At 37.0% G+C, this 144,179-nt stretch overlaps 1 pseudogene; it reads left to right on the top strand.

Moving 5' to 3' along the window:
• The first annotated feature begins 59,599 nt into the window (after positions 1-59,599).
• Positions 59,600-133,762, top strand: LOC149204395 (putative pentatricopeptide repeat-containing protein At2g01510 pseudogene; annotated as a pseudogene).
• Positions 133,763-144,179: the final 10,417 nt, after the last annotated feature.

The raw sequence follows: 144,179 nt of genomic DNA, 5'->3' as shown, positions 1-144,179 counted from the left end.
GCTAGATCAACAATAAACCAATGCTACTATCTAAGTGAAGAAGTAAAAAGCAGCAAAAAATACTAGTGTGCAAGCAAAGAAACTAAACTAAATTTGTTTTCACTTTTTGGTCTTTTTAGGCATAATCAAATATGCAAACTAATTGTTCTTGTGGATGTGACAGGTGGATTGAAGGTGTTTGAGGATGGCTAGAAGTTTTATGGAGTGGTTGGATGGTGTGGGGGGGTCCTAGGAGGATTTTGTGACTTCCTAAAGGTTTCCCATCAATTTGGCCTCAAAACAGGTCGTTTCAGGAAAACCTACAGGATGTACTAGAAACCTGCAAGATGATCCTATAGGAATTATAGGAAACCTACAGGATACATCCAAGAGCTAATTGTGAGGTTTTGGAGGTGTTGGGAATATTAGGAAAGGTATGTGATGGGTGGAATTGAGTGTTCGAAGGTCTAGGAGCACTCAGGAGTCAATATCCAAGATAAGAGATGGCTAGATTCGCTCAATGTGTTTAGGAGAATTTCAATGAAAAATGATGAAAAACTAGTGAGGGTGATGGTGAAACAAGGGATGGCTAAGGTGGTTGTTGGTTATGAAGTCTTGGTCTCCTCTTGAAGTATCTGCTTTTCATAAAACATGTGTGTCTTCCAAAAAGAACCATGCAACAAGATACATTTTCATAAACTAGAAAAGCATGAATCAACTGCCTGTATTATGCATGAAGAAAGTTGCTGAAGGGAATGAAAGCATGAGTGCGATATTATTGTAGAAATGGAGATTGAAAAATATGACAATGAAATATGCCTTGCAACATTAAACAACTACTGAATTAAAGACAACAAACTCCAAAGCTCATAAAAGAACTAGAAATCTATTTTTTTTGGGCTACTAAAGAGTCCCTTCCTCACGTCATGGTCCCAAAGGGAGGAAGTGAGGCCGAGACACCTGCTAACAACCTTGTGGTGATCCTTTTTCTCCTTGTTAACCTACTACTTGAAAGAAGAAACAAATGGAAGCAAACTATCACACAACCAATCTAATCTACACTATTTGTAATGGAAATGCATCTAGTAAGCAAATTAACAATTAAGCTATGAATCTACGCTAAGCATACATGTACAATAAAGAGGAGCCTTGGCTGCTAGGGTTGGGCCCTAACACAAGAGCTTCAACCCTCTAAGTTAACTCAATGCTATCTCAAAACAAAAATCATTCTTATTACCAAAATAACAGATTACATCAAAAGAACTGTCACAAGTCTTGCAGCTCAAAAATAGAGTAGAGTTTTACAATGAAAATCTGAATCCTACTAAGGTCCTAAGCTTCTCTACTTATACATCTGAAGTCTCCAACGACTTCCTTAAAATTAGGGAGGCTCGACTCCCAAACTCGAGATAAACTGGTGCTTTGTCTTTCACTTGCTCGGTTGCCTTCTAGTCCTCATGATTTGGTTGTTTGCACTCCAAGCTGATGGAGGAATATTTGAATGGAGGGGTAGTAAATGAGGAGGATTTACCTTCTATAATACCTCTCCCTTGTCACATTCGAGTTTTGACCTTTGTCTTTGCCAAAATTCCTTGCTTTTCTCCTTTAATCCTGCATTAAATGCACATTAGACCACAAAGAAAAATATCCAACTCTAACTCATCTCATAAACAAAATATAATCAAAAGTATGCAATAAGTTATGAGAATAGTTTTTTTGACTAATATAGGAGGTGAATTAAGGCCCATATAATCACCCAATGATGAGGCTCATCATCACCCCCTACTGAAAGTGTTGCTCATCCTCTGAGCAACTTAGTCAATATCCATATCCTTCATGGCCATGGTAGCCTCTGTGAAATCCCATGCCCCTGTTGTTTTCTCCTCTTCTTGTTCATAGAAGCCTGATTTCTTTTCTACCTCTTCCCACTACCTCTTTTCTTCTTCTTCTTTTCTCTCTTCTAGCATCCCTAAGAGTAGTGGTGGGCTGAGTTTTAGGCCTATCCAATTGACCTTCAACCTTTGCATAGATTGCTTATACATAGGTGTCCTGTTGAGTGCCTCTCTCAACCTTTGAGGGGAGTGATATTCTCTTATCTTTAAGCTGTATGGCAGTGTGTTCCATCACCTTAGGCAAGCATGTATACCTCACTCCATGGATATGGAAAACTGTCCCTCCTTACTCCAGTGGGTTCCTCACCTTCTAAAAAGAATTTTCTTTTGGCAACCTGGCTATCTCCTTTGTGTTCTTTTCTCCATGGGATTCCTAGGGAAAGTGTGGTGACCCTACTGATGAGCTCAAGGGTGAGATATATAGTGAGGCCCCTTATTACAACAGTGGCATGGATTCTGGTGTGTGGAGTGAGGGAGAGAGTAAATGCTGGTTAAGCTTGAGGAGGAAATGAGAGAGTTGAAACAATTTTTCAAATGCAGGAGCAAAACAGAGATGACTGTGTATTAAATTCCCTTCACACAGTTGCTAAATTCACTCAAATTTAGAGTATCCTTAGTTCATTTACTTGCAAAGGGGAATGTAATTTTAGAGCCTACCTCTTTAGATTGGTTGCAGTGGCCAACTCCCATGATATCCCTTCTAAACTCTTATCTTTCAATCCTATAGACAGTCTTTGTGTATCCTGTAGACAGTCTCTGTATCCTATAGGAATTTCCGTGCATGCTCATGTAGGAATTCCTGTGTAGTGAATGAAGGATCTTTGCTTCCGGTGGGTGGCCTATGTTATGAGAGTGACCTGAGTGAGGGAGTTTCAAGGAGGTGAAATGCATGAATGCATGGGAACAATGTTTTATTTCCTCCTATGGTGATTCAGGGTGAGGTGGTGTGCTGGCAGCAAAGGTACGTTGCCATTTTTGGACCGTTGGTCCCCACTACCACCTCATCATTTTCCATTCCTCATAATCAACTCCCACCTCATATATCCGTAGTTTAACCGCTTTTTGTCCTACTCCTTCTCTATCTTTGAGTTGATTGCAACCACATGTGACAGGACACCCGGTTGTGCATGTGCTAACTGAATGAAGGTGGCCAAGTTAACTGGCCACCTTTTCACTTATAAACCAACTATCTCGTAACCCTTACAATGTTTTACTACATGATGCATATGAGAGAGTGAGAGGGATACTTACCTGTGGTTTCAATGCTATGCTGTAGTTGTCAAAGACCAGAGGTGTTGTTGTGTATATTTGATGCATGTCATTCTTCTTCCTCCTCTTTCTGTCTGTTGATGGCTTCTCTGTTTTTGCAGGTATCTGTGGTTGAAGATCTGATGCTGTTGCTTTGTAGCTCCTAGATCATCATGGTGAAGAATTGTTGCTGGTGTGATTGGTATTTTGTGGGATAGGCTGCTACAGGATGTCCTATAGCTGCTTCTCCCTCAGAACTCTTTAATCATCTTGCTTGTTGGGGCTGCGAGGATGGTGACATGGATGGAAAGAAGGAGTGGGAGTGTGGAGAGAAAATGATACTCAGGTGATGCTCTTTACTCCTCTCTGTTTCCTTTTTTTTCTTCCTTCTTTCTTTCTTTTGAAGACTAGATAAAAAATCTTGAAACTGATCTTTTTTTGAATGGTGAGTGCAGGGATGATGATGGTGGACATGGTGAGGTGCTAGGTCATGAAGAGGATGAATTTTAGGGTCCTAACAAGTCCATCATTTGCCTTTGGATTGTTTCCTTTATGATTTCTAGGTCACTGTAATTCCTACAGGATGATTCTGTAGGTTTTCATGGGATCTTGTAGGAATACAAGGGATCCTGTAGAAAACACAGTCTTTGTATAAACCAAAACAATGGAGTGGAAAAATGACAAAACTTATGGAGGGATGCATGGTAAGGAGTGAGAAAAAAAAATGAATATGTGAGTGGCAGGGGTCTCCTTGGGATCTTCTTTTGCTCCTTGAATGTCCTCCTTGCCCACCTGCAAATGGAAATTTCATGATATTTTTTTTTTCGAAAAACTAGGTTGCCTCAGAGAGGTTTTCACCCTAGCTGTTTGACCTGGGTGCCTTAAGAAAGGTTTTCACCCAGGGATCTTCTTATTCTCTTTTTCTTTTTCTTTTTTCTTTTTTTTTTCCATCACTAGGCCACCTCAAGAGGTTTTCAACCCAATGATGGGACTCAGGTGCCTCATGGAGGTTTTCACCTAAGTCCTTATTTTTTTTTCTCAGTGATTTGATGAGGGAGGAGCTAGAACTTGCTCCACTATCATCACTGTTTTATTGATATCATCAATGAACTCTTGTTTTGATAAAGGTCTCTTGTAAATTTTCAATCGTTTTCCATTAACAAGCAAAGGAATGGCTTCTTCATCTATGGTTCTGATTTGCACTGACCCATTATCATGGCATATTTCCACAACATAAGGCCTGAGCCATCTTGTATTAACTTTCCCTTGAATTCTTTATATCTAGAATCATATAACAATGCCCAATCGCCTTCCTAAAATTGCTTCTCCTTGATATTCTTATAATTCCAGATCTTCCTCTGAAGTTGAACTACCTCTGTATGTAGGAGGGCCTACATTCTGAATTCATCCAAACCATTCAATTGGAACATTATCTCTTTTCGTGCACTTCTTAGATCCAAATCTAGTTGGGTTGCCTTCCTTAATGTGTTATATTCAAATTCAATGGATATCAAGGCCTTTTTCCCATAGACGAGCTCATAGGGTGTGAATCTAGTGGTGGTCTTCCATGTGGTATTATAGGCCCAGGTGGCCTCAACTAGTCTTTCTGCCCAATCCTTCCTACTGCTGCTCACCACCTTGGTTAAGATGCTCTCCAGTGCTTTGTTGGTCACCTCCACTTGCCCATTAGCTTGTGGATGATAGGGAGTGGAGGTCCTATGTTTGATCTTGTGATGGCTGAGTAGGTCTTCAATCACGTTGGAGGTAAACTGGTTGCCTTGGTCTGTGACCAGCTCTATAGGGTACACAAATTTGTAGAATACATTCTCCCTTAGGAACTCAACCACCTTCTCTTCTATTGCTGCCTTAATTGCCTTGGTTTCAGCCCACTTAGTCGAATAATCAGTTCACACAATAATGTATTGTTTTTGCTTTGAAGGAGGGTCAATATGCCTAATGAATTCCATGCCCCACTTGTCAAATGGCTCGAAAGTCACTTGAGGCTGCAGAGGAATTTCATCTCTTGGAGTAGGCCTTCCCATCCTCTGGCACCAATCACACTGACTAGTGTATTTTTTTACATCCTGATGAAGAGTGGGCCAATAATAGCCTACTTGTAACACTTTTAATGATGTCCTCTTTGCTACAAAGTGACTTCCAAAAAGCCCATCATGACAGGTCAGAAGGATGTCAAAGACTTTCTCTTCCCTGACACACCTTCTCAAGATTTGATTTGGGCTGAGTTTGAAAAGATTTCCCCCAATCCAAGTGAAGGGGGCGCTTTTCTTGACTATCTTGCTCTTTTATTTGGAGGACAAGTTTGGTGGGAACTGTGCTGATACCAAATAGTTTGTTATATCAACAAACCATGGAGAGAGAACTGAAATAGAAAATAAGTGCTCATCCGGTAACTGGTCATCCACCATTCCTTCTTCACCTGTAGGAAAATTTACCCTAGATAAAAAGTCTGCAACAACATTTTCCTTACCAAGCTTATCAACAATGGTTAGATCAAACTGTTGTAATAAAAGTAACCATCTTATAATTCGAGCATTCACATCTGGTTTGTTCATTAAATATTTGATTGCAGCATGGTTAGTATGCACAAATGTTTGATAGCATGTAATGTAATGCCTAAATTTGTTTAATGAATGCACAACAGCCAAGAGTTCCTTTTTGGTCACTGTATAATTTAGTTCAGCCTTTGATAAGTTCTTGCTGAAAAAATAGATAGCATAATGTAGTTTTTCATCTATCTGGCCTAGGGCTTCTCCTATGGCTTTGTGTGAGGCATTAGAATGAATATGAAAGGGAAGGGCCCAGTTTTGGCCTTGGAGAATTGGTACAGTGGTTAACTTATCCTTTTGGGTGTCTAAGCCCTGTTGATAACTTCTTGACCATGTAAACTCAGAATCTTTGGGCAACAAACCAAATAAAGGAGAGGCCAACTTGCTGAAGTCCTTTATGAACCTTCGGTAGTACCCATCTAACCCTAGGAAACTTCTGACATCTCTTTGCTTTTGAGGAGGCGGGATCCTTTGGATGATAGCTATTTTGTTTGGGTCCACCTGCAGTCCTTGCTGAGATATTGAATGACCTAGCACAGTTCCTGCAGTCATTAAGAATTCACATTTTTTAGGACTGAGAGACAGGTTCATTTCAATGCATTTGTGCAGTACTTTGCATAGGTTAGACAGGGCTTCTTGAAAATCATAGCCTTAAGGTGTAAAATCATCCAGATAAATCTCCACTGCATCATGGACTAATTCAGCGAAAATACACAAGACTGCTCTCTGAAAAGTGGCAGGAGCATTGCATAGGCCAAAAGGAAGGACCCTATAGGAAAAAGTACCCCAAGGACAAGTAAATTTGGTCTTATATTGGTCTACTGGGTAGACTTGGATTTGGTTGTACCCACTGAATCCATCTAGGAAAGAGAAAATCCTTTTCCCTGCCAGGCCATCTAGCACTTGGCCAATGAAGGGTAGATGAAAATGATCCTTCTTTGTGGCTTTGTTCAACTCCCTGTAATCGACACAAATCCTCCACTTATCATTTTTCTTGGGAACTAACACCAAGGGAGAGACCTTCTCACTGTCGGAGATAGGGTAAATGAATCCTACATCTAGTAGTATTTGCAGTTCTTCTTTGACTGTATCTTTGAGAGCCGAATTCATCCTCCTTTGTGGTTGTCAGATCGGCTTGCAACCTTCTTTGATGTATATGTGGTGAGTACACACTGAGGGGTGTACTCCCTTCATTTCCTTGTAACTCCAAGCGAAGGCTTCTAGATTTTCCTTTAACATGTTGCATAGCTTCTCCTCTTCGAGAGCAGAAATAGATGGATTAATTTTCAAGGTTCTCTTTGGGTCGAATTCTATGCTTTTGACACAGAGTGGGTTGGAATCAACCAAGCATAAGTCAATTGGATGATTGTTAGATGTTTCCTTTACTGCTTCTTCTAAAGGTAATGAACCAGGAGTTGGACTTTGGAGCAGGTGTTCAATCAAGTCATCCTCATCTTGTTGTCCTCTTCCCATGGTTGCTTCCAAAGCATAAAGTTGGGCGGAATAAACTTCATCTTCTTCCTCCTCCTCTAGCCATAAAGGTAAATCATGCTCTAGAGAAGGTTGAGCAGGAGGGTATAGGACTAACTGCTTGGACATATGCCCATTCTTGATGGTCATATTCCTAGCTCTACAACTAATGTAAGCATCAGCAGTGGCCAAGCATGACCTCCCAAGGATGAGAGGGTAACTAGTAAGCTTAGCCTTCGGCTGAAGAACTAGTAAATCTACATGGTACTCCCAAGAGTCAATGGAGACCATCACATCCTCCACAATTTCCTCAGGGGTTACTGTGGAACGATCTGAAAGTTGCAGAATTGTTGTGGTCTTCCTCAATGAACCTTGGAGGTGGAGCTTAAGCATGGTGTCCTTGTTCATCACATTAATGGTAGCCCCAAGATCGATTAGAGTGTGTGGGACAATGGTGCCATTGATGTGCACATCTACTACAGGGCTTCTAGGGCCCAGATATTTTGGCCATATTACCTACCCCAGCATTAAGTCAGACAACTGCCTAATGAAATTAATGGTAGGGTCATCCCTTTTTTGCCTCCCTTGATGCTTGAAGCACTTCTCCTTAATCAACTTATTGTAAATTGTAACATCTTTTATTGCCTGGAGAAGGGGGATCTTTACACATATATTTTTCAATTTTCCCAAAAGTTTAGTCTCTTCTGGGGTAGGCTAGAGTGGTTGGGCTGATCTCTCAAGAAAGGGTTGATTTACTTTAAGGTTGCTTTCCTCTCTTTCTTCCTCAACCTCCCTAGGTGCAGGGGGAGGTTTGTTATCTAGGAGAACTCTCCCAGATCTCAGGTTAATATCCTATATTTCCATAGCATAATATGGATATGATATCTCTCCATTACATACTTGCTGAGCTTGTCTGTTGTTTGGGTTCAGATTTGGCCGAGCAGGCATCTGGGGTTGCTTGGGTGGAGCAGAGTGTAGGAGCTATTGTTAGGAAGGTAGTGGAGGCAATAGATCTGGATCATTGTTGTATTAAGGCCTCCACCCCTAGAGTGGTGTATTCCACTAAGGTTGTGGTGAAGAATAAGGTTGAAATGACTGGTTGGTTCGCTGGGAATGATGAGATGCATAGGATGAAGGAGGGGGTGTAGACTAGGAAGGATGAGTAGGTGTTACACTAAAAATTGTCACCATGAAAATTTGCAGTTAGTATGGCTCCATCAACTGTCATACTATCCTCCTTGGCAAGTCTTATACCTCTGCTACTCATGTCAAACTCCAAGAAAGAGAGAAAGTCTTTAAAAATCTATATAACTCTGGGTACGCAGTTTCTCTTAGCCTTACCTGCACGTACGCACCCCAAGTTCACAATACCTGCGTACTTGTACGCTCTGTCTCTAAAGGGGTGGGTGCGTACTCCTGTAAAGGTCAAAAGGCACGAGTTTTACTTCAAAAAAGTTACTTATGGTCGATTCTAGAGCATTCTAGAAGTTTGTTTGACGTGTATTGAGCGCCTCCAGATGGTTCATGTATCCCTATGAAAGAGGAACTTATCCCATCAAGAGGGGAGCTATCCCATTGAAAGAGGGGCTTATCCCATTGATGGTGGACCTGATTAACTTCCTCCAAAGCACTATAAATACAGGCATTGGGCCAGAGGGAGGGGAGGTTGAAAGCTGAACATTCCTAAGGGTAGATGCTGCTGGAATTAGGACTCCCTTATAGAGCTTGAGAGGAGAGATTCCCATCCTTTCTTAGCTTCATTTGGAAGTGGGTGAGCTGATCAAAGTAAAGGAGAACTCTTGCTGGACCCTGGGAGGGACCTGCACAACACCAAGGCACTGGTTGTAATGGTTTCTTTTGTTTCCACTTAATACAATTAAGCTCATTTTTCTCAACAAATTGTTATATATAATACGTTTCATATACTCCTTGGTCTTTATGATGAATATGTTTTATTTTATGAGTTATTCAGGTGCTATGTAATCGTTTGCTTGTTAGTGAATGCAAGTTTCGAAGAGAAGGAGGAGCTCATCTGGATCGGAGAGGCTGGACTGCTATAAACAACGTGGGACTAAAGGTATGTTTTAAACACCTGATTACTTGTATTCTAAATGCATATTTAAGGAAAGATAGTGTTTAATTGTCTTGTTTGTCACTAGAAAGCCTTAGCTTCTAGGGAGGTTGGTTTTGTCCGCAAAATTGACTCTTTCCGCATGACAAAATGGCGACTCCACTGGGGAACTATTGATTGATTGATTTCTCTTTTTTGATACTTTGATTTGAGAAAAGTCGTTTTCTTTCTGGTTTTTGGCTGTTTGACTGTGAATTTGGGTGGAATAGTTTAGGGTTAAGTTCGATTTTACTTTTCTTGGTTTTGCTAGAAGTATGCAGCCTCTGCGTTAAGCACAGTGCGTACTTGTACGCACTGCAGCTTTGTACACAGAGCGTACACGCACCTGTGCAAACAGGCTGCCTGCGTACCCTGTCAAAAATTGAGAAAATTTCATTTTTTTCCTTTTTGCCTCTTAGATTTTGTTTATAATTTGTTTTTGCTGCCTAGATCCACTGGTTACCTGTCAGAAGTCCTCATCTAAACTTGCTTCTTTAGTGTCAAGGGTTTTAGTGAAATTCATAGAAGTTCTAGCCCTAGGGTTTGATTTTTGCATTGGTCCTGTAGTGACTTTGGCTTTAGAAGTTGTAAAACCTTGGATCTCCCTGGTCTTTTCAGTCTTCTTAGGAGTCGGACCTTTCGTAAAATCCACCTGTGTGAGAAACCTACCTTTGTGTTGTCTCTTTGCGGAATTTCGAGAAAGCTTGCTGTTAAAGTTGTGAATTTCATTTTTAAGAAAAAGAACAAAAGATTTTGATTTTTGTTTTTGACTAGTTTATGATTCTGCATGAGCTAGTCCTTGGTTGAATAGTAACCGAGTAAAACATCCTGGAATTATACTTTGTAGGCTTTTTCCTCATTAGGTTTGCTTTCTTAGATTTGCTTTTAGGTAAAATTGATTTGATTGTTATAGATTTTTAAAATTTGATTCTTGTTAAGTAGTTTTACGTGCTTTGTTAATATAGGAAAAAATACAAAAAATCTCTTTTGAAGAAAAGTTTGTTTTAGTAGCGTTTGAAGTCTTTGAGAAGAGAAAGGAATTTTCGTGAAATAATTAGTGGTCATGTGTTGTATGCTTTGGAAAAGATAAAGAGATTGTTTCTTTGAGTTTCATTTCCAAGAAAGTTGTCTTTATATCAAATTTGCATTCTCCAACTCTCTTAGCTAGGGAATTCATTGAAAAAGGAAAAATAGTATAAATCATCCTAAGTGCATCTTTTTAGTGGATTTGAGTCGAGTCTACACACCATCAGTTTCATCTCCACTACCTTTTGTCCTAAAGAAAAGCCATAAAATTAACGCTTAAAGTAAAATTAACTTAGTAACTTTTTATTTACTAGGACTCTGAAACACCAATATAGATCAGGCTAGTGTCTTGGAGTAGGAGAGTAATTAACTCTCCAAGACAGCAAAACCAAACAAGTAGCTCATCTTGTGGTAGGATAAATCCAGCTGTTACATTTATGCTCTGGGAAAGCTCCTCTTAAAGGAGAAGCACGAGATCGTGTCCGAACCAGTGAGGGGATCAATCCTCCTTCATTGGGAACGACACCAGATACGCACGTATTACAAACGGTAAACCTCGAATTATTGTTGAGGAGCCTGGGGTCACTTGTCGGTAAACCTTGGATTATTGTCAAGGAGCCGGCAAGGGGATTGAGCTTGATACTCTGCCCTTGCGTGCTATCAGATCGTAGACTGTTCCACCAGGTGTATTTGTTGTTGTTGGTGACCTTAGTGACCATTATCTTTAGGGTTCTACCCAAGGTGACGGTGGAGGGAAGATCCCACTGTACCTGGAGCAGACGTCGGCTAGACTCACTTGGATTTTCCGGGGGGTTCACTTCACTCGAGACGGTTAAAGTGGAGGAACTTGTGCCGGTCTATTCATTAAGCAGGTTGCCGGGGTAACTGTTCCACCGGCCACTTCTGTACTGAATTCGACGATGTTGGGCTTCATCACCAACTAGTGTTTTTGGTCCGGAAGGCTACTGTTTGTGTATGGTTTGACACCCTAGATTCTTTAGGCGTGTGATTTGAATTTGTTTGATTCTTTAGAGACTTTAGGCGGTTTGCTTTGAGATTTTACTTTGTTTGCGTGTGCAGTAGTTAAAAGTTTTTAACTGTGGCTGAAGTACCGAGACAGTCCCGTAGACTTCGGGGCCAGTCACCTGAGATTGTAACCGTGGCCGATTTGTTGAGGAAGTCCCGTAGACTTCGGGGCCAACCTCCCGAAGACGTCTCGAGTCATTACGAAGGTTTGAAAGTCCTTGTAACTCCTAGTGGCAGTAAAGTAGGTTCACCTGAAGAAGGAGAGTCGTCGTTGGTAGTTCATCCTGATTACCAAAGTCTAGAAACAGGTTATAATCCCGAAGCTATTGCAGTTTCCGAGCTTGCTGGTAGTTTTTCATCTACTAGTGATATAGGCGAAGAACCTGAGATATCTGAACCTGTTACTCCAACTTCTAGTGCTCCTGATTCACCTAGGGTAGAAAGAGTCATCACCGAAAATCTTCCTTCTGGTTTGATAGCTATTGAAGAACTTGCTCCAGAAGAAGAAATAGGCGCCCATATCCCTGAAGATCAACCTACTATTGATCTAAGGGAGCGTGAATCCATTTTCTACAGTCCACCTAGAAGTACTACTTGGTATCTTTCGTTAACTAATTATTTGGACAACTCAGGGTCAAGTTTTTCTCCACCTCGTACCCCTTATCCACCTGGAGGTATTTATACTGCTGTAAATATGTCTGGTCAGTCATCTATGTTTACTCAATCTCCTGAATCTTTCTTGTACGGCGGTCCTTCTGTTCCCTCTGGGTATCATTCACTTTCTGGTACTTTTGCGGGAGCATCTCCTCAACCCATTGAACATGGGTCATTAACTGGAAACAATGGTAATAAACCGTTGGGTGTAGGAGACATTTACATGATGTCAGGTTCAATTCCCAGTTCTCAACCTCAAGGTGGCCAGTTACCGCCTGGGGGGCAGCCTCAATTAATGCCTGGGGGGCAACCTCAAGGTACACAAATTGTGTCTGGGGGGCAACCTCAAGGACAGTATGTACCCGTGGTGCAATACATTCCTCAAGGTCAACCCCAGCCTCAATATGTACCCCAAGGTCAACCTCAGTATCAATTTATACCTCAAGGTCAACCCCAGTATCAGTACTTACCTCAAGGGTATCTACCCCAAGGTCAGTATTCGAGTCAAGGTTATCAACCACCCCAAGGTCAATCTTATGTTCAAGGTACGGGAAATGTACCTTTCAATTATCAATCCTACCCTCAATCCGGTTATGGATCTCAATATCCTCAACCTGTCATGGGTCAATACCCCGAAAGGAACATAGTGTGGGATCCATCGCAAGTTCAACATGTATTGCAGCCAAGTGTACAATTGTCATCTCAAGCTGGACAACCCTTAGTTTCTAGTTCACCCCAGCAACCAGTCCAGTCTAATGTTCAAACTTCTGTACCTTCGGTAGTTTCTCAGTCTGGGCCTATTTCCCCTAGTACTCCATCTCAAATGACTGCTGCAACTACCGCAACATCTGTTCAATCTACCACACTTACTTCTGGAGTATCGACAGCGCCGGTTTCTACTGTCTCTGTAACTACTCCTCAGACATCTTTACCCTCGTCTGGATCCACGATTCAAACTACGGTTCAGATGCCTATAGGACAACCTGGTTTAAGTACGGTTGTCACTAGTCAACCACAATTCGCTTATCAACCGTACCAGGGACAGTATCAATACGGGCCTGCTATCCAGCAGCCGGTTTACCAGTATCAACCGTATCCTGGGTACACTTATCAACAACCTCAACAACCCCAGTACGGTCCGGTTAATCCTGGTTTTCCGGGAGGATACAATATCCCGAATGCAATTCCTATTCCAAGTTATCCCGGATATCCTCCTCCTGGGACTAGTCTTGTGACCCAGAGTTTTAGGGATCCTAATCGGCAATTACCGTTTATCACAACTTTGGATTTACCAGACTTGTCACGCCTAACGAACGATCCAATAAATTATCTTCCATTTTGGCCGCCAATGCCAAATAAGTTGCCCAGTGACATACCCAAGTTCGAAGGTAAGTCTGGAGAGGACCCGTCGAATCATGTGATGACTTACCACCTCTGGTGTGCCTCTAATTCCATCTCGGATGATTCGATCCGCTTACGTTTTTTCCAGCGTACTCTCATTGGTCTCGCGGCCAAGTGGTACATTGAGTTACCACGGGCCTCTTTTTATAATTTTAGCCAGCTAGCTACCTCGTTCTTAACTCATTTTCAGTTGCCGGTCAGATATGATAATGGCACGGAGTTACTAACTTCATTAAAACAATCGACGTCCACTTATATTTCCGATCATATTCATGAATGGAGACGTCGAAGGCGGTTAGTGAAAGTTTTTATCCCGGACCAAATCTTAGCTGAATGGTTTGTTAAATCATTATTACTGAAGATTACTGAAGACGTAGCTAAGGCCGGAGTAGTTACTGAGGAGCAAGTGATTGCTCAAGCGCAGTACCTTGACTTAGTTTATACTCAGTCAGGTACGTTACACGAAAAAATCCCAGATCTTCCTAAGTCAAATCAAATCGCTGCTACTCCTTCGGGGTCTCATGCCGCTGATGGCATGATTGGTACAGTGAATACTAAAAGCAAGAAGAAGTCTTAAAAGAATTCTTCTCCTATTATAACCTTACCAGACTCCCCGACAGGAGAATCTTCTGCTGAAGTTTCCGCTGATATTCACGCTGTAGAGTCATCTACGACGAAATCAAAATCTGGTGGGAAAAAGAAAGGTAAGAAGAAGAATAAAGTAGACAAAACTCCAAAGGAGAAAACAGAAAAGTCGGAAACCAATGACAAAAAACGCAAACCTCGATATCCTTGTCTTATTTGTGAAGAGGATCATTTTACAAGAGATTGCCCTCATCGGGCCGAGGTTGTGAAAATCGTCAAAGATTCCTCAACTCCTGCTGTTTTGAAAGATCCATTTCCAAAGCAGGAGAGTAAGATGATAGGTTCTTCCTCGAGTGCCAGTGAAGAACCCATATTGATGATGTCTCATGTAAGGATTGCGACTCGATCCCAAGATTATGGTAGTAAAAGTCATGTTGATGGCAAAGAAGCAGAATCTTCTCATTCTAATCCATCAACCTCAGCTCCCGGTTCCGATCCACTACAGATCGAGAAACCTAACCCGGACTTAGTAATCAAACCGCCCGCCAAGGGTGTACTTCGAAGGTCTGCTTTCAATCCACATGCGAGAGCGGCCCAGAATTACAACATTGTTGAGGATTTAGCTGTTTCACCCTCAGCAATGTCGGCTTTGGAAGTGCTGCAATCATGCCCAGCACAACGCAAATTACTTTTGTCGGCTATAGGAGCTGTTGATGTTCAGGACCCGAACCTAATAATCTTTGATCTAGAAAATAGTACACCGCGTTTACCTCATCAAATGGCTTTCCAAATCCCAGTGATAGTAAAAAACAGGCCTATTCATCGGACTGTAATTGATGAGGGAGCTTCCACGTGTATTATGTCAATATAGTGTTGGAGATCGCTTGGTTCTCCTTCACTAAATCAATCCCCGACAATTCTTAAGGCCTTTGATGGCCGTGGGTTCCATCCGTTTGGCATTCTACAGGATTTGCCTATAGGGGTTGAAGGAAAAACCGTTAGTCTAGATGTGGAGGTGGTTGATGCCCCTCTAGACTACAACCTTCTTTTGGGTCGAAGTTGGTCTTACGCTATGACAACGGTCGTTTCATCGGTCTTCAGAGTAATAAAGTTTCCACATAATGGCAAGATCGTAACCATAGACCAGCTGGCTTACTTTTCATCCGACCCAGCCTCTTCAGAGAGTATCCAGCATGTCGGTAAAACGACTATCCCTTATAAGGATGTTGGAGTAGGATTAGTTAAAGATGCCAGTTTACTGGGAACTTTTCCTTGTCCTCCTATCAACGCCTTGTCTTCATTTGCATCTATTCATATGATTACTTCAGACACCATTGTTTATGACGATCCTTGGATCGTTCCTTCTGAATCTGAAATAGACTCATTTGGTGATGCAATGCCTTTGAATATGAAATTGCCTATGAAGTCATGTAGTCTTTTACCGACCCAAGTTCAACCAAAATCGACCAAATGAATGTGGTCCGTGAGGAATCACTTTTCATGTCAACCTCGGAGTTAATAGCGTTTCCCGAAGTTGTGTCATCTGACGAACAACTTTGTGAAGTCCTGTGTGTAGACGATTTACCATGGGAAGATCTCCATCACAGATCTTCGTTTTTACCTGAGGATGATGGTTTTGAAAACGATTTCTCATCAATCTTTACAGCTGAATATGTCAAAGAAGCTCAAAATCCAATGAAACACCCTGATTCATAGCTAAATTTGGGAAACATTTCTCGAATGATTCCCATTGACATTTCAGTCAAGCCCGGAATTGTTGAGCACATTCATATAGGTGCCTCGTGTTCCGATGATGAAATTCAGACATACAAGGCCCTATTTCAAGAATTCCGCGACGTGTTTGCCTGGTCCTATGAGGAAATGCCAGGAATTGATCCCACGATTGTTGTCCATGAGATCAAGACTTACCTGGACGCTAAACCCGTCCGGCAACGTTTGTGTCAGATTCACCCACGAAAAGCGGCTGCAATTAAAGCCGAAGTTGAGAAGCTGTTGAAAGCAGGTTTCATTTATCCGATCCCGTTAACGGATTGGGTATCGAATATTGTTCCGGTTAAAAAAAAATAGGGAACAATAAGAATATGCATCGACTATAGGGATATTAATCGAGCTTGTCCAAAGGACAACTACCCAACACCCTATATCGATCAAATAATTGATGATTTTGCCGGCAGTGAAATATTTTCCTTTATGGACGGTTTTTCCGGTTACAACCAAATCAATATTCTACCTGCCGACCAACCAAAAACGGCTTTCATTTGTCCATGGGGGACATTTGCTTATTGCAAATTACCCTTTGGGCTTAAGAACGTCGGAGCCACTTTTGAAAGGGCGATGTCTTATGCGTTTCATGACATCAAACACATTGTGCAACCGTATCTCAATGATTTGCCCGCTCATTCATTACATCGAGCTGATCACCTTGTCCATTTACGAGCAATATTCATGAGGTGTAGGCATTATCGTATTCGGTTGAACCCACACAAATGTGTCTTCTGTATAGAAGTGGGACGATTGCTGGGATTTTTAGTTTCAAAAGTCGGCATTCACGTTGATCCCTCGAAGGTAGAAGCTATCATCAAATTGCCTCCTCCTTTGAGTCTTCGCCAACCCCAAAGTTTGCAGGGGAAAGCAAACTTTCTACACCGATTCATTCCTAACTACGTCGAGATTACAAAGGGTTTTACCCGGCTGTTGAAACAGAACGCTCAATTATCTTGGGATGAGATAGCTCAGAAATCTTTTGATGCACTCAAGCACGCGTTGACCCATGCACCGTTGTTGCATCCTCCCAACTACAACCAGGATTACTTTTTGTACCTCGCCGCCGCTCATTCCACCATTGGAATGGTCTTAGTTCAGGAAGACGAATTCAGAACGGAACATGTGATATATTACCTTAGTCGGACTTTAAACCCAACTGAGCTCAAATATTCACATGTGGAGAAATTGGCATTGGCAGCCGTTCAAGCTGTCCAACGTTTTCGTCACTACATTCTTCTCCGTAAAACTACAGTCATTTCAGATTGCAACCCTATGATCTACATTTTGACTAAAAAATTTCTAGGGGGCAAGTACTCTAAATGGATCGTTATCCTGCAAGAGTTCGACTTGGAGTTTGAAAAATCTAAGTCTAAGAAATCTTTAGTTTTTGCCGAGTTACTGTGTGACTTCCCACGTGCTGACACAGAAACTGTGGCAGAGGAACCCATTGCGGACGAATCTTTGTTTCTCATCAGCACTTTAGATCCGTGGTATGGGGATATAATCGTCTATCTCCAGACCCAATCCTTTCGGCCCGAAGTTTCAAAGTCGAAATGTCGAAAAATTCGATTCCAGTCCCAACAATACAAAATTATTGGAGATACTCTTTATCGCCGTGGGGCGGACTTGGTTTTTTGCCGTTGCTTAACTCACGAGGAAGCTGAAAGGGTTCTGAATGACTGTCACTCTGGAGCGTGTGGCGGTCATATGTCTGGGTATGCCACAGCCCAAAAGATATTGCGCGCTGGCTACTTCTGGCCGTCCTTGTTTAAAGACTGTATTATTGCGGTCCGAAATGCCACAACTGTCAAGTGTTTGATCGCAAGATGCGCGCTCCACCTGCTCCTCTCCACCCTATAATTGTCGTTGGTCCTTTTGCCAAATGGGGTATTGATTTTATTACATGTAACCCTCACTCGGCCGGGGGGCATGCGTATATCATCCTTGCGGTTGATTATTTTACTAAGTGGGCCGAGGCGATGCCTACATTCGAGGCAGACGGCAAGACAGCTGCAATTTTCGTATTCAATCAAATTATTGCTAGGTTTGGTGTCCCACAAGCGATAATGACTGACCATGGGCACCATTTTCGAAACGTTATGATGACAGAACTTACAGGCCAGCTTGGTTTGCGACACGATAGCTCAACTCCTTATTATCCACAAGCAAATGGTCTGGTTGAGTCCATCAACAAAGTTTTAGTTATCATGATCCGACGAATCATTGGTATTCATCGGTCGAATTGGCACAACATGTTATTTTCCGCGCTTTGGACGTACCAAACCTCAGTGAAAACATCAACAGGGTTCACTCCTTTCCAACTAGTTTATGGTTTGGAAGCTGTGCTGCCCATTGAATGCGAAATCCCGTCACTTCAAATGGCTGTCGAATTACTTCCAGCTACTTCCGAAGAGGAGAAGCGTTTATTATACTTAGCTCAATTAGATGAGACTCGACGTGATGCTGCATTGGTGATCGAGACTCATGCAAAACGTATGAAAGCTCAGTATGATCGAAGCGTTTATTATACTTAGCTCAATTAGATGAGACTCGACGTGATGCTGCATTGGCGATTGAGACTCATGCAAAACGTATGAAAGCTCAGTATGATCGAAATGTGACCCCTCGAAATTTTTCAGAAGGAGACCTAGTGCTATTATATGATCAAGCTAACGATAAATTAGGTGCTGGAAAGTTCGTTCCTATGTGGCATGGGCCCTACATTGTCAAGCGAAAGCTAGCAAAAGGGGCCTATGAGCTGGTAGATTTTGATGGGGACTCTTTGGGTAAACCCAGAAATGGACTTTACCTAAAGAGGTATTATGCTTAAATGATGGGTATGGAGATTTTAGTTAGGTTAGGTTTTTCTTTCTAGCTGGTGTGTTTGTTAGTTTAGACAGTGTGCTTAGCTTAGAAAGTGTGTTTTTCGTCGTTATTCTGCTTATCTTGGTTTTACGCTTGATGTTTGCAGATGTCGATGCCTCTCCAAACATACATCGGATTTGCTGATGGTGCTTGTCGTAATACACGGAATATCTCTTCCACAGCTTGGGTTATCTATTCGCCCTCTAACGAGTTAGTTTCTATGCATGGGGTGAGCCTCGGTCAAACAACAAACAACATTGCAGAGTACAGTGCAGTGATTGAGTTGTTGTCTGAATCTATCTCATTTGGGATTCGGAGTTTGATAGTGAGGTTAGATTCTGAACTCGTTGTATTACAGCTTAATAGAGTATATGCCATTAGAAATCCAGTGTTATTAAGGTTATTTTTGAGAGTGCATCTCTTGGAACGTGAATTTGATTACATTGAGTATCAGCGTATTCCAAGGTCTTTAAATACATTAGCAGATGCAATTGCTTCTCGAATGTTAGACAGACATTTGCAATAATCATACATGTAAATTTAAAAAACATTTCATCACACATGTTTAACAAGATAAGCCGGTAATAATGATATATATAGATAGGAGTGTGTCAAAAATACATCGTCTTCGATCATAGGTTGAAAAACACGTTATGATCGGCAAAAATGATAAGTACAAAAAACCAAAATGTCGCATGTGTCTACAAAAACGACCATCCAATCACTGGTGATGCTCTCTATACGACACCACTGCACGAGCTACCCTACACAAGAACCTTCTAAAAGGTCCTGGGACTGCGACTACGTAGCGCTGAAGCCTGATAAGATTATCGTCTATAGTAGTCTCTGGTATATCTGCCGTCAGACGCTCTAGGTCTTGTTCCAACTCAGCTAAGGTCTTTGTGGCCTCGTCTTGTGGGGCCGGCACCACTGCAACTGGTTGTCTCCTCTCGAAAGGCCGGAGATTGGCTGGACGACGTGGGCCTACATCTACATTTTGGAAATGATTACTGTCAGTTTTGAGACGATATAAAAAACAAAAAAATAGATAATTTAAAAACTTGTGAAAAATGAATTACCTGTGTCATCCCACTGTTCTCCCGGTGGAAGAACCATGTCCGGATCTCCACGAAAATCAACTCCGGCATAAGGAAAATCCTGTATAGAGAAGATCTGGTCCTCCAAACAGTGAAAATACTCTGGTCTAAATCGGACAACCTCCGTGCCCTCATCAGGATGACGGGCCATAACCGCAACCCATCGCGCCAATTTGGGCTCTCGGGGAAGCCCAGCCTCAACAGTGAGATGCTGTGGGATCAGCATCGGAACCCTCTCTAAAGCAAAACTCACAACTAAAGCCCCATACCCAAAGGTCTTCAGCTGTCCGTTTTTGGTTTTAGTCAGTTGGCTTTTTACGTTAGCCAACACAGCATCACACCAGTTGAAAATGGTGCCTCGATAGCAATCAATCGCCATCCGCATCTGGGATCCAGTGGCAATGTGCAAAGTGGCAGCCCCGCAAAGTCTGGTAACTGTGAAAGCAATGACCATAAGTTCAGGGCGGGATATAGTTTTGATCTCTATCCCCTTCTCCTGGTTCTGCGTGTTGCACCACTCTAGTCGGAGACTAGCAATGGACTGGCCACCTGGCCTAGTCCCGGACAGAGTTAAGTGTTCGCCCCTCTTGGGCAAACCAGTGAGAAAGTAAATATCTGAGGGCTCTATCTCAAGCTGGTGCCCTCCAATGTAAAAGCACTGATCCTGGACGTTTCATCTCTCTACCAGCCACTCTAGAAAGCGCACCTGGGCCCTCATGCCAGGTATGGCCCAGTATTTGTAGAGGCCGCATGCCTTTAAAGCATCAATGGACGGTTGATGACTAATGGCGGCCAAATCGACATCTTTGTGCTCTCTCCCGCGCCAATCAAGGATGGTGGGCAATCTACACACCAAAAAACATCTGTTAGAATCATTGAAATCAAAAAAATTTGGTCCATTTTGAAGAAATTGGGGTTTAAAAATTCGTTTTGCGGGGTACACACCCCACCTTTAGGAACAGGGCATGCGTACGCGGGTTCCCTTAAGGCAAGGTGCGTACGCCCGACATTTTCCCAATTGAGAAAATGTCAGGGTACGCGGGTCACCAGTGGAGCACCTGCGTACCCCGAAAAGCAGACCTTGAAACCCCAAAGCCTCCAAAAAATGAAACTAGGGCCTAAAAACAAATTCTAAATGGATGAAAATGAAGAGGAGGATGTTGTAGAATACCTGATGAAACGGCGTTCGATTTCGACGGTCGGATTCTCCGCAATGTCCATGGGAAGTTTCTTGCCAAAAGCCCTTTTTCTCTCCTCAACAGTAAAATGGTAAAAATGAAATGGTAAAAGCCTTTTTTATAGGTTTTTTGGGTAAATAAATGGTAAATTTGTTTATTTTTCACCATGAAAAGGTATTTTTCAAAGTATTTTTATCTATCTTTAAACAGGTATGAGTAATGTGTTGGTTTTTGTGCAGGATAAAAGGGTTTTCAGGGAAAATTGTCATTTTTCACAAACAAAACATCAGAGTCATCTTTAAGCCTTTTTTTGACTCCTAAAACATGAAAAGATTGCCGAGCGTTTCTTTTAAACTCGTTAAAACGGAATTAAAAGACAGTCCCCTTATAGCCCTTTTCTGACCGTAAAAACAAGAAAAGGTTGCTGGATTTTTGTCGTTTCAAATTCGATACTGGAAATAAAACGACGTGTCCTTGATCGCTTTTTACTTTTCAGGTCAAAGACACTAACTATGAAAGTACTCCTTGGTCGTAAAAGATTAAGCGGTTCTCTCAAGTATTATTTTATACTTTTTCGGGCTTGGGAGACACAAATTTACGAAAAAGTCAACCCTGGAGTCTTCTTAAGTTTTTCAGACTCTCTAAAATTGAAAAACACCGAGTTTCTCCTATACTGGACTCGTTAAAATTTCACAGTAAAGGACCTGTTCGATTACAAACAGGAACGGACCACTCCTTCTTAGGGTTCGAATCTAAACTAAGTTGGACTCATCCGAAGGATGAGCTTATAATCAAGCATATGTTATCCTCCTCAAGCTTGTAAAAAATAAAGAGGTACTTGCCAGAAATGGTGGGGGAAAAGAGAGAAAAATGAGCCTGTTTGTTATCCTTTGTCTCAGAAGAAACCTTATCACCACTCTTGAACACGACACTTTTCATTCACCTGGGTTGGGAAATCCTTTGCCTAACAGTTGATCAAACCACATTGAAAATTTTCAGCCGGTTCCGGGTATTAACTATTGGGTCAATTGTCACCAAGCCATCTGTCGTGTCGTTATGTGTTCAAGAGGTCACTGCAAATAAACCATTCATCTGCAAAATACCTGTCATCCATCTCGACCATCCCTGAGTCAGTCCTTACAACTACATTTCTTCAACTTGATCTATGATTTCGTGTTGTGGGCTTGCCTACGACAGGCTGCTTTCTATCGACATCAACACATTATCTAGAAAGATGACCTAGAAATCGTCAGTACCTTGAGATCTGCATGCATCAATGGCAGATTTCTCGCCTTTGACGATGGTTTGCATCATTGACTTTCGATCGAAGGATTCCGTGAAATGTTCGACATCAACTCATTCATTCACATCTCATGGATTGTACTGGGTACTTTGAGAACCATTGACATCACTGGTGGTCTCTCTCACACTTGTTAACAGTTTACATCATCGACTGGTAATCAAGTGGTTTCTACCATGTTCGACATCAACTCATTTATTCGCATGGATAGAATCGTACCATTTCGGGAAATAGAAATAAAGACCCTGGATCTAGTTTCCACCATCCAGGCTGCGAGGAGTTTTGTATTCATTATACAGTAGACTAATCATAAACAAATGGCTGCGTCCATACTGTGTCTACAAGAGTCTATGATTATGATGTACTGCGAAATCATTCCTATATCAGAGCAGTAGTTAGTTTGATAGTCAAAGTTTTCAATCTGAGTATGGGAATGCCTACCTCAGTGATGATATGATCTTACATATGTATTTTGTGTTGAATATTTGCAGGTTCTGACTGGGCTCTCAACAATATAATCCTTGAAATGATAAAGTACTTCACCCTTCCTAGATGATATGAAACCCTAATCTACTACAGGCTTCGCACTTTAGGGGGCAATCTGTTACACTAAAATTTGTCACCATGACTATTTGCAGTTAGTATGGCTCCATCAACTGTCATACTATCCTCCTTGGCAAGTCTTATACCTCTGCTACTCATGTCAAACTCCAAGAAAGAGAGAAAGTCTTTAAAAATCTATATAACTCTGGGTATGCAGTTTCTCTTAGCCTTACCTGCATGTACGCACCCCAAGTTCACAATACCTGCGTACTTGTACGCTCTGTCTCTAAAGGGGTGGGTGCGTACTCCTGTAAAGGTCAAAAGGCGCGAGTTTTACTTCAAAAAAGTTACTTGTGGTCGATTCTAGAGCATTCTAGAAGTTTGTTTGACGTGTATTGAGCGCCTCCAGATGGTTCATGTATCCCTATGAAAGAGGAACTTATCCCATCAAGAGGGGAGCTATCCCATTGAAAGAGGGGCTTATCCCATTGATGGTGGACCTGATTAACTTCCTCCAAAGCACTATAAATACAGGCATTGGGCCAGAGGGAGGGGAGGTTGAAAGCTGAACATTCCTAAGGGTAGATGCTGCTGGAATTAGGACTCCCTTATAGAGCTTGAGAGGAGAGATTCCCATCCTTTCTTAGCTTCATTTGGAAGTGGGTGAGCTGATCAAAGTAAAGGAGAACTCTTGCTGGACCTTGGGAGGGACCTGCACAACACCAAGGCACTGGTTGTAATGGTTTCTTTTGTTTCCACTTAATACAATTAAGCTCATTTTTCTCAACAAGTTGTTATATATAATTTGGTTCATATACTCCTTGGTCTTTATGATGAATATGTTTTATTTTATGAGTTATTCAGGTGCTATGTAATCGTTTGCTTGTTAGTGAATGCAGGTTTCGAAGAGAAGGAGGAGCTCATCCGGATCGGAGAGGCTAGACTGCTATAAACAGCGTGGGACTAAAGGTATGTTTTAAACACCTGATTACTTGTATTCTAAATGCATATTTAGGGAAAGATAGTGTTTAATTGTCTTGTTTGTCACTAGAAAGCCTTAGCTTCTAGGGAGGTCGGTTTTGTCCGCAAAATTGACTCTTTCCGCATGACAGTAGGGGGTCCCCAAGAAGGTATAGTTGTGGCTTGGTTGGGGTTGTAATATGCATGGGTTGACCCTTGCATGCCCTGCTGGTATGGTATAGGCCCAGGAGGTCTCCTTTGGTTAATGTAGCAAAGCTGCTCAATGACTCCTTCAGCTCCTTGATATATAGCTTTGAGTCTGTGTAAAGAAGGGCACTTGTCTGTGGAGTGGTTTTCTTCACAGGCCAAGAAAACTTCAATAGAGTTCAATGGAAATTCATTCCTATGATGCCTCCTAGTGCATCTAGGACAAAATATGGCCAAGGCTCTCTCTGCCTCCTCCTGCTTCATTTTAATGTTCATGGTGTCCATTTGCAAGGCAAGGGTTTGCAACATCTCACTTTTGAAATCTTCCAGCATGTTTCCAATTTCACCCTTGATGGACGAGTTGGAAGATGATGTACTGGCCATAAGTTGACTACCCTTACCATTTTTCCTGGCTTCCCTAAAATGGTTTCTAAACATAGTCTTGATATCCTCATAGGGTAATTGGTAGATATCTCCTCTTGCTAACAAATGTAAGGTATCCAAAAGATCTTCTCTTACTCCGCTAAGCAGAACCAGCTTTAGTGACTCAGGGTCAAGTGTGCACCTGGCCCTTTTGTAACTAAGTTGGAATCTTTCTTCGTAGTCTTCTAAGGATTCATCATGGCCTATATCATCCTAAAAAAAATTTCTTTAGTATCCTTGGGCTGACAATAGTCCCGATATTTTTTGTTAAAGGCCTACTGCATATGAGCCCAAGTTGTGATGTTATCTCCAGGTAAACCCATGAACCAATGCAATGTTGCATCCTTGAGGGTAGATGGAAATAGTTTTAACTTTTTCTCATCATCTGTATAGTCATAGGTTCAGCATATAACAAAAAACTCAAACAGGAAAGTGTCGGGGTCCTCTGTGGTCAAGCCATGGAAATGAGGTAGGGCAGAGGGGCTTATATTTTTCATCTTAGTGTCCCCATTTGTTTCCCTGATGGGGAAGGAACCCTCAACTCTCTCTCTATTCCCTCTATCATTTCAGTTTTCAGCCATTGGTTCAGTGGGAATGGGCTCCTCTTCTTCTTGTTCCCCTGTAGGTTCTTCAAATATGTCAAGTTTCTCACCTAAGGGTTCCTCTAGTTCAGAGCCACCGAAGAAGAGAGAAGGTTGGTTGTTGGATGCAGTGGAGGTATTTGGCAAAAATTTCCCTAAGTTGGTCCTATTCCTACGAGGCATGAAAGGAAATATTTTTGGGTTGGTTTTGATTATTTTTTAAAACTTGTAAATTACTTGCAAAATTGAAATTTCTTATTGAATGAAAATTACTGACAAAATGAAAAAGCTAATTGCTAAATTGAAATCCTACTTGTGTAATGGAAAGGAAAGAAGATAATGCAAAATGAAAGAAAGGAATCAATTAGATTACTTTTTCATAAATAAACTAATGGCGGAATATTGAAGACAAGAAATAAAAGAAAAGAAAGCAATAATCACATTCTACTCAGACACCTCCTTGGCAACGGCGCCAAAAAGTGTTGAGCACCAGTATTGCAGCAAGAATGTTGCAACTCATGGGCTACCAACTTTACTTATCAACCCATGGTTCATACAAACTTGGAGGTGATTGTGTTGTATGCACAAGTAAAAGTGATGGCTCTGCCTGTTGTGACTGTAATGCTAAACCACACCATACCCTAATTAACCATTTAAGAAGATATGCTAAGAAAAAATGCTAGATCAACAATAAACCAATGCTACTATCTAAGTGTAGAAGTAAAAAGCATCAAACAATACTAGTGTGCAAGCAAAGAAACTAAATTAAATTTGTTTTCATTTTTTTGGTCTTTTTAGGCAAAATCAAGTATGCAAGCTAATTGTTCTTATGGATGTGACAGGTGGATTGAAGGTGTTTGAGGATGGCTAGAAGGTTTATGGAGTGGTTGGATGGTGTGGAGGGGTCCTAGGAGGCTTTTTTTGACTTCATAAAGGTTTCCCATCAATTTGGCCTCAAAAAACGCCGTTTCAGGAAAACCTACAGGATGTACTAGAAACCTACAAGATGATCCTGTAGGAATTATAGGAAACCTACAGGATACAACCGAGAGCTAATTGTGAGGTGTTGGAGGTGTTGGGAAGCTTAGGAAAGGTGTGTGATGGGTGGAATGGAGTGTTAGAAGGTCTAGGAGCACTTAGGAGTCAATATCCAAGATAAGAGATGGCTAGATTCGCTCAATGTGTTTAGGAGAATTTCAATGAAAAATGATGAAAAACTAGTGAGGGTGATGGTGAAACAAGGGATGGCTAAGGTGGATGAAGTGGAAGGTGGTTACTGGTTATGAAGTCTTGGTCTCCTCCTGAAGTACCTGCTCTGCATAAAACATGTGTGTCTTCCAAAAAGAACTATGCAACAAGATACATTTTCATAAACTAGAAAAGCATGAATCAACTGCCTATATTATGCATGAAGAAAGTTTTTGAAGGGAATGAAAGCATGAGTGAGATCTTATTGCAGAAATGGAGATGGAAAAAGATGACAATGAAATCTGCCTTGCAACATTAACCAACTACTGAATTAAAGACAACAAACTTCAAAGCTCACAAAAAAACTAGAAATCTGTGTTTTTGGGGCTACTGAAGGGTCCCTTTCTCAAGTCATGGTCCTAGAGGGAGGAAGTGAGGCCAAGACACCTTCTAAAAACCTTGTGGTGATCCTTTTTCTCCTTGATAACCTGCTACTTGAAAGAAGGCATAAATGGAAGTAAACTGTCACACAACCAATCTAATCTACACTACTTGTAATGGAAATGCATCAAATAAGAAAATTAACAATTAAGCTATGAATCTACACTAAACATACATGTACAATAAAGAGGAGCCTTGGCTACTAGGGTTGGTCCCTAACCCAAGATCTTCAGCCCTCTGAGTTAACTCAGTGCTGGCTTAAAACAAAACTCATTCTTATTACCAAAACAACAGATTACATCAAAAGAACTGTCACAAGTCTTGCAACTAGAAAATAGAGTAGATTTTTACAATGAAAATCTGAATCCTATTAAGGTCCTTGGCCTCTCTACTTATACATCTGAAGTCTCCAATGACGTCCTTAAAATTAGGGAGGCTCAGCTCCCAAGCTCGAGATAAACTGGTGCTTTGTTTTCCACTTGCTCGGTTGCCTTCTAGTCCTCATGATTTGGTTGTTTGCACTTTGAGCTGATGGAGGAATATTTGAATGGAGGGGTAGTAAATGAGGAGGATTTATCTCCTATAATCCCTCTCCCTTGTCCCATTCGAGTTTTGACCTTGGTATTTGCCAAAATTCCTTGCTTTTCTCCTTTAATCCTGCATTAAATGCACATTAGACCACAAAGCAAAATATCCAACTCTAACTCATCTCATAAACAAAATATAATAAAAATTATGCAATAAGTTTTGAGAATAGTTGGTTTGACTAATCTAGGAGGTGAATTAAGGCCCATATAATTACCCAATGATGAGGCTCATCAAATTTATAGACACTTTCAACATTTTCTCTCTCGGAACATCCCTTACCCGGATACTCAGGGTGTGTTGCATGAGGACTATTCTTATCTTGGACTCCCCAACCCTCAAATAATATATGTCCTCCACAACTACTCTTCTATTGGGTGCCCTATCTCATTCTCAAATATTATCGGATGCGAAATAATTACCCAATCCTCCATTCTGTATTCCCAGGTGAAGACCAAAATGGTGTGTCTATCTCTCCCTCTCAGATAAGGAGGACATATTTCAATAAAGGAATGTACCTAAGCTCCCTCTTGACTTAGGAATTTCCAACTTTCTTCCAAGTAAGAAACTTTCTAGGCTCCCTCTTAATTAGGGACCTACAACAACTTCTTAGGTGGAGATGATGGGACAACCAACTGCTTGAAGAACTCCTCTTTTCTTTGATGTCATAAATTTCTTTTGTCATGGAGTCTTCATATTTTGGGGACTTCTACATAGGGCACAAACCATCCATCACTTTCATCCATGAGTTAGTCATGTCCTCATTTCATCAGAAAGTGATGCACCAGTTTTTCCATTTGGCTTTGCTTCATGTCATGTTGCTTTCTATATTCCATATTTTTCAAAAAGATCTTACATCCTTCAATATGGTCTTCCTGGAAGTCATCCACGTATCTTTCCTTTGGAAGTCCTACATAAGCCCATCTAGATATTAGTTCAAAAATAAGAAATGAACACTTAAATCAAAATTACCTTTGTGATGGTCTTTCTTCATGACATCTTCCTTTAGGTATCAACATCTTGCATACATGTTGACACATTTCCCAAAGATATTCATTATCAAGGGTCTCCACCTTTTTACAACTCTTATCAAAGTCTTCATATCTTTCTAGGAGATATTTTAGTCAATTCTTCTTGGTCTCGGATGTTGAATGCCTTCTACCTTTATTGCATTTTTTATGATCTCTTCCTTTCTTTTCACACACTTCATTCTCAAGAGCTTCCAATCAGAGTTCCTTAATTGTAGTCACCTCCTTTATGATTCATATGATAACATATTATGTTGATTTCATTTAGTGTGACTTATGCTTTTTAGTGACTTTTCGAAGGAGGAGATACCCTTTTCTTTGATCATGTTTCCCAAGATGGAAATACTAATCCATATTATCTGCAACCATATGACATGACTTTCATAATAATCTATGTATGCATACATACCTCATATTTCTTTTAGGTCATTCAAACTTCCTGTAGAAGCTATATTTGAACGAGGCAACTTTATCCTTTAGACCTGCTTCATTGTTATGTCATCATACCATTATCCCTTGAATCCCAAAAGTTGGAATTCTTGATGAAACATTTTCTTTCTTTCTAGATCGTTGAATATTTTGATAAGGATTCCATCAGAGAAACTTGAAGATCTTTCATATCCTCACCCAACAGATGTTTCCTTATGGAATATTGTATGATGATCCTAGTCGATGATGACCTATACTTCTTTCTATAAGTATCACTTGATATTTCAATGAGGTTTCCAAGGGATCTTATTCTTTGTAATCAATATAATTTACTCCAGACATTCTTTCTACTTCCCATATCAAGAGCTCTTGCTTCTAATGCTTCTATCATGATGTTATCTTTCTAATCAGATGCACCCTATCTTATTTACACTACTTTCTATCAACAAATTACAAGTGAAAGGTACCTTCTAGTAAAGAAGATCATCTCAATCATAGTAGGGATATTTTACTTCTTCCTTCTTAGGTTTCTTTGTTGGATGTTCCTTCACTTTCTCAATAATATGGGCTTCTTCCCTATCTCTCTTGTCCTTCTTATGTTTAGGAAAATCTATTTTAGAGTGCCCAAGTTCCTGACATCCATAACATCTTATCTTAGCCATGTTCTTCTTTTTCTTTGAAGGACCAAACTTTCCAAATTTTCCTTTTCCTTTTGTCACTAATTGATCCCTTCTACTTGCTCTTTTGTCACCTTCTGTCTTTAACCTATCTTCTTCTACCTTGCAGAGATACCATAATTTGATGAATGGGATAGCTTCCTCTTCCTTAGTAGATATGAGGTTACCTTGTTCATCAGTTAATGCATTTAGAATAACGGAGATCATTTCTTTATCAGATACCATCTCTCCTAGATCCTGAAATTGACCTTTTATTTGAGATGATTTTGAAAGGCATGATGATATCCATTCATCCTTATACACCTTTAATTTATTTATATTAGATCTAAGTGATATGGTCTTTTCTATCGTGCTTTTAGAGAAAATTTCTATCAGCTTATCATATATTTCTTTAGATGTCTCTAGCTTGGCTACATTGGAAATGAGAGGATCTTTGATAGATTCCTTAAGAATATTTTAAGCCTTTAGATCCCTTTCCATGTATTTAGATAATGCTTATTCTTTAGATGGCTTGGAGACCTTTCCATGGACATGATCAATGAATTCATTTACTTCAAGGACTATGTCTATCCTTCTTTTCCATACAAGGAAGTTTGATGTTCAAACTAGCCAGGGAAAATTTTAAGAACCCCCCCTAAATTTATAAATATAATAAATGGGCAAATCTCCATGGTATATAGGAAAAATGGAAGGCGATTTTATCAATAATATAATATGTATATATAATTTTTTGGCGAATCTCTCACCAGGCATGGCGAATATTTTACTCAATTATAAAAATCTTGTAAGATCTTGGCGAGTCTTTCACTAAATAATAAAACTTTGTAAAGTCCTAGTGAATCTTAGCATAGGCTACATGCTGGTTTAATTCCCCCATTTAAATAGGCTACATTCCAGGTGAATACCATGGGTCAATACCATGTGCCATTTTGGTGAATACCATGGGTCAATACCATGTGCCATTTTTATTTTTATTAGAATATTTTACTCAATTATAAAATCTTGTAAGATCTTGGCGAGTCTTTCACTAAATAATAAAACTTTGTAAAGTCCTAGTGAATCTTAGCATAGACTACATGCTAGTTTAATTCCCCCATTTAAATAGGCTACATTCCAGGTGAATACCATGGGTCAATACCATGTGCAATTTTGGTGAATACCATGGGTCAATACCATGTGCCATTTTTATTTTTATTAATTCTAATATTAGGGTTCATAATGGTTTTTTGCATGGTATTAATAACAATCTAGTCCATGGTATTTGTCCCATAGTATTTTGGCCATAGGTTTCACCTAAATATAACCCATTTTTTGAGTGTTCTTAAATATAAGGTGACTTATGGAGTAAATATAAAAAAATGTTTTATTTGTTTACCATACCTCTCGTTTATTTATATTTTTATTAATTTACCATACCTCTTTTACAAATATGGTATTTGGCCCATAGGATTCACTTAAATAAAACCTCTTTCTTGAGCCTTCATAAATAGAACGAGGGTTATGGACTAAATATAAGAAGAGGTTTTATTTATTTAAGATACGTCTAGTTTATTTATATTTTTATTTATTTACCATACCTTTTGAGTAAGTATAAAAAGACGTTTTATTTATTTACCATACCTCCACTTTACTTATATTTTTATTTGTTTACACCCTTACATGTATATAAGGTGACTTATGGAGTAAATATAAAAAATGTTTTATTTATTTACCATACCTCTCATTTATTTATATTTTTATTAATTTACCATACCTCTTTTATAAATATGGTATTTGGCCCATAGGATTCACTTAAATAAAACCTATTCTTGAAAATGGGCAAATGGAAGGTTGTAAGTCCTAATTTCAAGGGCTAAATTTACCTTTTTTACCCTCTCCCTTAAAATAAGGTGGGCTATTTGAGGTGATTTGTAAAAATGTACTATGATACAAAATATTCGCCCACTAAAAATTTAAAACCCCTTAATTTCGCCAAAGGGCGAACATTCGCCCCTAAAATTATCCTTGAAACTAGCTTATGCTTCTCATTGAAACATGAAGTCAATTTTACTAGATTAGATTATAAGAAAAAGGTACTTACTTTTGAAGATAGAATCTTCAATGAACTTGTTTCTTCAGATGATCCTTGTTAAGAAGGTTCTTACTTCGGTGAGGGAAGACTTCCTTATTTAGGATGATCTTTTTCCAAAAGAGATCCTTGATTTAATAAAGAGAAGATTTCCTTTTGATCTACCCTTCCTTAGATTTGAAGAGCTTCCACTCCTTTGGTGATGTATGAGTGATGATCTCAGAAGTGCTTCTAGGGTTTTGGTCTTTCTTCATGCTTCCTTCTTGAATATAATTTTAAGACTATTGCTTGAGTATATTTCTTTGATCTAGGGTTTTGGTAGATCTTGATTTCTTGCTTGGTGTTCTTTGAATTTATTTGATCCTTCTTTGAAGCTCGATTCTCGTGTGTCTACTTTCTTGAATGCCCCTTCTTGAATTCAACACCTAAGCTCTGATACCATGTTGAGAAATCTAGGGCATGAATAGTTAAAATATTTCTCTACTTGATAATTGCTTGTGATATACTTTTGTTTCTTAGCTTATATTATTTTATTCGTTTTATTATTTTGTTCTTTTCATCAAGGCAATTACCAATATGAAAAGTAAAGGACAAGTGACACAGTCTGTACGCTTGTCAGATAGGGAAAAAAACCTCTCACCTCTTGAGAGGAAAACCCTATCAAAATTCTTCTTCTAGATCTTCAATTGATGAGTACCAAGACCATGACAAAGACCCTTGACTCAAGTATCCTCCCAAGAACCTTGTCACTAACCTTGATGCTCTGCCTCTTCCCTTCCTCGACTTTATTATTTATCTCAAATTTCCCTCCTGGACTTCCTATAGAGAAACTTGGTTTCTATCCTTCACACTACTTCTTGGCTTCCCCTAGAAAATATCGGTCTCTAGTCTCTAGCTCGGTCACCCAGAAAAAGTACCCTAGAAGAACTCTTCCTTCACTAGCCCTATAAGAATCCTTCCTTCCCTGTCTCCAAAAGAAATTTCTCGTTCGCTAACCCCAAAAGAAACTCCTTCGTTAACCTAGAAGAATCTCTCATTCATTGACCCAGAATAATTTATCCTTCGTTGACCCATAAGAAAGTCTCCTTCATTATGCCAAGAAGAATCCTTCTCATTTATTCTTCACACTTCTCTTTGCAACCTCTTCTTCACACTTCTCTTCACTGAGTTGCTTGCCTCTAAGTGAGGTCAAGTGTGGCTATATATACACTTCATTACATGTCCTTTAGGCCGACATGATCACAAGCAGTTAGGCTGACTTCTTCTAGCAATTTATTCCATCATTGTAGGCTGACTTGAAGAGGATAAGTGACAAGGTCTTAGAGGATACTTTACATAGATAAGTTTTACCTTTTACAAAGTGTAACATGACTTCGTTACATGATAATGACTCTAATATTTTATGATTAGATGATAAATAATTCCTAAAGACTCTCAATGGGATTCTTGAATCAAAAATAAAACCTCTTGCTCATGAAACCCATGAAGAAAGTAGTACAATAATTTTATTTTTCTCTTTTACATCTCATTATATAAAATCATAATTACATGTCATTATGAAGACTGAACCTAGTTACTCTTTTCAACACGTCTTACCTGTGCATTTTGCTTGGGGGCGGTGCAGTTGCACCTAGAGGTTATAGTGGCAACCATCAGGGATTGACCTCGTGTCATGCAAGTACGAGAGACGTCATGTTATCGATTCCACCAGTCGTAAAAGGAAATAAAAAATGAAAATGAAGATGATATAGGGAATTATTAATAGAATCATATTCAGTTTCTTCCAAAAAGTTCATCACTTAGTCAATTGTTAATAATGGCTATAAAAACTCATCATTACTTATTATCAAACCAAGGAGAAATTTATATATCTATGTAAAATTGTCATATTTCATGATATACAATTATTAAATGGATATGTAGTATCTAACCATAGTCTTGTAAAAATTAATGGACAAACACCAATTTAAGATTTAGGTTGCACATCCATAAAATATCAAGGATATTCCAAGAGTCAATAGAAACAATTATATTTTGTAAAACTCCTTCGTGGATCTATCTTTTAGTTGCAATGTTGTAGGATTTTATTTAATATTTAGTAATTGAGGCTTTTCCATAGTTTTATTGGTCATTTCATTGATTGAACTCCTAATTCAATTAATGAGTTTGAAATATAAATATTATTCTTATGAATGTTGAAGATAGAACTTCTAAGATCAACATATTTAGCTATGGAGTTTTTTCCTAACATTAGATCTACTAATTTTCCAATTACATGACTAGTTTAGAGATCTTTTCTTTTCCTACCAGGTTTCATTAAGAATAATTCTCTAATAGCTTTGGCATATATAGAAAAATCCTATATAGTTTGAAATAAAGGAATTTTAACATATACATTATTTAATTCTCCTAAGAGATCAAATTTTGGTTGAACCACTGGTTTGTCCAACTTTAGCCTTTTTGAATAAGGAATAGGTTTAGTTTCTTGTGCTTGATTTTTTATTTATGGAGAAGAAATTTGCATTTTTAGGGTAGAATCATTTTATTGATTAGAAATTTCCTCCCTTTTGTATTCTTCAATTATTTTTGGAGATTTCTTTTTTATTTCTTACCTTCCTTGATCTTAAATGGACATCTTTTAAATCAACAATGACAATAAAATATGCTAGAAAAGTTTGTAATTCAGTATTGTAATTTGCTAAGCTACTTTATTATCTGGGTTAGGAACAAGTTGAGTTAGTACTCGAGGTGGTTTAGGAGGAGGTTGATTAGAGGGTAATTATATTTATTTTTGTGGATAGTTGAATTTGTGGATGGTGTGGTTGACTTTGTGGAGGATAGGAATGATGTTGTTGTGAAGATGATTGATATCATTATGGAGCATAGGGATAAGTAGGCATATTTTCAAAAGTAGGCCTTTTCCATACTTGTTTCCAAGGATGAGTTTGAGGCTGCTGAGGAAACCATGATTTCTAGGGCATAGATTGAGACCCACTTTGAAGAGGATATTAGCAAAGCCAGTGGCAGATGTATAGGAAGTCGTAGGACCAATTTGATTAGGTTGATGTAGCAGTAGGACAAGTTCGTGAAGCAATAGTAGATATAATAGTAGCCTTAATTTATAGAGAGGGATTACTAGATAAGATGAGAGAGAAGAAGGTTAAGAAATTGTGAGGCCATAAGGCTAGTATGAAGTCTTTATAATAATCAAGAGGGATTTATTTGGTACCCTACACTCTAATCAATAGGATGATAAATCTTACATGGGAGCTAGGACAAGATCTAGATGATAAACCATTAAGCAACTATAAGTAAATGGGACATATTGGGGTTGATTAGAATAAAATGAAACATATTGTTGTGAAATATCATGGATCATACCTATTGGATGAGGTTGTGAAGTCATTTTCTATGCCACATAGCATATTTTTTATGTACTCTCATTAGTTTCTTAGTAAATTTATTTCATCTCTAGTAATGAAGGACAACTACAAGTTTCATTTTTTTTTTTTTACACAAGTATCAAAAAGTTCAATATTATTGAGTGGACAATCTCGTAACAAATGATTTTTCCTAAATTTAGGAAAAATATAGTTAAAGCTAAATTTCCTTCTTCTTGCTTCTTTTTAACTTTCAATATATCTAATTGTGAGAGAACTGAGAATATTGATTATAAAATTATCTAGTAAATTTCCAATTTAAGCTCTATTTATCCCTTCTATAGATGATTTAGTAAATCTAGAAGCCATGTCTCTAGGTTCCTTGCCATGCTTAACATTACCTTGAGAGTAACTATTACATAGTTCACAATATAATTGTAAGATAATTGACATACATCTCTATTTCCCATGAGAATAAGTAATTCTATGCAACCATATTTGATGCCTCTTAATAAAATGATTTGAAGAGTATTTGAATCTAATTTTTGCTTGAATATTTGTAAATTATATTGGAAACTTTATACATAATCATCTAAACTTTCAACTTCATTTTTATTCATTTTAAAATTTATTGATAAAGCTCCCTGGTTACACAATAATCTTGACAGTGTTTTAGAAATGTTTTGCACATATCATCCCAAGTTCAAATAATATCATCCCCAAGTCCCATAAGCCAATGGTGATTTGAATCTTTTAAAGTAGTAAGAAACAATTTAAGCCTATTTTCATATGAAGAATGATCATAACTATGACAAAGACCATCAAATTCAAAGAGAAATATATTACAATGTTCTATAATCATTCCATGAAAATTTGGTAATATTCAAGGGGTAATGTTTTTCCTCTAAATTATTGCCTCTGTATCTCGAATAAGAAATCCAAAAGTGGTGTCTTCTAGCTTTGAAGTTATTTCTTCAACAACAATATTTTATTTCCAAAAGACATTAGATTATTTATATGAAATAAAATGGGGTGGAGATGATGGTCCCATCATAAGATTTCTTCGAATTCTAGATCCTGTTTTCTAATTATTAGACCTCCTTTGATAGGAGTTGGTGATAAAATTATGGCTTATGTTGTTGAACTCATTGGTACTAGACAATTTCAACAACGCTTACTCTTTTTCTTATCTCCCTCTTGCCTAGGATTCCTTGTTTCAAATAATCTTACTTGGGATCTTGTTGATCAAATTGTTTTCCCTCCTATTATTGATCTTCCTGCCAATGGATTAGTAGTTTGTGTGGTTCTTACAACACCATGAAATATACTATAAAATCTCTCAGTATGTCCATACAATTCATATGCTCATTTTATATGCAAAAAACACTATATATGAGATACAGCAAAGGAATTGGTCAACCATTTTCCAAAAATAATTCCCTTACCACATTTTTTTTTCTAAACCAATATATACAATCTTCTTAATTTTAAATATATCCCCAACAATAGTTCCAAAAATGATATTTCAATTGAATGCATTTTTATTTAATTGTTGTTCATTTCGTTATCAACCTGGACTTCACTTTATACATGCAAGATATTCATGCAATATATATGCAAAAGTAGGTTACTTATGTTAATTAATTTTCTATTATGCCTATTCTGAGATAAATTTATTTATTTCTACATGGTTTGGGATTTTATAAAATCAAAATTAAGAATTTAAATCAAATAATTTTGTAGTTGTATCAATGATTTACTTATAGTTTATTGAAATATGTGATTATTATTATTTCATACTACCACTGTATGTTTACTTATGCCAATATTTATACTAATCATGTAGCTTCATACTTCATTTTGCGTCATTTTAATGTAACTTTAAGTTTGAATATTAACTTGCAAATTTGAACATAGAACAATAAATAAACTTGAAAACTTAAGTACTAAAAGTAAATAAATGAGGACCAAGCTATAAGATAATGTAAGAAAACCACTGAATTGAAAAAATGATAATACCAAATGAGTGGATCTTTCCTCTTTTGGAATAAGTTTTAAAAAATGATTACATATCCATGCAATAGATTATTATGAAAACACATTTTGTTGATAGAAAATAGGTATTTCTATAATCAACCAATCATTAGTTCATGTCTTCCAAAATTTTATCTTTTTACTTGTTATTCTTCATATGTATAGATATGCAAAGGTTTAAATTAAAGAGGGAACCCATGGGTTTCTTATGATTTGTTACAATCCAGATACAACAACCTGTAATATGATAGATTAGAGAACTTATGGAAGCTACTATATCAACTCATGAACGCACCCATGGACTTATGAACACAAACAATCTACAATTATGAACTTGTTGATATGACAACATGATGCCTAGAACATGGGTTACTAAAATGACCTTGTGATACCTAAAACATCTTCTACTTGCTGCATAAAATATAGAATATCCATAATTGTGGGAGTAATTGAAGAAAATATGGAACATCTTTGAACTACTAAATATGGATTTATATCAATCTACTATAGGTTCCCTTGACAATTTCAACACCTTGGAAAACTTGAAGCATATATAGTTAAATAGGTTATCAATATGCTTTAGTTCTTCCTTAAAGTTACCAATAATTAAGAAAGTATTCACAAAACATTCATCATTTCCTGTAACTTATCCTGATTGCATAAACCATGTATAATTGTGGAATAAGATAATAAAGGAAGGTTATTTTGTTAAAAAGGTGAATGCAAAGGTAGCTAAAATGATTAATTGATGGTCAGAATGATGCCAAAATGGAGACTCTTTAGTGTGTGTCATTAGGAGATTTTGAGGTCTAAAATGGGCCTCTTAAGAAAAATGTACAACCAAAATAAAATTTATAAGAACCAATAGGATTCTAGATGATGATGTCAACCATGGGGGATGATTTTGGAGTAAAAAGGTAAAAACATTAAAAAATAATAAAATAATAAAACTGTTTTTTCAACTTGTATTTTTAACTTATCTCCCTAAGGTTTTACTCAAATTTTGAGTGAGAGTACTCGTTGGATGAAAAATTTAATTCCTCATCCAAGGAGTACCCATGTTGCATACTTTTGATGGACCCTACTACACGAAAAATGAGAAATACATGAAAAATGTGATTGCAATCACTTTTTTCATGTATTTCTCATTTTTCGTGTAGTAGGGTCCATCGAAAGTATGCAACATGGGTACTCCTTGGATGAGGAATCAAATTTTGCATCCAACAAGTGTTGCTGCTCGAAATTTGAGTAAACCCATAGGGATATAAGTTGAAAATAAGGGATGTGATCTTTCACTTCTTGAACATTTTTCTTCTTGATATGTCCTTCTATCTTGATAGTTTTAGGAGTGGTAATTCCGGCCAATGCATTACAAGATATGTTTGGATTCATTTCTTCTTTTTTGATGTGATATTTCACTTCTTGAACCTTTTTCTTCTTGATATGTCCTTCTATCTTGAGAGTTTGGGGAGTGGTAATTGTTCAGAGGTCTTTGTTTCAGCCGGATGTATACCCTAGGAAGTTTGTACACCCCTCCACGTGGGGGGGTACGGGGGCCAGCGGTCCCCCGACGGGGGCTCGGGGGCAGCGCCCCCGAAGCTAAAAACAAATGTAAAATTGCCTTGTAAAAGTATAGTAATTTCTAGTCAATCTGGGCCGTTCATTAGACAGATGATCTGACGGTAGAACTTATGTTTAGTTTAGGGTTTTTTGCCCTAGAAGGCAACCCCTCTCTTTGTATGAGGGTATTGTATTTGAGGCTGTGAAATAGATGTGTATTCTGTGAGCGAGAAACTGAGAGGTGAGACTGTGAGAAAAAACAGAGGATATTACAGCGGATTTGCTATAGGTTGTGTCTCTTCATTTTGCTGGATAATAGAAAGGAAGGACTGGCTGTTCGGGGTGGACGTAGCCCAAACTGGGTGAACCACGTATATCTGTGTCTCTCTTGTTTTGTGCGTTTTCTGTGTTTATATTTCTGCAATATTTTATGTGTTCCATTGCTCCGTAATATATAATTTTCTAACATGGATCATGATAGTCTTAAATACTTTTTAGAACACATATTATCTTTAGAAGAACAGAAAAAATGGGTCACAAATATGTTGGGTTATGACTTTGGCATCATCTACAGAAAAGGGAAGAAAATTTTTATTGCAGATGCACTCTCAAGAAAGGATGAGGATGTGGAAGCATTGTTTTGTGCTATTTCTATTATTCAACCAAATTGGATAAACGAAGCAAGGGATGAATGGAAGAAGGACGAAGAAGTGTGGCCACACATTCAAAAGTTACAGAAGATCCCAATTCAAACAATATTTCCATAACTTGAAGAGGAAGGAAAAATCATATCGGACCCTGGAGCAGTCACAGAAACAAGAACCCAACAGCTATGAAATCGATCAATTTCAGAGTATCTCATCAAGTGGAAGAACTTACCTGTTGAAGATTCCACATGGGAGGACAAGAATTTTATACAGAAGCATCAAGAACTACTTAATCGTTGAGGACAACACTTTTTGAAGGAGAGGGGTATGTTAGGCCCCTATACTACTACTGTAACCCCTTATTGTTATTAGTACAACCCCCTTATTATATTGTTGTACCCATGCAGTCCCCATATTGTTATTATTGTGCCCTTACATTATTATTAGTATGTCAACTCTGATTATATTATGACCCCTTAGACTCATATATATAGAAAGGAGGTCTTGTCATTTGTATCATCCAAGAATTGTTCATTTATGTAATGTAAAGGAGGTTGCCCCCTCGAAGAGGCTAAATTCTAAGGCATTGATCTATCTTTTCTATATTTTTGTGAGTTGGTTTCATAACATATCTATCTCTAAATGGAAAAATAAAAGAATCATCCAACATATCTATCTCTAAAGACTCACCAGATTCTAACAGTGATAATGAATTTAATATAGAGTTTGTCATACTTTTCTAGAATATAGTTATTGGTTATGTACATAATTAATTATGAAGAACCTTTCATAAAATATAGTAACATGACTTAAGTTAGTGGTACTTGATGTATGCAATGCCACAAGAACATGTCATTGGTTTGATTATGCCTACAGTTTGTTATAACTTTGTGGTTCTTGGAGTATTTGGTAACATAAGAACAACAACTATTGGTTATATAATATTTGTGTGTTTTTGGGTTGTAAAATATCACATTGTAAGATTGGCTACTTCATACATTCAGTATCTAGAATCCTTTCATATATAACTAGCGAATACAACACATTATGTACTTCGATAGATAGAAGTATGTCAATAGAATGATTTAATATCTAGACTATTTTTTTGACAAATAAAATGAGTTATGTAATTTGACAAACATAATTATGTCAAGGATCACTGGTCATTACAAGTGCAACATTTATGGTGATAAGAAATTGTATCTTCAATGAATGAAGTGGAAACTTAGATTGAATGTTTGAGAATGAGCGTAGTCTATGAGATTTTAGAAGTGGATAGAAATTTTGATGAAGCTAGACTAGATAGAGATCAAAGTCCAAAAATGTTTGTATCTGTTTTCAATACTATTTTTTTTGTGATGTGAACATTACGAGAGGGTGTTAGAATTAATGTTTAATTTATAGTTGGTTGGGGCTAGTTAGATTGTTGAGATATCCTCTCAACCTCTATCTCATGTTTGGAATAAGTTGGATCTCACAACATCTATATAAATGTATTGTATCTGAGTTTGAATAGAGGAATTTTTTTTTACTATGCAATATTATTTTTCCATTTATGTTAATATGGTTGATGCTAAAGGAAACAAGGTAGTCTACCAACTGCAATATCACCTTAGTTTATATGATCCAAATAAATATAGGAGAAATGGTTCAACTAAGCATTAGTTTACTTGGTCAAATTGTCATAAAGATTAAGAATATGTCCTCAAAGAACTTGATAAGTCATGCTATCTAAACAAGACACCTTTACAGTGGGGGAGCCATGGGATTCAATCACTAATCCTATGGAATATAATATTTATTTATGGTATAATAAACAATACTCATAATTCTTTTTTTTTATCTCCCAAAAAATGTTTATGGAATATAATATTTATTTGTGGGATAATAAAAAATACTCATAATTCCTTTTCTATCTCCAAAAATTGGTTTATTAAACCTTCTCCAATATGATTTTTCAAATTGGAAAAATCCATATTTTCACTAGATATCTTAAGTATTCATCTTTCTCATGGAATTCCCATATTTTTTTGTAACCTTAGTATGTTGATCCCAAATTATTCTCCACTTTTCACCTACTAGTTCTCATCATGCTTCCTCCATCTACTTTGGAAAATTGCAATGTTTTTCTTGCTAAAACTTCTTTCTCCCCCTTTTTAATAAAATTAATATATCAATGACCATATCCCAGAAAATAACCTATATATCCATATAAATTATATTAAATACCCCTTTGCAAAGCTACACATTAAGAAATTGATGAATAATTAATTTAAAACAAAAATATGAACAAAATGTGTTAATTTTTAACTATGAAGGAAGCTCATCCAAATTAAAGACTAAGGGAACCTATTCTATCATACCACCCACCTATCTGTTTATTTAGACCATTTCTAAGAAATTATTGAAATGTGTGTCTAAAGCTCTATACATTATAAACTTTTCTCCTCTATAAAATGAAATCTACCTTAGTTACATTAGAAAAATTAAAATGTTATTCCAAGATTGCAAAGATAAGATGGTTGAATTAAGTGCTCAGAAGATACCATCACCTAAAATATTTTTTTGGACATTATATTGGGTATCTCACCTGAATTTATAAAAAGTGACACAAATTAAAGAACATCTATACTAGGTGAGTCGTGGGTGCATATAAATCAATGCTTTTAATGCAAATATTGGGCAAGATGGTCTGATTTAACATCATATAAGTGTGGATAAATTTTTTATTTTAGTGTGTTTTAACTTTAAGCTGGGGTCCATTAGCCAAAGATCCAAGTCCATAGAAAAAATATTTTTTTAAAGGTTTAGATTTGAATGAAGTTGTGAAAAAATGATTACCATTATAACCATTAACAAAATGCTTACCAACATGGGACATTAAGAAATGAGTTTCTTCTCAATATAGAATCATGTTTCAAAATTAGGTCATTTAGGAATGTAGGTTAGCCATGCGAATGTGCGTTAATGTAATTGTACAAAAACTTGGAGAAGGAATTACCAGTGATAATTTACTTTATATGTAATGGAAATTTTCCTTATCCAACTTATATATATATATATATATATATATATATATATTTGGATTTTCTCGACCCAAACTATTACATGTACATAATGAAGTTATTAAGAAGCAATTCCTAGAATAGACATTGATAAACATATTATTTACTTTATAATTCAAAAGTCCAATAACTTTGAGCTTTATCATGTTACAATATTCATGGTTGTATATATAGGGTCAAATGTATATGTGATAGCATTAAATTTATATTTAATTATGGTTGGCGTAATAAGGGGACCACATGTGCTATTTGTAAGAATACATAATTTATATGTCAATATAGTCATTATTTTATATATGAAAATATAATTGGATATATCAATGTATTTGCACTATTTGAAGAAGATTCTCATAATGAATATGGAGTTATTATGTAACTCATATCTATTATTATTGTTGGCCCAAAAGTCACACTAAGAGGGAGGGCGAGGGGTGTGAATTAGTGTGAAGTCAATTTTACAATTTCTCAATCTCAATTAATCATACATTCATTTAGTAGTGATAATAAATATTATTTCATCATTGATCACAACAAATCATTACATAAACAACATAACTAGAAACAACACAAAAAAGAATCACATCACAAGGAGACACGATTTTTTAGGTGGAAACCCAAATGGGAGAAAACCACCAACTCTTCTTATGCTTAGTCTTCAATTTCTTTACATCAATTAGTAGGCCCCAACTAGTGGGAGAAAAACTATCCCCAAAATATGAAACCTACCACTTACGGTAGGCTACAACCTAATTGACTCACCAACCTAAAAGATTTTAGAAACTTCTCACTATAGTCTATAATCTGATTGAGGCTTCAACCTCAAGAATTAGTAGGCTCCAACCTAGATAATTAGTGGGATCCAACTTGCTCTAGGATCCAACATCCATCTTCAACTTCCATGTGGACCTCTATTTCATCACATTTTTAAACTAGATCTACCATTATCATATATCATTGAATCTCCATATAAGGAACCTATCACAACCTGCAAACACAATCTGCAAATATTTCCACTACCGTAAACACTACCATTGTGTCAATTATTGTCTTTGCCACACAACTTGTGTTGGCTTGTTGGGGCCTGACCTAGGTTCGGAGTTAATTAGCCAAACAAATCCCTGTACTATTGGCCCTTTCGGCAACAGTTCGCGGAGCACGGACTGAGGTCTCACACAAAGTAGTATGGGGTGGTGTTGGAACCAGGTTTCCGCACCCTCGAGATGTCTGAGAGGTTGAATTGGTCCAACGTCTAGTCCCTTCATGCAGGTTGCTTCGCGCACTTCCCAGGTCTTCGCGCCTTGATATACTTGCCTTTGTGTAGCCCTAACCAGGGGCTATGGGGCTTCTACACTGCTAGAGCAGCGCTTTTTGCTATTCCCCTAAGTTGCACCTGAGATCTTACTTATCTTCCTACGCCTAGTCAATTATCTTCACGTAAATGGATGTCTTACGTTATATTTATTTATACAACACATTCATAAGAGTTCGCGCAACAAATAAACAATACACTTGCAATTTAAACCCAATCATACATTAAAACAGGGAAAGATACATAGTAATATGGTAAACTTCTCTTTATTAATTCTTTCGATGATTATAGACTTGACCTGCCCTGCGCACTTAGCTGTGGACTACTAGGCCTCTGTGCACTCAGTTGCAGAGCCTTTTCCTACTCTACGACCCAAAAAAACACTTTACACTTCGACTCAGTATCTTAGATTCATCATGTTTTTATTTCATTCGCCCCCTCTACACTTAAAGCCTCACTCTATTTATACAATCCCATGGTCCATGGACAATGGATAGGTCTATCAAGCCGACATTCCATTACAAAAACGAGGGCGGACAACCCGTTGACTCTATTATAACCTCACGCTCCGTGCCCATAATTCATGGAGCTTTTACAAAAGACTTGGTCAAAACTTGGGCTTTAAGCCCCAAAACATGCCTTGAGGGGATTCCATGCCCAACAGGCAATAGTCCGTGGAGCGCGGACTAAGGTCTCACCCGAAGTAGTATGGGGGGGTGCTAGAACCAGGTTTCTGCACCCTTGAGATGTCTAAGAGGTTGAACTGGTCCAATGGTTAGTATCTTCATGCAGGTTGCTTCGCACACTTCCCAGGCCTTCGCACCCTTATATACTTGCCTTCGCACAGCCCTAACCAGGGGTTGTGGGCTTCCACACTGCTCGAGTAGCGCTCTGCACTATTCCCCCAAGTCAAACCTGAGATCTTACTTATCTTCCTACGCCTAGTCAATTATCTTCGCGTAAATGGATGTCTTACATTATATTTATTTATACAACACATTCATAAGAGTTCGCGCAGCAAATAAACAATACACTTGCAATTTAAACCCAATCATACATTAAAACAGGGAAAGATACACAGTAATATGGTAAACTTCTCTTTATTAATTCTTCCAATGATTACATACTTGACCTGCCCTATGCACTCAACTGCAGGGGTCTGCGCACTTAGCTACGGACTACTAGGCCTCTACGCACTGAACTGCAGAGCCTTCTCCTACTCTACGACCCAAAAACACACCTTACACTTTGACTCAGTCTCTTAGATTCATCATGCTTTTATTTCATTCACCCCCTCTACACATAGTGCCTTGCTCTATTTATACAATCCCATGGTCCGCAGACCATGGGTAGGTCTATCAAGCCGACATTACATTACAAAAACGAGGGCAGACAACCTTGTGACTCTATTATAACTTTGTGCTCCACGCTCATAATTTGTGGAGCTTTTACAAAAGACTTGGTCAAAACTTGGGCTTTAAGCCCCCAAACATGCCTTGGGGGGATTTCATGGCCAACAAGCCCCCAACACAAATTTCGTGACTCGTCCTCAAGTCACTCTATCGGCGCAGATTATCTTCGTGCGAAGTCCCTCCCATTCTATCTGAACTGCTGTAAGGTCGGCAGTGCACTAAGCGGCTACCTGTTGGATCTCCTGGAAGTGTTTTTCTGAGACCGCGGTGTCAGAATTGCTTCCCTGCATCTGTGCTTGTGTACCCTGCGTTTGTTTATAGTCCTGTGCCTCTGGATCCTTAGATCACGAATACTGTGCTTTTGTCGGCTAGTCAGATAGTCGGGCCACCCATGTAGGGCTTCAATCGGCTGCCATTCACTTTGCCTGGGAAAGGCTCTCCATTTAGTTTAACTAGCTGTACCGCGCCTCTATCTGTGACTTCCTTAACAATGTATGGTCCCAGCTAATGCATTCTGAACTTTCCTGGGAATTTATCAAAGTTACTGTCATACAACAACACTAAATCATTTACCTTGAAGGTGCACAACTTAATATGGCGATTGTGCTAAGCCTTCTCACACTACTTTTGCACCTGTTGATGGAAGCTAGCCAGGAACTGTTCCTCCTCAAGTTCTTCCAATTGCGCGAGCCTTTCTTCCAGGGATTCGTGGTCCTTCATACTTGTGAGCACTACTATGCACAGACTAGGTACAATATACTCCATTGGCATGACAGCTTCGATGCCATAAACCAACAGGAAAGGTGTCCATCTCGTGTCCATCTCGTTAGTTTCTTACACGTTGTCTTATAAGCCCATAGTACTGTAGGTACGTGTAGGTCCCAATCACTTTGTGTTGGAAATAATACTGAGAGGGGAGGTGAATCAATATTATCTAATCAATTATTTTTCATTTCACACTCAGATTTGTATACGCTACTTCAGTTATGGGTAACTACGTATATACGCTACTGTGTCTAAAGCAACCAGCGTATATCAGTAAACTTATGATTTATTAAATGTTGATCTTTAATCAGTGCATCAGAACTTCATTAACCATAAGAACAGTAAACAGGTGCAGTAAAACAGAACAGATCATCGCACACATGAACACAAGATATAAGGTGGAAACCCAATGTGGGTGAAAACCACCTGCTGCAATTTGTCTCTATCTTCTTTTAATAAGAAACTTCTTTTTACAAAATTTCTGTACTAGTGCAGTCTTATACCATTATGTAGGCTTCTACCTGCAGAAGGCTACAACCTTCTTTCGTTCTCCAGCTTCTCCTGGAAGGGAGCTACAACCCCTTTAGATCTTGTACTAGCTGATGTACTAGTACGTAGGTGCTGACCTACAGAAGACTATAACCTTCTCTTTTATTCCAGGGACCACGTTTCATAAATTTTCAAACTGGATCATTCAATAACTTCAATCAAACATCAAATGTATCTGCATCAACCAATTTCCTTTGCACCAAACAAAACTGAATCAAATAGTCACTTCTCTGAATGTTGTACCCAGAAAACAGTAACAGTAACTAGACACCAATTCTGAACCCAGAACACTGCAGCAATAAACAGAAGGATCTAAAACATATTTTGTGAGACGTACGCTACTTCAATATCTGAAACCAGCGTGCATACACTCCTGTATTTAGGCAAACTAGCGTATACGTTGTTTTGAATTACTGAACCAGCGTGTATACGTGCCTCTGTTGTGTTGAACCTGCGTATAGATCTATAAAAGATACTTTACCCTTTTCACTTATTCAGACATGAGTTATACCCATATTATCAGATTTATAGATCAAGTCATGCGCCAAATATAACAGATCAAAATCACACAAAGATACTACTATTCAAGCCTAAAGATCTTGACCCAACAATAGAACTTATCCTTCTTCTAGCGCTCAGGTTCCTCCTTGGTTCAGATCCAGCTATGCACCATAACCCAATTCTAGATCTTGCTATTCATAAGATATTCAATGCTTGAGTGAAAGCCTTTGCCTAATGATCTCCTTCCCCTTTTATAATCTTAGCCCTTACTCAATACCATGGACCCAATACCTGGGTTCAACACTTCGAATGAGATACCATGGTCCAAAACGATAGGTCCAAATACCAAGGACTAAATACCATGGACCAAAAATAAGTTTTCCCACATGTACGTGCTTTTCCTTGCATGAAAGTGCGTGCATACGTATACGTGCCTTTTGATCTGCGATCTCGCATGTATACACGACTTGGTTAAGAGGAACCTGCATATATCTCTTTTTCCTTCATTCTGAGAGCCTGAACTGTTATCTGTCATCTAAGTGAGTTGCCATCAAGGACAACACCTATGTCATAGCGCCAAACCTGTGTCATAATGCCAACAATCTCCCCCTTTTGACTTGATGGCAACCCCAAGTCAATCAAAGTAATTCTCCCCCTTTGTGATCAAGGGAAAAGGGTGATGCTCCCCCTGAGTACGTACTGAAATCTTTGCTCTACTGTGCTGTCCATGCTCCCCCTGACTGTAGGCAATGTCTGCAAGAAGAAGTTCTACAAGAAGAAACATGACGTTATACATCATAAATGACCTTCTTACCACCAAAGACTCATACATACATCCATCTCCCAACCAAGTGGGGATATACCAATATTGACTCATCCACCCAACCAAGTGGGGATACACCAAAAGTTTACACATGATAAAACAAGAACATTACATCAACCATCCCAGGCATAGTGGGGAAACCAAGATAGGCTGTTACATGACCTTGATAATAAAGCAAATATATGAAATAGAGCCTAAATATCTAAGAAAAGGCAACTAACATTAGCAACATCTCTCAATCATCATCAAGACCAGTAACCATGATCTTCCTCTGCACCTGTTCCACCTGAAAGAAAATGAACCAAGATCTTCTAAGATAATGCCAATAATGCATTATTAGAAGTATATGCTCCCCCTGAGCCTGTGCCAGATGGTCTCTGTCAGACCCATATTAGACTCTTTTCATCTTGAGTCTAGCTCCATTGTTTGTCTTCAAACCAGTATATACGTGACTGTATCCATAGAAATAGGCATATGTATGCGGATACGCTTCACCAAACTCGCGTACAACCACTGTTCTCTGAAACAGATAATTTCAACAACAAGATGATGCATCAACTACTCTCAGCTTCTGTCTGAGGTATTCAAATGTCTCCCTGGGCAGTGGTTTGGTGAATATATTAGCAACCTGTTCCTTGGAGGGAACATACTCCAATTTGACCTTTAGTTCAAGCACTTGTTCTCAGAGAGAATGATATTTGATAGGTATGTGCTTGGTCTTCGAATGCATGAATGGATTCTTTGAAATACTGATTGCACTTGTATTATCACAAAAAATGGAGATAGGTGGAGTACAAGTGATTTGAATGTCTTGCAATGTTTGCATCATCCAAAGGAGTTGTATGCAGCAAGATGCGGTAGCCACATATTCTGCTTCAGCTGTAGATAATGCAATTGAGCTTTGTTTCTTGCTGAACTAAGATACTAATCTGGAACCCATAAAGAATGCACCACCACTAGTGCTTTTTCTGTCATCCACGCTTCTTGCCCAATCTGCATTTGTATATGCATGAAGTGTGAGATCTGTATCTCTAGGATACCATAATCCATAATTTTTCATTCCTTGAAGATATTTAAAAATCCTCTTAATTGCCTGAAGGTGTGCTTCCTTTGGATTTGCCTGAAATCTTCCAACTATTCCCACTGCATGCATGATGTCTGGTTGGGTACCTGTCAAATATAGCAGACTACCAATCATGGATCTATAGGTTGGTTGATGTACTATTGCTAATTCATCATTTGCGCTGAGGTTGCATCCTGTTACCATAGGGGTACATACTGGTTTTGAATCCTCCATCCCATATTTCTTCAAGATCTACTTGAGATACTTGGTTTGTGATAGAAAAATACAGTCTTTGTTTTGTTGGACTTGTAAACCAAGAAAATATGTGAGCTCACCAAGTAAGGAAAATTCAAATTCTTTCTGCATCACCAAAGCAAAGTTTTGACTCATGGTTTCTTCATTGCTACAAAATATTATATCATCAACATACACAAGTATTAGCAATTTATCATTATCAATTTATATATATATATATATATATATATATATATATATATATATATATATATATATATATATATATATATATATATATATATATATATATATATATATATTGCTATCTATTGATCCTTTTGAAAAACCTTGTTGATGGAGATATTTGTCCAACCGAAAATACCAAGCCCTCGGAGTCTGTTTAAGGCCATAGAGAGCCTTTCTGAGTCTTAATACAAGTTTTGGATCATTTCCAAGGATGAATCCATCTAGTTGCTCAATGTACACTTCTTCTTCTAAGTCTCCATTTAGAAAAGCATATTTCACATCCATTTGATATACTTTGAACTCTTGGAAGCTAGAAAGAGCAAGGAACATTCTTATGGCATCAAGTCTAGCAACTGGTGCAAAAGTTTCTTCAAAGTCTATGCCTTCTTGTTGAGCATACCCTTTACAAACAAGTCTGGCCTTGTTTCTAATAACATCTCCATTCTCATTCAGCTTGTTTTTGAATATCCATTTTGTCCCTATGACATTCTTATCATTTGGTCTAGGAACCAACTCCCAAGTGTTATTCTTTTCAATCTGCTCAAGTTCTTCATTCATGGCCTTGACCTAGCATTCACCTTTGCATGCTTCACTTACATTTCGTGGTCCAGTGGAGGAGAGCAATGCTAGATAGCTTGAAGCTTCTAAAATAGTTCTTCTTGTTTGTACACCTGCCTATTTCTGCCCCAAAATTTGAGTCTCTAGATGATTCTTCTGGACATACTTAGATGGAGTCTTTTCTTCTACCCTTATCTGTTCTTCTGGTGCCTCATAGGTTTCTTCTTTATCAGTAGTCTGATTTGATGTTGAAGGATAGTCCTCATCATCTTTGAAATCTTTGGATTTTACCTACCTTGGATTGTTTCCTGCTTCATTAACCACTACATCAATACTTTTAACAATTTTTCCAAGTCTTTTATTGTAACACTTATATCCTTTACTTCGGGAAGAGTAACCAAGGATAATTCCTTCATTTGCTCTAGGTTCAAACTTGCCAAGGTCTTCATCAGTCCTTTTGATGTAACATTTGCTTCCAAACATTTTGAAGTATTTTACCGTAGGAGTCTTACCATACCAAAGTTCATGAGGAGTTTGAGTGTTGTTCACCAGGATGTTTGTTTTGTTGAGAATAGTAACGGTAGCAAATGCAGCTTCACCCCAGAAAGTTGCAGGAGTTCCAGATTCATCAAGCATAGCACGAGCCATTTGTTGAACCATTCCGTTCATCCTTTCCACTACTCCATTTTGCTGAGGAGTCCTTGTAGTAGAGAATTCCCTTCTTATTCCATATTCTTCACAAAAATCGAAAAATTCATCCAAGGTAAATTCCCCTCCTCGACCAGACCTGAGGCATTTGATTCTGTGAACTGATTCGTTTTCAACCAAGGCTTTGAATGCTTTGAACTTTTCAAAATCTTCGTCTTTATGCTTTAGAATTCCTATCCAACACATCCTAGAAAAGTCATCAATGAACAATATGAAGTATTCTTCTCCTTGAGGTGAATTTTTCCTGGTTGGACCACATAAATCAGTATGGACAAGTTCAAGTGGCTTACTAGCTGATCCTTCCTTCTCAGGGAAATTAGTTCTAGTTTGCTTACCAAACTGACATGATTTGCATATTGTATTTTCCGGAATTCTGATGTCAGGGAGATCACGAACCTTCTGATATTTGCATGCTTTCCTTATCTGAGAGAAGCTTAGATGCCCCAATCTTCTGTGCCATAGCCAGTGTTCATCATTCTTGCTTAGATAGCATTGTTGTTGTCCTCCCTTGAGTATGTATAAATTATTTGGAGTTCTTATGCCTTTGGTCATTGTTTCTCCTGTATCAAGCTCTCGAACAATACAACCATTTGATCGAAATATTACCTCATTTCCTTGATCACACATTTGACTAACACTCAATAGATTATGTTTTAATCCATCAACATATATAACATTTCCAGCTTTGAACTTTTCTTTCAAAAGAACAGAACCTTTACCTTTTATGAGTGCAGGGGTGTCATTTCCAAACGAGCCCTTCCTTTCTTTTTCTAAGGCATTATATGACTGAAGTTTTTCTTTATCACCTGTCATATTTTTCTAGCATCCACTATTGATGTACCACTGATTTTCCTGTCCTTCCGCATATAAGGCTATACCACATCTTTCTGGTTGTGGTTCTTTCTTTCTCCATGTTTTGGGACTCAATGAAGCTTGCTCCTTCTGAGTTGTTTGCCAAAACCTACTCCTGCATTCAGAATCTTCATGACCGAAGTTGTTACAAATAGAACATTCTATTTCATTTTCAAGAGCAGAAAAGTTATTGTAGGTTCTTTTCATGATTCCAGTCACACTCCTTTGATTTCGTGCTTCTCTGGTCATGATGGTCTTGTAGGAAACACATTGAGCTGCTTTGTGTCCAAAGTTATGACAAGAGAAACATTGGCCATTGAAGAAATTCCTGTGATTATCAAACCTACCATCCAGGTGATTGTAGTTTCCATAGCCATTCATTCTTGAGGCAAATTGAGAATGATTTACCTGCGGTTGGTTGTAGCTTCTGTTCATCCTTGAAGTAGATTGCCCCTGATTTATTTGGTGATCTCTGTTCATCCTTGAAGTAGATTGACCCTGACTTACCTAGTGATCTGCTTTATGCCTTTGCTATCTATTTTCAACCTGTTCACTTCTCCTTGCTGCATCAAGATATCTTTTGGAGGTGGATGGCTTTTGTGCTTAAGATGATTCTTCAGAATATCCAAGACCTGTCTTGATTAGAGGAGAACATTTCACTTTGATAATCTCATCTAAAGTTTCAGTTCCTTTAGCAAATCTAAGATTAAGAGCTTTTGTTTTCTCAATATTTTTTCTAGGTCCCACAATTTCACATTCTAACTTTTCATTGTGTTTTTCCCTTTCAGCAAGTTGGAATGTCAGAGTATCTATGATCATACTCTTTTCTTCTAAAAATATTTTTAATTTAGAGATTTCTTCATAGAGATCATCTTCATCTATAGCATCCAAGAAATCATCATCTTCAAAAGCCATCAAAAGTCTATAATCATTACATTGCTCATCTTCATCACTAATTGAAAATCTATCACTGTCTTCATGTGTATAATAGCTCTTCTTACTTACATTATGTTTTATGTTCCATCTAATTGGTTCCTTACCTTTGTCAAGCTTATCTTTATGAGGACACTTGGTTGCATAGTGACTGACTCTTCCACAAGCAAAGCATTTGAAAGGTAGCTTACCTCTTAATCTTCCAAAACCCTGTTGAAGGTTCTTGACAAAGTTTGATTCTTCCTCTGCTTCTGACATATATCCTGACTCATTGTAATCTCCTTTTCCTGAAGCTTTGAATGCGGCTTCTCTCCTGTTTGATGGTCCCCCTTTTCTCATTTTGAAAGCAGTTAGGATTTCGTGCAGCTGTGACATGGTAATGCTCTGTAGATCCTGCTTTTCTTCTATGGCAGAAACTTTTGATTCAAACTTAGAAGACAAAGATCTTAGCACCTTTTCAACCAAAGTAACTTATTTTATTTCTTCACCCAAGTTTTTCATACAATTAACAATCTCATCTATACGTAAGAAAGAATTAGCCACACTTTCATCATTGTGCATTCTGAGATTTTCATATTGAATTCTGAGAGTTTGTAGTTTTTCACGTTTTACCTGATCGTCTCCTTCATTGCTTAGAACGACCTTGTCCCATATTTCTTTTTTGGTTTTGAGCTACATAACCTTGATGAATTCTGATTGAGATAAACTCCCTAATAGAGTATTGATAGCCTTTGCATTTGTTTCATACTGCTTCTTACCAGCCGTATCTATAGGAGTTGTTGATGGAAATGTGTATCCTGCTTCCACGATATCCCAAACTTCTGTACCAAGAGATTGAAGATAGGCTGTGATTCTTACCTTCCAATAGACGAAGTTGCTCCCATCAAAGATTGGTGGCCTGATAGATGCCTCCTTTTCGTAGTTGCTCATGATGATAGATCTTCCTTCAAGCGATCAAGCTTCTTCTGAAGGACCTGCTCCAATATCAATTGTTGGAAATAATACTTGGGGGGGGGGGGGGGGGGGGGGGAATCAGTGTTATCTAATCAATTATTTTTCATTTCACACTCAGATTTGTATACGCTACTTCAGTTATGGGTAACTGCATATATACGCTATTGTGTCTAAAGCAACCAGCATATATCAGTAAACTTATGATTTATTAAATGTTGATCTTTAATCAGTGCATCAAAACTTCATTAACCATAAGAACAGTAAACAGGTGCAGTAAAATAGAATAGACTATCACACACATGAACACAAGATATAAGGTGGAAACCCAATGTGGGTGAAAACCACCTGCTGCAATTTGTCTCTATCTTATTTTAATAAGAAACTTCTTTTTACAAAATTTCTGTACTGGTGCAGTCTTATACCAGTACGCAGGCTTCTACTTGCAGAAGGCTACAACCTTCTTTCGTTCTCCAGCTTCTCCTGGAAGGGAACCACAACCCCCTTAGCTCTTGTACTAGCTGATGTACTAGTATGTAGGTGCTGACCTACAGAAGACTACAACCTTCTCTTTTCTTCCAGGGACTACGTTTCATAAATTTTCAGACTGGATCCTTCAATAACTTCAATCAAACATCAAATGTATCTGCATCAACCAATTTCCTTTGCACCAAACAAAACTAAATCAAATAGTCACTTCTTTGAATGTTGTACCCAGAAAATAGTAACAGTAACCAGACACCAATTCTGAACCCAGAACACTGTAGCAATAAACAGAAGTATCTAAAACATATTTTGTGAGACATAGGCTACTTCAATATGTGAAACCTGCGTGCATACACTCCTGTATTAAGGCAAACCAGCGTATACACTATTTTGAATTACTGAACCAGCGTGTATACGCACCTCTGCTGTGCTAAACCTGCGTACAGATCTATAAAAGATAATTTACCCTTTTCACTTATTCAGACATGAGTTATACCTAGATTATCAGATTTATAGATCAAGTCATGTGCCAAATATAACAGATCAAAATCACACAAAGATACTACTATTCAAGCCTTAAGATCTTGACCCAACAATAGAACTTATCCTTCTTCTAGTGCTTAGGTTCCTCCTTGGTTCAGATCCAACTATGCACCATAACCCAATTCTAGATCTTGCTCTTCATAAGATATTCAATGCTTGAGTGAATGCCTTTGCCTAATGATCTCCTTCCCCTTTTATAGTCTTAGGTCTTACTCAATACCATGGTCCAAAACCATAAATAATCAATACCATGGACCTAATACCTAGGTTCAACACTTTGGACGAGATACCATGGTCCAAAACCATAGTTCCAAATACCAAGGACTAAATACCATGGACCAAAAATAAGTTTTCCCACATGTACATGCTTTTCCTTGCATGAAAGTGCGTGCATACGTATACGCACCTTTTGATCTGCGATGCCGCGTGTATACGCGACTTGGTTAAGAGGAACCTGCGTATATCTCTTTTTCCTTCATTATGAGAGCCTGAACTGTGATTTGTCATCTGAGTGAGTTGCCATCAAGGACAACACCTGTGTCATAGCACCAAACCTGTGTCATAATGCCAACACTCTGCTGCGCATTGCATACTTTGGTGAACACAGTCTCCAATATTTTATTGAATGCTTCTACTGTCCCATTGGCTTGTGGGTGATACAGTGTGATTTTCTGATGATACACCTGAAACTCTTCTGTTAGCGCGCTGATGGTTTCGTTCAAGAAATGTGTACCATGATCACTCATCAAGATTTTCGGACATCCAAATCGAGTCAACACGTGTTCAAACAAAAACTTCGCAATCATGGCAGCCGTGCAGTCTTTGACCGGTTGCGCTTCCGCCCAACGAGTCAAGTACTCTGTCGCGGTGATAATGTATCGCGTGCCCGTTTTTCCCTGAGGTTTGATAGGTCCTACAAAGTCGATTGCCCACTTTTCGAAGGGCTGCAATGTCATTTGTGGATTCAAAGGCATCTCGTTCCTCCGCAATGGTTTACCTGTCCTTTGACATATATCATAGGCCTTACAATGTTCTTTTGAATCCTGATGAAGGGTTGGCCACCACAACCCTGCGCTGAGAATTTTTTGCCCATTTTGTATAGGTGCCCCGTGATGATAGAAAAATCAGTCGCGCACACCACCAGTTCCTTTTTCTACTAGATGGAGTATTCCTTCGGTGCAGTCCCCATTGTAAAAAAGTGGATTATATCTTCAAAGTGTTCATCTGCTACGTGCACAACAAAGAGTTGTGCGTCAGGTAATCCTTCCTCCAAACTAATAGGTTCCTCTCCCGTCTCAATACATGACAAGTGATCCGGTCCCGTGTTTAGGCGTCCAGGCTTCACCATGACCTCAAATTCATATTCTTGCAAAAATAAGAGCCACCTGCATATGCGCCCCCCAACACAGGCTTGTTGACCAAGTATTTTAGTGTGAAATGGTCTGTATACATCTTGAAATGTCCCCTTGCAAATAGTGTCGGTATTTTTGGAGCGCCTACACCATAGCCAACCCCTCGCGTTCGGTTGTGGAATAGTTCTTTTCTGCTTTAAGAAACCTACGAATCGCGAATGCAATAGGGTGATCCAAGCCCTCAACACCCTCTTGTGTTAGCACCACTCCCAACACTATACATGACACGTCAACATGGACATGAAACTCCACATCCCATTTTGGGAAGACCAGGATTGGGGCAGAGGCCAATTTCTCTTTTAGTACATCCAAGCTCTTCATGCAATCATCATTCCAGCAGAACGTGACATCCTTTTTCAACAGTTTCTCCATTGGCGCGGTGATCTGGGCATAGATTTTGATGAACTTCCTGTAGTACCCCATATGTCCCAGGGTAGCGCGCAACTGTTTAACACTTCACGGTGCTTCCAAATTTAGAATTACTGCAATCTTTGCGGGGTCTACCATTAGTCCCTATTTGTAGACCACATGTCCCAACAGGTTCCCAAAGGGAATGAGGAACGTGCACTGTTTGAGGTTTAGCACGATTTTGTGTCATTGGCAAGTATCCAGCATCAAGCGTAAGCTCGCTACATGGTGCTTAACCAATCCAAATATAGTCTAATCATCTAGATAGACCTCTAAGACTTTGTGAATATATTCTTTGAATGTGGCAACAACTATGCGCGAAAAGATGGCTGATGCGTTTTTTAACCCAAAAGACACAACGGTGTATTGAAAGTAGCCCCGCTCAGTCATAAAGGTGGTCTTTCTCCTATATTCCTGCGTGATTTTGATCTGGTGTTACCTTGAGAACCCATCAGTAAAAGAACATGTTTCTTGCCCGTCGACATTTTCCAATACTTCATCTATGAACAGAGTTGGGAATGGGTCGTGCACATAGGCGTCATTCAATTTCCTGAGGTCCACACATATTCTTATCTTGCCCTTCTGCTTCTTCTCCTGTACTACCATAGGGCTTACCTAGTCGGACTCTTCCACTGGCTCAATGATTCCAGCTACGAGCATTTTGTCTAGTTCTACGCAGATCTTTTCCTTGTACTTCGAATTCAAGCAGTAAGGCCTCTGCTTAACTGGCTTCACATCAGGTTTGGGTCATCATCCCTAAATCATCAACGATCCCCTTTAAGTCTGTGATCTTGGTCGAGAATAAGTCCTGGTACTCGTGGAGTAAATCAGCGACCTTATCCACCATCGCGTCATCCCAGTAGTTGTCGAGCGTTGCATACTTTAGTTCAGCCTCTGTACCAATGTTTACCTTCTTTGTCTTTACCAGCGCGGTTATGTCAGGGTCTTCAATCAATGTCCCTTGAATCTCGCAATAGCCTTCAGTTTCTGGAATGTTAACTTTTCATGAATCTTCATCGTCTTCTTCAATATTTACGTTGTAACACTCCAGCGTGCAGCTCAGTTTGGTTTCCCATTCAGGCTAAATCACTTCCATTGGCTCCTGTAGTATTTTCAAGATAGTTGTTTTTACTGCTTGTAGCACATCATCAACAGTATCCCACCAATGATCCTCAAATGTGAAGGTTAACAAGAATCCTTCGCGCAAGATATCCCATTCGTTCGTGTCGTGGCGGAGCTCTGTCTCTATATACCAATTCATGGGTATAATATCCAGGGCATGACAAAACAGGTGCACCCACTCAAGTTGCGGCTCCTCCCAATAGACCTTTGTCCATTTTGGGAGGTGTCCGTGCGGATCATCTTGTCCGTCATACTTGTCTTTTAACTACATCTAGGGCTTCCCAAACTGCATGCACATCATCCTTCTGCATTCGCTCCAGCTCTCAAAACTTCTTTGGTGCATACCCCACCACCTCGCGGGCATAGCGCGCAATACCCATTTCAAAGCTTTGAAACAGTGTTGTTCCGACACTTCTCTTTCAAATCTTCTTAGGAAGTCATCCACCTCACTTAACCCATCATACATGGGCATGTCCCTCTCCTCCATTGATATGCAACGCAACGATCTCATCATCATGTTATAGTTCAATGTGGTTATCTCGTGTAACCTATTCTGCCATTTTTTTATTTCTTCGTTTGAATCCAATGTGCGGGAGCTTTTGCGCTCCCATGAGATTCGTCCATCTGTAGTCGGATTCACCCAGTCTTGTTCTCACGCGGTTATCTTGTAGATGCAGTCCAAGTCATCATCGTTGTCATAGTCGCACACTGGCTCAATGTAGCGCTATCCTTCTGCAAGGTCTAAAGGTACAACCACGCACAAAGACTTTTTCTCAAAAATCATCTTGCGCTTCTTTAGATTTATCGCCCCATTCATGTTAGTGGCCCAACCTATTCCTAATAGCGTGGGGTAGGGATTGTTGTCATCAACAATCTCTATCACTTCGAAATCTACTAGCGCGCTTGCTCTTTCGATATCTACTATGATTCCATGCAATCTCCCCATAGGTAGGATCTTTTGCTGGTTCTCCATTCGTAGTTGGATAGGAGACCATTGCAGTGTAGGCCTTCCCATGCGCTTCCATATCTGCTTTGGCAGGACGTTCGCATCCGATCCTAGATCCAAAATAACTTGGTCCATCTCATATTCTCCAATATGCGAGTTCAATCTCATCTCCCTTCCCATTCGCGTTGTGTGCTTTCTGAGCTTCCAGACTATGCGTGGTTCTCCTTACGCGATCCCTTCGCATCTATTTATGAGTTCCTGCAACCCCTTTACAGCCTTGCTGTCGCACAACAGCTTCATGCATGTTTCCAGGAACGTGGTGAGCATCAATGGGTCCATCTTCGGCTCCAGTCTATATTTACTTCCTGAAGTATAGGCATTAGCGAAGCTCTTCTTGGCTTCCATGAAGGTTTCCTTAGCGCACTCCAAATCAAACTTTGGTTCCTTCGTTGGAGCCTTGCGAACCTAAGTACTTTCTTCAGGTTGCTTGCCTTTGTCATCCCCTATCGTAATTCCACTTCGGAGCACAATATTTACATTAGGGTCTTCCTCATGTGGCTCAGACCTCATCATTTGCAGGTTCTGAGTCGGGGGAGGTTGGAGTGCTCCTTTATCACGCAACCTTGCTATCAGCATGGGATAATCCTCTATCTCATGATCAAACAATGTACAATACAAGCATGATGGTCGCGTTGGTTTCGTACAATCATGGGCATAATGTTCTAGCCCTTCGCAATTGTAACATATCAACTATCCGTGACCTCTTCCTGGTCCTCCTCCACCTCGGCCTCATCCGCGCCCCTGAAATCCCGTTCACACCATTCCTGTGTTCTGGTCAAGGGGCCGCGTTTCAGCTGAAATATGTAGGTAGGAGTTCGATCCATCATCAGCTCGTAACTTCTATAGGTGCACTCATCATGTCCCACTGATCTACAGAAATTACAGAAAAAATGTTGTGAATTCTGTGTGTACTTTTGCAATAAATGGCAATTATCTGTAGCATGCTTTCCTCTTATCTGACAAATCATGCACCATAGTGCAGGTGCCGTGCTCTGTCCTACTTGTGCCTTCAGTATCAATGGCAGTGTCCCTCCTCCCGCGAGGTAATTTGCAAACACCAGGCAGTGGTCCTTGTCATGTCCCTAGCCCTTGCACTTTACGCACCATACCTCATTGCACACTTCTGGGAAGGCTATCCTATCTTGTTTCAAACTCTGCATCTCCGGGCACAAGTTTTTCAACTACGCGTGAATCTGCTGAACTCCTAGGTTGGGATCTTGTATCGGGGTCTCGTGCAATCTCATCTTGACCTCCAAGGCCTCGGCCTGAGTGATTAGCCTCTGTTGCGACAGTGCGTTCCATAGATGCAGCGTTAACGATGCTACAAACCATTCATGATGTTGTCCATCTGTCAACGTCATGTTAGCTTCACGAATTGTACACTTCAGTCTCTGATCCAACTCCCAAGGGGTCTCACCTGGTAGCATTGTGATTTCCTTGAACCCAATGATCGATTGTGCCTCTAATTTTGGTCCTCTAATTTCTTTGTTTAGCACAACTTGGATATCTGTGATCCCCACATTCAGATTGTCATTTGAATTCTTAATGTACTAGGTCGACACGCAATCTTGCAGAGCACTGACAAACGTTGCCTTCTTTAGCTTCTCATCCGTGGCTCCCTACGCTTCCCATACAGCTTTTATCACGAACCAAAACTGGTCCGGATCTTCATTCCCTACTCCCTTGAACACCGTCAACTTTATCGTGCTCGCCATAATGCTTCGTGATGGTGGCAGAGGTGGTATGGGTGAAGATGGGGGTGAAGATGGTGAAGCTAGCGGTGGTCGGGGTGGGGATGGTATGTGCGGAATTCTTTGCCTTATCATATTGACCGCACTTCTTAGGGAGACCTTTGTGAGCTCTTCTTCGCCCCCTCACGGAGGTGAAATCAAGGGGCTAGTTTCTAGTTCTGTACTACCTTCATTTCTATATATTCTCCCACTTCGCGTAGCCCCAAACATCAATTTATTTGCATAACCCACTTTTCACATAGTAGCATTTTAATCCAAGTGTTCAAAGATTTAACGTACTTACCTCGCGACCCTTTGAGGAAGCGTTTTTCTTCCTCGCTATAGCTGACTGAAGTATCAACCGCGAACTTGGTGATGAATCTTCCTATGATTCAATCGAGCCAGTGATCAACAACGTGTGCGATCTTATCCTCTGATGCTTCCAATCTGTGCACCAATTCTAGAGTCCACATAATAGGTTTGCCGAGCTTAAACCTTCCTTGGTTGTCTGCTTGCTTTGCGATCCATTCAAATAGCTCAGTGGGGAAAGATGCAAAGAAAAATTCGTGGATCTCTGTATATAAGTAGTAGTCTAACCACTCTTCTTTTAATAGTCGTGGATTCTTGTTTTCCTACGCTGTGAACTCGTGAATCTTCCTATCCAACCAATCTTCAATTCCATTCTTTGTCGAATTCCAATGATACGACATCAGACACCTCTATGCAAATCCTGGTCCCGGCAATGAAACCATTTGTTGGCTTAATGGGGCCTGACCCAAGTTTGGATTTAATTAGCCAAACAAATCCCTGTACTACTGGCCCTTTAGGCAATAGTCCGCAGAGCACAGACTTAGGTCTCACTCGAAGTAGTATGGGGGGGTGTTGGAACTAGGTTTCTGCACCATTGAGATGTTAAAGAGGTTAAACTGGTCCAATGGTTAGTCCCTTCGTGTAGGTTGCTTCGCACACTTCCCAGGCCTTCACGTAGCCCTAACGATGGGTTGTGGGGCTTCCGCATTGCTAGAGCAGTGCTATGTGCTATTCCCCTAAGTCGCACCTGAGATCTTACTTATCTTCCTACACCTAGTCAATTATCTTCGCGTAAATGGATTTCTTACGTTATATTTATTTATATAACACATTCATAAGAGTTCGCACAACAAATAAGAAATACACTTGCAATTTAAACCCAATCATGCATTAAAACAGGGAAAGATGCATAGTAATATGGTAAACTTCTCTTTATTAATTATTCCAATGATTACAGACTCGACCTGCCCTGTGCACTCAACTACAGGGGTCTGTGCACTCAGCTACAAACTACTAGGCCTCTGCGCACTCAGTTGTAGAGCCTTCTCCTACTCTACAACCCAAAAACACACTTTACACTTTGACTCAGTCTTATTTCATTTGCCCCCTCTACACTTAGAGCCTCACTCTATTTATACAATCCCATGGTCCGCAGACCACGGGAAGGTCTATCAAGCTGAAATTCCATTACAAAAATGAGGGCAAACAACCCTGTGACTCTATTATAACTTCGCGCTCTGCGCCCATAATTTGCGGAGCTTTTACAAAAGACTTAGTCAAAACTTGGGCTTTAAGCCCCAAAACATGCCTTAGGGGGATTCCATGCCCAACAACGTGAAACCACTACACTACCATACAACGTGTATAAAAGTGTTATATCAACCAGTGTTTTTAGGTGTTATATTATTGCCCATATTTTGCTTCAACTAGAACCTCAATCTGGCCATTCAAACCCTTCCTCATAACCTATTTACTTCATGTATAAAAACACTTGCAACATGCTCATAGACATTCAAAGTGATTTTGGGAATCAAATATGTGTGAAAACAACATCAAACCCCTTTAGTTGCATCCATCTCTAAACCTTTATTGCCCAAATTCTTTCGAAATCGAATTTGGATCAGTATAGACTCCAAAAATGAAAAATAACCATAAAGAAATTTATATTACATTAAATATTGTACAAATTTTTCCTTTTTGGGTGTTTTTCAACAACCTTTCATATTTTGGCACTAGACACCATAAGTGGTAAACTGTATGAAAAATAGTGAAATGTATTTAAAAAAAACTGACATATTCATTGCCAAGGGTCGAACTTGTGACCATAGGTCCACAACGCATACCTTACCAACTCTACTCTATCATGTGGCTTGTTAAGCCATCTTGCATCCTTTATGATATTAAGTATGTGATGCTAATAATCAATCCATGAATGTGAACTCACTCATGCAATAAATTAAAAATGATTACCCATTGCTCTCGTGGCTTCGACTAGTACAAGACATTGGGTGACTCGCTCAAACCAGGACTTCGGGGCATAGTGGGTTTGACCCTTCAAACTATGACTCTGGGATATATATTGTGTGTTATTCACATGGATTTGGCCCATTCAAACCAATAATGTTGGATATATATTGTGCATTGCTCACATGGCTTTGGCTCATTCATAACAATCATTCAAACCAAGAGTTCACGGTATGACTATACTATTTTTTACTCTTCTGGATTTGGCTCATTCAAAAGAATCGTTCAAACTAGGACTTTTGGGTATGACTATAATTTTTTTTGCTCCTATGGCTTTGGCCCATTCAAACCATGAGTCCAATTTATGACTATACTATGCATTTCTCCCATGGATTTGTCCGATTTAAATAGGATTCTAGGTGTAGCCAAGCCATGATTATACAATGCCACATTCATCTAGAAATCCTCTAGAACAAAAACAAAATAAAAAAATAGACCTATGTGGGAGATCGAAACCAAAACCTTTTTGACGAAGATACAAGAAATTCGCTAATGAATCAAGCCTTGTGTAACCACCCCCTCTCACTTTTACTCAATTTCACTGGCGTGTTAGGGTAAACATGAGACAAAGAGTTACTATGATATGACCTGATCTCCCAATTATAGTTAAGGAAGTTGGCCCTATAGATTCACTACATACTAACAACTCACAACATCCCTCAAGGCCAAAGGACCAACCCATGTTACCAAACCCTGAGCCGACGCTGTTTTTCACTGACCTAGACTCCCAACTGCATGCATGACAAGGCCTAGGTGTGGTTATAGTCCTATAACCGTACACACAACACTATCTCCATGTGGTTATGACCTAACTTGCGGTGCAGACTCGATATCTGAGCCACCTCTCCAGACCAGCCTCCAAACCATTCCCCGAAACTACCCGAGACTTTCTAGAATCATAATTGGAATGAAAAAAAAGCTAAAAATTCAAACTTGGAGGAAGAACTTGACCTAGACTACCTAGAACATACTAAAGATTTCGTCAAACACATGGAAAACATATAATCTACAAGTCATGAATGCATATCTAATCATAAGAATCTGAGATTCATTTGAGAATCACCAAGAAGGCCTTATGCCCTCTCCACATAGTTGCAACAAAATTTATTAGTCCATACATTCATCAACCAATCAATAACTAAACAATTAATGACAAGAGCCATAGATAATACACATAATATAACCAACATATAACCAGAAAATAATTAACATAGAGACCATGACAACTCAACCATAATATCACCAACATATAATCACTACAAAGGCTCACAGATCAAAATAAGGAAATGTATCATATTAACATGTGAAAATACCAACCAAGTCAGGTACTTCCACACAGTACCCGACCATAGATTGCGCTAAACCAAATCTCTCTTTCAGCCATTCACCCCCACTCCATATTCCAAGCATGAATGTGGGATCTCATGAATAAACAAAAAAAACAAAACATGGCTTCTAGAGGCCAAACCACCTCAACCCTCAACTACATTGATTCCACCTCCACAGTTGGACATCACTAACACCAACCGGATCAGTCTCTACCCAAGTTGTCTAGGGCTTCAGGAACTAGTAACTCAACCCATATCCTTCTAGTGCTTTAGAGTGTTTTTCCAACCCGGATCTAGGGACTAGTAATTCAAACCATCAAGGGCTTCAGAGTGTTGGTCCCAACCTAGGCTCCAGGACTAGTAACTCAACCCAAGTTGTTGTAGGGATTTTAGAGTGTTTGTTCCAACCCATATCCATAACGAACATGAGAACAACACAGGAAAACAACAAGTGGGAAAACCCACAACAACATCGCTATCTAAGAAATGGAAAGGCAAGGCTAAAACCACTATTAATTGAGGAAATAATCCATGCCAATGAAAACACATAACCATAAAATCATATGCATATACCATGCAACCAGAAATACATAAGGAAATCACACATGCAACCTGTTACCTACAAATAAATCCAATTGTAGCTATTAATCAACATGTTCCCTAGCGCTTTCTACTTTCCCTTTCCTTCTTTTTCCAAATCCAATGTATGTCAACGTGCTCCAAAACTTCTCCAAGAATACTCTAAGTCTGTAAGAGTATGAGAGAATGAGGGAATAGAAGAGAGCTCCAAAACTAAAATAACAAAAGGTTTAACTGACAAATGCTAGAAATTGATCCTTAAAAGCATTTGACTCATTAAGGGTTGTATTTTCTTCATTTTTCCTTCAATTTCCCTCTTATGCAAATTTGTGTCTCTTCATCTTCCTTTTCTCCTTTTTTTCCTTTATTTCATAAATAAAATCCTAACTAATGCCTCTTTGCCTTTACCAATTCCTTTTCCAATTTCAATAGCCATTAATTAATCACTAGTGATACCCCATCACTATGTTTTGACCAATATTCAACTTGGAATATGTGTCCCGTGACCTTGGTTTTATTTTGTTTACATAGAAAATCAACTAGGGGTTGTTACAAACCCCTCCCCTTTGGGGGAACACCATCCTCAATGTTCTATGACACATATGACCAGGAAACCGCTAAAAACAAAACATACTGCCCATGGAGCTTTATAACATATCTCGATGCATTATTTACAATGAACAACTACTGCAAACCATGACCAACATAACAAACATGATAATCATACCAGTTAATGGAGCTTTATAACAGAACTCATTGTGGTATCTACAACCATACAAATATGTACATACATATACCAAAACTCATTTGTTTGAACCATCGAATAATGAAGGATACATAACCAACATCTGATCAACCATCTGCCATGTGGCTTCATTGGGACGAAAATGCTTCCACTACACTTTAACCTTCTTGATTGCTTTTTTCTGGAGCATGAGTTGTTTCTGTTGCAATATGCATTGTGGTTCCAGTTGGAATTCTCCTTCTGGATCCACCTACAATACAAACCAATCAATCACATGATCAACATCCTTCACATATTTTTTAAGTAATGAAACATGGAAAACATCATGGAATTTCATTATTGGTGGTAGTGCAAGTCTGTAGGCCACTGGTCCAATCCTCTCAAGGATATCAAAAGGCCCGCAGTATCGAGGTTCCATCTTCGAACATGATCCAATCCTCAAGGAGATCTTCTTAGGCTTTATGCACAAGTACATATGCTCCCCAACTTGAAACTCCTTAAATAACTTGTGTTGATTTGCATAACTCTTATGTCTGTCTTGTGTTGCCTTCATATTCCTCTTAATAACCTACATTTCTTGTTCCATCTCTACCAACATGTGCAGTCCAATCAATACTTTTCTCACTGGATCACTCCAGCTGATAGGAGTATTGTAACTTTTCCCATGAAGTTCCTTAAATAGACTCATCTTCAAGCACTCATGATACCCATTATTATATGCAAATTCTACTAGTGGAAGACACTCCTCCCACTTCCATTGTTGACGCATGACATACATCCTCAACATGTCCTCAAGAATATTGTTGACCCTCTTTGTATATCCATCTTTCTTAGGATGATAAGGTGTACTGAAAGCCAACTTTGTCCCCAAACCTAAAAACAACTCCTTCCAAAAATTGGAAGTGAACTTGGCATCTCTGTTGGATACAATATTCTTAGGAACACCGTGCAATCTCACTATCTCTCCGATGAACATATGAGCTACCTACTAGCTAAATTCGTAGACTTAACTACAATGAAGTGAGATACCTTACTTAACCTATCGACCACAACCATGATGGAATCATTTTGTCTCGATGTTCTTAGAAAAACTATAATGAAATCCATGGAAATGACCTCCCATTTCCATTCTAGAATCAGAATTGATTATAATAAACCACCTCGATGCTTACACTTAACTTTCACCTGTTGAAAGTCCAAACAGATAGCAACAAAGTTAGCCACCTTTTTCTTCAATTTCAGCCAATGATAGAAGTTCTTAATTGTCGTCAATGTCTTTTGATACCTTGAGTGACATGAATACAACTTAACATGAAACTCCCTCAAGATAAGCTTCTTGAGCTCACTCTCATCCGGTACATAAATCTTGTTCCTAAATCTAACCAAGCCATTTTCCATGAGGTGATACTCCTCATCCCGACCACCTTCACCCTGTTGTTGTAACATGTGCCTCAACTACTTATACAAGTCATCTTGTTGTCCTGCCTACAAGATATGCTCCTGCAAGTCTATCTCATAAGAACTCACTCCTACAATATGATTCACCTGCACTCTTCTACTAAGAGCATCTGCAATCTTGTTCTCAATTCCCTTAATATAACTGATCTCGAAGTAAAACTCACTGAGACTAGCCAACCATATAGTTTGCCTGACATTAGGATCAGGTTGGTAAAACAAATACCTAATCCCACTATGATCACCCATCAATATGAACCTCTTGCCAAGAAGATAATTTCTCCACATCTTCAAGGCATGAATGATAGTTTCCAACTCAAGATCATGAGTCACATAGTTATTCTCTTGCTTATTCAACTTCCTTGACTCATAGCATACTACTTGTCCTTCCTGCATCAGGAGTACACCAAGTCCTCTCTTGCAAGCATCTGTACATATGAAAAACTATTTGTCAGGATCTACAATCTTCAAGACTTGAGCATTTGTAAGCAAGTGCTTCAACTACTCAAAACTAGCTACACACTCCTTAGTCCATTCAAATGTCTTCCCTTTTCAATGCAAAGATGTAATAGGATAGGAAATCTGTGAGAAGTTTTTGAGGAACTGTCTTTAATAACCTGCTATTCCCATGAATGATCTAACATCATCCACATTCCTAGGAATTTCCCACTCCATGGTAGCTATGATATTTTCAGGGTCCATTGCTACGCCTTCCTTGGAAACAACATGTCCCAAGTAATGAACTTTTGTCTCAAAGAAACTGCACTTACTATGCTTGGCATACAACTAATTCTATCTCAACAATCTTAACACTTCTACTAGGTGTTTTTCATACTCTTCCTCATTCTTAGAATATTTCAATATGCCATCAATGAATACAATCACAAACTTATTCAGATAAGGATGAAACACACTTTTCATCAAACACATGAAAGTAGTTGGAGCATTAGTAAGATCAAAAGGAACCACTCATAATGTCCATACCTCGTATAGAATGTGATTTTGTATATGTCATATTCTTTGATGCGTACCTGATGATATATTTATCTCAAGTTGATCTTCGAGAACACCGTTTCTCCTTTCAACTAATCAAACAAGTCGATAATCTACGACAAAGGATACATGGTCTTGATCGTCACCTTGTTCAAATGCCTGTAGTTAATACACAACCTGAGAGTATCATCCTTCTTCTTCACGAACAATATTGGTGCACCCCAAGGTGACACACTTGCCCTAATGGATCCCTTATCAAGAATTTCCTTAAGTTGCAACTTCAATTCCACTAATTATGGAGTGCTCATCCTATAAGGTGCCTTAGATGTTGGTGTTACTTCTCACATCAACTCAATATAAAATTCCACTTTCGTATGAGGCGGTAACTCTAAAATATTTGTTGGAAATACATCTTGAAACTACTGCAAAACCATATACCTATTCAAGACTTCAACATCCTCAACATCATTTCATTTCTCACTAGAAATATGAATTGCAAACAATACACACCCTTTCCTGCTACTACGATTTTCCTGCATAGTTTTAACCATTCTCACTGACGTAGGCTTCTTCTTACCATGGAATATTATCCTCTCTCCGTTGTCATCTAAGCACTTAATAGCCTTTTCATAGCAATCTACCTTAGTCTTGTGAATGTACAACCAATCCATACCCAACATCATATTGTATGATCCCAACGGAAGCACATTTAGATGTGATGATGTAGACATATTGTTCAACTCAAATGCATAAGATCTTACCCAATGATGAACTCTTTTCTTAGTACCTATAGCCAATGACACCAATAAAGACTCTACATGCAATTCTTTATTCAAGCCACACTTATCCACCAAGTAAGGACTGATACAACTATAGTTAGATACAAGGTCAATAAAAATAGAAATAAATTGATCACAAAGCTTACATTCCATCTCGATAATAGATGCTTGATGATAATCCTGCCTATTATCCAATGATGCATAAATATGAGGAATACTACGTCCAACATTCCCAACTATTTGTGCCTCCTAAGCACTGTAAATTTGTGGTTTTCCACCCTGATGTTGCGGAAAATATCTCCTGTGATTCTCTCCACCACAAGTCTAGCACTCCAAAGCTTCCTGTCCTCACCCTTATTCTGCTCCTCATACTGAAATTCGTGTCTTTTGTCAACTACATTTAAATTCTTGTACGATGTTGTATTCTCCTTATTACCTGCATCTTGAGGTCTTCCTCACTTCTTATCCCATTTTCCCTTAGTCTTGTGATTACTTTTCCAACCTTGCTTAGGCTTCGACTTATGCTTAATTGTTCATAACAATGCTTCAACTTCCCAATTACTTCCTCTAATGTCTTAGGCTCATCATACTTAATCTGATCCTTAAATGCTAATGGAAATCCACTAACAAATCTATGAACCTTTGTCTTCTCATCCTTAATATATGGTACATACCTTAATAACTCTAAAAACTTAGTCATATACTCTTTGTCTGCCATATATCCCATTTTCAATTTGTAGAACTCCTCAGCCTTATTGTCATAGTATCTCTATGACAAATACTTCTTTTTGAAAAGTCTTTTGTACTCATGCCAACTCAACTCCTCTGTCTTGATTCCTTTGACATGCTTCACATCTTCCCATCAAATATCCACATTTTCCATGAGACTAAAAATGGATATCATGGCTTTCATGTTCTCTGTATAGTCATGAAACTCGAAGAACTTATTCATCCCAAGAAACCATGCTTCTACATCTTCTGGTTTCTTCGAATATCCATCAAAGGTAGGAGGTTTGGATTTCTTGAAATCATCCAACAAATATTGCTTCTCACTCCTCCTGTAAGGATAATAACGATGATGACCATGTTGTCTCTCTAAACTAGAACTATAATAGAACCCATAACCACTACCTCTCATGTCAAGTGTATCCATCCATCTAGAACATCTTGCCACATAATCCTTGTACGACCTATTTCCTCCATGAGACCTGCTACCATACACCCCATTAGTCCTTTCCTCATGTCCATAAATAATTTGTGGTTGTCCCTATCACTCCAAATATGATAAACTCTGAAGAACCGCTACATTAACCTCTGCTTTTTTTTTCCTATGCCCTGGCAAGTCTTTCCTATGAATGAATGATCTTGTCATTGTTTGCCTTACAACTTCTAATCTCTTCCTTTAAAATTCTTAAGGTATATGGCATGTCAGGAGAGTAATAATCTTTGTGCTTCTCATATGATCTATAAGCAGAGTCACTTGAACTGTAATCCACAATTTTTCTTGTCATCTTTGATCCTCTACTTCCTGCAAAAATACCATGTCAGATAACCAAATACAAACATAATCAAACATACCTCAATTAAGTTCAGGGGAGGCTATCTTGTCTGCATAGTCAATCCATATTAGCACAACTTATGCATTTATAATGAATCAACATATCAATAATCATAACATAACAACATCATCAGCCTCAACATGACAACACCAACTGCGACAATGACCATCACGAGAAATAACCAACATGCATGCATGAAAAACACATAGATAATCAGACATATATACATAACAATCACATCTACCCTGAGGTCCAGTGTTTCAACCTTGCTATGATACCAATTTGTAACATCGGTATCAAAGGAAAGGTAGTGGGAACGAAATTGCTCTGTTACCACCCTATAACCACTCCCTCCCACATTTACCCAATTTCACTAGCTTTCCAGTGTAAACATGAGACAAAGAGTTACTATGATATGAGTTTGTAAGAACCCCTAGTTGATTTTCTATGTAAACGAAACAAAACCAAGGTCACGGGACACGTATTCCAAGCTAAATGTTGGGCAAAACATAGTGATGGGGTATCACCGGTAATTAATTAATGGCTATGGAAATTGGAAAAGGCATTGGTAAAGGAAAATAGGCATTAATTGGTATTTTATTTATGAAATAAAGGAAAATGGGAGAGACGAAAGGTGAAGAGACACAAATTTGCATGAGAGGGAAATTGAAGGAAAATGAAGGAAAATGAAGAAAAAAGAGGTCTCAATGATAAAAGGGCTTCTAAGGATCAATTGCTAGCTTTTTTCAGTTCAGTTTTGGAGCTCCCTTCTATTCTCTTATTCTCTCATACTTTTGCACACTTATAGTATTCTTGGAGAATTCTTGGAGCACGTTGGCATACATCGAATTTGGAGAAAGAAGGAAAAGTAAAGTAGAAAACACAAGGGAATAGTGGATCAACACCTATAGCTAGATTTCTTTGTAGATAACAAGTTGCATGTGTGATTTCCTTGCTGATTTCTCAATGCATGGTATATGCATGTGATTTCCAGGTTATGTGTTGTCACTGGCATGGAGATTTTCCTAGATTGACAGTGGTTTTTGTCTTGCCTTGGCATTTCCTAGATAGCCATAGTGTTTTCCACTTGTTGGTTTTTATTAGTGCTCATGTTCCTTATGGCTGTGGGTTGGAACAAATCCTCTGGAAGCCCTAGAAAAACTTAGGTTGAGTTACTAATCCTGGAGCCTAGGTTGGGACAAACACTCTAGATCCCTTGGTGGGTTGAGTTACTAGTCCCTAGAGCTGGGTTGGACTAACGCTTTGGAGCCCTGGAAGGTTGTGGGTTGAGTTACTAGTTCCTAGAGTCCTAGATAACTTGGGTAGAGACCAATTTGGTTGGTGCTAGTCATGTCTAGCCATCGATGTGGAATCCCTTTGGTTGAGGGTTGAGGTGGTTTGGCCTCTGGAAGCCCTGGTTTTGTTTTGTTTTTGTTTATTCATGAGATCCCACATTCATGCTTGGAATATGGCGCGGTGGTGATTGGCTAAAAGAGACATTTGGTTTAGCCCAATCTATGGTCAAGTGATACGTGGAAGTCCCTAACTTGGTTGGTATTTTCATGTGTTAATATGAGACGTTTCCTTATTGTGATCTATGCACATTTGTAGTGATTATGTTAGTGGTATTATGGTTGAGTTTCCATGGTATCTATGTTGATTATTTTTGGGATATATGTTGGTTATATGATCTGTATTATCTATGGTGCTTGTCATGAATTGTTTAGTTATTGATTGGTTGATGAATGTATGGACTAATAAATGTTGTTTAGCTATGTGGAAAGGGCATAGGTCCTTCTTAGTGATTCTCAGATGAATCTCAAATTCTTATGATTATATATGATTTCATTACCTATAGCTTACATGTTTTCCATGTGTTTGACAGAATGTCCAGTGTGTTCTAGGCACTCTGGGTCAAGTTTTTCTTCCAAATTTGAATGTTTAGCTTTGTTGTCATGTCAATTATGACTTTGGAAAGTCTTAGGTAGTTCTGGGTAGTGGTCTAGAGGTTTTCCTGGAAAGGTGGCTCAAATCTCAGGACCGTACCCTTTGAACTGGGTAGTTTGGTCATAACCACATTGAGACAGTGTTGTGTATGTGGTTGGAGGCCTATAACTACACCTAGGCCTTGTTATGCATGCGGTCGGGTATCTAGGTCAATGAAAAAGAATCCCAACTTAGGGTTTGGTCACCTGGGGTGGTCCTTTGGCCTCTGAGTGTCATGTAGCCCTGAGGGATGTTGTGAGTTATCAATGTGTGACCATTCTATAGGCCACACTTCCTTAACTAGAGCGAGGAGGCCAGGTCATATCATAGTAAATCTTCATCTCATGTTTACCCTAGTAGGCCAGTGAAATTGGGTAAAAGTGGGAGGGAGTGGTTACATCTTGTTCACTGAGCTGCTCGAGTTTGCAATACAAATCATGCACACCACATACGAAGTATGGATAACACACACACATAGATATATATATATATATATATATATATATATATATATATATATATATATATATATATATATATATATGGCCAACATTCCTAGCCCTTATGGGTGTCGACACTTGGGCACTCATAAATCTTGGATTTTAACCTGGATCGAACAACAAAGTTCTTTATTAAAATTTTTGCAATGGGTCTTATGTGGCCACACCATGTGACCATGGTCATTAACTATCCAACGCTCAATGTCCATGTGACCATATCCATATGACCTCGACCTTAGGGTCATAGTTTGTTCCTCTTATGATGTCATCATAACATCATTAGTCCACGTGGAAACTTGTGAGGGGTGCCTCATGTCACCCTGTTTTGGACTCATTTCCAATCAAAAAGTGTCATATCTCACTACCACATGGGAGGCCCTAATGGCACCATGTTAGTATGCTGACATCAACATGTTGCACATCACTATGCAATAGAATGATGCCATGTGTCGACATTCAGTTGGTTTTGTCAGATTTGTTAATCATGCTATTTCTTTTTCATTTGACCATTGATTTGTTGGATACAACATTGATATGTTTGAAACTTGCACACATTAATGACATTAAACAATGTGCTTCTTCACATAATTGTGACCTTTGATCTAGTCTATCTACGATGGATCTGCCCGAAACTTGCCCATTATTTGACCCTTTCATAATTTGGGTTTGGTCCTATAGTTTTCCCTTGAAAATTGACCCAATATAATGTTGATTTTCAACATGCCATAACTTCTCATCTAAGAGGAGTTTTTCTAAGTGGTATATATTTATGGAAATATGTCGATGAATTCTATGCAACCATGTTATTTGTAGGATATTTTGAGCATCATAAATTCATTTAAAACTTGAATAACTTCAAGCACGGAAATCTTCATGTACTAAGACCATGTGAAATGTCAAACTATCATATTCCTCCACTAAGAGTCTTGTTGCTTCTTTGATCATCAAGGATGGTCCTGCTACGGTCACGGGGGCTTCACTCAATGAACCTCTGACCTATCACGTGCGTTCGTGACATATTAAACAATACCCTTATTTGACTACATATTGGAAAATACCCCTAAAAATCACATTATTTAACCCCCTACCAATACAAACCCAATACACCTTCCCAATTTAAAAAACCCCTACTTACACTAGATATTATAGGTATCCATTTTTTCATTAACATTTTTTATACCCCTTTATATTTTTTCATTAACTTTGAGGTCCATTTTTTATACCTGCCAATATAAAAACCCTTTACCCCTTATATATCCCCCAATATATTGTGCCATTTTTTCCTCAATATATATCCCCCAATATGAACCCACATGGTATGGTATTGCTCACATAGTGAAGCCCATGTGGCTACGGTTGTCCTATTTTTATAAGGAATCTATGACTATAGACATAAGTTTCTTCCCTAGGCTTGGTGGACTGACCTAAAACAACATAAAGTAAAGGGCACAATGTCTTCCTTAAAGTAATTGAATGATGGGATGTGGCTTACTTGGAATTTGTCACAAGCTTCGCTCTTTCCTAGGCTTGTATGCTCCAATACAAGCTCTGGTCGCTCTAATTAGAACATGCATAATCAAATAAGACAAACCAAAGATCTACGACATCTATATAGCATAATTAAATCACTTCATTCAATAGATAAACATGGTATTGAAATACATGAAATCATAACATCATATATAGGATCATAGTTTACTCTTTGTATTAATAGAAATGGATGGAGTTACAACAAAAAATAGGAGTTGATCTTGTAGAAGAGCTCCCCAAGTTGACTTGTCCTTTACTTGTCACAAAGTATGCCTCTATGTCACCCTAATGCATGGAATAATGAATCTCAAAGCAATTACATGAGTGTAGAATCAATCCCCAAAATCCAACCCCTTGCCTATGGATCATTGTAAATATATAGATGTGGTAGGTAGTTCATGAATTCTTATCCATTTACCAATCTAGGCTTGTGATCCAAAAGTGATGGGAGGATGAACTCAAGGGATAAGATGGTGATTTCTCCAAGGTGGAATCAAATAGGATTAGAATGTTTATCTAAGGTAAATGGTTGAGACAACCTCAGGAAGCTTCTGGAAGAGGAAGCTTCAGGATTATTTTAATTTTTCTTGAATTTCTAGAATCAATGCATCCCCAAGACAGAGCAACCTGTTGGCGATCATCGTAGGTGCAGAGAGGCTCAACCTAGTAGTCAACACAGGTTCCTAAAGGGATAGGGTGCCTTGAGTCTTAAAATCTTGGGAATTCAACAGTTAAGAGCAAAAACTCAAGGATTCGGTAGAGTCAAGCTTAGGGTTTTGTGTAGGGATGATGACAATATGTTGAAGGATGTGAATTGATCCCATTTGAAGGCCTATTGACTAGATGCAACAAAACAACCTATAACACTTATACATCCCCTTTGACATCAATGACATCTTATTGTCATCAATGACAACACTATATGTAACAATTAATTAGGAGTTGTGATCTGTGTTCATAGTTAGTGTACATTTTGTGTTTTTTGGTTTTTCATGTTATTTTATATATTGTGTTCATAAAATTTGTTAATGGAGTGAATGATCATTGGATTGCACCTTCAAAACTAGCCATACCACCATTTTCTCTATAGCATTTTTATAAAGATTGTTAGAAATACTAAGGGGAGGTAGGGGGGTGAATCATTATTTCGTTCCCAATTCATATTTACTTAGTTTATGCTTTCATTTCTAAAGATGCATTGATCATTTATTTCATTAGTAGAACATAATGTTATATATCATAGCTTATTCAGTAAACCATGAGTATAAAAGCATGTAAATTGCAACAACCCCGAGTTAAAATTTCATGCAATAAAGTTAATAAAGGAAAAATAAGACCAAGGTTATGGGACACATATTCCACGCTGAATGTTCGGAAAAACATTCTAGTGGGTGTCACTTCTGTTTATTTATGGCTGTGTTGTCGCCAATTTGACCTCAATTAGATCTTGGTTCCCTCGGTCATTGTCCCCTTGTGCCTCCCTTGCTATATGACTTCCTCTCATATTGTCATGATAAAAAATCGATCCCTTAAATTTTCATATTTACCCTACATCAAATATATCATTGTAATAATCATTATAACTGGTAAGAAAATCACTAATATATTAAATAAAATGTTAAAATCTTACTTTTAAATTAATAACTACAATTATAAATTAAAGAAATTAAAATTAAATAATAAATTAAAAATAATGTTTAATTAATTAATAATCAAAATACAACATTTTTATTAAAATAATCACAAATTAAACCAATATTAAATAATAAAAAATTAACATTAAATAATCATCAATTAAAAATAAATAAAATAATAAACAAAATTAAAAAAATGCATACCCTCTTCCCCAACTTCCGCTCTTTATAATTTACACTCGTTACACTTCACTTAAAATATTAAAAGGATTCTCAAACAATTAAAAGGGCTTTCTTGAAGCCAACCTATAATTATTCGAAGACTATGCATAAAGGTGGCAACGCGATTTTAAAAACTGACTTTTAAAAGAAAACCGTGGGTCTTCAACGAATTTTAGGTGGGAGCAAATAACGTACCAAGTTGCTAGCCTTCATTGCTAGCTTCAAGTAACTAGAATCTAAAAATTTATTTAGACATTGACAAATCCAATCTATATTGCTAATATTTAGTAAGTAGCACACAAGAAATGAAGCTAGAATTGCATATGTGAGTAATTTTTTATTCTCATATGTACTTAAAGCATTAGCATAAATTAATTGAACACAAGAGGAATAGAAAGGATATGCGACGCTGTTAGTGTTGTTTCTGATTCGAAATCAAAATTCAATGCTCGTTCATGTCATTACCAATGTAATGTTGTGCTTTTTTTATATGAAACATATACTTTAAAAAATCACGGAATAATTTGCATTCTTGTTATCAGGTTTATAAAAAACCATTTTTATTTTTTGCATCAAAAAATGAATAAAAACAAAAGCCTTAATTTTTTTTTTTTCTTTTTTGAAGACTTAAGTTGGAGACGGGATCCATAAATATTTAGTAAAAAATATTATACCCTCCTGCCTACCTGACCTTCTGACCACCCGACTAGCAACTCGAGGTGACTATGATTTCTTTTTATAAATAATTCGCCCGACCTCCCGACCTCGGCATTTCCAGACTATCAAACTTCCTGACCTAATGAACCCACTCAACTATGGTATAGTCAGGGTCATGATAGAATAAATGAATTATCAAACAAACAAAAAACAACCGACTGTCAGACATCTCGACTATACGATCAACTTAATTAAAAAAATCCCTTGATTTGTGTGCGGTGTGTTTTTATATAGATATTCAAAACATTCCATTTCACATTCAAATGATTCTTTATTAAGAAAATAATAAATTTCCTCGTGCTTTCTCAATTCAGGAAAAGAAAAATAGTTGACCTTCTTACGAGAAATTAATGAACACGTTTAATTGCGATATTTTTGTATTTTAAACAAAATTTTAAGAGTTTAGAGTGCTTTTCTTGCATGTTGTTTTCTTAAATCTGGTTCGAAGAAACATTGAATTAAGGAAATATAGTACCAATTTAAAAAAATATTGTGTAACCAGAATATCATTTTACAAATTCCTGAATTCAATTTCAAATTTTAAATAAGGAAAACATATATATATTGTGTTATTATTCACAGGTGATTAAATGCGGAAAAACCACCTGATTGCCTAACTACCCGACTACTCGACCTAAATACAAAACCCGACTATGGTATAGTCGGAGTCGTAATAGAACAAATCAATCATAAAAGAAAAAAAATGCCCGACCACCCAACATCCCAACTGTATGATCATCTGAATAAAATATTATTTTTGTTTATTTGTGTGCAATGTGCTTTTTCATAAATATTTTCGAAATTTCTTGTTTCACGTTTAATCGATTATTTGTTAAACTAATAATTAATTTTCTAATGTTTTCTCGATTCCCAAAAACAAAAATAGTTGGCCTATTTACAGAAAATAAATGAACTTTCTCAATTGCGATTTTTACATTTTTCTAAACATAATTTTAAGATTTTAGGTTACTCTGCTCGCATGCTCTTTTCTTAAGTCTTGTTCAAAACCAATTTCAAAAAACTTTGTGTAAGCATAACGCTATTTTTTTTAAGAAATTCCTAAGTTCAATTTCAAATTTTAAATAAGAAAAACTTATATATGCTCTATTAGCGTTTACAGGTCATAAAATCACAAAAATGGGAAACTATCTAGCGGTAAATTTAAGATTTTAGCGTCTTCTACCTACATGGTTTTTTTTTTTTTTTTTTTTTTTTTTCTAACTCTTGTTCGAAGAAGAACTGAATTAAGGAAACACAGTGTGAGTTTCAAATTTTTTTTGTGTAAGCATAATGTTATTTTATTTAGAAATTCCTGAATTCAATTCCAAATTTTGAATAATCAAAACTTATATATGCTCTCTTAGTGTTTACAACTCATAAAATGCCAAAAAATGGAAAATATCTAACAACAAATTTAAGATTTTAGGGTGTTCTGGTTGCATGCTCTTTTCTTAAGTCTTGTTCGAAGAAGCACTGAATTAAGGAAACACAGTACCAGTTTCAAAAAATTATGTGTAAGCATAATGTTATTTCTTTTAGAAATTCTTGAATTCAATTTCAAATTTTAAATAAGAAAAAGTTATATATCCTCTATTATTGTTTACAGGTTATAAAATGGGAAAAAAATGGAAAATTTGCAGCGGCAAAGCAACAAATGGAGCAAATTAGAGAAAATATTAAGGGGATGGATGATCCACCAGTAGAGAAACTCAACTTCAACACATTACTCATCTCATATTCAACTTACAAAACACAAAAAGAAGGTACGATGAGATGGGAGGAGATATTTGAATTCTTTGAGCAAAGGGAATGGTTAGAAAACACAAACTACTGAAACAAAGAATAATCGATTTGAAGCAATCACAACAATAGAGTTATATAAAGTAGCAACTAGGGCCATAATTTTTCCCTATTATGACATGGTTTCATGGATTCTCTCTCACGCTGATATTAAAACCCAAACAATATCAGACCATCAAGAAATTTTCATAGCACCCTGGAAAGATGAAGTCTTATCAGCCATATACAAGCCGAGTACCTCGGAAATCCACCTTAATGTTGACTTCCTTTATAATTTTAGAAGTAATGTCTTGAATAAATGTCAAGAGAATTATGATATAGTAATTGAAGATTGGTTGAGAGAAGAAGAACAAGGTTTCAAGCTCAAAGAAAAAAAGAGTATTCCATAGCTTTTTTTAAAAATCCTGTTAGACTTCTTATTAAAATGATAACCAGATTATATGGGGAATAAGATCCCGAGAATTGCAAAATTAAATGGATCCCAATAACCCATAACATTTTGAATGAGGGAAAATTCCTGAACTAGGTTGACATCTTGTCAAAAAATATCAAAGATTCATTAAAACTATCATTATCATCTCCCCCCGGGTTCAAATATTTTTTTGTATGTCTTCCTATTTGATAGATGTTGTTATTGCCTCAATTCCATTCCCACTCATGAAATGGAATTACTTGTCTAACCAGCAACTACTAATTCAAAATTATGCTCCTATTCTATGGGAGTCTAATTTTAAATACCATTTTTATGATATTTGCCATCATTTTTTGATTCCTTTCCATGAAATCTTGTTTGGAACAATACCTCCCAGAATAAGTGATAATTTGAAAGAAGGCCTAGAATCAATAGGTCACTAGTTTGTTGAAGAATTATTTTCCTACGTCAGAGTTTTTGGAAGTGAAGTTTCTCCCCATCTTCTGCCCCGATATATCCCGGAAAGACTTGCTTTGAGAGAAGTGGCTAATCAAGTTGTTTTGAATGGGCAAGCCAAAAAGTTGAGTAAGTTGCAAAAGAAACTATAGCCTAATTTTCCAATCAAGTTTGGTGACATCAATATTTGAGACAAAGGGCACAGATTCAAAGAAGTCGAAGAGCTTGAGGAAATTTGGTTATTTCCTTTTCCTCATTATGACTATGATCATGAAGGTCTCATTGGTATTCATTATATAAAAGTCAATTATATAAAAAAAAAGTATTCATCAAAAACCCGCTTTCGATGAGATTTCTATAAACATTGATAATTTTTAGCACTTGTTCAAAGAGCCAAACTCTTAGATAGACAAACAAGACAACAATTGTAAGAATTTAGGGAGAAATTGTTCGAAAATTTCCTAAAGGAAAAGGCTCTCCACCTCAACATTTCATTCAAACAGTTAAAGTCTACTAAATTTTTGTAGTTTAATTTCAACAAACTCACTTCAGAACCTTCTATTGTTTCCCAAAAGGGAGAAGGGGTAGAAATTGAAAAAAGTAAGGTTTTTTTGTCACGGGTAAAGAAGTTGAAGTCAACAATAAAAAAAAATGAAAGAGGAAAAGGAAAGTACATGAAGAGAAAAGACTCTAGAAAAAAGAAATAAGTTGAACAAGAGATTATTGTCACTAATTCTCCTGAAAAAATGGAGCAAAAGAAACAGAAACTGCAAAAGTCAAACAAATGGAAGTAGATAAGGAGAAAGAAAAAAAGGTATCTATTGTAACCAACACCAAGGAAAATGAGGAAAAATGGAATCATATAACAAGTTGGATACAATATATATCGTATCTCCTCCGATTTCTACTAAGATTCCTTAGGAATCATTCTTGTTTAAACTGGTTTCTGAGTTAGAGCCAACTGCAGATACTATCCCTTCTTTGATAGGTTATTATTTTAATACTAAAAAAAAAAATAGTTGTTAGAAGAACAAAGAAAAGGAAACATAATACTTTGGAGACTGTATCTGAATTTAGTTAGCAAGCTCAGGGAGACATAAAAGAAAAAGCTCAAGAATCTTCTCAAACTTTAAGAGCTTTTGTTAATTACAATCAATATCATTTGAATGAGCTTGCAACTTCATATGATGACAATTTGCAGAAAATTAAAGTTTTGGAGGAAAAATTGAAGAAAAATGAGTTGTTCAATGAAGAAAATTGGCAGCGGAATTCTGCCACTTTAGTTCAAGGATTTTTTGTAGAAAGAGAAAACATGCGGAAGAATTTGCAGAAATAATTAAAAGAAGAAACCGTAAAACGTGAACAAGAGATTTAGGAATTGAGAAAATTACATGAAGATCAAACCCGCATCTGGAAGCAAGAAGCAGAAAACAATTATGCCATTATGGTCACAACTTTGAAAGAGAAAATTGAATCTCTTAAATATCAACTCAATGAGAATCAATAGGCAACACAGAGTCTCGAAGTTTTCAAGGATCAAGCTTTAAAAATTTGTCTAATTTTAAGGAAGAATCAATCAAACTTATATAAAAAGATGGATTAAATATCAATATTTTATCAAGAAATTACAAATTTAAATGAAAGAATTGATTCATTGGTAGAAGAAGAAAAATCAATTAAAAACAAATTTATGTCTATTCTTGACTGGGAAAACGAATTTCAATCTAATGAAATTCCAAAAGTTTCTAAGAGAGATAAAAGATTGATGCTTGCATCCTTAAGTTGCAGGAGAAAGAGAAAAAAGAAATCAGTGCATGCATATAGATGACAAATGAGTAATGTTTATAAGTTTGGGAAAAAGGAACGGACTTTATAGAATAATTTGAGCTATCAGGCGGAAAGTCATTAAAGGAAGCAGTTCTAGGAGAATTAAAACAGTCTACAAAAGATCTTGTTCTTGAGGACCAAGTAGAAATAAAAAAACATTAAAGTTTGAAAACAACAAAGTTTCAACAAATTTTTGCAACTTCCTTTTGAACAAATCAAGCTTATTGCCAAGTTTGAGGTCAAATATCAGAAGAAGAATAAAAATGTACAAGGATTAATTTCCAGCTCCCAGATCAACATAAAGCAATTTCCTTCCATTTATTTCTCTATATTGTAAGAGATATATTCACAGTGGGAAACTTATATCCCAATACATGCACTTCACTTGCTACTTAGTATCAATTACAAATATTCTGAAGATAAGGAAATGATGCATGCTTTCCTACCACATATCAATTGAACAAACATATTTTTAGAATTGAGTATTTACTTTCAGAAAATATGTTGATTTTCATGTTTCAAGACCTATTTTATTATTTTTTAGTATTTATAGACCTTTATGCATTGGTGCAAAGGGTCCAAAATCAGTGAAGACTATAGACTTGGATGTTTTTAATCAATTTTGAAGTACCAACTTTTTTCAAAACCATTTTCAGTGTTCATGTGTGATGACCTATGGAATTTATGTCAGTACATGATTTTAATTACTTAATAAATGCCTCTGATTTTACTCTATGATTTCTGCTATTTGATTGTGAATGAATATTTGATAATTCTGTTTAAGCTTCCTTATGCCAATTTTGCAATTTACATCTTTTTATGATCAAGAATTGAAAATTTGTGGGTTTACTTATTGCTAATTGATCATTGCAATCCAGTATTCAAATAATGCACATTTTCTCTCCTCTATGAGATAGAAATTGTTATTTATTTACCTTAAATTCCACATGTACAGATATTCCATAAAATACCAGAAAACCCATTTGAATTCAATTCCAATTAAGATTTTAAATCTCATGATATTATGTATATTGTTATGCTCATTTAAATCCTTTAATTGTTGCTATTTAGATTGCTTAAATCATTGGTTAAATGTGCATGTGATGTGGATATTGGTACATGCATAAGGTACAAGACTTTGGAGCAAAGTGTCAAACAGACTCAAACAAAGAGTAATGGAAGTCATTGATATTTTGTCCATAGATCAACAAGCCTTGTTCAAGTAAGATTTGCTCAATTGACAATATGTCAAAGTGTCCAAGTGAGAATTGGTATGGAAAAATGCATGGGCCAATTTCTTTATTTATTGAAACTATAATATCTACTGTGCTATGTAACAGGAGTGGCTCAAAATTTCCACATGCAGAATTTTGGTTATGTTGCAAAATATTATATTGATAGCCATCATTGTCTAGATTGAACTGTAGATCTTAGTTTAATTTCAGTTTTATATAGGCAATAAGATCTTTGTTACAGGGGTTATACAACCATACCAAATGGAAAATAAATATAATTGGAACTTTGATTGGCCAAATACTAACTTATTGCAAGAGGATTTTTTCCACTTGTCAAAAGTTCCTTATGTAAATTGGACGCAAGCATAACAACTCTTGCAGTCATAATTGTGCTTCGACCCCTCTTCACATTGGTAATGCTTATAATATAACATACTCGTCTATTTATTGTTAGTATGTTTATCATGGTATATGGCACAATGAAATTACTATTATTTTCAGCACTATTGTACATGTTTCCTCAAGAAGGTGCATTCCATTAAGTTTTGTTGCAGTATTGTTTCTTGTAATGTATGCATGTCATTATGTCCATGAAAATGGTTATTCCTATGAGATGAAGCACAACATGAGAGCAGATTCCATGTTGAACCTAGGTTCTGCACTGGGTGTGCCCAGAGTTTCAGCAAAAGAGTTAGTATACATAGAACTAGCACAAGGAGTTGAGCCAATACTTGCACATTTCATCAAAAAATTATTTGTCATTTACTATGTTCTTGTATTAATCTATGTCAACTATTTAGCTTTGAATACAAAGACAACTAGAGAACTCAGAGTTATTGGGTTCTTGTTTTAACAAAATAGGTCTTTTTAGAACATATGTTTATTTTTCAGCTTGAGCAATGTTAATGAAAATTGTTTTTCTAGAACTTGAATACAAAGGAAATGACAGAGCCATGTGGAATGCTTGTCGACTTGACATTTGTTGCATATTTAGCAATGTGTTTACAAGTTTGCGAATAGTTTCAATTTTGTTGTCTCCACAAGATATGTAATTTTTTCGAATTTGTTTGAATGAAATTGTCATGGAGCAATCAGTTTTTGTCATATAAGAGCTGAAATATGTTGCTGCAGCATAGGCATCTAAAATAGATTTTTCATATTTGTTTTCTTGCCACACTATGTTCTTGTATTCATCTGTGTCAAGTGTTTAGCTCTAAATACCATGACAACAAGAGAACTCTTCTTATTTATCCCTATTGATACCAAAGGAAAAATATGTAGAAATGTATTGCTACGTATGGATGTAGACACAAACAGACAGGAAATGTTGGATTTGAGAATTAGTCACTAAAATTCTAGAAATAATTTATAGTGTCACATAATTTATACACTCTTGATATCGAGAATCTAATTCAGAGTCAAGAAAATAATCGCAATTGTGCATACAATATAGTATTTTCATATCTTGTTGGATAGAGTCAAGTCTAGTCTTCTTTGTTTATTTTTTCTCTATTTTTTTGACATGAAACATACAATTTAAAAATTCACAGAATAATTTATTAGGTTTACAAGAATCCTTTTTTCTTTTGTGCATCACAAAATGAATAAAAGCAAAAGCCTTAAATAATTTTTTTCTTTCTTGAAGACTTGAGTCAGAGGTCGGATCTAGAAAGATTTTTTTTTTTAAATTATAACTCCTTGACTACTCGACCACCATGGAAAATTTTAGGGGCTAATATTCGCAGGTGGGCTAATTTTCCATGATTTTTTGAAGAAGAAGATTCGCCAATTTCAATTTTTTCTAAAGATAATTCACCCAAATTTTACAATATAAAATTATTTTACATAAAATATCCTCAAGATTATATATAAAAAATATATAAAGTGACTATAAATTTGAATAATTTTACAGATATATAATAAATATTTTATAGTTTGCATATTACAGACTAGTGAGATTCGCCACTTTTTTTAAACTTCAAGATAATTTTCCATCCTTAAAATTTTCCCTGTCGAACACCCGACTAGCAAGTCGGGGTGACTATGATTTTTTTTATTATAAATAATCTACCTGACCTCCTGACCTCAGCATTGCCCAACTGTCAAACTACCCGACCTAATGAAACCACTCGACTATGGTATATTCGGGTCACGATAGAATAAATGAATCATAAAACAAAAAAAAGGGTCCAATTGTCTGATCTCCCCACTGTATGATCAACCCAATAAATAAATAAATCCCTTACAGTTTGGACAGTAATCTTGAACCTTTAACAAAATCAATTTATAAAAAAATTGTTTACCCTCTAGGCATCAGCCTAAAGTATTGGACGAGGGAGTTCTTGGTCTATATTTTCCTTAAAGGAAAATACAGTCTATAGTTTCTCTGATACATAAATTCCATTTACAATCTTTCCTTTCTCACTCACACAGAATGGAGATCACCAATTTTATATTTCCACGTGACAATACACCACAGGATCGCTTATACAATGGATAGGCGAGTCGTCACGGCATACCATATGTTACTTTACGACGTCATGTTCCTCCTGAATCTTAACTTCTCGATCTAGTGGTAGTCGAATCATCCTAAATTTTGTAGTGTGCACTCCCTTCGACCACCCGACCCTCAACTTTCAACTTATCCAATTTGACATATCACTACTTGGACCCTGCAGATAATCCACGTCTAATGTATAATCGTACAACAAGAGAATCTTGTTGCTCCAATCAAAATATTTCCTGCCTACGGTCCTCACTGCAACATGATAAGCCTTATCCAGTTTTTTCTATAAATTCAACATTTTCCCCTTTGCTCCACAGTAAACACCCTTTCTTATTATTTGAGAAGGGTTGTGTCATGGCTCTTTGTCTCTACACCATGCAAAGGCTTCACTTGAAATTCTTGCACTCTTCCCAAAGACTAGGTATGTTGCTACATGAACTAGTTTGAGCTAATCCTCTTGATTATGGCCTAATCTTGGGGATCCATTCTACTTTTAGATCTAAATCAACACCTCACCACTTTTTTAAAGCCATACTAATATGTTCCACGGTGTTACCCCTTCTGAGCTTGGGTGATAGCTACATTGAGGAATTACTGTCCTTTGACGCTTCTCTACCTTCGAGTAGGGAATTCCCTGGATGGAAGCGTAGGCGCTCCTGCATCTATTATCTGACATAATCCTAGTGCCATCTTACATTGGGCTCCCACCTCACGTGCCATGCGCCAAGTATTCCAGAATGCTCACGAACTCTCTCAGCATGTCCTCGAGACTGCTCATGGGTAGCTAGAGCATTTGGCTATTTACAAGGGCTTGTGACCATCATTTCCAAATTCCCTATGGCAGCAATAGACGCTCATGCACAGCAAAGGCTAAAGCCTATGGAAATACCACAAAAAAACATGATCAACCTAGGAACATTCCCTTGATATTTCGCATATTGTTTGCCTATCATCATAGCACTTTGTAAACATATATCCTAATGTAGGCATTAACTGACTCTGTCGAACAAAGTGTCTCTTTTATAAATGTGTACACTAATACAAAGGGTCTTAGAACCCAATTATTCCAACTGATCATGTTTTTCAATTGGAATAGATCATTGAGGTCTTTAACTTCAGTTATTGAATTATTTATGATACCATTAAGCATTTAGGAAACACTGTTATGGGACTCTTATCCACCCTGAACTTCAAACAATTTGTAATTACTATTGTTTACTATATTAACTTATTTACTTTTTCATACAAGCATAGGACACATGTACCCATGCATACTCATAGCCACAATCAATATACAAATCAAGAAAATATCCCTTCATAGTTTCATCATAGATATATACAAAACAACACATATTGCAGTTGTTGTTTATCCATATCTATTATAACGATAATGCAGCATAACCCATTAATTGAAAATAGTAATCAAACAATATTTATCATTTTTGTTTGCACTAAAACTGAATTTGGCCCTATATCCACGTCCTCTTTTCCAAAAGCCTCTCTTTCTTTTGGAGCAAGCTTCATGTCCCTCCATTACTATTGCAACCTTGTTGTTGCAATCCCTCCATAAATTTTGTTCTCTTTTGCTCCTTGTATTCTCTCAAACAATTAGAGGCTTGAATACTTTCCTCATACCATTTAATTTCGAGAAGAATCCCCTTTACTTCATGGACCAGTCAATCTTTAATTCCTATCGTCAAGTTCAGGTCTTTTCTTTGCACAATTAATTGTATCATCCCTACCAGGCATTCTCCATCCCTAGTTCTAAAATCCATGTCCTCAGACTCAGTCCCATTTTTTTTTTATTCCAAATATTACAACATATGTACATTCTTTTTACAATGCAGCTCATACCAGAACCTTGGGTGGGACTGTCACATAGATAATAAAATTCCTGAAAACTAATAATCAACACAACCCCTTTTCTATTGTTTATTCTTGTTCACTGATCTGATGTAAAGTGGAGAAAATGTCAAAGTGCTCCAACTGTTTACTTATTTGTTATAAGAAATAAAATTTATATTAAAATAATAATTGTAAATATCAGTAAGAGACCAAACAAAGTAGTCCAATGTTTTTCCTATTTAAATTTCAAAAACAAAGAAACAAATGTCAGTTTGGGAAAAGCTAGGTAAAAGTAATTTTTGCAAAAAAAAAATGTTTTCCCATCCCATGTAAATAAATACCAATAAAAATAGGTTAAGCTAAAAAAAAATTAATATTATCGAAATCTAATATTTTTCTTGAATTAAGAATCTATAAAATTACACTTAGAAATTAAAATCCAATAATTTTGAAATTAGAAATTAAAATCGAATAGTTTGGAATTAGTTTGAAAATACTTAGGCTTATTTTATCTTTGTTTTTAGCAATTAGTTAGGCCCAAATCCCCCTTGTGTGTATGTGCTTGAGCTATAACTTCATCTTCATCTTCACACATAACATTTTAACTAAATAAACTAAAAACTATATGCACACAATTCATGTATACAAATAAGTAGTTACATGCCACGACGTGGCTCTTGTTATAAAAATAATTTAATATATAACATATGTATATATATAGGCTACACTGATTATATAATACAGATATAAACGATATAAATGATTTATAATATATATGTTCATTTAAATTGTAATATTATATATAATGTGTATCTTAAACTTTATATATATATATATATATATATCACGCTATTTAGACTTTATATAAAAGATTATATTGCTTATAATATTTACAAAGGGGAATTATTTAAATCTTATATGAAAATAGAAATTTGGATTCAAAGCTTAAGAGATATATATATATATATATATATATATTCAAGTTTTTATTTCTAATGGCTGGATGAAGAAATTGTGCAGACATCAATTTAGCATGGGAGGAGCATTGATATTTCATGGCAGATTTTTTTAGAAATGCAAGCATTCAACATTTAAAAGGGAAAATCATATTAAATTTAATATTTTGGATTCTATCTTGCATTTATGGAAAATACATTCACATTAAATGCATATTTTATGACCTAATGTTTTAAATAGTAGAAAAACTTTTACTAGGTCTCAGCTAAAATTAAATTTCTTTAATAATGTATGTAAGATAATATTATGAGGAGAACGATATGAAATGGTGAGTTATAGTTTAATTTCAATTATTCTAATATTTTATATTTGAGAATTAATTTAAATCTTTTCTTTTAATGCATGATATATTATTTAAATGATTTTTAACATGGAGGATTGAAGTGGGAGTTTATTCAAATAATGGAATATGTATTACATTTAGTCAAAATAATTATTATTAACGTAACTTCATTCGAGAAGTTACAAGAACTAAATGGGAAACGAAATCCCACAAATATAAAAGAAAATGTAAGGGTCTCTTTCAGGGGAGTTTTTTGGGCAGATTGAAGGATGGTAGTGCCTTGGAGATGAATACTTATACTTTTTAAAGCCATCATGTACTTTCTATAGTGGTGATGTTCATTGTGACTATGAGAATTTTTATTTAATAATATATATATATATATATATATATATATATATTTCTTTTTGTGCATTCTTTTTATGTGAGGCTTTATTTATTGGTTCATTGTGTAGGTTATGGATATAGCATGATTATTCAACAATATTGCATGCAATAATGATATAAATATTTGAATACTTGTTATTTATTTATTTTTAAATTATATTTGACTTTATTTGTTATAGAACAAAACTATGACAATACATGTTATTTAGGGTTTTTCTTGCACATAAATTTAAATAACATAAGACCAAGCCTATTTTATTTCTTATTGTTAATGTATTTTTCATATCTTTATTTTATGGTAATATGTGGTGATTAGTAATGTTTTGACATGATTAGATTGATTAATCTCCCACACATTAAAATTGGTTTAGTTTTCCTCCAATATTTACTATTTAGAAAAAATAAATCAAATAGTTTAATTGTTTTGTTGCAGGATGAATAATAATAGCACTTGATGCCATATTGTTTCAACTTCAAATTTTATCTTAAATGCATTTAATCCAATTTTTCCTAACTTTTGTCTTTTCATTTTATTTTAATTTTAATTTTTACTAACCTTTATGTTTTGTGAGAAATATGATATATTAATTTAAACTTCACTTAGTCATAATGACATTTTATTTTTAATAAGTTTTCACATGTTATATGCCTACCACCTCTATTTCCTAAAATGCTTTCTTTCTTTAAAATACTCTCTATTCAATAACCTAGCCTGTTTATTTGTTTAATTAGAAAATATATTTAACTCACACTATTTTACAACGAGTATTTAATTTTGATTATCACCAAGGAATACCCCCCTGTGGTGAAAGGGAGGCCAACCCTGGTCAACTAGAGCGGGAGGATCTAGGATCCTTAGTGATGTGGTCTAAGGCTATCCTCAGTTACTGGGACAATTTGAGCTCCAACACTATGGAAATTGGCAAAGGCATTGGAAAGGCAAAGAGGCATTAATTGACATTTATATACGAAAATAAAGGAAAATAGGAGAAAAGGAAAGTGAATGTTCATAGGATTGTTGTTATGAAACCAGCTCACAGAAAGATAGAAAAGATAGATAAACACCTTAGAAATCAGCCTCTTCTAGGGGCCAACCTCCGTTACATTACACAAATGAACAATTCTTCGATGATACAAATGACAAGACCACCTTTCTATATATAGGAGTCTAAGGAGTCATAATATAATCATAGCCGACATAACAATAATAATGTAAGGGCACAATAATAACAATAGTGGGCTTCTATGGGGCACAATAATAACAATATGGGGACTACATAGGTACAACAATATAATAAGGTGGTTGCACTAACAACAATAAGGGGTTACACTAGTAGTATAGGGACCTAACATGCCCCTCTCCTTCCAAAAGTGTTGTCCTCAACGCTCGAGTAGTTCTGGATGCTTCTGTATAAAATTCTTGTCCTCCCATTTGGAATCTTCAGCGGGTAATTTCTTCCACTTGATGAGATAATCTGAAATTGATTGATTTCGTAGCTGTCGGGTTCTTGTTTCTATGATTGCTCCAGGTTCCAATATGATTTTTCCTTCCTCGTCAAGTTCTCGTAATATTATTTGAACTGGGATCTTCTCATTATGTAAGGTCGCCATTTCTTAAGTGTATGTAGTCTTGCCAACATTTCCTTCTCATAAATAGCTTTGTGTAATTATTTTCCTTTGATTGGATGAATTTTGAAAGCAATGGGTCTTTCTTCTTGCGTTAAAACATCACCAATTCCATTTCCTGATGCATCATATTTCACAATAAAGGTTTTTGTGAAGTCTGGTGTAGCTAAGATTGGTTCTTGGCACATTGCCTCTTTAAGATGTTCAAAGGCCTTCGTTGCTTCTGGAGTCCATGAAAATGCATCTTTCTTCAATAATGTTGTTATAGGTGCTGCTATTCTCCCATAATTCTTAACAAACTTGCGATAATACCCTATCAACTTGAGAAATCCTTGCAAATGCTTTATGGATGTGGGGATTTTCCATTCCTTAATGGTTTTAATTTTGCTAGGGTCTACCTTAACACCTTCATGAGATACAATATGACCCAGATATTCCACTTCTTGTACTCCAAACAAACATTTGGAGCTTTTTGCATATAATTGTTTCTCCTCCATTAGTTTGAGCACCCTGTCAACATGTTGAACATGATCCTTCCAAGACTTGCTATAGATTAGTATATCATCAAAAATACTAACACAAATTTTCTAAGGAAGGGTTTGAAAATGGAATTCATCAAACCTTCAAATGTAGAAGGTGCATTGGTAAGGCCAAAAGGCATGACCAAAAATTCATAATGACCCTCATGAGTTCTAAATGTTGTTTTTGGAATGTCTTCAGTCTTCATTTTGATTTGATGATATCCTCAACTAAGATCCAACTTGGTGAAGTAAATTGATCCATGCAATTCATCCAATAATTCATCAATGACAGGAATGGGAAATTTATCTTTAATAGTGAGCTTGTTGAGCTCCTTATAATCTGGACACATGCGCCATGATCCATCCTTCTTGTGAACCAATACTGCTGGAGCAGAGAAAGAACATTGATTAGGTTGAATTATACCAGCCTCCAGCATTTCTGCAACCATATGTTCAATTTCACTCTTTTGGGCATAGGGATATTTGTAAGGCCTAATGTTTGGAGGAACACTTCCTAGAATCAAATGAATAGCATGATCATGATCAAGAATAGGTGGGAGGCCTTTGGGAGTATCAAATACCTAGGAATGATTGTCCAATACATTTTGGAGATATGGAGAAATAAATGGTTTCGATGTGGGAACCTCTAGTGAACATAATTGTGCACTTATGCCTCGTTGTTTTTTCTTTAGAATCTTTTTCATTCCGTTAGAGCTGATTATCTTTCCCAATTTCCCTGTGATACCACTTAATGCAACTTCCTTTCCTTCTGAAGAAAATTTCATGAAAAGTTCTTGAGAATTAAAAGCTATTATACCCAAGGATTGTAGCCATTGGACTCCTAATACAACATCAGCACCACCCATTGGAATGGAAAGCATTGGGCTATTCAATACATATTCTCCCTTGGATAGCTTGATATTATGGCACTTTCCTAAGCAATTTATGGTTCCTCCACTTGCAACCATCACTTGACACTCTGGTGCTAGATATAGGAAGCAATTCAATTCCTTGGCCATCTTACAATGAATAAAATTATGGATACTACCTGAATCAATCAACACTATTACCTTTTTCTTCTTGATATGCCCTTCTATATTGATAGTTTGAGGAGTGGTAATTCCAGCCAATGCATTACAAGATATGGTCGGATTCATTTCTTCTTTCTCTAGGGTTTGTTCCTGGTGTATATCATCTTATTTTGATGTTTCTTGTTCCTTTTCTTCCTCCTCTTCACAATTTATGTAAACTAATTTCTTCGTAACACACTTATGACCTTTAGTGTATTTGTTATCACAACTGTAACAAAGCCCTTTTTCTCTTTTTCTTCTAATTGTTGTGGTGTCAAACTTATAGGTTGTGGATGGCTAGGGGCAACAACACTTCCATCTTTATGATTGTGAGTGGTAGGCTTCCTTTTTGCCATAATTTTTCTTTCCAACCTAAATGCCTTCTCCAATGAAACAGGTTCCCAAAGGCGAACCTCATGTTGGATGTTATCCTTTAAAGTTCCTATGAACAAATCAATCCTATGCTCCTCTGGAATATATTTTACCCTTATATTCAATTTTTGGAGTCCTCGGTGTGCTCCATCATTGAACAAGAGCATAAATCATTGTATTTACTCATCAAACCATTCATATATCAAGAAATTACAAATTTAAATGAAAGAATTGATTCATTGGTAGAATAAGAAAAATCAATTAAAAACAAATTTATGTCCATTCTTGATTGGGAAAACGAATTTCATTCTAATGAAATTCCAAAAGTTTAGAAGAGAGATAAAAGATTGATGCTTGCATCCTTAAGTTGCAGGGAGAAAGAGCAAAAAGGAATCAGTGCATGCATACAAATGACATATGAGTAATTTTTATCAATTTGGGAAAAATGAACATACTTTATAGAATAATTTGACCTATCAGGTGGCAAGTCATTAAAGGAAGCAATTCCAAAAGAATTAAAACAGTCTACAAAAGATCTTGTTATCGAGGACCAAGTAGAAATTAAAAACATTAAAGTTTGAAAACAACAAAGTTTCCACAAATTTCTGCAACTACCTTTTGAAAAAATCAAGCTTATTGCCAAGTTTGAGGCCAAATATAAGAACAAGAAGAAAAAGCTACAAGGATTAATTGCCAACTTCCAGATCAACATAAATCAGTTTCCTTCCATTTATTTCTCTACATTGTATGAGATATATTCACAATGGGAAACTTATATCCTAGTACATGCACCTCACCTGCTACTTAGTATCAATTATGAATATTCTGAAGATAAGGAAGTGATGCATGCTTTCCTACCACATATTAGTTGAGCAAACATATTTTTAGAATTGAGTATTTACTTTCAGAAAATATGTTGATTTTCATGCTTCAAGACCTATTATATTATTTTTTAGTATTTATAGACCTTTATGCGTTGGCGCAAAGGGTCCAAAATCAGTGAAGACTGTAGACTTGGATGTTTTTAATCAATTTTGAAGTATCGGCGTTTTTCAAAACCATTTTCAATGTTCATGTGTGATGACCTATGGAATTTATGTCAGTACATGATTTTGATTACTTAATAAATGCCTTTGATTTTACCCTATGACTTATGTTATTTGATTGTGAATGAATATTTGATAATTCTATTTAAGCTTCCTTATGCAAATTTTGCAATTTACATCTTTTTATGATCAAGAATTGAAAATTTGTAGGTTTACTTATTGCTAATTGATCACTGCAATCTAGTATTCAAATATAGGCACATTTGCTCTCCTCTACGAGATAGAAATTGTTATTTATTTACCTTAAATTCTGCATGTATAGATATTCCATAAAATACCAAAAAACCTGTTTGAATAGTATGAAAACCCAAAAATATTTTTGAAGTTTCTATTTAAATCTTTAGCCAAAACTTATCTGTTCGATTTTCTGAATTCAATTCCAATTAAGATTCTAAATCTCATGATATTATGCGTATTGTTATGCTCATTTAAATCCTTTAATTGCTACTATTTAGATTGCTTAAATCATTGGTTAAATGTGCATGTGATGTGGATATTGGTACATGCATAAGGTACAAGACTTTGGGGCAAAGTGTCAAATAGACTCAAACAAAAAGATATTCTGTCCATAGATCAACAAGCCTTGTTCAAGTAAGATTTGCTCAATTGACAATATGTCAAAGTGTCCAAGTGAGAATTGGTATGGACAAATGCGTGGACCAATTTCTTTATTTATTGAAGCTATAATATCTACTGTGCTATGTAACAAGAGTGGCTGAAAATGTCCACATGCATAATTTTGGTTATGTTGCAAAATATTATATTGATAGCCATCAATGTCTAGATTGAACTATAGATCTTAGTTTAATTTTAGTTTTAGATAGGAAATAAGGTCTTTGTTATAGGGGTTATACAGCCATACCAAATGGAAAATAAATATAATTGGAACTTTGATTGGCCAAATACTGACTTATTGCAATAGAATTTTTTCCACCTGTCAATAATTCCTTATGTAAATTGGATGCAAGCATAACAATTCTTGCAATCATAATTGTGCCTCGACCCCTGTTCACATTGGAAATGATTATAATATAGCAGACTCATCTATTTCTTGTTAGTATGTTTATCATTGTATATGGCACAATGAAATTACTATTCCTTTCAACGATTGTACAAGTTTCCTCAAGAAGGTGCATTCCATTAGTTTTTGCTGCAGTATTGTTTCTTGTAATGTATGTGTGTCATTATGTCCATGAAAATAGTTATTCCCGTGAGATGAAGCACAACATGAGAGTAGATTCCATGTTGAACCTGGGTTCTGCACTGGGTGTGCCCAGAGTTCCAACAAAAGAGTTATTATACACAGAACTAGCACAAGGAGTTGGGGCAATACTTGCACATTTCGTCAAAAAACTATTTGTCATTTACTATTGTCTCGTATTAATCTATGTCAAGTATTTAGATCTGAATACAACTAGAACTAGAGAACTCAGAGTTATCGGGTTCTTGTTTTAACAAAATAGGTATTTTTAGAGCATATGTTTATTTTTCAGCTCAAGCAATGTTAATGAAAATTGTTTTTCTAGAAGATGAATACAAAGGAAATGAGAGAGCAATGTGGAATGCTTGTCGACTTGACATTTGTTACATATTTAGCAATTTGTTTACAAGTTTGTGAATAGTTTCAATTTTTGTCTCCACAAGATATGCAATATTGAATTTGTTTGAATGAAATTGTCATGGAGCGATCAATTTTTGTCATGTAGCATAGGCATCTAAAATAGATTGATCATATTTGTTTTCTTGCCACACTATGTTCTTGTATTCATCTGTGTCAAGTGTTTAACTCTGAATACCACTACAACAAGAGAACTCTTCTTATTTATCCCTATTGATACCAAAGGAAAAAAATGTAGAAATGTATTGCTAGGCATGGATGTAGACACAAACAGATAGGAAATGTGGGATTTGAGAATCAGTTACTGAAATTCTAGAAATAATTTGTAGTTTCACATAACATATACACTCATGATATCAAGAATTGAATTAAGAGTCAAGAAAATAATTGCAATTGTGCACACAGTATAGTATTTTCATATCCTATTAGACAGAGCCAAGTCTAGTCTTCTTTGTTTATTTTTTCTCTAATTTTTTGGTATGAAGCATACAATTTAAAAATTTACGGAATAATTTTCATTCCTGTTATCAGGTTTACAAGAAGCCTTTTTTCTTTTGTGCATCACAAAATGAATAAAAACAAAATCCTTAAATAATTTTTTCTTTTTTGAAGACTTAAGTTGAAGGTCGGATCTAGAAAGATTTTGTAAAAAAAATTATAACTTCCTGACTACCCGACCACCATGGAAAATTTTAGGGGCTAATATTTGCAGGTGGGATAATTTTCCATGATTTTTCCTAAAAAAAGATTCGCCAATTTCAATTTTTTCTAAAGATAATTCACCCAAATTTTACAATATAAAATTATTTTACCTAAAACAATCTCCAAGATTATATAGAAAATGTATATAAAATGATTATAAATTTGAATAATTTTACAAATATATAATAAATATTTTATAGTTTGCATATTATAGACTAGTGAGATTCGTCATTTTTTTAAAACTTCAAGATAACTTTCCATCCTTAAAATTTTCCCTGCCAACCACCCAACTAGAAAGTCGGGGTGACTATGATTTTTTTTTTATATATAAATAATCTGTCTGACCTCCCAACCTCAACATTTCCTGACTGTCAAACTAACCGACCTAATGAAACCACTCGACTATGGTATACTCAGGTCATGATAGAATAAATGAATCATAAAACAAAAAAAGGGCCCGACTGTCCAATCTCCCGAATGTATGATCAACCCAATAAATAAATAAATCCCTTACAGCTTGGACAGTAATCTTTAACTTTTTGCAAAATCAATCTAAAAAAAAATAGTTTACCCTCTAGGCATCAGCCTAAAGTATTGGACGAGGGAGCTCCTGGTCTATATTTTCCTTAAAGGAAAATACAGTCTATAGTTTCTCTGATACATAAATTCCATTTACATTCTTTCCTTTCTCACTCACAGAGAATGGAGATCACTAATTTTATATTTCCACGTGACAATACACAACGGGATTGCCAATTCAACGGATAGGTGAGTCGTCAGGGCATACCCGTATGTTACTTCACGACTTCATGTTCCTCCTGAACCTTGACTTCTCTATCTAGTGGCAGGCGAATCATCCTAAATTTTGTGACGTGCACATCCTTTGACCACCCGAACCTCAACTTTCAACTCAGTCGGTTCGACATATCACTCACACGTCCCTCCACTACGCATATGATCTGACTTCCCAAACTTCGACTAAGTGGCTTTCGGCACCACTTTTCTTATGCCACCATGCAACTATTACTCCGTACTCTAAACTCTCAATTATCTGCCTGACTACTTGGACCCTGCAGATAATCCACGTCTGATGTATAATCGTACAACAACAGAATCCTGTTGCTCCAGTCAAAATATTTCCCGCCTACGGTCCTCACTGCAACAGGATAAGCCTTATCCAATTCTTTCTATAACTTCAACATTTTCCCCTTTGCTCCACAATAAACACCCTTTCTTATTATTTGAGGATGGTTGTGTCATGGCTCTTTGTCTTTGAACCATACAAATCCTTCACTTGAAATTCCTACACTCTCCCTAAAGACCAGGTTTATTACTACATGAACTAGCTTGAGCTAATCCTCTCAACTATGGCCTGCTCTTGGGGATCCATTCTGCTTCTAGATCTAAATGAACACCTCACCACTCTGTTAAAGTCATACTAATAGGTTCCATGGTGTTACCCCTTCTAAGATTGGGTGATAGCTACATTGAGTAATTACTATCCCGTGACGCTTCTCTACCTTTGAGTAGGGAATTCCTCACATGGCAACGTGGGCGCTCCTGCATCTCTTATATGGCATAATCCTAGCACCACCTTACAGTGGGCTCCTACCTCATGTGCCATGCGCTAAGCATTCCAAAATTCTCATGAACTCTCTGAGCATTTCCTTAAGATTGCTCATGGGTAGCTCGAGCATTTGGCTATTTACAGGGGCTTGTGACCCTCATTGCCAAAGTCCCTATGGCAACAATAGACGCTCATGCACAACAAAGGCTAAAGCATATGGAAATACCACATAAATACATGATCGGCCCATAACATTCCCTTGATATTTCGCATATTGTTTTCCTATCATCATAGTACTTTGTAAACATATATCCTAATGTAGGCATTCGCTGACTCTGTCGAACAAAGGGTCTCTTTTATAAATATGTACATTAATACAAAGGGTCTCAGAACCCAATTATTCTAACTAATCATGTTTTTCAATTTGAATAGATCATTGAGGTCTTTAACTTCAATTATTGAATTATTTATGATACCATTAAGCATTTAGGCAACACTATTATGGGACTCTTATCCACTCTGAACTTCAAACAGTTTGTAATTACTATTGTTTACTATATTAACTTATTTATTTTTTCATACAAGCATAGGACACATGTACCCATGCATAATCATAGCCACAATCAATATAAAAATCATGAAAATATCCCTTCATAGTTTCATCATAGATATATATAAAACAACACATATTGCAGTTGTTGTTTATCCATATCTATTATAACGACAATGCAGCATAACCCATTAATTGAAAATAGTAATCTAAAAATATTTATCATTTTTTTCTGCACTGAAACTAAATTTGGCCCTATATCCACATCCTCTTTTCCAAATGCCTCTCTTTCTTTTGGAGCAAGCTTCATGTCCCTCCATTACTATTGCAACCTTATTGTTGCAATCCCTCCATAAATTTTGTTCTCTTTTGCTCCTTGTATTCTCTCAAACAAGTAGATTCTTGAATACTTTCCTCATACCATTTAATTTCAGGAAGCATTCCCTTCACTTCATGGACCAGTTAGTATTTAATTCCTATCGTCAAGTTCAGGGCTTTTCTTTGCACAATAAATTGTATCATCCCTAGCTCTAAAATCCATGTCCTCAGACTAAGTCCCATTTTTTTTATTCCAAATATTACAACATACATTCTTTTTAAAATGCAACTCATACCAGAACCTTGGGTGAGACTGTCACATAGATAATAAAATTCCTAAAAACTAATAATCAGCTCAGCCCCTTTTCTATTGTTTATTCTTGTTCACCGATCTGAAGTAAAGTGGAGAAAATGTCAAAGTGCTCCAATTGTTTACTTATTTCTTATAAGAAATAAAAATTTATATTAAAATAATAATTGCAAATATCAGTAGGAGACTAAACAAAGTAGTCCAATGTGTTTTCCTATTTAAATTAAAAAAAAAAAAAAAAACAAAACAAAACAAAACAAAGAAACAAATGTCATTTTGGAAAAATCTAGGTAAAAGTAATTAAAAAAGAAAATTGTTTTCCCATCCCATGTAAATAAATACCAATAAAAATAGGTTAAGCTAAAAAAAAATTAATATTATCGAAATCTAATATTTTTCTTGAATTAAGAATCTATAAAATTACACTTAGAAATTAAAATTCAATATTTTTGAAATTAGAAATTAAAATCGAATAATTTGGAATTAGTTTGAAAATACTTGGGCTTATTTTATCTTTGTTTTTAGGAATTAGTTATGCCTAAACCCCCCTTGTGTGTATGCGCTTGAGCTATAACTTCATCTTCATCTTTACACATAACATTTTCACTAAATAAACTAAAAACTATATGCACACAATTCATGTATACAAATAAGTAGTGACATGCCACGACGTGGCTCTTGCTATAAAAATAATTTAATATATAACATATGTTTATATATAGACTATACTGATTATATAATACATATATAAACTATATAAATGAATTATAATATATATGTTCATTTAAATTGTAATATTATATATAATGTGTATCTTAAACTATGTCATATATATATATATATATATATATATATATATATATATATATGACACTATTTAGACTTTATATAAAAGATTATATTGCTTATAATATTTACAAAGGGAAATTATTTAAATCTTATATGAAAATAGAAATTTGGATTCAAAGCTTAAGATATATATATATATATATATATATAATGAATTTTCAAGTTTTTATTTCTAATGGTTGGATGATGAAATCGTGAAGACATCAATTTAGTATGGGAGCGTTGAGATTTCATGGCAGATTTTTTAGAAATGCAAGTGTTCAACATTTAGAAGGGAAAATCATATTAAATTTAATATTTTTGATTCTATCTTGCGTTTCTGGAAAATGCATTCACATTAAATGCATATTTTATGACCTAATGTTTTAAATAGTGGAAAAACTTTTACTATGTCTCAGCTAAAATTAAATTTCTTTAATAATGTATGTAAGATAATATTATGAGGAGAACGATATGAAATGGTGAGTTATAGTTTAGTTTCATTTATTATAATATTTTATATTTGAGAATTAATTTAAATCTTTTCTTTTAATGCATGAGATATTATTTAAATGATTTTTATCGTGGAGGATTGAAGTGGGAGTTTATTTAAATAATTGAATATGTATTACATTTAGTCAAAATAATTATTATTAATGTAATTTCATTCGAGAAGTTACAAGAACTAAATGGGAAACAAATTCCCAAAAATATAAAAGAGAATGTAAGGGTTTCTTTCGGGAGAGTTTTTTGGGTAGATTGAAGGATGGTAACGTATTGGAGATGAACACTTGTTCTTTTTAAAGCCATCATGTACTTTCTACAGTGGGGATGTTCATTGTGACTATGAGAATTTTTATTTAATAATATATATTTATTTCTTTTCTTTTCATGCATTCTTTTTATGTGAGGTTTTATTTCTTGGTTCATTGGGCAGGTTATTGATATAACATGATTATTCAACAATATTACATGTAATAATGATTTAAATATTTGAATAATTTTTTTTTTTTTAATTATATTTGACTTTATTTGTTATAGAACAAAACTATGACAATACATGTTATTTAGGGTTTTTCTTGATCATAAATTTAAATAACATAAGACCAATCCTATTTTATTTTTTTATCATTAATGTATTTTTCATTTCTTTATTTTATGGTAATATGTGGTGATTAATAATGTTTTGACATGATCAGATTGATTAATCTCCCACACATTAAAATTAGTTTAGTTTTCCTCCAATATTTACTATTTAGAAAAATTAAATCAAATAGTATAATTGTTTTGTTTTAGGATGAATAATAATAGCACTTGATGTCATATTGTTTCAACTAAAATTTTTATATTAAATGCATTTAATCGAGTTTTTCCTAACATCTGTCTTTTCATTTTATTTCAATTTTAATTTTTACTAACCCATATGTTTTGTGAGAAATATAATATTTTAATTTAAACTTCATTTAGTCATAATGACATTTTTTTTTAATAAGTTTTCACATGTTATATGCCCACCACCTCTATTTCCTAAAAGGCTTTCTTTCTTTAAAATACTCTCTATTCAATAACCTGGCCTATTTATTTGTTTAATTAGAAAATATATTTAACTCACACTATTTTACAACGACTATTTAATTTTGATTATCACCAAGGAATACCCCCCTGTGGTGAAAAGGAGGCCAACCCTTGTCAACTAGAGCAGGAGGATCTAGGATCCTCAGTGATGTGGTCTCAGGCTGTCCTCAGTTACTGGGACAATTTGAGCTCCAACACTATGGAAATTGGCAAAGGCATTGGAAAGGCAAAGAGGCATTAATTGACATTTATATATGAAAATAAAGGAAAATAGGAGAAAAGGAAAGTGAGAGTTCACTGTTATGAAACCAGCTCACAAAAAGATAGAAAAGATAGATAAACGCCTTAGAAATCAGCCTCTTCGAGGGGGTAACCTCCGTTACATTACCCCCTCCGTTACATTACACAAATGAACAATTCTTCGATGATACAAATGACAAGTCCTTCTTTCTATATATAGGAGTCTAAGGGGTCATAATATAATATGAGTTGACATAACAATAATAATGTAAGGGCACAATAATAACAATAGTGGGCTTCTATGGGGCACAATAATAATAATAATATGGGGACTACATGGGCACAACAATATAATAATGTGGTTGCACTAACAACAATAAGGGGTTACACTAGTAGTATAGGGACCTAACAATTGCATGTGAAGGAAATTGAAGAAAATAGAGGCCTCAATAGTAAAAATGCTTCTAAGAATCAGTTCATGGCTTTTACTGGTTTGGCTTTTTGTCAATGTGTGAGACTTTTGTCAGTTTTTGCTTGGGGCTCTCTCTTTATTCTCTCTCTCATACTCTTGCACACTTAGAGTATTCTTGGAGCACTTTGGCATACATTGGATATGGAGGAAGAAGGAAAAGGAAAATAGGAAAGTGTAAGGGAATATGTGGATAAGTGTTTACAACTAGACTGCTTTCCAAGTATCGAGTTGCAAGTATGATTTCCTTGCTAGTTTTGGCATGCATGGTACATGCATGTGTGTGTTTGGTTCTCTTGCTATCATTGGCATGGGTTTTACCAAGTGTGATAGTCGTTTCAGCCTTGCCTTTCCATTTCCAGATAGACATGGTGTGATGGGTTTCTTTTATTTGGTTGATATTTAGATTGATGAATGGTTTTGGAACCAGGTGAGGTGGTCTACGGAAAATTCCTAAGGGCCTAGGAATCCCTTGACCGGTTTTTGCGGGATTGCGGTAAAGCCTAAGGGTGGAGATGAGAAAATTCCTCAAGGTATTAGGGAAGAAATACAAAGGCATCCAAAATTGTTTGGGCCTAGGAATCCCTTGGCCAGTGTTGGCAAAATTGCGGTAAAGCCTAGTAGTGTATGTTCTTGTTTTGGGCCTAGTAATCCCTGGACTGGTTTTGGTGGGATTGTGGTAAAGCTTGGTTGTGTAGGTGTAGGTTTTGGGCCTAGGATTCACTTAAGAAATTTTGGTGGGATTTTGGTAAAACTTAAGGAATCCATAGTTTTTTTATTGTGAGTCCCACATTCATGCTTGGAATATGGCATGGGGGTGATTGGATGAAAGAAATATTTGATTCAACTCAATATATGTGCAGGGGGTACGTGGAAGTCCATGACTTGTTTGGATTTTGTATATTTTAATAAGAGTTCTTTCCTTTTATATATTCATGAGTAATTATACTTTTTATTATGTGGCTTTGATGGTTGTTATGTCATTGTTATTTTGGTTATATGTTGGTTATAAGCATGGTTTCATTACATATTCTAGTTATGGCTCTTATCATGTTCTAATTGGTAAATCAATGGTTAATGAATGCATGAGATAATAGATGTTATTGCAACTATTGTGAGAGGGCATCAAAACTTCTTGATGATTCTCAAATAAATCCCTATGTTCAGATATGTATTCATGACATGTAGTTTTCATGTTCTTTGATATGATTGACGAAATGAGTGTCATGGTTAGGTAATGTTAGGTCAAGTCCTTGATCAAGTTTTGCATTAATGGAGTTTTCATTATGTCATTCATCATTCTAGAAATTTTTATCAAGATATAAGAAAAGGAATGGATACTAGCCATGAAAAAGTGGCTTAGATTATGGGGTCACATTCTTAGAACTAGGAAATCTAGAATGCAGTTGCTAGGAGGCAGGGTTATCCATGCAACTAGAGGGTTATAGCCATTGTATTTCCTTATTATGCAAGCGAATGGTAGTCCATATCACTAAAAGGGCAAGTTATCTTAGGGTATGGGCACCTGGAGTGGTTGTTTAGCTCCTGGGGTTCCTATAGCTCCTGAGGAAGGTCAGTAAAGTTTCAATTTGTCAATTCCACTTCCTTGACTATACTTAGGAGGTTGATTCATTTCATAGTATCCCTTAAATCATGTTTACCCCAACAAACCAGTGAAAGTGGGTCGATATGGGAAGAGGTATTACAGGGTGGTATCAAAGCATGGTTCAAACACTTGGACTGGATGGGCCGAATGTGTTTGTCATACATGCATGTTAGTTGTCTATGTGATTGTTATGCATGCATTGTGATAGTCATGTTTGCGATTTCTATCATCATGATGCTAATGTGTTGGTTGAGATAGAGCAGGAGATGCAGATCATCAAAGCGAGGTTGTAGCACTGGGCCTCGGGGTAAGAGCAGATCACCATACATGTTTGTATGTTAGGCATGCAGGTATGATGGTTAATGGTTTTTAAATGCATTATGGTTAGGTATATGCATGTCATTCTATTGTTGTTATGGTGACAACAACGTAAACTTTGAAACGGGAACTGATATTGTTACCCGTTTCATAGAGATAGCAAAAAAGTGACCCAATTTTGAAAAGGGGCGATGCAAAACACACATTTTTTTTTTAGAGCATAGTTCTTGGCACATTGAATTTTTTTATGTACATTACGTTTTACAATGTTAGTGATTTGCATGCTGATTTTAAAAAGTGGTGATTCTCCATCACGCCTTTTTTTTAAAAGACTTATTTTTTGACTTTAAATTTTCTAATGTATGAAATGTAAATAATTATTTTCTAAATTTAACAATTTTTGACACTTCAAATTTTTTAATGTATTAAGCGTGGATATTTTTTTTAAATTTTACATTTTTTTACACTTTAAATTTTTTTATGTCAAATTTTTTTTGACATTAAAAAAACAAATATAAAAATATAAAAATCATAAAAAAATGTATAGATATATATATATCTATATATATATATATATATATATATATATATATATATATATATATATTAAACCATAAAATTAAATTGGAAAAAAAAAAACAAAAAACAAAATAAAAAACTATAAACTTAAGTAACTAAAAATAGAAAAAATTTAAAAAGTATTAACAAAAACAAACACACAAACAAATTAGATTTAAAAAAAAATAAAAAATAAAAATAGAAAATTAAAAAAAACCAATAAAAATCTAAAAAACTATTAAAATCAAGAACATATAAAAAAAAAAAAAAACAATTAAAATTTAAAATATATATATATATATATATATATATATATATATATATATATATATATATATATTTTAAAATTAAAGAAAAAAAAACCTAAAAACATTTTAATTTTAAAATATATATATATATATATATATATTTTGGATTTTTTTAAAAAACCATTTAAAAATTAAAAAAAGACATATTTTTCGATTTTTAAAAAATAAAAAACATTTAAAACTTTGAAAAACATAAATGCACGCAGCTCCGCTGCCCAGGACCGTGCCCTCACGGGTGGTTGGGCGGTGGCTATCCGATTCCGAGAATCGGACAACCACCTCCCGACTGCTTGTAGGGATGCAACCCTGGGTGGCAGAGCTGCACGAAGCTCTGTCGCCTAGGGTTGAGCCCCCACGGGCGGCCAAGCGATGGCTATTTGATTGTTGAAATCAGATAACCACCCGTCAAACGCCTGTGGGGGTGGCTATCCGATTCTCAGAATCAAATACACATTGCCCGTCTGCTCATGGGGACATGGCCTTGGGTGGTGGAGCTACACGTAGCTCCACCACCTAGGGTCGCGCCCCCACAGGCGGCCAAGTGGTGGCTATCCGATTCTCGGAATCAGATAGCCACCATAGGGCCGCCCGTGGGGGCGCAATCAATAAAATTGTTTTTTTAAATAAAAAAAAAAAATTTGTTAAATATGTTAATTGTATTTAAAAAAAAATCTAAATGTCTTTTTTTAATATATTTGTAAAATATATATTTTAAAAAAAAATAAATGTTATTTTAAAAAAATCAAAAATATATATATATATATATATATATATATTTTAATTTTAAACGTTTTTTTTTCTATTTTTATTTTTTTTAAATCGAAATTTTAAATCAATGTGAAATCCAAATTTTAAATTTTAAATTTTTTAATATAAAATTTGAATTTTTTTTTTTGCTTTTTAAAATCATATATATATATATATATATATATATATATATATATATATATATATATATAATTTGAAAATTTGTATATTTTTTAAATTTTAATTTGTTTTTGGTTTTTTTTTTTTCATTAATTTCAGCGTATTTTTGTTTTTTAAGGTTTTTTTAAAATGTTTTTTATCTTAATTTTAGTAGTTTTTTTTCTTTTATTTTGTTAATTTTCTATTTTTTTAATCTAATTTGTTTTTATTTTATTTTTAGTTTTTGTTAATGCTTTTTAAAAAATTCCTATTTTTACATAATTTTATAGTTTTTTTAAATTTCGTCTTTTTTGTTTTTTTTTTTCCAAATTTTTTTATGGTTTACGAGATTAAAAAAAAATGTTTTTTTTTTTGAAAATATGTTTTTTTATTATTTATTTCTTTATATTTTTTTAATTTTTTAATTCTTATCTTTTATAGGTTAATTTTTTTTATTTTTTTTTTACATTTTTATGATTGATTTTTTATTTTATTTTATGTTTTGTTTTTAATATATTTTTTTTAATTTATGTTTTATTAATTTTTTTTATTTTTTTTCATTGTTTTAATTTTTTATTTTATGTTTTCATTATTCTTTTGAAATTTTAATGTTTTTCGGAGTCATGATAAAATCTTTTACACCATTATTTCAAAATGTTGAAAATTTACCCTAAAAACAAAAAGTGTTATTCCAACATCAACACTTTTCATTTTGAGGGCGTTTTTTGCATAATTTTGCACATAAAAATTCAATTTTACTGACATTTTTTTAAAATGTTGTAATTGACCCTAAAAAAAAAAAAGTCATCGTTCCAATATCAACACTTTTCATTTTCAGGATGTTTTTTGCACAATTTTTGCAAAAAAATACATTGTCACTGCCATTTTTAAAACATGTTCAAAATCGACCCTAAAAAAAAACCATCGTTCCAATATGCACATTTTTCATTTTTAGCATTGTTTTTCATTTTTTTCAAAGTTTTTTGGCTAGAGTTCTCGTTTTGAGTTTATAGTTCCCGTTTCAAAGTTTACATTGTTTTACATGCATGATAGATATTAGTTAGTCAATGCAGTCATATGCACATGTTATGGTTACATGCATGATAGATATTAGTTAATCAATACAGTCATATGCACATGCGTCAGATAGCCATGAATGATAATAATGTGTTGTTATATGCATTGTGGTCATACACATGGCTATTGGAGCTAAGATATTGATATTATATGTATCATGTTAATCTAAGTTGGCCTATGTAGATGGATATGGTTATGATACTCAGGTTTGAGCTGATATATTTTTGATATTGTGTCTTACTAATCTGGACTGACTTTTGTAGATGTGATAACCTCTCCTGAGAGACATTGAAGTATGAGTTTGATTATGTCATATATTTGGTTTATCTAACCTAATATGTTTACAAGTTGTTTGATTAAGTGCATGATATGAGCATGTTTCTATAAGATTGCATGAATGAATGATCTTGTTTTATGACGTTTTTACTAACACAATGTGTGTTGAGATAGTTGATATGTACTTGAGTATAAGTCGGTGCTAGTTGTAGTATTATGATTTATCACTATGAGTTGATTATGACATGGTTGTTAGTCTTGGTAAAGGTTGATTTCATATTAATAGACATGATGTCTTGATATTTGGAATGTGTGAATGACATGTATGAACAGTTGTAGGGAAAGATGCTTGGTGTTAGCATGACAAGGTAACAGTTGATTTGTTTATATAACTAATAGCTGGGTGATGTGACAGTACATAGTAAGACTCGATTGCAGCAAGGTAAAAGGTAAAAGAAAGGAATTGGGTGAGAATTCCTTTGGATATGTTTGGAAACCACAAATTCAAAAAAATTAGTGCTTTGCATGAATACATGAAGTCTTCTTAACCTTGCTTTTGTTTGACACTATGTGGATATGTACTATATTCATGAACATGTACTTGACAGGTACAAAAGTTGATTTATAGTTATGGTTGGATTCATCAAGGAATTGGAGTCCCTTGAGAGCTAATATGTGTACATGTTCAGTTACAAGGCAGCATGCTTGGCACAATAAGGTAAGGTAAATAGTATATTGCAGATCTATTTATGCACTCGCAATCATGTGTTTATGGAAATATGATGCAGGGGAGTTGCATGGAAAAAGATACTTCCATGAAATCTTGAAGATGGATCGGGTTGAAATTTCGTTGAAGGCATTTGGAACCCATGGGATTGAGTCATGGTGTTTTTTGGGAGTTTTATGCTTTTGGTCTTTTGTGATTTTTTTGCGCTTGATTTGTAGTTTTGTGTATGTCTGGTGCATGGTCATGCCACTTTTTTTGTGGTGTCATACTGTTATTGGTTTTCCATGGTTTTCTTATTGTTTGTTTATTTTTCTTTCCTTTTATGTTTTGAAGATCTCGGGATTTGGTTGGGGAAGGACGATGGTTATTGTAGCTCGAGGAGAGCTGAATCAAACTCAACAAATATTGTAAGACCCTGATGAAGCTTGGTGCACGAGTAAAGGGAAGTTGAAGGTAATAATATAATATCTAATTGGATTGGTTGGGTCCACTAGAATAAATGGATGGTGGCAGGATAATCATGAGAAAGGTAATAGGAAAATTAAATGGATTTGAGGCATCAGATGCCTTAGATAAATTGGGAACTATTGTTCTCAATGTTGTGCGTGTTGTGCATGGATAAAGGGAGTTTTGTTAAACTTGACCTCATGATATCTGGTAGTTATGTTGTAATCATGATTGTGTTGATGTCTTTATATGTATACTTGTATTTCATCAGGGATCATGATTATGTTAATAGGGTCATCAGGGATCATGATTTTTTTATGCTAATGTTTATATGTATACATATGCATGTATGTATCTGTCTGACAGGGTCGTCAAGGATCATGATTTTTTTATGATAATGTTTATATGTATATATATGCATGTATATACGCTTTTGTCTAACAGGTTAATCATGGATCGTTTGTGAGGCTCCCTCCTAGGGTCCTCTACTAGAACTAAATTCTCTAATTTCAAATACAATAAATGGGTAATAATTTATTTCCAACTTAAACATTCAAATGATGATAATTTTTACCATTTAAAATTTATTTCCTACAATTAAATAGTGAGAATTTCATTTCAATCACTTACATGAGTAATCTATAAATAGAGGAATACATGTCTCGATAGCTTGGTTGAGATGCCCCTGAGCTCTTGATCCTGCTAGGATGCTCCTCTTGACTACCGGGTAGATTTAACTCCCAGTCAACTAGGAAGTATTTCCTAGCCCAGGAAACCTCCACAGGTTCCCTAGCCCTTCGAGCCTAAGTCCAACCAAATGTAGTGTGTGTCCAAGATAAACAATACTCTCCATCTCTCCCTTCTCCCTTCTCCACCTTCCTCCCAAAACAAATCCTCCAAAACCACAACCAAACCAAAACAAAAGCAAGACCAAAGATCCCCTCTCCTTCCCTCATCCTTCCCCTTTTATGCCCCCTTCTCCTCTCTAACTCAACCACCTCTCATTAATGTCATAACTACCCCCTCATCCTTACATTTGACTTATCTTTTCCCAAGTAAATTTTAGAGGACATTTTGGGATGAGATATGAATATACAATTTGGTAATTAATTGGAGAGGACCATGTCTTCTCCCAAGTAAATTTGAGAGGAAATTTTGGGTATGAGATATGAATATACAATTTGGTAATTAATTGGAGAGGACCATGTCTTCTCCCAAGTAAATTTGAGAGGATATTTTGGGGATGAGATATGGATATACAATTTGGTAATTAATTGGAGAGAACCATGTCCTCTCCCAAGTAAATTTGAGAGGACATTTTGGGGATGAAATATGAATATTTAAATTGGTAATTAATTAGAGAGGACCATGTCTTCTCCCAAGTAAATTTGAGAGGACATTTTGGGGATATGGATATTTAAATTGAAATAAATGGAAGGAAACCATATCCTATCAAAATTTAAATTTGAGGAGGTAAGTTAGGATTTGAATAATAACAAAACTTATATCAGTGATAAATTTACAGTTTCACCAATGTAGGTATGTACCAATATTTCTTGATAATTATAAGTCAATATTTTAAGGTAATTTACACACTTAGTAAAATTTGCATGATAAGATTAAGTAGGGCATTAGATACATTCATCCTTCAGAAAACTTCGTCCCGAAGTTAGAGTGTAAAAGATACAAGGAGTTCGAAGCAATTTGGCAATAAGGCATAAAATAGAGAGAGAGTTATAGTAGTAAATTTTGATAAGTTAGACAATGACATCACATCCCATCAAGAGTATCCAACTGATCTATATCCTCCTATCCTTCCCGACCTACTTCTGTTCCCACCCTATCCATCCTCTGCTGCTATATATGGTGGCATCGGCTATACCAATCTAACCACTGATCAAACCAATATAGCGGAAGCATCGACTATATTGACCTAACTTCCCCAGCAGGCAACTAGAAATCGTCATCAGATGACAGGGGAAGCGTGTCCACCACTGCCCTCCCGCGATTCCAGGTTTGGAGGTTACACGATGGGTGTTACACAAAAATATCGTCACCATGATTATTTACAGTCAGTATGGGTCTATCATCACTTGTACTGTCCTCCTAAGCAAGTCTCAGACCTCAGCTCTTCAAATCAAGCTTTGGAAATGGGAGAAAGATATTAAAAAACAATGAAACTCTGGTTCCGCACTTTCTCTCACTGTCACCTGCGGTCCCGCACCTTCTGTGTACAAAAACTGTAGACTTGCCCGCTCTGTCCCTAACGGTGTAGGTGCAGACCCCTGTGAAAGTCAAAAGGCGCAAGTTTTATCTTAAAAAACTCACTTTGGGTTAATTCTAGAGGTTTCTAGAAGGAATTTTGACGTGGATTGTTCGCTCTGAGGTGGTTCATGCATCCCAAAAGAGTAGGAGCTAATCCCTTGATGAGAGGAGCTATCCCTTTCAAGGAGGGCTTTATCCCTTTGAAGGAGGACCTAGTAACTTCCCTCCATTGCACTATAAATACAGGCATTGGGCTGGTTGCTGGGGAGGTTAGAAGCTGAACATTTTTGAGGGTAAATGCTGGTGAAATCAAGACTTCCTAGTTAAGCCTAAGAGGAGAGATCACATACCTTTTTGGCTTCATTGGGGAGTGAGTGAAACTTGTCAAAGTAGAGGAGACTTCTTGCTGGACCCTGGGAGGAGCTTGTACAGCGTCAAGGCAAAGGTTGTAAAGTTCTTCTTCTTTTGAATTAATACAATCAAACTCATTTTTATCAACAAGTATCTTATGTTATTTGTTTCATGGACTCCTTGACTTTCATGTTAAATATGTTTTATGCAATTGGCTTTTCAAGTGCTATTTAATTTGTTTGCCTTGTTTGTGTTTGCAGATTCGTGAAAAGGAGCTCATTTGGATCAAAGGAGCGAGGGCATCCACAAGCTTGTGTTGGACCTAGGGTAGGCCCTAAAAACACTTGTTTGCTATTGTTTATCAAAGCATATTTAGAGAAAGATAGTGTCTGGTTGGTTTGCTTGTCATTAGGTCTTCTTTAGATTCTAGGAAGGTCTATCTTGTCCGCAAGATCGACTTATTCCGTGTGACAAAATGGCGACTCCGCTGGGGAATTGATTGTTTTCCTTGTTTTTACTTTGACCTGAGAAACTCTATTTTTGTTTCTGTTTTTGGCTTGTTGTGTGTAAAATTGGGTAGAGTTTGTAGATCCAGGGTTATTTTTTCGTTTTTCATAGCTTTGGGAGAGGACCGCACCCTAGCCTTTTGACACAGTGCGTACCTACCCGCAGCTTGGCTTTTAGCACAGAGCGGGACCGCACCTGTGCCAACTGTGGGCCTGCTGACCCTGTCAAAATTTTGAAAACCCTAAGATTTCCTCTGTTAGTCAGCTTAGTTTGTGTTTAGAAATTGTTATCCACTGCCTAGACCTGCATATAACTTGTCAGAAGCTTTCCTTGGATTGATTTCGTTAGTGTTAGGGTTTTAGGTGAAATTCCTAGGAGTTTTGCTTGTTGGGTTTGTTTTTCATTTTGGTTGTGTAGTGGCTCTGAGCTTAGAAGCTGTAGGGACTTCAGATCACCTTAGTGTCTACCAGCCTTCTTATGAGTCTGACCATTTATGAAATCTCCCCTTGTTTGAGGAATCCGCTTTGAGTTTTCTCTTTACAAAACTTCGAAAAGCTTGTGTTTGAAAGCTTGGATTTTGATTTTCAAAAAGAAAACAAAATTGGTTGTTCTTGACTTGTTTGTGATTCTGCATAAATTGGTCCTTAGCTTACATCTAGCTAAGTAAAACATCCTTAAAAAATACTTTTAGTAGGCTTTGACTTCAAATAGGTTTTTATAGTTTGTAGATCTCAAAGTTAGTCATTTTCATAGTTTTGAGTGTTTTATTAAAAAATATAAAAATCTCTTTTGGAAAAAGTTTGTTTTGTAGTGTTTGAGTGCTTTGAAACGAAAAAGGGAATTTTTTGTGAAATAACTAGTTGTCTCGTTTTGAGTGCTTTGGAAAAGAAAAAGCTCTTCTTTTAATTTGTTTGATTGAGAAAGATTTGTGTTTACAAAGTATTTGCATTCTCAAACTCTTTCTTAGTTTAGAAGTTCATCGAAGAGAAAAAGATTGTTTAGATCATCTTAGGTGCATTTTTAGTGATTTTGAGTCGAGTCTTCATACCACGAATTTCATCTCCACACCTTTTGACTTAAACAAAAACCACTAAAATTAACGCTTAAAGTAAAATTCACCTAGTAACATTTTTATTTCTAGGGCTATGATACACCAACTTAGCTTAGGCTAGTGTCTTGGAGTAGGAGAGTAATTAACTCTCCAAGATAGTAAAAACAAACAAGTAGCTGTATCTTGTGGTAGGGAAGAAATCCAATTGTTGCATTTATGCTCTGGGAAAGCTCCTCTTAAAGGAGAAGCACGAGATCGTGTCCGAACCAGTGTGGGAATCAATCCTTCCTCATTGGGAACGACGCCAGATATTCACGTATTAAAAATGGTAAACCTCGGATTAACCATTGTCGAGGAGCCTGGGGTCACTTGTTGGTAAACCCTGGATTATGTCAAGGAGCCTTCAAGGGGATTGAGCTTGCTACTCTGCCCTTGCGTGCGTATCAGATCGTAGACTGTTCCCCCAGGTGTATTTGTCTCAGTTGGTAACCTTAGTGACCATATTCTTTAGGACTCTTCCTGAGGTGACAGTGGTGGGAAGATCCCACTGTACCTGGAGCAGACGTCGGCTAGACTCACTTGGATTTTCTGGGGGGTTCTCTTCAGTCGAGATGGTTAAGTGGAGGAACTTGTGCCAGTCTATTCATTAAGCAGGTTGCCAGGGTAACTGTTCCAACCACCATTTCTGTATTGAACTCTGCGACGTTGGATTTCATCACCAACTAGTGTTTTCGGTATGGAAAGTTACTGTTTGTGTGTGTTTGATCTCCTAGATTCTTTAGGCGTGTGATTCAAATTTGTTTGGTTCTTTAGAGACTTTAGGTGCTTTTCATTGAGATTTTACTTTGTTTGCGTGTGAAGTAGTTAAAAGTTTTCAACTGTGGCTGAATTACCAAGACAGTCCCGTAGACTTCGGGGCCAGTCTCCTGAGTTTGTAAACGTGGCTGAGTTACTGAGGAAGTCCCGTAGACTTCGGGGACAACCTCCCGAGGAAGTACCGAGCCAGCTCGAAGGCTTGAAAGTCCTCGTAACTCCTAGAGACAGTAGAGTTGGGTCACCTGAGGAAGGAGAATCTTCTTTGATAGTACATCCTGATTTTCAACCGTTAGTAGCAGAGTATAATCCACAGTCAGTGTCTGTTTCCGAAATTGCTGGTAGCTTTTCATCTACTAGTGATATAGGTGAGGAACCTGAAATATCCGAGCCTGAAAGTGAATTTGCTGCTACTCTGACATCGGGGTTTGTTTCTCCAACTTCTAGTGGTCCTGGTTCACCTAGGGTAGAAAGAGTAATCACCCAAGATCTTCCTTCTGGACTTATTGCTATTGAAGAACTTGCTCCGGAAGAAGAAGTAGGCATACCTATCCCTGAAAATCAACCTGTTATTGAACTAAGGGAGCGTGAATCAATTTTTTACAGTCCACCTAGGAGTAGTTCTTGGTATCTTTCTTTGACTAATTTTTTAGAAAACTCAGGGTTAAGTTTTTCACCACCTCGTGCTCCTTATCACCCAACACCTAGAGGTTTTTATACTCCCGTCAATATGGCAGGACAGTCATCCATGTTTACTCAATCGCTCGAATCTTTTTTGTACGACGGTCCTTCTGTTCCCTCCGGGTATCAGTCACTTTCTGGTACTTTTTCGGGAGCATCTCCTCAACCCATTGAGCAAGGGTTATTAACTGGAAACAATGGTACTAAGCCGTTGAGCGTAGAAGACATTCTTATGATGTCAGGTTCTATTCCCAATCCTCAACCTCAAGGTGGCCAGTTACCGCCTGGGGGGTAGCCTCAATTAATGCCTAGGGGGCAACCTCAAGGTACACAATTTGCATCTATACCTATGGGATAGTACGTTCCTCAAGGTCAACCCCAAACTCAATATGTACCCCAAGGTCAACCCCAGTATCGGTATGTGCCTCAAGGGTATCAAACCCAAGGTCAATACTCGAACCAAGGTTTCTAACCACCCCAAGGTCAAACGTATGTTCAAGGAACGGGAAATGTACCTTTCAATTATCAATCCTACCCTCAATCCGGTTATGGTCCTCAGTATTCTCAACCAGTTATGGGTCAGTACCCCGGAATGAATATAGTGTGGGATCCATCGCAAACCCAACAGGTGTTGCAACCAAGTGTACAGTTGTCATCTCAAACTGGACAACCCCTAGTTTCTGGTTCACCCCAGCAACCAGTCCAGTCTAACATTCAAACTTCTGTACCTTTGGTAGTTTCTCAGCCTGGGCCTAGTACACCTCGTACTCCGCCTCAAATGACTGCTACAACGGCCACAACATCTGTTCAATCTACCCCACCTACTTCTGGAGTATCGACAGCTCCGGTTTCTACTGTTCCTGTATCTACTCCTCAGACATCTTTACCACCGTCTGGATCTACGATTCAAACTTCGGTTCAGATGCCTGTAGGACAACCTGGTTTAAGTACAGTTGTCACAAGTCAACCACAATTCACTTATCAACCGTACCAGGGACAGTACCAATTCAGTCCTGCTATGCAGCAGCCAGTCTATCAGTATCAACCGTACCCTGGTACACTTATCAACAACCTCAACCACCCCAGTACGGTCTGGTTAATCCTGGTTTTCCGAGAGGATACAATATCCCAAACGCAATTCCTATTCCTAGTTATCCTGGATATCCTCCTCCTGGAGCTGGTCTCATGACCCAGAGTTTTAGGGATCCTAATCGGCAGTTACCGTTTATCGCAACTTTGGACTTACCTGACTTGTCACGCCTAATGAACGATCCCATTAATTATCTTCCGTTTTGGCCGCCAATGCCGAATAAGTTGCCCAGTGACATTCCCAAGTTCGAAGGTAAATCAGGAGAGGACCCGTTGAACCATGTGATGACTTACCACCTCTGGTGTGCGTCTAACTCCATTACAGATGATTCAATCCGTCTTAGACTTTTCCAGCGCACTCTAATTGGTCTCGCGGCCAAGTGGTACATTGAGTTACCGCGAGGCACTTTATATAATTTTAGTCAGTTAGCTACCTCGTTTTTAACTCATTTTCAGTTGCCAGTCCGATATGACAATGGCACGAAATTGTTAACTTTGCTAAAAAAATCGACATCCACTTACATTTCAGATCATATTCATGAGTGGAGACGTCGACGACATTTAGTGAAGGTATTTATTCGGGATCAGATCTTGGCTGAGTGGTTTGTAAAATCTTTGTTGCCAAAGATCACTGAAGATGTTGCGAAAGCCGGAGTTGTTACTGAGGAGCAAGTAATTGCTCAAACACAGTACCTTGACTTGGTCTATACTCAGTCAGGTACGTTACACGAAAAAATCCCCGATCTTCCCAAGCAAAATCAAATCACTGCAGCTCCTTCAGGATCTCATGTCGCCAATGGTATGATTGGCACGGTTAATACTAAAAGTAAGAAGAAGTCTTCCAAGAATTCTTCCCCTATCATAACCTTGACTGATTCCACAACAGGAGATTCTTCTGCAGAGATTTCCGCCGATATTCACGTTGTAGAGTCATCTATAGCCAAATCAAAATCCGGTGGGAAGAAGAAAGGAAAGAAGAAAAATAAAACGGACAAAAGTTCAAAGGAGAAACCTGAAAAGACGGAATCCAATGATGAAAAGCGCAAACCTCGTTATCCTTGTCTCATTTGTGACGATGAACATTTTACAAGAGACTGCCCTCATCGTGCAGAGGTTGCGAAGATTGTCAAGGGTTCCCAAACTCCTGCTGTTTTGAAGGATCCTTTTCTGGCTCAAGACAGTAAGATGATAGGTTCATCCTCGAACGCCAATGAAGAACCCATACTGATGATGTCCCATGTTAGGATTGTGACTCGATCGCAAGATTATGGTAGTAAAAGTCCTGTTGATGGTAAAGAAGCACAATCTTCTCATTCTAATCCATCAACCTCAGCTCCCGGTTCTGATCCACTACAGATCGAAAAACCTAATCCAGACTTGGTAATCAAACCACCCGCCAAGGGTATACTTCGAAAGTCAGCTTTCAATCCACATGCGAGAGCGGCTCAGAATTATAACATTGTTGAGGATTTAGCTGTTTCACCCTCAGCAATGTTGGCTTTGGAAGTGCTGCAGTCATGTCCAGCACAACGTAAATTACTTTTGTAGGCTATAGGAGCTGTTGATGTTCAGGACCCGAACCTAATAATCTTCGATCTAGAAAATAGTTCACCGTGTTTGCCTCATCAAATGGCTTTCCAGATTCCAGTGATAGTCAAAAACAGGCCTATTCATCGGACTGTAATTGATGAGGGAGCCTTAATGTGTATTATGTCGATATAGTGTTGGAGATCGCTTGGTTCTCCTTCGCTAAATCAATCCTCGACGATTCTAAAGGCCTTTGATGGCCGTGGGTTTCATCCTTTTGGCATTCTTCAAGATTTGCCTATAGGGGTTGAAGGAAAAACCATTAGTCTAGATGTGGAGGTGGTTGATGCCCCTCTAGATTACAACCTTCTCTTGGGTCGAAGTTGGTCTTACGCTATGACAGCGGTCGTTTCATCGATCTTTCGAGTAATAAAGTTTCCACACAATGGGAATATCGTAACAATAGACTAGCTGGCTTACTTTTCATCCGACCCAGCCTCTTCGGAGAGTATTCAGCATGTTTGTAAAACAACTATCCCATATAAGGATGTTGGAGTAGGATTAGTTAAAGATGCCGGTTTACTGGGAACTTTTCCTTTTCCTCCGATCAACGCATCGTATTCATTTGCAACCATTCATATGATTACATCAGACACCATTGTTTATGATGATCCTTGGATCATTCCTTCTGAATCTGAGATAGACTCATTTGGTAATGCCATGCCTTTGAGTCCATATGAAATTGCCTATGAAGCCGTGCAGTCGTTTGCCGACCCATGTTCAACCAAAAATGACTTAATGAATGTGGTCCGTGAGGAATCACTTTTCACATCAACCTCGGATTTAACCACGTTTTCTGAACTTGTTCACTCTGATGAGCAAATTCGTGAAATCCTATGTGTAGATGATTTACCATGGGAAGATCTCCATCACAGATCTTCGTTTTTACCTGAGGATGATCGTTTTGAAAATGATTTTTCATCAATTTTTACAACTAAATATGTCAAGGAACCTCAGAATCCAATGAAACATCCCGAGTCAGAGTTAAATTTGGGAAACATCTCTCGAACTATTCCTATTGACATTTCGGTTAAGCCCGGAATTGTTGAGAACATTCATATAGGTGCCTCGTGTACAAATGACGAAATTCAAATATATAAGGCCCTATTTCAAGAATTCCGTGACGTGTTTGCCTGGTCCTATGAGGAAATGCCAGGAATTGATCCCGCGATTGTTGTTCATGAGATCAAGACTTACCCGGACGCTAAACCCGTCCGGCAACGTTTGCATCAGATTCACCCACGAAAAGCTGCTGCAATTAAAGAAGAAGTTGAAAAATGATTGAAAGCAGGTTTCATTTATCCGATCCCGTTAATGGATTGGGTATCGAATATTCTTCTGGCTAACAAAAAGCAAGGAACAATAAGAATATGCATCGACTATAGGGACATTAATCGAGCCCGTCCAAAGGACAATTACCCAACTCCCTATATCGATCAAATCATTGATGATTGTGTCGGCAGCGAAATATTCTCCTTCATGGACGGTTTTTCCGGATACAATCAAATCAATATTCTACCTGCCGATCAACCAAAAACGGCTTTCATTTGTCCATGGGGGACATTTGCTTATTGCAAGTTACCTTTTGGGCTCAAGAATGCCGGAGCAACTTTTCAAAGGGCGATGTCTTATGCGTTTCATGACATCAAGCACATTGTGCAACCCTATCTCGATGACTTGCCTGCTCATTCATTACATTGAGCTGATCACCTCGTCCATCTATGAGCAATCTTTATGAGGTGTAGGCATTATCGGATTCGGTTGAATCCACACAAATGTGTCTTCTATATAGAAACGGGTCGATTGCTGGGGTTTGTAGTTTCAAAAGCCGGCATTTGCGTTGATCCCTCAAAGGTCGAAACTATCATCAAATTGCCTCATCCTTCGAGTCTTCGCCAACTCCAAAGTTTGCAGGGGAAAGCAAACTTTTTACGAAGATTCATTCCTAACTACGCCGAGGTTACAAAGGGTTTTACCCGGTTGTTGAAGCAAAATAATCCATTCTATTGGGACGAGATAGCTCAGAAATCTTTTGATGCACTCAAACATGCGTTGACCCGTGCACCGTTGTTGCATCCTCCCAATTACAACCAGGATTACTTCTTGTATCTCGCCGCCTCTCATTCCACCATTGGAATGGGCTTAGTTCAGGAAGATGAATTTGAAACGGAACATGTGATATATTACCTTAGTTTAACGTTAAATCCAACTGAGCTAAAATACTCACATGTGGAGAAATTGGCATTGGCAGCCGTTCAAGTTGTCCAACGTTTTCGTCACTACATTTTACTACGTAAAACTACAGTAATTTCGGATTGCAACCCTATGATCTACATTTTGACCAAGCAATTGCTAGGGGGCAAGTACTCTAAATGGATCGTTATCCTGCAAGAGTTCGACTTGGAATTTGAGAAATCTAAGTCTAAGAAATCTTTAGTTTTTGCGGAGTTAATGTGTGATTTCCCGCGTGCTGACACGGAAACTGTGGTGGAGGAGCCCATTGCGGACGAATCCTTGTTTCTAATCAACACTTTAGATCTGTGGTATGTGGATATCATCATTTATCTCCAGACCCAATCCTTTCGGCCAGAAATTTCAAGGTCAGAATGTCGGAAAATTCGATTCCAGTCCCAACAATTCAGGATTATTGGAGATACTCTTTATCGCCGTGTGGCGGACTCTGTTTTTCGACGTTGCTTAACTCACGAGGAAGCTGAAATGGTTCTAAATGACTGTCACTCTGGAGCATGTGGCGGTCATATGTCTAGGTTTGCCACAGCCCAAAAGATATTGCGCGTTGGCTACTTTTGGCCGTCTTTATTTAAAGATTGTATTACGGCGGTCCGAAAATGCCACAACTGCCAAATTTTTGATCGTAAGATGCGCACTCCACCTACTCCTCTCCACCCTATAATTGCCGTTGGTCCTTTTGCCAAATGGGGTATCGATTTTATTACATGTAACCCTCACTCGGCTGGGGGGCATGCGTATATCATCCTTGCGGTAGATTATGTTACTAAGTGGGCCGAGGCGATGCCTACATTTGAGGCAGACGGCAAAACAGCTGCAATTTTCGTGTTCAATCATATAATTGCTAGGTTTTGTGTCCCGCAAGTGATAATCACTGATCATGGACGTCATTTTCGAAACGTTATGATGACCGAACTTACAGGCCAGCTTGGTTTACATCACGATAGTTCAACCCCTTATTATCCACAAGCGAATGGTTTGGTTGAATCCATCAACAAATTTTTAGTTATCATGATCCGACGAATCATTGGGATTCATCGGTTGAATTGGCACAACATGGTATTTTCAGCGCTTTGGGCGTACCAAACTTCAGTAAAAACATCAACAGGGTTCACTCCTTTCCAACTAGTCTATGGTTTGGAAGCCGTGTTACCCATTGAATGCGAAATCCCGTCACTGCAAATGGCCATCGAGTTACTTCTAGCCACTTCTGAAGAGGAAAAGCATTTGTTATACTTGGCTCAATTAGATGAGAATCGACGTGATGCTGCATTGGCAATCGAGACTCACGCAAAACGCATGAAAGCTCAGTATGATCGAAATGTGACCCCTCGAAATTTTTCGGAAGGAGATCTAGTCTTAGTTTATGATCAAGCTAATGATAAATTAGGCACTGGAAAATTTGTTCCTATGTCGCATGGTCCCTATGTTGTCAAGTGAAAGCTAGCCAAAGGGGCCTATGAATTGGTAGACTTTGGGTAAACCCAGAAATGGCCTTTACTTGAAGAGGTATTATGCTTAAAAGAATGGGTATGGAGATTTTTAGTTAGGATAGTTTTTTCCTTCTAGCTGGTGTGTTTTAGTTTAAACAGTGTGCTTAGCTTAAAGAGTGTTTTTCGTCATTATTCCTGCTTATCTTGATTTTACTCTTGATATTGCAGATGTCGATGCCTCTCCAAACATACATTGGTTTCGCTGATGGTGCTTGTCATAATACACGAAACATCTCTTCCGCAGCTTGGGTTATCTATTCGCCCTCTGACGAGTTAGTATCTATGCATGGGGTAAGCCTTGGTCAAACAACGAACAACATTGCCGAGTATAGTGCAGTGATTGAGTTATTATCTGAATCTATTTCATTTGGGATTCAGAGTTTGATAGTGAGGTTAGATTCTGAACTCGTTGTATTACAGCTTAATAGAGTGTATGCCATTAGAAATCCAGTGTTATTAAGATTATTTTTGAGAGTGCGTCTCTTGGAACGTGAATTTGATTATATTGAATATCAACATATTCCAAGGTCTTTAAATACATTAGCAGATGCAATTGCTTCTCGAATGTTAAATAGACATTTGCAATAATCATACATGTAAATTTAAAACCATTCCATAACATGATTTACAAGATAAGCCAGTAATAGTGATATATATATAGGAGTGTGTCAAAAAATACATCATCCTCGATCATAGGTTGAAAAACACCTTATGATCGGCAAAATTGATAAGTACAAAAAACAAAAATGTCACATGTGCCCACAATAGGTGATCATCCTATCACTGGTGATGATCTCTATAAGAAACCACTGCACAGGCCACCTTGCAAAGGAACCTCCTAAAAGGTCCCAGGACCCCAATCACATAGCGCTGAAGTCAACGAGGAATGTCGTCTATAGTGGTCTCAGGAATATCTCATGTCAGGCGCTCGAGATGACCCTCCAACTCGGCCAAAACCTCTGCTGATTCGTCCTGTGGGGCTGGCGCGGGTGCAACTGGTTGTTTCCTCTTGAAAGGTCGGAGAGCGGCTGGTCACTGTGGACCCACATCTGCATTTGAAATTTTTACTATCAGTTTTGAGACGATGGAAAAATAACAAAAAAAATTAAAATAAAAAAAATGTTGAAAAGGATTTTACCTGACTCGTCCCACTGCTCTCCTGGTGGAAGAACCATGTCTGGGTCACCACGAAAATCTATCCCAGCGTAAGGGAAGTCCTGAATAGAAAAGACCTGGTTTTCCAGCCATTGGAAATAATCAGGTTTGAATCGAGCAACCTCTGTCCTCTCGTCCGGGTGACAGGCCATGACTGTGACCCATCGCATCAGTTTGGGCTCTCAAGGAAGCCCAGCTCCAACAGTAAGGTGTTGTGGGATCAGAATAGGAACCCTCTCCAGGCCAAAATTCACGACCAAAGCCCCATAACCAAAGGTCTTTAGTCGTTCGTTCTTGGCCCTGGTCAGTTGGCCTTTCACATTGGCCAACACAGCATCGCACCAGTTGAAGATGGTGCCTCGAAAGCAATCAACTGCCATACGCATCTGGGATCCAGTGGCAATATGTAATGCGGCAGCTCCGCAAAGTCTGGTGACAGTGAACGCAATCACCATGAGCTCAGGACGGGATATGGTCTTTATGTCTATCCCTTTGTCTCTAGCCTGACTGTTGCAGTACTCTAGCCAGAGGCTATCGACAGACTGGCCACCTGGCCTAGTCCCGTGCAGAGTCAAGTCTTCACCTCTCTTAGGCAAACCAGTCAAGAAATATATGTCCGCCAGCTCGATTTCGAGCTGGTGGCCACCGATGAAAAAGCACTGGTCCTGTACGCTCCATCTGTCAACCATCCACTGTAAGAAATCCACCTGAGCCCTCATGCCAGGAATGGCCCAGAATTTACACAAGCCGCACGCCCTCAAAGCATCAAGTGAAGGCTGATGATTCCATGCGGCAGCATCTACATCCTCATGCTCTCGTTCACACTAATCTAGCATGATGTACTCTCTGCATCAAGCATAAAGACAAATTAAATTGCTAGAAATTATTTTGTGTGGTCGATTTTTGAGAATTTTTGGGTTAAAAACCCTTGCGGCGGGGACCGCACCCTCCGGGTTAGACACAGTGCGTGGGACCGCACTTTGTCTACACGGAAGGTGCGGACCCCGAACTTTTTCCCAATGGATAAAAAGTCGGGGTCCGCAGGCCCGCAATGGTAAACCTGTGGGCCCCCGCACGCGGGTTTTGTGCCTAAAAACCCTCCCAAAAATGAAATAAATGACTAAAACAAAAAATTAAACGGTTAAAAATGAAGAGTGGGATGATGTGGATTACCTGGAGAAGACGGCGTTCGATTCCGACGGTTGGATTTTCCGCAATCTTCACGGGAAGTTTTCTGAGCAAAAGCACTATTTTCTCACCCAAACTCAAACGGTAAAAATGAATTGACAAAGGTCCTTTTTATAAGTTTTTTGAGTAAATAAATTGCAAATTTGTTTATGTTTCACTTTGAAAAGGTATTTTGCGACATTTTTATCCATTTCAAACAGGTATGAGTAATGTTTGTGTTTTTATGCAGAATAACGGATTATTCAGGTGAAATCTATCATTTTCGACGAAAAAACATGTAGAGTCACCTTTAAGCTCTTTTCTGACTCTTGAAACATGAAAAGATTGCCAAGTGTTTCTTTTAAACTCGTTAAAATGGAATTAAAAGACGGTCCACTTATAGCTCTTTTCCGACCGTAAAAACATGAAAAGATTGCCGGATTTTTGTTGTTTCAAATTCGATATTGGTTATAAAACGACGTGTCATTGATTGCTTTTTTTTTTTACTTTTTCGGGTCAAGGGCACTAATGACGAAAAGTACTCCTTGGTGGTAAAAGATCAAGCGGTTCTCTCAAGTATTATTTTATACTTTTTTGGGCTTGGGAGACACAAATTTACGAAAAAGGTCAACCCTGGAGTCTTCTTAAGTTTTTTCAGACTCTCTAAAATTGAAAAACGCCGAGTTTCTCCTATACTGGACTCGTTAAAATTTCACAGTAAAGGACCTGTTCAATTACAAACAGGAATGAACCACTCCTTCTTAGGGTTTGAATTTAAACTAAGTTGGACTCATCCGAAGGATGAGCTTATAATCAAGCAAATGTTATCCTCCTCAAGTTTGTCAAAAATAAAGAGGTACTTGCCAGAAATGGTGGGGGAAAAGAGAGAAAAATGAGCCTGTTTGTCATACTTTGTAACCGCTCTTGAACACGACACTTTCATTCACCTGGGTTGGGAAATCCTTTGCCTAACAGTTGATCAAACCACATTGAAAGTCTTCAGCTGGTTTCTGGGTATTAACTTTGGGTCAATTGTCACCAAGCCATTTGTCGTGTCGTTATGTGTTCAAGAGGTCACTGCCAATAAGCCATTCATCTGCAAAATATCTGTCATCCATCTTGACCATCCCTGAGTTAGTCCTTGCAACTAAATTTCTTCAACTTGATCTATGATTTCGTGTTGTGGGCTTGCCTACGACAGATCGCTTTCTATCGACATCAGCTCATTATCTAGAAAGATGATCTAGAAATCGTCAGTACCTTGAGATCTGCATGCCTCAATGGCAGGTTTCTCGCCTTTGATGACAGTTTACATCATTGACTTTCGATCAAAGGATTCCATGACATGTTCGACATCAACACATTTATTCGCATCTCATGGATTGTACTGGGTACTTTGAGAGCCATTGACATCACTGGTGGTTTCTCTCACACTTGTTAACAGTTTACATCATTGATTGATAATCAAGTGGTTTCTACCATGTTCGACATCAACACATTCATTCGCATGGATAGAATCGTACTGTTTCGGGAAGTAAAAATGAAGACCCTGGATCTAGTTTCCACAATCCAGGCTGCGAGGAATTTTGTATTCATTATATAATGGACTATTCATAAACAGATGGTTGCATCCATACTGTGTCCACATGAGTCTATACTTGTGATGTTTTACAAGATCATTCCTATATCAGAGCAGTAGTTAGTTTTTCTAGTCAATTTTGATCTGAGTATGGGAATGCCTACCTCAGTGATGATATGATCTCATATATATATCTTGCATTCAATGTTTTTAGAGGTTCCAACCGGGCTCTCCACAAAATGATCCTCAAAATGATAAAGTACTTCACTCTTCCTAAATGATCAATAAAATCCTCATCTACTACAGACTTCGCACTTTAGGGGGCAATCTGTTACACAAAAATATCGTCACCATGATTATTTGCAGTCAGTATGGGTCTATCATCACTTGTACTGTCCTCCTAAGCAAGTCTCAGACCTCAACTCTTCAAATCAAGCTTTGGAAATGGGAGAAAGATATTGAAAAACAATGAAACTCTGATTCCACACTTTCTCTCACTGTCACCTGCAGTCTCACACCTTCTGTGTACAAAAACTGCAGACTTTCCTGCTCTGTCCCTAACGGTGTAGGTGCGGACCCCTGTGAAAGTCAAAAGGCGCAAAGTTTTATCTTAAAAAACTCACTTTGGGTTAATTCTAGAGGTTTCTAGAAGGAATTTTGACGTGTATTGTTCGCTCTGAGGTGGTTCATGCATCCCAAAAGAGAAGGAGCTAATCCCTTGATGAGAGGAGCTATCCCTTTGAAGGAGGGCTTTATCCCTTTGAAGGAGGACCTAGTAACTTCCCTCCATTGCACTATAAATACAGGCATTGGGCTAGTTGCTGGGGAGGTTAGAAGCTGAACATTTTTTAGGGTAAATGCTGGTGAAATCAAGACTTCCTAGTTAAGCCTAAGAGGAGAGATCACATACCTTTTTGGCTTCATTGGGGAGTGAGTGAAACTTGTCAAAGTAGAGGAGACTTCTTGCTGGACCCTAGGAGGAGCTTGTACAGCGTCAAGGCAAAGGTTGTAAAGTTCTTCTTCTTTTGAATTAATACAATCAAACTCATTTTTCTCAACAAGTATATTATGTTATTTGTTTCATGGACTCCTTGACTTTCATGTTAAATATGTTTTATGCAATTGGCTTTTCAAGTGCTATTTAATTTGTTTGCCTTGTTTGTGTTTGCAGATTCGCGAAAAGGAGCTCATTTGGATCAAAGGAGTGAGGGCATCCACAAGCTTGCGTTGGACCTAAGGTAGGCCCTAAAAACACTTGTTTGCTATTGTTTATCAAAGCATATTTAGAGAAAGATAGTGTCTGGTTGGTTTGCTTGTCATTAGGTCTTCTTTAGATTCTAGGAAGGTCTATCTTGTCCGCAAGATCGACTTATTCCGTGTGACAATGGGAAATACCTCCACCCCTCCTCACAACTAGGGTCAACGCCCTAATATGGACCACACTACAATGTTGGTTGGATACTTGTCATCGAATAATCCAGTTAGGTAGTCTTGTCACCTGTCATTCATATTTTACCCATGTCATAAGAGTGCATATCCAGTAGATACAAAATTTAATAGAACAATGTACATTATACCTTTCCTCCTGAGATGTCTCGACCTTTCCCCAATGGAAGAGTAGATCTTGGCTATCATATAGTTCTTTCAAATCTGTGGGATAGCTATTCTTCATGCATTTATATAACAACAATATATATATATAGATAAGTGATCTTAAACATCATGTTATTAAGTCTAGTACCCACGTGTCAATCTTGTAGTTCATACTTGAAATAAATCATAATTTCACTAAGTCATTTATTAAATAAATCATATCCACTTGAGCCATACATGAAACAATAATAATTCTGATAAGCCATGTATTAGATAATTCATCACCAAGTAAGTCATACATTAGGTCATACATCAAACATTTTCACCATCTATATCAAATCCATCTAATGATTCATATAGTACCCATGTGTCAATCTTGTAGTTCATACTGGAAATAAATCATAATTTCACTAAGTCATTTATTAAATAAATCATATCCACTTGAACCATACATGAAACAACAATAATTATGATAAGTCATGCACTAGATAATTCATCACCAGTAAGTCATACATTAGGTCATACATCAAAAATTTCCACCATCAATATCAAATCCATCTAATGATTCATATAAGTGGTTTCACATGTCCAACTAAATGCATCAATATTACATAGCGTTCATAAATAAATAACATGGAACTGTAAAATAGAACCTTAGCATAGGTAGTTGTCTAAGTCAAAAATGGGCATCACAGATGCTCAAAAAGTGAGGGGTAGTCACGACGTATAGTCTCTGCATCCTCCTAGGTAGCAGATCCTGGGCCATACTTGTCCCACTGGACCTTAACTTGGTCCACCATGTGACGTATGAGCTGTCAAAGCCTATGGTCCAATATGTGTAATGGTTCGACCACTATGGTTCCCATGTTCGAGACCTGCAATTCCATCCAATCCAGTTTGTGAGATTCATCAGAAACATAATGTCGTAAAATAGATACATGAAAAACATCATGAGTTTTATGCAAATGGGTTGGCAGTACAAGATGATAGGCAACTGGTCCAATCTTCTCCTTGATCCTAAAAGTTCCTACGAACCAAGGTGACAACTTCGTCCCCTTCCCAAACCAAATGGTGCTTTTGTTGGATCAGATATGAATAAAAACTTGGTCCCCTAATTCATAACTGCGATCAATCCTTTTTGAATTAGCATAACTCTTTTGTCTATCTTGTGCTTCCTTTAACCTTTGTCGAATCTGCTTTACCTATTCCTCCATTTCTTGAACTAATTCTAGCCCAACTATTACTCAGTCCTCCAACTTTTCCCAACTCAACGACGTCCTACATGACCTTCCATATAGAGCTTGATAAGGAGGCATCCCAATTGAACTATGGTAACTGTGGTAACTGTTATTATAGGCAAACTCGACCAATGGTAAGTACCTTTCCCACTAAGTCTGATTATCCATGAAGTACATCCTAAGCATGTCTTCCATAACCTGATTTACTCTTTCAGTCTGCCCATCTATTTCTGGATGATATGTAGTGCTCAGGTTCAACTGAGTCCCTAGTGCTGATTGCAAACTTGTCCAAAACCTAGATGTAAATCGAGAGTCTCTATCAAAAATGATCTTTGTGGGTAACTCATGTAGTCGGATAATTTCACTTATAAACACTCATGCCACATCAATAACATTGTAAGTGTCTCTTACTGGAATGAAATGGGCACTTTTGGTCAATTTATCAACTATAACCAATATAGCATTGTGCCTCTGTGAAGTGAGTGGCAAACCCACAACAAAATCCATGGAAATTACCTCCCATTTAGACATAGGGATGTCATGTGGTTGTAGGAGTCCTGCTGGATGGCGATGATCAGCCTTCACTCATTGACATTCAAGACATTTGGCGACAAACTGGACTATGTCATGCTTCATGCCTGCCCAGAAGAAGAATTTCTTCGTGTCTATGTACATCTTCTTTACTCCAGGATATGCACAATAGAGTGCTCTATGTGATTCCTCGAGGATGGTCCTTCTTATACCCCCTTCCTTAGGTATGTGCATTCTCCCTTGAAATCTCAATAGTCCATCTGGTTCAAGGACATATCCCTCGAACTTTGGTTCTATCTGCTTCCCACTCTTGAGTGTTGAGATAACCTTTAGATACCAACTATCTTCAAAGCGTTTCTTTAACACATGATCCCTCAAATTTACCTTTAAGGTTACTAGGGAGAAAGTTCGTGGTCTCCTGCTTAGCGCATCAACCACCACATTCTCCTTTCTTTTGATGTATGAGATCTCAAAATCATACTCACTCATGAATTCGCTCCATCGCCTTTGTCTAGCATTCAAATCCCTTTGAGTGAAGAGATTCTTTAGGCTTTGATGATCTATTCTTAACTCAAATCGTCTCCCAACAAGGTAGTGTCTCCACAATTTCAAAGCTAACATCACTACTGCTAATTCTAAGTCATGGGTAGCATACAACTCTTCATTTTTCTTCAATTTTCTAGATACGTAAGCTATTACTCCGCCTTCTTGCATCAATACTGCACCCAATCCTTACTTCGAAGCATCGGTGCAGACAGTGAAGTCTTTTCCCATGTCCGATACTCGAAGGATCGATGCATTAGTTAGTAACCTCTTTAATTCGATGAATGTAGTGTCACATTCATATGCCCATTCATACCTGACCCCCTTTCACTGTAATGTGGTGATGGGTTTTGCAATCCTGGAAAACCCTTCTACAAACTTGCGATAATACCCTGCCAGCCCCATAAAACTACATACCTCATGAGCATTTTTCAATACTGGCCAATCCATTATGGCCTTCACCTTTTCCGGGTCAACTGAAATCCCTTCTCTTGAAATGATGTGCCCAAGGTAATGAACTTTCTTCTGAAAGAAGGAACATTTTGACAATTTTCCATACAATTGATTTTCCCTTAAGCAAGTCAATACAACCCTTAGGTGCTTTTCATGCTCCTTTTCATTCTTGGAATACACAAGAATGTCGTCCAAAAAGACTTGCACAAATTGGTCCAAATACTTCTTGAACACACCATTCATGAGGCTCATGAATACTGCTGGTGCATTAGTCAAACCAAATGGAACAACTACGAACTCATAGTGCCCAAACCGAGTTCGAAATGCAGTTTTTGAGATGTCCTCTTCCTTAATCCTCAATTGGTGGTATCCAGATCGTAGATCGATCTTTGAGAAAATCGTTGCTCCCTTCATTTGATCAAATAGGTCATCTATTCGAGGTATCGGGTACCTATTCTTTATTGTGGCTCTATTCAAATCAAAATAATCTATGCATAGTCGTAAGGAACCATCCTTCTTCTTGACAAAAATCACTAGTGCACCCTAAGGTGAAATACTAGGTCTAATAAATCCCAAGTCTAAGAGCTCTTTTAACCGCATCTGCAACTCACAAAGTTCTGGAGTTTTCATCCTATAGGGTGTCTTAGATATTGGTTCTGCACCATGTTTTAGGTCGATTGTGAAATCAATTTGCCTTACAGGAGGTAATCCAGGCAATTCCTTAGGAAAAACATCCTTGAATTCTGACAAAATTGGATTTTGATGTAGGGAGGGTCCTTTCTACTCAATTACAACCTAACCACATATAGCTTGCAACCTTGTCAGAGACAACGTTTTACCTTCATCATGGATATGAATCGTAGTGGCACTCCTCTCTTGATTCCAAAAATCTCAATTGGCCTACCTTCATCATCTAAACAAATCACCTTCTTCTTGAAACAGTCTACCAAACCTCGATGAGCTTCTAGCTAGTCCATTCTAATAATTACATCATACGTCCCCAATGCTATGACATATGCCTTCAACTTAGTCATACACACCCCGAGGTTTACCTGACATTGGTCAACACTAGGTCCTACTGCTTGTTTTATCCCAGAAGCCATCTCAACTTGTTTAAAGTCATCATGCTCATAGGTTGCCAACCCACACTTTTCTAACGCAATTAGTGAAATGAAACTATCTGTAGCACCAGAATCAAACAAAATTTTAACTTTTACTTTTTTTATCATACTTGAGGTTTCTACCATGGCAGACTGGTGTTCAACTTGCTAGTTATCAACTGCTGCATAGATTCGATGGTGGCTACTTGCTCCCCCCATTGGTGCTTTTCCCTCTCTACGGTTGTTACCAGCTTGCAACTCAGGGCAGTCACGCTGGTAATGAGGTCCCCCGCATCCCCAACAAGTGATGTGTGGTAGATCTTGAACCAAATGTTGTGGAGTTCTTTGGAAATAGTTCCTTCCCTTGGGACCCCTGCCCCTACTTATTTCTCCTCGCATATGACCTTGATTTGCACGTGCCCTTGAAGCTATGGGTGAAGCTGCATTAGTAACCATTGAAATCCCCACTGTCGGTGCTCTGGGTACCACCTTGTTTCCATATGGTGGTGGCCTCAAACTTCCTCCCCTGGGGAAGGTATGAGGGACCTTCCCCATAAGCCTTGTCTGGCATGGAAAAATGGTTTTGTTACCACCCATTAAGTCTAGGTGTTCTTCGACATAATGAGCTTGTTCCACAGTGTTTACAACTGAGGATGGTTTCCACATCCGTACCATTGCCCTAATCTTAGGGTTTAATCCATAAATAAAATGATCTACTTGGTGTTGGTCAGTATCCATGTAGGAGACATACTTGACCAATTCCATGAATCGAATTTCATATTCTTCTACCGTACGATTTCCCTGTACCAGGGCATGGAAGGCTCCTACCTATTGTTCTTCATAATATGCTGGTAGGTACTTTTTCTTGAATCTCTCCTCAAATAACTCCCAAGTAACTGTGTCCGGAGTGAGGTGTAGTTGACGCTCTAAGTTACCCCACCAATTCAAAGCACTATCTCTGAGTTGGAATATTGTTATTTTAGCTTTTGAATTGGAATTATAATCCCTTAGTGCAAAGCACCTTCTCATTCCTTCTAACGAGGCTTATGCACGTTCGTTGGCACAACCTCCAGCAAACTCTGGGATCTTAATCTTTTGGAGCTCCCTAGTAATGTCCTCAATTGGGGGTCCTCTATCAAAGTCTCTTGATCCCTTGAGATTTCCTAACCATGATGGAGGGTGCTCTACTTCCACTTCAATTTTTTGGCCCCCTTTTAAAGTCTCATTAATTGCCTCTAGGGAACGCAAGATGAGAGTCAACTCCATTGAAGGTAATGGGTTATTTGTAGGAGGTCCTTGTGATGACCCTCCTTGACCTTGATTTCTTCGTGTCCTAACCATTTTGAATTGTTCAAATATCTATATGATACCCAAGACTCATTAATCCAACTTAGGACTTGTCCACTCTTAGCTGACTCACATACATTATTTAATCGACATTATTTTGAATGTTTTGGTAATTTTATATTTTTTTTATTAGTGTTGTTACTATACTTGTATCTTTTACATTTTTGATTAACTCTTATCTTGCCTTCTTCAATAATAACCCTAGTCTATCTTTAACTAATGTTCTCGAACATTCTGAGCTTTTTCTAATTTGTTGCTTCCTATTCTCTCCACCTAAAGAGTTATAGTATGTCAATGCAATAGTTAAAGACCAAATTGACTCATGTGAAGAAAGGCATAAACATCATCATAAGTTTATCCATACAAAAGAGGTATTCACCGTAAATAGTGCCAATACATGGGTCATCTACTGGTGTTATAACTACCCGTCAATTGTAATTGTAAAAATAGGAACAAGTATAAGGCCATAAACTACAATCTACAACACACCCAATAAAAACACACTAACTTCAAACAAAATGAAGGTCCATCATCAATCTAAACATGTCATCCTTATCATGTGATAAAGTTCATTAATCATGCAATATGAAGGGTAATGATATCCTCGCTATAATGCTAACATCACATATGATTTCAATATCATGCTTGTTGGGTCATTTCTATCCAAATTCACATATATTTTTTATCAGTACACTCATCCTTGATGCTTGGATAAATCATACATTCTTCAAGGTACAAGGCTAAATCATCAACTCCAGAATATCATATGTAATTCATCAACAATAAATTCACTAAAATACAAATGTTAGAATAATATTTATTTATTTTTTTTTATTTTTTTTTGTAATGAAAAATCCTAAGTTGATTTACTTTGTTTCCTTTCTAATTAATTCACGTATTTTACTAATGCCAGAGCTTGAAATTCTTAATACTGATGTAATCTTAAGTGTATCAAAAATCTAAGGCTTAGTATCGAAGGCAGAGAAATATCAAGGAGATCAAAAGATATAGCATTCTCAGTCATCAAAATATCTGCAAGGTCACCTCTATGCAAACATTTGGAAGAAGAACATAAAATTGTTGTCATGATTCTAAAGAAGCCAAACTCGCCAGATTGAGTCATTTCCAGAATCTAAGTCTACTCCGTCTTAAAAGAGCAAGTCCCTTAAACTCTTAAGGATTTGAGCTTGCATTTAAGGGCTAACTGCTATTTGTCTTAGAGATCATTAGAGGTCATCCACAACCCTATAAGGTGTTGCAAGAAAACTTGAAGTTCAACAAAAGTGAAAGAATGGATACTACAGTCCTATGACTATACACTCCTGCTGCTGGACAGAATCAAGAAGGTGAGGGCTCAATTCTCATCTTTTTCCTCCCAACATGTATACAGGGAGCACAATCACAAGGCTAACCAACCTTCCAAAGAGGCATTAAGGTTGCATGAAGGGTTGATGAAGGTCTCAGAAATCAATGATGGAAATTCTAGTCAACTACATCTCTCTCAATCTATGCCTAAGCATATTTGTTGTAGGATATGTAAAGTAGGAAGGATTTTTTTTTTTTGAATGATCTGTGGCTAACAATATGCTTTGGATGAAGCTGTGTAAAAAGAAAAAAAATCTGTATGAAGTCTGTGAGTAAGAAGAAAAATGTAGTAAAGCAGACTCTATAGTTTTGATTTAAGAAGTTGACCATTATGCCTTTTATGAGTACCCAGAATGGCAGAGTACATGTATAATTAATTTCTTATCAACATACAGATATATGTTTTTCCTTAGACCATTAACAAAAATTGAAATATGGGCCCTATTTTCTTATTATCAAATTTAAAACACTAGTTTAAAGCATTTTCTTGTAATTAAAAGACTAATCAATCTTATTGATGCTTTGTAGCTAGTTACGGAATTTTGTAGTTTTACACAACAGAAATTCCCAATCAAATATCAAACAGGTGGGCAACCACAACAACGATCACACCACAGAGAAACAACTCACACAAAAAGAGACTAAAATTTAAATGGTAAACCCTCGAAATGGAAACATCCACAGATCAACATAAAAGTTGTATTACTGCTCAAAAAAGAAAAGATACGTCTAGCACAGGATTCTCCATCATGCGATAAACAGCCCTCCAATGAATTTTAAATAGAGATCATGAACAATGACGTCAAAATTCACTGAATATCAAGAATAGGAGGGCAGTTGGATCACCCATGCACGAGATAGAGTGGTGACCATCACAAAACAAGCTAGAAAGAACACACATATATTGTATTAGAACAAGTTGCAAGGAAGAAAGCAGGGAGGTACACCATATGAGGGTTACCTTGCGTTTTTGTAAAAAAAAAACATGTAGGAAATTGCAGCCTCGAAATGCCTTGCTTGGCCAAAGAGCAAAGTACTCTAAAGCACTTTTGATGAGGAGATTTCCTCACATGACTTTTGAGTAACTTATGCAAGGATTTCACCTCTTTTTCATGGAATGTCAACATATCTTGGCATGACAACCAATGCCTAGTCATGTCTTTATCAGCTATCATAACAATGGTATTGAATGGAAATGAAAGAAAAATGAGCAATAAAAGCATTTTTTGTATGATGATTCCCAGCTTATAGAAGCCCTAGTTTGGAGTGCAGAGAGAAGATTTCAAATATAGCCCTAGTTTGGAGTGTAGAGATAATATTTCAAAGATAAATGTTCCTGGTACCATATCACTTTTTTTTTCTTGGCATCTATTGTTGATTGTTTTGAGAAGATATATCATGTAGGTTAAGCACCCTATCTCAGCCTAGTAACATCATTTTTCTTGTAGAGATGAGCATTATTTTTCATCATGTTTAATGGAGATAAATAGGCCTCCATTGGTCTGGCTAACAAAGAAGGCACTTACAGCCTCTCAGATCAGTTTTATGTTTACATGGATAGAGATATTCTGAAACATTGTTGTATTAATATAGATGCCAGGTTGAAATGTATTCACTTTAAACATTTGTGATTTATACTGCTGCAACTATTAAACTAACCTGAAACCTGTAGTGGATCTCATGAGCAGCAACAAGTCAAATGATTGTAAATGCCTCAAATTTTAACATTCAAGGATGAAAAATCGATTTCACATCTAATCCGCTCATCATTTTTGTCAAGCATACAGACTTCGTCATTAAACACAAATAAGAACTCATGGGGAAAAAAAAAATAGCAAAGAAAGAGCAGAGGAGACGTGAAAGGCCTATTGTCTCTCCTATCTAGAACAAGGGAGACAATTTCATGGGACTATTATTCACTCTGGATTTGAATTGAACGTCTTTGTAGGCAACGCACTTATGGACATGTATGTCAAGTGCAGTAGCATAGAGGATGCCCGCAAACTATTTGATCAAATGCCAGAGCGCGGTGAGGTTTCGTGGAATGTGATGGTCACAGGATATTTGTGGGATGGGCAGGTTGAGGAATCCTTGAATCCTTTTCAGCAATCGCAGAGCATATCTTTTGATTTGTCTCAATTTGCATTTTCGAGCATTCTCAGTGCTTGCGCCAGCTTACAGGCTTTCGAGCAGGGGAAACAACTTCATGCTCTGGTTATCAGAGTTGTTGTCGAGTCAAATGGCATTGTTGGGAATGCTCTTATTGACATGTATGCTAAATGTGCTAGCATAGAGGATGCATATCAGATGTTTGACAAAATGCCCAACAGAAACCCGATTTCCTGGACTGCTATAATCACAGGATATTCGCAGGCGGGATGTGGCGAGGGAGCTTTGGATTTGTTTTCTCAAATGCAGAAGACAGTTGTGAAGCCCCATCAAGCAACCTTTGCTAGTGTTCTCAGAGCTTGTGCAAGCCTAGCAGCACTGGAACAGGGCAAGCAAATCCATGACTACATGATTAAAACTGGTTATGAGTCGAGCATTTTTTTTTTCTTCAGGAAGTGCTCTGTTGGACATGTATGCCAAATGTGGAAGCATAGATGATGCTGATAAATTTTTCGGTGTGATGCCTGAGTGGAATTTAGTCTCATGGAATGCCATGATATCAGCATATGCCCAGAATGGTTATGGCATGGAGGCACTTCAACTCTTTGAACAAATGCTACAGGAAGGCACAAAGCCAGATCATGTCAGCTTAATTTGATTGCATGACAAAAGATTATTGCGTTACGCCGAGAGCAGAACACTATTCTTGCATGGTTGACCTTCTTGCTCACGCCGGGCACTTGAATGATGCAGAAAACTTCATCAATAATATCCCCCTCGAACCTGATGCTAGAATGTGGATGGCTTTGCTCGGTGCTTGTAGAACCTATGGAAATATAGAGCTAGGAGAACACGCAGCAAAACACCTTTTGAATTGGAACCAAAGATGCTGCGCCGTATGTGGTCATGTCAACCATCTACGCTGCAGCTGGCAAGTGGGATGATGCTGCAAGGATTAAGAAGCTGATGAAAGATAGAGGAATTAAAAAGGAGCCCGGATACAGCTGGATCGAGGTAAATAACAGGTCATATGCATTTGTTGCTGATGATAGATCACATGCTCAAACAGAGGAAATTTATGCAACATTGGAGAAACTGGCTGAACAGATGAAGATAGCAGGGTATGTACCAGATACAAACTTTGACCTACATGACGTGTTGAATAGACCACCGACCCCACTATGGGATCTTCTTTGGATGTGTCGGGTTTAGGTTACGCATAATACTTTAATAATGGAATAACTGACGGTTATGACTGTAGATATTATATATCACATAAATTCTCATTTTCTGGAATACCCAAGGGCACTTAATATAGTGTAGGACGTTTGTATATATTTTTGAAAATAGCAGGAAATATTAGGGCAATATAATTTTATATATTTCCACAATTTGAGAACTCTGGTGCAGTAATGTTTGCACAATCCACTTTACTGTTTTCTATCGTGCAACTGAATTCAGAATTTAATGATTGAGTACAGTCATATGGATAACCGAAACATATGCAGAGCCCATAAGGTCCCAAAGAGTGTAAACCTGCTCTGATACCACGTGTGAGGCTCCCTCCTAGGATCCTCTACTAGAACTAAATTCTCTAATTTCAAATACAATAAATGGGCAATAATTTATTTCCAACTTAAACATTCAAATGATGATAATTTACCATTTAAAATTTATTTCCTACAATTAAATAGTAAGCATTTCATTTCAATCACTTACATGAGTAATCTATAAATAGAGGAATACTTGTCCTGATAGATTGGTTGAGATTCCCCTGAGCTTTTCATCCTACTAGGATGCTCCTCTTGACCACCGACTAGATTTACTCCCAGCCAACTAGGAATTATTTCCTAGCCCAGGAAACCTTCACAAGTTCTCTAGCCCTCCGAGCCCAAGTCCAACCAGATGTAGTGTGTGTCCAAGATAAACAATACTCTCCTTCTCTCCCTTCTCCCTTCTCCACCTTCCTCCCAAAACAAATCCTCCAAAACCACAACCACCTCTCATTAATGTCATAACTACCCCCTCATCTTTACATTTGACTTATCTTTTCCCAAGTAAATTTGAGAGGACATTTTGGGGATGATATATGAATATATAATTTGGTAATTAATTGGAGAGGACCATGTCTTCTCCCAAGTAAATTTGAGAGGAAATTTTGGGGATGAAATATGAATATACAATTTGGTAATTAATTGGAGAGGACCATGTCTTCTCCCAAGCAAATTTGAGAGGACATTTTGGGGATGAGATATGAATATACAATTTGGTAATTAATTGGAGAGGACCATGTCCTCTCCCAAGTAAATTTGAGAGGACATTTTGGGGATGAGATATGAATATTTAAATTGGTAATTAATTGGAGAGGACCATGTCTTCTCCCAAGTAAATTTGAGAGGACATTTTGGGGATATGGATATTTAAATTGGAATAAATGGAAGGAAACCATCTCCTATCAAAATTTAAATTTGAGGAGGTAAGTCGAGATTTGAATAATAACAAAACTTATATCAGTAATAAATTTACAGTAAACCAATGTACGTATGTACCAATATTTCTTGATAATTATAAGCCAATATTTTAAGGTAATTTACACACTTAGTAAAATTCGCATGATAAGATTAAGTAGGGCATTACATCATTCTTGTGGAGGAAAGATTGCTTATGCAGGTGAATGGCATGAAGAAGTTCCTAGTCTTATGAGGAATTAAGTGGGAAGAGTATCCTTAACAGATATATGAGTTTAGTATTGTGTGAATATGAATTTATATTATGTGTCTATACTATGCCTATGTTTATGTTATGGATAGGTATTGTTGACGGATACATCAGCAGGATGAAAGCAGTGTGATTTGTGACATGCTGGGATAAGCATGGATAGTGGAAAGACACTAGAAGTAAGGTTGCCTGGTAGAGACAATGTGGTCTCTAGATGTTCAATACTACTATGATTTATATGTTTTACATGTTGTACTTGTGGTGTTGCGTACATGTGATATGGTTTGCATGTTGTATATATGGTGCTATGCATAGTTGGTGTTGTGTACAAGTTGTATATGTGGTACTGTGTATATATGGTGTTGTGTACATGTTGTATATGCGATGTTGTGTGGTTTACACATTGTACATATGGTGTTTTGAATATATGGTGTTGTGTGCATGTTTTACATGTGGTGTTACGTACATGTGGTGCTATATACATGTTATACATGTGGTGTTGTGTGCATGTGATGCTTTGTACATGTGGCGTTGTGTACATGTTGTGTAGGTGGTGTTGTGTACTCATTGTGCAGGCGGTGCCGTGTATATGTAATGTTGTGTACACATTGTGCATGTGGTGTTGTGCACATGTGGTGTTGTGTACACGTTGTGCAGGTGGTGCCATCTATATGTGGTGTTGTGTACACATTGTGCAGGTGGTGTTGTGTACATGTGGTATTGTGTACATGTTGCACATGTGGTACTATTGTACATATGGCATTGTGTGCATATCATACATGTTGTGTTGTGTACATGTGGTATTATTGCATGTTGTACATGGTGTGTTTTGTACATGTGGTACTATGTATGTGCATTGTGTAGTCATGGTATCTTGACATGTGTATTTGTTGTGTTGTACTTTGTGTATGTATATGTATTGTGTTGTACGTTGGGTGTAGGTGTATGTATTGTGTTGTACAACGAGCGTAGGTGTATGTATTGTGATGTACACCAGGAATAATTGTATGTGTTGTGTTGTACACCAAGCTTAGATGTATGTATTGTGTGGTGTTGTATATCCTGTGTCATTGCATGTGTGTGGTGTACAATATGTGCATGTGTACATGATTGAAAAGAAGCAAAGGCACTAGGTGCTTGTCGAGTATGGCAACTAATCCAGTGTGTGTACAAAAAGGATAAAGGCAGAAGCAAAGAATCGATTGAAGGATAAGTATTAGTATTTTATTTCAGTTTTAATTATGCTTGTGATCTATGATTATGATTTATGATGGTTACATGTGATTTATGATTATAATTTATGATAGTTGCGTTTTGAGCTAATCGAATGTGACATGTTTATACATGATGATTTGATCAAAGAGATAGTTTGACTTGTTGTGACAAGAAGTAAATAGGATTGCGAGTGTATCTTATTGATGAGCTATTAATGAGGTATGATTTGAAATTATTTCAATTATTTTGAATCTAATGGGAATTATGTGCCTGGTATAGGAAAGCATGGAAAATGTCTAGTTGGGTGGTTGAAATTAATTGCAAAAATTAGCAGCAGCGGAAAAAGGAATTGGAACAAGCAATGGTATGTTGGTAAAGCAGTCAAGAGCAGGGCCATTATGGGACACTAATACCAAATAATGTCCATTTATTTCCATGAGCATGCTATGACTAGTATGATGGTTTTGAGGTAGAGATATTCCTTGTTTTTTGGACCTTCCAATACGAGGAAACCTTTCCAAGGCATGGATCGCTCTAGAAATGAGTTGTTGGGGAACTTGGAAGGTGAGTTGCTGCATGGAAGGCTGAGGTTACTGGATTACCCAAGAGACTGTGTAGTAGAAAAGGGAAGACCAGGGGATCAATTTTTTTTTGTCATTAACATTTCCAGATGGAATTAGATGCACAATGGGAATGTGCCCTAGAACAATGAGTCAACAATTGTTCACTAGGAAAATAAGTGGCATGAGGATCGTAATGTTGGATATTAGATGGAGACTTTGATTTTGGCAGTGGATTTTGGACTTTGTCAAAAGGAGGTGAATCCTGGTAGTACTTTGAGGGTGGAGGTGTGAGTCTCTAGATTCTCTTGTTGTTGATGCGGTTTATGTATCCTTCATTATTTTTTGGTTGAGGAAAAGGAGTTTTGGTATATGTACATTTTTATGTATGGTTGTTATTGTAAATACCGTAATGAGTTGTGTTATAGAGATCTAGTAAACAATATGTTGGTCATGGTTTTTAGCAATGGTCATTGTAAATACTGCAACGAGATGTGATATAAAACTCCATAGGTAGTATGTTTTGTTTCAAAGATTTGATGTTCATATGTGTCATATAACACTGAAGACGGTGTTCTCCCAAGGGGTAGGGGTCTGTAACAACCCCGAGTTAAAAGTTCATGTAATAAAGTTAATAAAGGAAAAATAAGACCAGGTCATGGGACACATATTCCAAGTTGAATGTTGGGAAAACCATCCTAGTGGGTGTCACTTCGGTTTATTTGTGGCTATGGAAATTGGCAAAGGCAAAGAGGCATTAATTGGAATTTATTTATGAAAATAAAGGAAAATAGGAGAAAAGGAAGGTGAAAGGTCACACGATTACATGTGAAGGAAATTGAAGGAAAAATAGAGGAAATTGAAGAAAATAAAGGCCTCAATGATAAAAAGGCTTTTGAGGATAAATTCATGGATTTTTTTGGTTTGGGTTTTTGTCAATGTGTGACACATTTTTCAATTTTCTCTTAGATCTCTCTAGCTATTCTCTCTCTCATACTCTTGCACACTTAGAGTATTCTTGGAACACTTTGGATTTGGAGGAAGAAGGGAAAGGAAAATAGGTAAGTGTAAGGGAATATGTGGATCAACAGCTACAACTAGATTGCTTTACAGTTATCAAGTTTCATGTATGATTTCATTTCTAGTTTTGGTATGCATGGTACATGAATGTGTATATTTGGTTCTCTTGTTGTCATTGGCATGGGTTTTACCAGGTGTGACAGTGGTTTCAGCCTTGCCTTTCCATTTCCAGATAACCATGGTATGGTGGGTTTCTTTCATTTCATTGAGCTAGAGATTTTTGGAGGGTTTTGGAACTGGGTGAGGTGGTCTTAAGAAAATTACCAAGGGCCTAGGAATCCCTTCATCGATTTTGGCAAGATTGTGGTAAAGCCTAAAGGTGGAGACGGGAAAATTCCTCAAGGTATTGGTGAATAAATCCAAAGGCATCCATGCTTTTCTGGTCCTAGGAATCCCTTGACCAGTGTTGTTGGGATTGCAGTAAATGAAGTTAGTGTATGTTCTTGTTTTGGGCCTAGTGATCCCTTAACCTATTTTGGCAGGATTGTGGTAAAGCCTAGTTGTGTAAGTGCTTATTTCAGGCCTAGGAGTCCCTTTACCAACTTCGGAAAGATTGCGATAAATCCTAAGTAAAACCCTGGTTGTTTTGTTGTGAGTCCCACATTCATGCTTGGAATATGGCACAAGCGTGATTAGCTGAAAGAAATATTTGGTTCATCTCAATCTATGGTTGGCTGGTACATGGAAGTCCCGGACTTGGTTGGCATTTTCATATTTTAGATAGAGTTATTTCCTCTTGTATATTGATGAGTAATTATACTTTTTATTATATATCATTGTTATTATTCTGGTTATATGTTGGTTATAAGCATGGTTTTGTGACAAATTATAGTTATGCCTCTTATCATGTTTTGATTGGTAAATTAATGGTTAATGAATGGATGAGATAATATATATTATTGCAACTATTATGAGACGGAATCAGGCCTTCTTGATGATTCTCAGATAATTATCAAACCCATATGTTCATATATGCATTCATTACTTGCAGATTTCATGTTCTCAATATGTTTGACGAAATGAAAGTCATGGTTAGGCCAGGTTAGGTCAAGTCCTTGATCAAGTTTTTCATTAATGGATTTGTCCTTGTGTCATTCATCATTCTGTAAAGTTTTATCAAGTTCTGGGAAGAAGTCTGAATACTAGCCTTGAAAAGTGGCTCAAATTCAGGGGTCGCATGCTCAGAACTGGGAAATCTAAATTGCAGTCGGTAGGAGGCAGGGTCTTCCATGCAGCTGGAGGGTTATAGTTGTTGGCTTGCCTTGTTATACAAGTGACTGGGAGTCCATATCACTAAAAAGGAAAGTTATCTCAAGGCCTGGGCACCTTGAGTGGTTGTTTAGATCCTAGGGGTCCTATAGCTCTTAAGGAAGATCAATAAAGTTTTGGTTTGTCAATTCCACTTCCTTAACTATAATTAGGAGGTTGAGTCATGTTATATTATCCCTCAACTCATTTTACCTCGGTAGGCCAATGAAAGTGGGTAGATATGGGAGGAGGTGTTACATAAACCATAAGAACACATCAACACGTATGGACACAGGGATTTTAGGTGGAAACCCAATGTGGGAGAAAACCATCACTGTTTTCATTTTATCTTCTTCTTCTTATTATAGATAAATTATTCTTACATTTTGTACTCGTGCAAACTCTTACTAGTACATAGGCTCCTACTTTCAAGAGGCTACAACCTCCACGAGTTTATTAGCTCATATTCCTTTACTAAAGGCTACGAACCTCAACACCTTTGTGGACCACATTTCAAAATTTTCATATTAGATCCACAGATATCAATAAATCATCAAAACTTGTAGGCCACCACCTACACTAACCATATACCAAGATACCAAACACTAAATAACAATATTTATTACCAATATATCAATCGCTGAATCATTGAATACCACTGCAACATTGTCAATACCAAGCCAAATCAAATCAATCTTTTCAAATGTCAAGTTAACTAAGGCATAGCCCTGTCAATCCATATTAATTCAAATCCTTTCAAGTACCAAGTATGCTCATCAAACCCTAATTAACCAACACTATAAAATGCAAATCCATATAACTCATCAAACATAGAAAGACTAAGCCAAATAACAAGTGAAATATGCACTATCAAATTCCAAGTCAAACTCTAGCAAGACATCATACATTACATCCACTTTCATAGAGAAACCTACCAATCTAAGCCAATACTCATCAAACCATTCATATCTTAATATGTAACATCATTGTTAGGCAATAAGCTTATCAAATTATTGCTACTAGATTACATCATCATAATGATCATAAAGTTTCAACAAACAGTAGCATATATATCAAGCCCATTAATTATCTATGTTGTGACACTTTTTTTACTCTTCCACTGGAGACCCTCCAAGAAAATATCAATCAAGAAGTAGCATATTTAAGATACAAGAAGCCACATAAGTCTCCCTTCAAGAATAAGCCATCTACACTTTATTTATCTTTTCCATGTGGATCATGTAATAGAACAATTCCTTCAAAATCCTAGTCACAATATAACCAAGGATTGATCTCTTCATTCACTGATAATTACATACACCGTTCGAGTCATTGATCTCTAAGAACTAATCATCAACAAATAAAGTATCAAACATTCAATTCTAGATCCAAACTGTCAATAGAGAGTGTCACTGTCTGTATTCCTCTATCACATGTGTTATGCTAGCTAGTAAGGTGTTAAGGATAAGATTCTTCAAACCTTGCCACCAATCCAACATACAATATCTAACAACTAAGAAAACTTAGCCATACAACCAAAGCACATACAATCTCATCATTCATTGAATCATGTATCTCTTCAAATGCATTCAAGTCATTTCTGGCATATGACATACATCCTAATGATAACCAAGATCCTTTTCTTATCCTTTAAAAAAATATCAGGGAGAATCATTACTTTCTGATATCTGCACATTTATATATATATCCATGTCCAAGCGTATAGATCTTTATAATTTAATCATTGTATTGAAATCTCAAGACATTGCCATAATCCTGTATCTATTTAGCCAACAAAGCATCATTGGATTCTAACATTAGATAGAAAACAAATAGCAAAATAGATTTATGTCCCTCATACACACAAGAGGAATGTCTTTGTAAACAAATCATAACCATGAACTAATCAACACACTAATCCTTCCGTATTCTATATCATCTATCTTTGCATACTACAAACTCTTCTCTACATCACAAAAAAGTTAGATATAACAACCTCTATTTCAAATCTATGCAAACAAAGAAATCAACACTTCAATGTCCAAAATATCTCTTATGCAATGGAATCAAAAATTCATCTCAAGCTCTGCAAAAACCCTTCCAAAATTCTTTGTAAAATGATCTTATAATGTTGAAATAACATAGTGATACACATGTATTGTTCATATATCTCTTTGATCCTTGTATAATGCTAATATTTGTAGCCAATACATTAAATGGATCTCTGGCACCTACAATCAATTAACAATAACACATTCTAGCAGGCATACATCTTTAGTGAATCAATTAGTCTCTGCATAAATGCCCCATACAAATCCATACGTGCCCATAGGTAGGTAATCTCTACAAAGGATTCTCTTATTGATACACATCACACCATTAATTAAAACCTCTACCATTGTAGTTCAAGAAAAAACCATCTCCAAGCTTAAACAAATGCAAGAAACATAACACATAGTGTACTAAGGAAACAATATACTTCAGACCATTATTTGCACAGTTAGATAGAGTAATTGGTAGCTTAAAAACATTAAAAGGAAGATTCCGTCATCCTCCATTTCACCTAAAAAAAAAAAAAACTATGTAAGAAGATCTCATATCTATCAATGCTATATCGTCTTCTTGCTCCATGGAGCTCTCCAATTCCAAACAAAATTCACCACATAGAACTCATTGAATTCACTTATGATGCTCCTCTTCACTCCTATATTTATAACCTTTTGATCTCCCAATACCACAGGCAAAAATCAATGTATTTGAGGCTAATAATTTTGACCCTACAATTTGATCGTGCGTGCACAAATCCATGGGCAAAGCCTTGGTTTCACTCTTGGTTTTTTATTTTTCTAACCTACAAGCATTGCCACATGGATAATAAAGGGAATTCTCAACTGTAGTTTCCCTGTTAGCATGTCTTTTGTGTGGCTGGAGATCTATAGCCACCTTGTCAAGGCCTTCCTCCCATCGAATGGGGATTAATGTGGGGAAAACACAACTCCTCTCAATCCAAGACTTGGTATACTTCTTTATACTACTTTGTAACACCTGCACAAATGATTTTAGCCTCTCCAATATTCATCCAAACTTGTTGGGCATCCTATACTCTTTTAAATACTGACTATGGGAACAAATAACTACTAAACATCATGAATACATCATAGTGAACAAATAATTAGAGTGAACAAATAATTAGAGACATATAACAAATTGTGATAATCCATACAATCCATAGAGACAACCAAATTATGATGAGGATGATATCAAGGACAACTCATGAGCCATAATGCTAATAGATATATTGGAATTTTTTGAGACCTGAATGGTTGAATAGAAGAAACAACGAAATGTATATGGGAAACCTTTCATCTGTTGATCTATTGTACTTTTATAGTTACAAGTATTATAGGTTAGGGTGTCTATCTAGTCTTGAAACTAGTATTTGTCAAGAAGTTTGAATAAAATAGTAATATTTGAAGACTCTAAGGTTCAAATTGAGTGTCTCCAATGCCATTATAAATAACATAGACCAAGATGGTTCAAGTCCAAATTTAAGAGGAAAAAATCAAAACTACATGGATTGGAAATCCATACAAGTTCACTCTCATAAAAGGCACCGAAAAGAACATACTTTGGTAGCTTGACCATATCTTTCTCTTAGATACTTGGAATAATATATGATTGGTGGGATTTTGAGTAAGATATGTCATGATATTATAAGAACACATTTTATCAAATGTGTAAGGGCCCATTTTGGGGTCCTTAACCATAATGAAATTTCCACAATTACACGACATATTAAAAAATAACATATTTAACAACTCAACATATTTGACAATAGCATATCAACAACATATTTAAAAATTCATTTATGGGTATTTTAATTAATAAAACAACTACACGAATACCTGGTTACAATGGCTTGGTTGTGATGCTCTTGCTAGGAGAACCCAATTGAATATGCCACCCTAGTAACTAGGAAATTATATCTAAATTCCTAGCCTATAGAACCTCCATAGGTGAATTAGCCCTTAGATCTAAAGTCCACACCACAACCATAGTGTGTCCTAAATCCTCATGCCAATACCTGTATAATGTCCAACACCAAAATATGTCACTCTTTGTGATATCCAAAACCTCTCCAATCCCCGAGTACCAAAATCCACTCCTCCCACCCCCTCCAAGTTTCCCCAAAGCCAAAGGAAAAATCCCATCAAATCACCATGGCCTCCCCCTTTATTAATGCCACCAAACTTC

Source organism: Pinus tabuliformis, chromosome 1_2 (genome assembly GCF_031772625.1).
Source record: "Pinus tabuliformis cultivar Carrire ecotype Pingquan chromosome 1_2, CPIR1, whole genome shotgun sequence".
Lineage (NCBI taxonomy): Eukaryota > Viridiplantae > Streptophyta > Pinopsida > Pinales > Pinaceae > Pinus > Pinus tabuliformis.
The sequence above is the reverse complement of the archived record's forward strand: the minus strand, read 5'-3'. Positions and strand labels throughout refer to the sequence as shown.